General features: G+C 43.6%; 7 protein-coding genes and 2 pseudogenes across 16 annotated transcripts; 2 read left to right on the top strand and 7 right to left on the bottom strand.

Annotated features, from left to right (window-relative positions):
* Positions 1-871: 871 nt before the first annotated feature.
* Positions 872-20,905, bottom strand: LOC115141889 (gamma-sarcoglycan-like). Of its 3 annotated transcripts, none has more exons than XM_029681249.2 (9): positions 20,893-20,905; positions 17,993-20,691; positions 14,284-14,478; positions 8,423-8,527; positions 7,568-7,655; positions 6,654-6,770; positions 5,111-5,183; positions 4,841-4,964; positions 872-3,678 (listed from the first exon to the last, which is right to left on the bottom strand). In XM_029681249.2, the coding sequence occupies exons 3-9, from the start codon at positions 14,476-14,478 to the stop codon at positions 3,511-3,513; spliced, it is 870 nt and encodes a 289-aa protein (XP_029537109.1). In that variant the 5' UTR covers positions 17,993-20,691; positions 20,893-20,905; the 3' UTR covers positions 872-3,510. The 3 variants fall into 3 exon arrangements, with proteins under 3 accessions (XP_029537109.1, XP_029537110.1, XP_029537108.1); XM_029681250.2 differs by having other exon boundaries at positions 14,284-14,481; XM_029681248.2 differs by lacking the exons at positions 17,993-20,691; positions 20,893-20,905 and having other exon boundaries at positions 14,284-17,971.
* A 903-nt stretch (positions 20,906-21,808) lies between these two features.
* On the bottom strand, positions 21,809-23,042 carry LOC115141892 (small ribosomal subunit protein eS25-like; annotated as a pseudogene).
* Positions 23,043-23,208: 166 nt separating this feature from the next.
* On the top strand, positions 23,209-24,655 carry trappc4 (trafficking protein particle complex subunit 4). The gene is made up of 5 exons (XM_029681252.2): positions 23,209-23,416; positions 23,575-23,749; positions 23,871-23,974; positions 24,079-24,205; positions 24,308-24,655. The coding sequence occupies exons 1-5, from the start codon at positions 23,242-23,244 to the stop codon at positions 24,384-24,386; spliced, it is 660 nt and encodes a 219-aa protein (XP_029537112.1). The 5' UTR covers positions 23,209-23,241; the 3' UTR covers positions 24,387-24,655.
* Positions 24,656-24,693: 38 nt separating this feature from the next.
* On the bottom strand, positions 24,694-39,861 carry slc37a4a (solute carrier family 37 member 4a). 6 transcript variants are annotated; one of them, XM_065000419.1, is made up of 10 exons: positions 39,622-39,861; positions 31,480-31,525; positions 31,060-31,346; positions 30,603-30,835; positions 30,159-30,405; positions 29,741-29,899; positions 27,359-27,444; positions 27,157-27,270; positions 26,917-27,055; positions 24,694-25,271 (listed from the first exon to the last, which is right to left on the bottom strand). In XM_065000419.1, exons 3-10 carry the CDS (start codon positions 31,205-31,207, stop codon positions 25,105-25,107), a joined length of 1,293 nt encoding a protein of 430 aa, XP_064856491.1. In that variant the 5' UTR covers positions 31,208-31,346; positions 31,480-31,525; positions 39,622-39,861; the 3' UTR covers positions 24,694-25,104. The 6 variants fall into 6 exon arrangements, with proteins under 6 accessions (XP_064856491.1, XP_064856492.1, XP_064856494.1 ...); XM_065000420.1 differs by having other exon boundaries at positions 39,759-39,847; XM_065000422.1 differs by lacking the exon at positions 31,480-31,525 and having other exon boundaries at positions 31,060-31,232.
* A 333-nt stretch (positions 39,862-40,194) lies between these two features.
* cfap45 (cilia and flagella associated protein 45) lies at positions 40,195-44,471 on the top strand. 2 transcript variants are annotated; one of them, XM_029681260.2, is made up of 12 exons: positions 40,195-40,379; positions 40,521-40,634; positions 40,845-40,987; positions 41,235-41,379; positions 41,530-41,700; positions 41,888-42,066; positions 42,181-42,310; positions 42,531-42,677; positions 42,919-43,032; positions 43,150-43,343; positions 43,639-43,863; positions 44,209-44,471. In XM_029681260.2, exons 1-12 carry the CDS (start codon positions 40,377-40,379, stop codon positions 44,282-44,284), a joined length of 1,641 nt encoding a protein of 546 aa, XP_029537120.1. In that variant the 5' UTR covers positions 40,195-40,376; the 3' UTR covers positions 44,285-44,471. The 2 variants fall into 2 exon arrangements, with proteins under 2 accessions (XP_029537120.1, XP_064856496.1); XM_065000424.1 differs by lacking the exon at positions 40,195-40,379 and having other exon boundaries at positions 40,398-40,634.
* Positions 44,472-44,828: 357 nt separating this feature from the next.
* Positions 44,829-66,217, bottom strand: LOC115141893 (clathrin heavy chain 1-like). 2 transcript variants are annotated; one of them, XM_029681256.2, is made up of 32 exons: positions 64,993-66,217; positions 63,932-64,139; positions 60,235-60,503; positions 59,797-59,958; positions 59,577-59,690; positions 59,273-59,446; positions 58,353-58,550; positions 57,969-58,169; positions 57,566-57,718; positions 57,309-57,431; positions 56,973-57,110; positions 56,708-56,872; positions 56,334-56,514; positions 56,026-56,189; positions 55,760-55,885; positions 55,491-55,633; positions 55,022-55,256; positions 54,785-54,907; positions 54,039-54,184; positions 53,706-53,889; positions 53,369-53,561; positions 52,542-52,699; positions 52,149-52,421; positions 51,819-51,986; positions 51,497-51,646; positions 51,182-51,313; positions 50,949-51,059; positions 50,107-50,277; positions 49,685-49,906; positions 48,982-49,002; positions 46,596-46,671; positions 44,829-46,423 (listed from the first exon to the last, which is right to left on the bottom strand). In XM_029681256.2, the coding sequence occupies exons 1-32, from the start codon at positions 65,032-65,034 to the stop codon at positions 46,287-46,289; spliced, it is 5,061 nt and encodes a 1,686-aa protein (XP_029537116.1). In that variant the 5' UTR covers positions 65,035-66,217; the 3' UTR covers positions 44,829-46,286. The 2 variants fall into 2 exon arrangements, with proteins under 2 accessions (XP_029537116.1, XP_029537118.1); XM_029681258.2 differs by lacking the exon at positions 48,982-49,002.
* Positions 66,218-66,323: 106 nt separating this feature from the next.
* On the bottom strand, positions 66,324-97,588 carry vaspb (vasodilator stimulated phosphoprotein b). Its single transcript, XM_029681261.2, is given in 15 exon segments — positions 66,324-67,745; positions 67,924-67,981; positions 68,090-68,159; positions 68,679-68,735; positions 68,906-68,951; positions 69,061-69,088; positions 69,203-69,254; positions 69,409-69,551; positions 69,786-70,006; positions 70,009-70,029; positions 70,126-70,196; positions 74,480-74,546; positions 74,723-74,903; positions 77,130-77,301; positions 96,988-97,588. Coding segments are annotated over 15 exon segments (1,230 nt in total). The 5' UTR covers positions 96,993-97,588; the 3' UTR covers positions 66,324-67,707.
* A 6,475-nt stretch (positions 97,589-104,063) lies between these two features.
* snrpd2 (small nuclear ribonucleoprotein D2 polypeptide) lies at positions 104,064-107,410 on the bottom strand. The gene is made up of 3 exons (XM_029681647.2): positions 107,278-107,410; positions 106,722-106,901; positions 104,064-104,456 (listed from the first exon to the last, which is right to left on the bottom strand). Coding segments are annotated over exons 1-3 (357 nt in total). The 5' UTR covers positions 107,280-107,410; the 3' UTR covers positions 104,064-104,281.
* A 14,124-nt stretch (positions 107,411-121,534) lies between these two features.
* Positions 121,535-124,178, bottom strand: LOC135575009 (general transcription factor II-I repeat domain-containing protein 2-like; annotated as a pseudogene).
* Positions 124,179-129,459: the final 5,281 nt, after the last annotated feature.

Raw genomic sequence — 129,459 nt, forward strand, 5'->3', positions numbered from 1 at the left:
CCTGCTCAAGCCAGAGCATGTCCAGGCCTGTCTGAAGTTTTCCAATGACCATCTGGATGATCCAGCGGAGGAATGGGAGAAGGTGATGTGGTCTGATGAGACAAAAATAGAGCTTTTTGGTCTAAACTCCACTCGCCGTGTTTGGAGGAAGAAGAAGGATGAGTACAACCCCAAGAACACCATCCCAACCGTGAAGCATGGAGGTGGAAACATCATTCTTTGGGGATGCTTTTCTGCAAAGGGGACAGGACGACTGCACCATATTGAGGGGAGGATGGATGGGGCCATGTATCACGAGATCTTTGCCAACAACCTCCTTCCCTCAGTAAGAGCATTGAAGATGGGTCGTGGCTGGGTCTTCCAGCATGACAACGACCCAAAATACACAGCCAGGGCAACTAAGGAGTGGCTCCGTAAGAATCATCTCAAGGTCCTGGAGTGGCCTAGCCAGTCTCCAGACCTGAACCCAATAGAAAATCTTTGGAGGGAGCTGAAAGTCCGTATTGCCCAGGGACAGCCCCGAAACCTGAAGGATCTGGAGAAGGTCTGTATGGAGGAGTGGGCCAAAATCCCTGCTGCAGTGTGTGCAAACCTGGTCAAGAACTACAGGAAACGTATGAGCTCTGTAATTGCAAACAAAGGTTTCTGTACCAAATATTAAGGTCTGCTTTTCTAATGTATCAAATACTTATGTCATGCAATAAAATGCAAATTAATTACCGGTACTTAAAAATCATACAATGTGATTTTCTGGATTTTTGTTTTAGATTCTGTCTCTCACAGTTGAAGTGTACCTATGATAAAAAAAATTACAGACCTCTACATGCTTTGTAAGTCGGAAAACCTGCAAAATCGGCAGTGTAACAAATACTTGTTCTCCCCACTGTATATACATGTTATTCTGTTAAAAAGACAGGAGCTTTTTTTACAAGAATAGCACAAATATTTTATTCAAACATACAAAACCTGGCAAACATGTTCCACAATTTTATCAAAACATCAACTTCACTGACAATTCTAAAATATTTACTGTATAAGGACAACAAGCGAACATGTATACAAAATGGGTGAACAGTAACGCATTAGAATCTATATTACAGTCAAGGTCGTGACAAGATAACTAAGAAGCTACCATTTTTTTCTAAAATCAAAATGTACAATAAATATTCCCTAAAATAGAACACATAGGCTACAGGGGCATGTGCACAAAAAATACTCTGAACCTTGCGAGCGCTACTTTTCCTGCAAAGATTGGTATTTATCAATTGTGAACATGACAGGAAAGTGCCTATCTCCTCGCAAATCTCAAACCATTTGTGTACACAACTTTTAGAAGGTTGATCAACTGCATTGCAACAAATAGGTTTATTGCTCATTTGGGGAAAATGGGAGGTGTTTGATGTACGGGATTTATAATGATGGTAGGCTAATTAAAACGTAGGCCTAATGATAAAACGGATGCATTTGCCATTGGTAAAGAGATTGCATAGCAGCATGTCATCTAATGTGTTTATTTTACTTTTATTATATAGGCCTATATCATTATCACATTGCAGGGCGTGTTTCCTTTTCTGACATAACTGGTTTAAATTATTCCCGCCACACAACAAATAGTAGGCTACCATTTATCAATTGCTAATTCAATAGCCAAGCATGCGCAAAAGTAAATAGACTGGTAACCTTGACAGCATATGACAGTTGGCTATGGGTAGGCTACAGTATTGCAGTGCAATAGGATTAGAAGTGCGACATCATAGCATATTTAATGTCGTGGCCTATACCAAGGAAGGAGATAAACACAACCATGTATTGAAAAGGAAAATATAGCAAATTTGAGAGATTGATGAAAATGCATGCTAGCCGTTCCTGTACACTTCCAGTCACAGCACTAGTTAGCAATGGTTCCAGAAAGTACCTTCAACTTCCTTCATACTGCACGCAGAGACATACAAATGGTATCCATGAGTTCACCTGACTCTGGGTAAGTAGAACAAGGGGCTTAGTTGCCAAAATGTCACACTATCCATTTAATTTCCTATTCTTGCAAAGTTATTACTTACAGTATACTGATTAGTTTGACTAATCTAAACTGGGTGATTCGAGCCTAGAATGCTGATTGGCTGACAGCCGTGGTATATTAGACCGTATACCACGGGTATGACAAAACATTTATTTTTACTTCTCTAATTATGTTGTTAACCAGTTTATAATAGCAATAAGGCACCTCTGGGGCTTGTGATATATGGCCATATACCACACATACAAATAAATAAATGTCACACAAATGCATACATTTAAAAAACAACAAACACAGTGGCAGCTGGTGAACTGTGAGATTAAATTAAGTACTTGGAAAAACAGTCCCTTTTTTAAAATCTCTAGCAACAGATGTATCAGATTGCTTAACGTTGCATAATGAATGTGTAACACAAACACACTCAACTGTACCTCTATTTTATATGATCTTTCTTAGACCATAACTAGGTTGCATTTGTATACAAAACATTAAGAACACCTGCTCTTTCCATGACATAGGCTGACCAGGTGAATCCAGGTGAAAGCTATGATCCCTTATTGATGTCACTTGCTAAATCCACCTCAATTAGTGTAGATGAAGAGGAGGAAACAGGTTAAATAAGAATTGTTAAGCCTCGAGACAAGTGAGACATGGATTGTGTGTGTGCCATTCAGATGGTGAATGGGCAAGACACAAGGTGTAAGTGACTTTGAACAGAGAATGGTAGTAGGTGCCAGGTGCACTGCAATGATGCTGGGTTTTTCATGCTCAACAGTTTCCCATGTCTATCAAGAATGACCCACCCAAAGGACATCCAGCCAACTTGACACAACTGTGGGAAACATGGAGTCATCATGGGCCAGCATCCCTGTGGAACAATTGACACCATGAGGCTGTTCTCAATATTAGGATGGTATTCCCAATGTTTGGTATATATCTACAGACTAGATCATATCCTCCTTTTCTCTCCATTTGCCCAACATTAATACACTATGGGCCGGTTTCCCGGACCCAGATGAAGCCTACACTAAAAATCACTTTCATTGGGAAGTTCTCCATTGTGGACTAAGCTTCACCTGGGTCCAGGAAACCGGGCCCACATAAAACACATTGCATAGGATATAATCTGTTAACCAGCTCCTCGTTGCCCAGCCATAATACCGTAAATATAAAATAAACAATCATCTCAACTCAGTGTAAACATAAAATGGTATCAACAACTATACTGCAGAAGTAAGCCACTTATTAATGTGGTATAAAGTTGTCATGTCACTGTTTCAGTTACATAGTAAAATAGTCTCAAATGTAACTTCCATCAATAAAATGCACCATAGATAAATTACTTAGGAGGATATGTCTGCAGTTCAACTGGCAGTTTTGTTCAGAATTGAAAAGTTGTGATCGTTTTTTTGCTTTATATGAAAGTGTGTCAGAGTACCCAATTTAAAGGCATTTTCATTCAATATGGTATAATCTGATGGCAAAGACACTCGCTAGCACTCTTGGCTTTCGCTGCACATGGAGGTGACCCCAGCCTTGGACAGGAACAGCTTTCCGCTAGGACAGACACACACTTCGTAGAGTCCCTGAGCGTTTCCAGACACCCCTCCATGTCCCAGGGGGAGACTCGGCAGACGCACCGTCTCGGCATCCAGAATCACCTACACAGACAACAAAGGGCGGGGTCAGATGCAGAACATACCATTGCTGAAACATATACATTTACACGCCACTGCAGAAACACATACATTTACACGCCACTGCAGAAACACATACATTTACACGCCACTGCAGAAACATATACATTTACACGCCACTGCAGAAACACATACATTACACGCCACTGTAGAAACACATACATTACACGCCACTGCATAAACACATACATTACAAGCCACTGCTGAAACACACACATTTACACGCCACTGCTGAAACACATACATTTACACGTCACTACAGAAACACATACATTACACGCCACTGCAGAAACACATACATTTACACGCCACTGCAGAAACACATACATTTACACGCCACTGCAGAAACACATACATTTACACGCCACTGCAGAAACACATACATTTACACGCCACTGCAGAAACACATACATTTACACGCCACTGCAGAAACACATACATTACACGCCACTGCAGAAACACATACATTACACACCACTGCTGAAACACATACATTTACACGTCACTACAGAAACACATACATTACACGCCACTGCAGAAACACATACATTACACACCACTGCAGAAACACATACATTACACACCACTGCTGAAACACATACATTTACACGTCACTACAGAAACACATACATTACACGCCACTGCAGAAACACATACATTACACACCACTGCATAAACACACATTACAAGCCACTGCAGAAACACACACATTTACACGCCACTGCTGAAACACATACATTTACACGCCACTGCAGAAACACATACATTTACACGCCACTGCAGAAACACATACATTTACACGCCACTGTAGAAACACATACATTACACGCCACTGTAGAAACACATACATTACACGCCACTGCATAAACACATACATTACAAGCCACTGCTGAAACACACACATTTACACGCCACTGCTGAAACACATACATTTACACACCACTGCTGAAACACATACAATTACACAACACTACTGAAATACATTTACATGCCACTAGGGGACAGCATCACTGCTATTTAAAAATATCAAGGCCAGTGAGTAAATGTACATGTTTCTGCCACATGTAGTGTAAAATGTAAGTACAGTACTGTCAGTCAATAGCAAGTAAATCACACATTGCCTCACCAGTCCTTCACTGGAGTGCAATAGAATATCCATGGTAGATGCCGCCTCGATGTTCCCGGCCAGTGCTTTGACAAAGACTCCCTTTGGTGCATCCATGCTGAGAGAGCGGGTTGGAGACTCCAGCCTGGAACACACAGGAGAACATCAGTTTGATCAGTTCCACGTGTGACTGTGATGAAAGAATCAACAAATTGCATGGAATTAAGAGTTCATATTTCATATCGGCCTCTTCCAAGAGGTCAGTGATTGATTATTAGATCCAACATCTACCTCAAGTCTTTGAAGGGCTCAGCTCTGAGCAGGGGCGTCTCTACAGAGTGTTCAAACAGAGCACCTTCTGGACCTAAATAAAAACAAACACAGTAAGTGGATAGTTAATTACAATGAAACATCATTGGAGATACATGTTACATATTGTAATATAATATCATATATAATAATAATAATAAATGCCATTTAGCAGACACTTTTTTCCAAAGCCACTTACAGTCATTAAATATTGTTCTATTTAATTCTACTATGTAGTGTGAGTGGTTCTACAGTTTTTGACTGTCAATTGTTTCCCTAGGTGCTTGTCATCTGGTGTTAGCGAGAGGATGACATGTGCACTGGCTCAGTCACCTCCAACCCCTGGATTGAAGGAGAGAATATGTTTGCAGTGCTTTAGTCACTGTGGGTGACAGCTCTCTTGCCTAGCTAATTGCATCATTATTACCATCAGCCTTTGCCAATCGTGTGTTACCATAGCATGCAAAGCTGCTCACTTAACATCACACTATAGAGCCTCACTAGGTCTTAGAGTGCTATTGCGACAGTATACACAACTTTAGCTTTGTTCTGTTTGTGCATGGTTTTCTGGCCAAGGTTGTATTAACTTCTGCTCTGTATTTCTGCTGTTGCATTATAGCATTCAGTGTCTTGCTAAAATGAAATGAATGTCACCGTTCAGCGGTCAGTCAGGGTCCAGATGACTGAGATATAATGAAGGTATCAACAGGCACTCTCTTCAGCTAATTACCCCACACAGCATGAGGGCACTGACCTCCCACCATTTCTAAAACTGGACACAACAAAGATATTTAAGGAAAATAGGCAACTTGAGCATGTAGCATTAGTTAGCTTCAATTTACGTTATATTATAAAGATACTTTACTACAAATCATCTTCGATTAAAAAGCAGTGTTTCTGTCACCTTTCCTCTAATTTTAGATGAATGAGCTTCTGACTTTCAATACCTTTTCAATGACAACTTGGCTGCTCCAGTCCAGTCATTATCAAAGTCATTACTTTGTATTTGACATGGTGTGTAAGAAAAATACTGAGTGATTCAGTACATTGCTCTCATTCCTTTAAATTACAAGAAAATTAATGAAAACCATGTTCGTAGGTCCTATCTGGAATGCTGTATACAGATGTATGGGCTAAGTGGTGTGACACTGTCACGCCCTGACCATAGAGAGCCTTTTTATTCTCTATTTTGGTGAGGTCAGGGTGTGACTAGGGGGGGTGTCCCTATCTAGGTTGTTTTGTTTCTATGTTGGCCTGGTATGATTCCCAATCAGAGGCAGCTGTTTATCATTGTCTCTGATTGGGATCATATTTAGGCAGCCATTTCCCCACTGTGTTTTGTGGGATCTTGTTTTTGTGTTGTTGACAGTGAGCACTCCGAAATGTCACGTTTAGTTTATTCTTTGTTGTTTTGTTGTGCGGTTCACTTATAATAAAAAATGTGGAACCCATATCTCGCTACGCTTTGGTCTGAGTATGCTTACAACGATCGTGACAGACACTGACACTGCAGACATGATTGTACCTGTAACACGAAGTTTGTCTGTTCCAACAACCACCTCTTTGTCATCTGCAGAAAACAGCGTCTTGGTGTTGGAGCTGATGACAAAATTCGGTGCATTTCCCTGGGCCACATCTGGACCTGAAATGACACCAGGGAGAATTATTAGAGACCAGAAGCAGTCAAAGCTTTGGGAACGGGAGACATAGGCTTAAAATAATTGAGATATTATATGCTGTATCACTAAAACATCTAAATTATGCACGCAGCTTTAACATTTGAATGAATTTTTCCACTTTGTCACCTCTCTCATAGGAAAAAAAAGCAAAGGTTGCAGGTATTCCTACTGTACAACTGCCTCTGGGCAGTGAGATATTTAAAACACTTCAATACCATCTTCTATAGAAGAACAGAACAAGATGTTCTTTCCAAACTACTTAAGTCTGAGGGGAAATAGACCAAATAACTGGTCTTCAACGGTCTTAAACTTCCTTCACAGAGAGTCACAGATGGGCCTTTTATGGCATAACAACCAAGAATACATAACAGCCTCGTGAAATACTATAATTAGTTAAGTCGTTTGTTACCCCTCTAATTATGGTACACTCGTCAACGAACCCCGCTGGCCAGCCATAAAAGGTGCCCAAATAATAGTCTCTGTAGGCCTGAGGGCCTTGGTGTAACAGATAGGCCATTCTGGTGCTGATGATAGAAAGCTGTGTTTTGATTAAATGGGGTTTTAATGGAAATCTGATGGAATATGAAAGGCGATATGTGTTTTTGTCATTGCTAATGTTGTATTACATACAGTAGAGCTGCAGGACAAGTCCATTAATGACATTGCTGAATTCTCCACATATCAGTTGAATAGTTGAATCTATATGAACATCGCCAGCATGATTTATGTGAGTAGGTATGTGTGTTTTCTGTCCTCTTACCTACGGAGAGACTTCCTGTGACATCATTATTTTCATCGCGGGCATTGAGAGTGACGTTTTCAGAGGAGTGCACCAGGAGAGAGGAGTCCTGGAAGAAAATAACTCTTCGGTCATCAATGAGCATCCTGTGCACGTCATTATCAGATTTCACTGGACAGGACTGTAATTGAACATTTTGAACGCTACAAAATGTATCGTTCTGCTCACAGGTTCAAGTACCTGGTCATCCCTCTTACCTTCCAGAAAACACTATTTAGTTACAATGGGCTAAACAGATGTAACCTATTTGGGGAGGTTGTGAAAATCAGGTTGTATATAATGAACTCTGAATCTCGTTAGAAACTGTAGACTTCATTGATGAATATGTCAGTCCATAAATGGTGAATACATTTCCTTTTTAATGAAGCTCATAAAGATAGAGTGAGGAAAAACCATAACATGTAAACAACTGCTGCAAAGTGTTGCCATCTGCTGCACACCAACTGTTTTCCACCACAAATATTCAGGAGGTTAATAAGGAACTCGCTGCACTGTGCATCCACAGGGACTGCCAAAGCTCATTGAGTAAGACACATTTCCCAACTACGCAAGAGAGTGATATAAAAATACGCCGAATTGAATGACTATGCCTCAGAAAAGTTGTTTTGATGTAATTGCCCAGCGTTCTTAACAGGAACCGCTCAACAAACAAACAACTTTGATCTCTATGGTTTCCTGACAGTGAGTCAGAGCTTGGGCAGCCAGACCACTTTATTCCACACAAACCTATTGGACTGGGTGTGGGTGTTTGAGGAGGAGGATCAGGAGAAGGACGAAGAGAAGAAGGAAGAGGAGTGTAGGAGCCTGTTTGCTTACCACTCTGGAGTGGATCTCTTGGGCGTAGAGAGGAAAGAGGAACTCTGACTTGCCGTCCTCAAGCCTCACTCCCTCCGCTGTCACTTTTAGATGTCCCATCCCTTCCTCAAATGACAAGCAGAAATAATGAACTCAACAATACATCAGAGAAAAGACATTGCACAGGGTATAATACAACAAATGAACTCACTAACCATGACCATAGTGTCCCCAACGATTTTTGTGACACCATGTGTTGTTTTTAATTCTGGATAGTGAGTGAATCTATTTCAGGTGACGGTCTCTGCTGGTTTAGTGTTGGGAGTTAACCATACTGCAGTGAATATATGATTCATAGCAACCCAGGCAATAGTGACTTTGATAATGATCCAATAGTGTGAAACAAAAGCAGAATCTGATTTCAATTCCATCTAATAACTACTTCACTCAGGCTATATTCCAAAAGGACGGAGAAATCATGAAATGTGTATAAAACTAAGCAGAGATGTGTTTGCTCTGCCAATGCAGTCACTATATTCCCAGGGTGTGTTGTGTTGTTTCAGTTACCCCAAAGCCCCCTTTATACCTGGTGCTAACATTAGTCCTTTGTTCTGATCTGGTCTACTTTCTGGTTATGCCCACATTTCCAGAAATGTGTCTACACATGGTATTAAAATGTGTCTGTTATCTGTCTACTGGCTGGCCATGCTTTCCACCTGGCTACCCCTACCCTGGTCAACAGCTCTGCACCCCTCACAGAAATTTGCCCAAGCCTCCACATTTCTCCTTCACCCAAATCCACATAGCTGATGTTCTGAAAGAGCTGCAAAATCTGGACCCCTACAAATCAGCCAGGCTAGACAATCCGGACCCTCTCTTTCTTAAATGATCCGCCGCAATTGTAGCAACCCCGACTACTAGCCTGTTCAACCTCTCTTTCGTATCGTCTGAGATCCCTAAAGATTGGAAAGCTGCCGCGGTCATCCCCCTCTTCAAAGGAGGAAACACTCTAGACACAAACTGTTACAGACTTATATCTATCCTACCCGGCCTTTCTAAAGTCTTCGAAAGCCAAGTTAACAAAACAGATCACCGACCATTTCGAATCCCACCGTACCTTCTCTGCTACACAATCTGGTTTCCGAGCTGGTCATGGGTGCACCTCAGCCACGCTCAAGGTCCTAAATGATATAATAACCGCAATCGATAAAAGACAATACTGTGCAGCCGTCTTCATCGACCTGGCTAAGGCTTTCGACTAGAGGTTGACCGATTAATCAGAATGGCCGATTTCAAGTTTTCATAACAATCGGTTATCGGCATTTTTGGACACCGATTATGGCCGATTACATTGCACTCCACGAGACTGACTACCTGTTATGCGAGTGCAGCAAGGAGACTAGGTAAGGTGCTAGCTAGCATTAAACTTATCTTATAAAAAACAATCAATCTTAACATAATCACTAGTTAACTACACATGGTTGATGATATTACTAGTTTATCTCGCTTGTCCTGCGTTGCATATAATCGATGCAGTGCCTGTGAATTTATCATTGAATCACAGCCTACTTCGCCAAACGGGTGATTTAACAAGCGCATTCGTGAAAAAAGCACAGTCATTGCACCAATGTGTACCTAACCATAAACATCAACGCCTTTCTTAAAATCAATACACAAGTATATATTTTTAAACCTGCATGTTTAGTTAATATTGCCTGCTAACATGAATTTCTTTTAATTAGGGAAATTGTGTCACTTCTCTTGCGTTCTGTGCAAAGGGGTCAGGATATCGGCAGCAGTTTGGGCCGCCTGGCTCGTTGCGAACTGTGTGAAGACCATTTCTTCCTAACAAAGATAGCCAACTTCGCCAAACGGACGATGATTTAACAAAATCGCCATTGCAAAAAAAGCTACAATCCTTCCACAAATGTACCTAACCTTAAACATCAACGACTTTCTAAAAATCACAACACAGAAGTATATATTTTTAAACCTGCATATTTAGCTAAAAGAAATTCATGTTAGCAGGCAATATTAACTAGGCAAATTGTGTCACTTCTCTTGCGTTCATTGCACGCAGAGTCAGGGTATATGCAACAGTTTGGGCTGCCTGGCTCGTTGCGAACTAATTTGCCAGAATTTTACATAATTATGACATAACATTGAAGGTTGTTTAATGTAACAGCAACATTTTTACTTCTGGATGCCACCCGTTAGATAAAATACGGAACAGTTCCATATTTCACTGAAAGAATAATCGTTTTGTTTTCAAAATGATAGTTTCCGGATTTGACCATTTAAATGACCTAAGGATCATATTTCTGTGTGTTATTATATTATAATTAAGTCTATGATTTGATAGAGCAGTCTGACTGAGCGGTGGTAGGCAGCAGCAGGCTCGTAAGAATTCATTCAAACAGCACTTTACTGTGTTTGCCAGCAGCTCTTCGCCAAATGCTTCAAGGATTGCGCTGTTCATGACTTCAAGCCTATCAACTCCCGAGATTAGGCTGGCAATACTAAAGTACGTATTAGAACATCCAATAGTCAAAGATATATGAAATACAAATCGTATAAAAATAAATAGTCCTATAATAACTACAACCTAAAACTTCTTACCTGGGAATATTGAAGACTCATGTTAAAAGGAACCACCAGCTTTCATATGTTCTCATGTTCTGAGCAAGGAACTTAAACGTTAGCTTTTTTACATGGCACATATTGCACTTTTACTTTCTTCTCCAACACTTTGTTTTTGCATTATTTAAACCAAATTGAACATGTTTCATTATTTATTTGAGACTAAATTGATTTTATTGATGTATTATATTAAGTTAAAATAAAAGTGTTCATTGTTCATTCAGTATTGTTGTAATTGTCATTATTACAAATATATATATAAAAATCGTCTGATTAATCGGTATCGGCTTAAAATTGGTCCTCCAATAATCAGTTTCGATGTTGAAAAATGATAATCGGTCAAACTCTACTTTCGATTCTATCAATCACCGCATTCTTATCGGCAGACTCAACAGCCTTGGTTTATCAAATGACTGCCTCGCCTGGTTCACCAACTACTTCTCAGACAGAGTTCAGTGTGTCAAATCAGAGGGCCTGTTGTCCGGACCTCTGGCAGTCTCTATGGGGATGCCACAGGGTTCAATTCTCGAGCGGACTCTTTTCTCTGTATACAGTTCAAGTCGGAAGTTTACATACACCTTAGCCAAATACATTTTCATGCAAAAATTTGCATCCTGTAGCACAAAATGCAAAAAGTTCTGGGGCATTGTAAAGTCCATGGAGAATAAGAGCACCTCCTCCCAGCTGCCCACTGCACTTGGGCTAGGAAACACTGTCACCACCGATAAATCCACTATAAGTGAGAATTTCAAAAAGCATTTTTCTACGGCTGGCCATGCTTTCTACCTGGCTACCCCTACCCCGGTCAACAGCCCTGCACTCCACACAGCAACTCGCCCAAGCCTCCCCCATTTCTCCTTCACCCAAATCCAGATAGCTGATGTTCCTAAAGGACTGCAAAACCTGGACCCCTACAAATCAGCCAGGCTAGACAATCTGGACCCCCTCTTTCTAAAATTATCTGATGAAATTTTTGCAACGCCTATTAATTGCCTGTTCAACCTCTCGTATCGTCTGAGATTCCCAAAGATCGGAAAGCTGCCGCGGTCAACTCCCTCTTCAAAAGGGGAGACACTCTAGACCTAAATATCTACAGACCTATATCCATCCTACCCTGCCTTTCTAAGGTCTTCGAAAGCCAAGTTAACAAACAGATTACCGACCACTTCGAATCCCACCGTACCTTCGCCGCTCTGCAATCTGGTTTCAGAGCTGGTCATGGGTGCACCTCAGCCACACTCAAGGTCCTAAACGATATCATAACCGCCATCGATAAGAGACATTACTGTGCAGCCGTATTCATAGACCTGGCCAAGGCTTTCGACTCTGTCAATCACCACATTCTTATTGGCAGACTCAACAGCCTTGGTTTCTCAAATGATTGCCTCGCCTGGTTCACCAACGACTTCTCAGACAGAGTTCAGTGTGTCAAATCGGAGGGCCTGTTGTCCAGACCTCTTGCAGTCTCTATGGGGGTGCCACAGGGTTCAATTCTCAGGCCGACTCTCTTCTCTGTATACATCAATGATGTCGCTCTCACACCTGGTGATTCTCTGATCCACCTCTACGCAGACGACACCATTCTGTATACTTCTGGCCCTTCTTTGGACACTGTATTTTAACAAACCTCCAAACGAGCTTCAATGACATACAACTTTCCTTCTGTGGCCTCCAACTGCTCTTAAATGCAAGAAAAACTAAATGCATGCTCTTCAACCGATGACTGCCGTCTAGCATCACTACTCTGGACGGTTCTGACTTTGAATATGTCAACAACTACAAATACCTAGGTGTCTGGTTAGACTGTAAACTCTCCTTCCAGACTCGCATTAAGCATCTCCAATCAGAATCGGCTTCCTATTTTGCAACAAAGCATCCTTCACTCATGCTGCCAAACATACCCTTGTAAAACTGACTATCCTACCGATCCTCGACTTCGGCGATGTCATTTACAAAATTGCCTGCAACACTCTGCTCAGCAAATTGGATGTAGTCTATCACAATACCATCTGTTTTGTCACCAAAGCCCCATATACTACCCACCACTGCGACCTGTATGCTCTCGTTGGCTGGCCCTCGCTTCATATTCGTCGCCAAACCCACTGGCTCCAGGTCATCTATAAGTCTCTGCTAGGTAAAGCCCCGCCATATCTCAGCTCACTGGTTACCATAGCAGCACCCACCCGTAGCACGCGCTCCAGCAGGTATATTTCACTGGTCATCTCCAAAGCCAACTCCCTCCTTTGGCCGCCTTTCCTTCCAGTTCTACGCTGCCAATGACTGGAGCGAATTGCAAAAATCACTGAAGCTGGAGTCTTATATCTCCCTCACTAACTTTAACATCAGCTGTCAGAGCAGCTTACCAATCATTGAACCTGTACACAGCCCATCTGTAAATAGCCCACCCAACTACCTCATCCCCATATTATTATTATTTTTGCTCCTTTGCACCCCAGTATCTCTTACTTGCATATTCATCTTCTGCACATCCATCACTCCAGTGTTTAATTGCAAATGTTTTATTATTTCTCTACTATGGCCTATTTATTGCCTTACCTCCATAATCTTACTACATTTGCACACACTGTAAAAATACTTTTCTATTGTGTTATTGACTGTACGTGTGTTTATCCCATGTGTAACTCTGTGTTGTTTGTGTCACCCTGCTTTGCTTTAACTTGGCTAAGTCGCAGTTGTAAATGAGAACTTGTTCTCAACTGGCCTACCTGGTTAGATAAAGGTGAAATAAATACAAATAAAAATAATAAACTGTGTCTGCCTTGCGACCAGATTTCCTGGTCTCTTCCTTTATGCAAATGATTTCACAGCTATTCTTTTAAAATAATATGCATTTATTGTAAGACACATATTGAAGTAATCAGTTAATGGTGCCACCTGTCAAGGATTTTTGAAGGCAGAATAATGATGATTTAAATGGTTTCTGTCCAGATCTGTCTACACTTGTAAGATATCCAGACACAATGTGTCTCTGACTACTGAAGGAGGTGGGCAGGATGATCTGATTACAATGTGTCTTTTGATTGTCTACAACTGTCTAAAAATGTGGGCACAATCAGAATGTAGACAAGGTCTCGTTTAACAAATATCTCACATTTTCATTGATACAGGAAAGATTATATGGCGTTTTGTCCATACAAGCACCAAACAATCTGTGTGTAATCTACTGTAAAGGTCAGGCAGCATGTGTTATGAATGAATTAGAGCTAAGTGACCCCACATACTGTGTTTAACCACATGACCCGGAGGATCCATATGGTGAGGGCAAAGTTCACGGTGAGGATGATGATGAGCAGCAGGACAAACAGGTAGAGGCAGCGCTTCCTCCAACCGTAGATCCCGATCTTATAGATGGAGTCAGGGACCGGGGCAGGGACACTGCTGTCCTGGGTGGTGGTGACATACTGCTCCCTCACCATCTGCTGGGGAAAACACAGGGACATGAAAAGAGGTAGTTTAAATCAATGGACATGTTTGACATCAACTATACATCACCCTGAAGTGGCAGCTCTTTATAAATATCATCATCATCATGCTTCATCTTATGGAAATTGCCTCATAGCATAAGCAACCATGTACAGTACAAAACCTGTTCTTATTATTCTAAACACCTACGCTACTACTGATCAGCTGAATATCTGGCCAGAACATTGATGAAAAACTTGAGTATATTTCCAACATTTATTAAAGATGGCTAACGGCAAGAGTGCGAAAACTCCTCCTCATTCCACTGGCTTTCGTTTTAAGTCCAGACTAAATAGAACTGAACCGAGCGTGATTCTTGGGTTCTGTCGGGAATGCATGCTTATATAAATCAACGATACCAGAGATCTAAATGGCAAAGGCATTGCTGCTTCTTCACATTCATGTCATATAAGAGCAGAGAAAACATGAGTAATATATTTCACAAGGATGCGCTGAGAATATAGGCTGTGACAGCTGAGTACATAGCTATAGCTTTTTTTGCCATACAGGAATGGAGCCAGGGCTGGTGTCACATTAAATGTATTAATCAACATTCATACTTTCATTCAAGGCAATGCCAGAACAAAATGTATTGAGTTGTAGACAATAGCTAAATAAAATGCCTTTCACGATCAATGACAATGAAACAACCCCATTCACCAAATAATCTCCACACTGAATCCTAGAATCATGTTTAACTCTCTTTGAGTGTGTGTAAAGAATACACAGACACAATGATTAAATGTGATCGATAAAGGTGATACAAATGAATGAATCTGTTAAATTCATTTAATCTCTGTCGGCACCAGTGGAGGCTAGTGAGGGGAGGGCGGCTCATAGTAATGGCTGGAACGGAGTAGATGGAATGGAACATCTACTCCATTCCAGCCATTACTATGAGCTGTCCTCCCCTCACCAGCCTCTAGTGGTCGATACCAATACTGCAAAATGCACACGTTTAATTAACAAACCATTCCAAACAACTTAGTTTCTGTATCAGCCAAGTTTCCCCAAGATCTGCTGTTTACTTCATACTAACATCTCAACTTGTTGACAAAAACTAAATAGTTGATTTGTTTCATGCCAGTCAGGAATGGAGACATAGCAGCTTGGGTGATTTACATATGTACAGATGCTCCGCCTCATTGCAGAAGTAAACATGGTTTCCATCATGTTTAAAGATCAACTTTTCATTGTGGACTATAATTCTATCCCGACATGAGCCAGAACAGCACCTCAGTGTAATTTGGCTGGCTCCCAACCAATAATGATAAGTTTAGGCCTATCTGGAGAGTCTGGGGGAGTTAACTGGTCATGTGTGGCGCTATTATAGCTCTTTGTTTTATTATTATAACTCATCATTTTTGTTTGTTAAGACAACATTTTGGTACACAATAAAGTTTTAATGCTTTTTGTGGAAAAGAAAACTCCAAATTTGTAACCTCCAATTCCATAAAACTTGCCAAAGGCTTTTCAGTTAAATACATGATTAATGAATCAGCGGTATATCTTAGTGTCTATTTCAAAGGCAAATGGATGAATAGTATACATGCTCCCTGCTTTGGTCCGTCCCCTAGGAAGAGACATCTCAGAGAAGATGATAACGCCTAGTCATTGTGTATATAAACAGCTTGTTTCCTGCTGTTAGCATAAACATGCAAACTGGCAAAGGCAGCAAGCGTGTTGGCATAAAGGATACAGAGTATCTCTCCCCACCAGGATCCACCTCTCCCTAGGACCTGTCACACTGGCTCCAGAGCCCAACAGTGATAAATAGCCCTTATTTCACTACAACACAAATGTAGCAAAAAAACCTAACCCAAGGATTACCTCCACAAGGGAATTGTACAAGTAATCCTTGTTGTGTGGAATACCTATTTTTCATACCAATGCCCATTTGTATTATTAATTTGACTGAGTCATCAGGATGAATCATAATGACAAATTGGATTTCAACAGTTCCCAAAATGAGTTTCCTCTTGACCCATCTTACAGTGAATACAAACTACATCTGACTAAAAAGAACATGCACACAGGGCTTACACCCTTGCTTTAAAAAACGGCCTCATAGTATATAAATGAGAGACGTCCATGTAGTGTGTTGACAGTAGGAATTTAAGAAAGTGCATACATGTGTTAAAACAATTACACTGTAAAAAATATTCTGTGGAGTGCCTAAATGAATAATATAGGTTGAATAACTTTGAAATATTAATTGAGGTGTAAAATTTATTTTCTCTGCCCAATTAATTTAAAGAGAAGCATTAGGATGTGGTCTACTGCTAAAACAGAGGGGAGGATCCTGGTGATTTTCAGACTCCAGTTTCAGAGTGCCAGCCCAGTCACATAGCAACCCAAATAAACATTCCTTAAACAACCATGCCACTGTACTGCCATGGAAAGAATCCTCCTCAGCTAATGTGCTTTAGGAAACAAAATGCTAGTCATGTCCCTTTCACAGAACACAAGCCTAGCAGTTGAACAGTTCTTTATGAGGCCCGATCACATGAAAGGGTTTTAAAAGAAATGTCAAAATCCCAATAGTCCCATAAGATTTCACTGTCCTCCTGTGATGAAGAGTATTGAGTTCACCTCATAGACTTTTCCCGTTGCTTTTTTATCTTGGGGCCCTTGTTCATTAACCTCAAACCAGTGATGCTACTTTTACTGCCCTGTTCTGTCTTCACTCATGTGAAGCTAAAGGGCTGTAGCAGTATTGTGTATACTGCTGCCTGCCTGTCTAAATCACTAGGGTCTGACTCTAATTGAGATTCCAGGCTTCTCTTAGCACCTCACTTTGACCTGATTAGGCACCAGCAGAACTTCCAAAGCTGGGGAGGGAGTTAAAAATTACTTTCTCAAATTGTTAGCTGGAGGATGTTCACTTATAAAGACTGCAGGGGAACAAACAATACTCAGAGGAGCTCAGATGTGAGCTGTCAGAAAGAAGGCAATCGAAAGCCAAGCCCTCTCCGTTCTCTGCTAAGTGTTTTGTCTGTCTAAGCTGCTGTGTCCATATCTCCCATCTGCTGTAATGCTTCCACTTCTAAACATAGGGCATAGCATTGGATTCTACATTTTAAAAGAGCCACAGGACATAACATGAGCAAAACTAATGAACAGAATGATACAGTAACAAGGGAAATTAACATAAATTATAACTGAGTTACACTGACAACATTTTTCTGTCTTCCAATATTCTTGATCATGTATGGTAAAATTATTACCAGCACATGAAACAGGGAAAATAAATCCACTTACATTTAAATTCAATATTCTCTTTCTATAAAAATTGAAACAAAAAAGCAAAAAGGGACACCGATGTCACTAGCAGACAGGTCAAAGGTTAGACTGTAAAGACTTGAGTTGAAACACTAGAGCATTCAAAAGATGAAGATATTCACAGAGCACTAACTCATACAGTAGCAACGACATTAAGTAGTTAAGAAAGCAGAGCATGTTGCCTACCTTTGTGTGCTGAGACAGAGCTTCCTCTCCGGTAGCAAACAGAGCTCCTCTGAAGCAGCAGCAGCAGTAAAAGGGGTAGCAGCGGTGGAGCCCTTGCCTCCGATGTCTGTCAGGTGTTCAACAACTGCGTGCCATAAATCTAGCCATGGAACTGCCACAACTAATCACCACGGGACGGCGCTCCCACTTCCTGCATATCCAATGTACCTCTCTCTACCTTGGGCTTCCCTTCTTTTGATTATCCTCTCAAATCATGTCTCTCTCTGAGCAGCCACTGCTCATAGATACAGAAGGGTGTCTGGGATCCTTTCAAAAGTGTCAAGGAGGGAAATCACAGTTGTCTACAATCTGATTTGAGCCCTTAGTTCCATGAATACCAGTGTCTGGAAAAGCATGAGCTTTCTAATTTAAGAAGCTTCACTTATAGCTTTCACTAGTGAGTTTGGCGGTGGTCTTCTTGACAGCTTCAATATGACAGGTAGACATAGCTCGTCTTATGGGGGGCTGTCAGTGACAGAAGAAACAGGCAGACTACATTACAGCATGTATTAAGTACTTATGCTAAAATGCTTATTCTATTCTACCACCATTTACATTGCTCCAAAGGTGGCTGGCACCTAAATTGGGGAGGACAGGGTTGTGGTAGTGGCTGGAGCAGTATAAGTGTAATGGCATCAAATACAGTTTATATGTGTTTGATGTAATTCTATTAGCTCCGTCCTCCCCTCAACAGCCTCCACTGTGTTCGTATTCATAACTTTTATTATTGGTGTTGCAATGTCGAGAAGGAACCTGCTAGTAAGCATTTCGTTGGACAATACAGTGCATTCGGAAAGTATTCAGACCCCCTGACTTTTTCCACATTTTGTTAGTTATGGCCTTATTCTAAAAAAACATTTATTTTAATTCCTCAAATCTACACACAATACACAAAAATACGACGCAAAGAGTTGAAAAATATTTGCAAATGTATAAAAAATGTATAACAGAAACACCTTATTTACATGTATTCAGACCTTTTGCTATGAGACTCGAAATTGAGCTCAGGTGCATCCAGTTCCCATTGATCATCCTTGAGATGTTTCTACAATTTGATTGGAGTCCACCTGTGGTAAATTAAATTGGACTCGATTTGGAAAGGCACACACCTGTCTATATAAGGTCCCACAGTTGACAGTCCATGTCAGAGCAAAAACCAAGTCACGAGGTCAAAGGAATTGTCCGTAGAGCTCCGAGAGACGATAGATCTTGGGAAAGGAACCAAAACATTTCTGCAGCATTGAAGGTCACCAAGAACTCAAGAGACCATTTTTTAAATGGAAGAAGATTGGAACCAAAAACACTCTTCCAAAAGCTGGCTGCCTGGCCAAACTGAGCAATCTGGGGAGAAGGGCCTTGGTCAGGGAGGTGACCAAGAACCTGATGGTCACTCTGACAGAACTCGCGTTCCTGTGGAGACGGGAGAACCTTCCAGGACAACCACCTCTACACCTATCAGGCCTTTATGGTAGTGGCCAGACAGAAGCCACTCCTCAGTAAAAGGGCACATGACAGCCCACATGGAGTTTGCAAAAAGGCACTCTATCACACACAATGTGATAATTTATTTGATACATTTGCTTTATCATTAAGGGGTGGTGTGTAGATTGAGGGGGAAAAAACTATTTAATCAATTTTAGAATAAGGCTGTAACTGTGGAAAAAGTCAAGGGGTCTGAAGTTCCCGTATACACTGTGTATTCAAATATATTTTCACTTTAAACACTTGTCTTGGAATTTGATGTGTTTATTTGATTTGCTCCAGTCCAGAGCTGATGGAAACTATTTTTACCCTACTCAAAACAAGTCCCATCTTTTCTAATGGTTTATTGTTTCATAATAAACACATCTGGACAAACTAAGAAGTTAATCCAGAGTTGAGATAAAATTTACATGCAAATATTAATGTGACATTTGGCCACCGTAGCATACATAGTTATTTATATAAATCAATAAGTTCTGAAAGGGAATATATATATATATTTTTAAGTCACTCTCTCCGAGGCGGGATGCCAGAGGAATTCATTGTGGCAGATCAGTGTGCATCCTGCTTTTTTCCCCATGTCACGCTGCTCAATGACAAGCTACAGCATCAATCAGTAGGCTACCCTGTATCTCACACATCCCTAACTCAAGCCCATAAACAGAGTTGTTTTAGTTCATGCCATTTGTCAATAACTTATTCGCTTCAGTTGCCTGTGGCAGCACTATACATACAGCCATCCGTTGTAGCCTCCAACATGGACGGAAGCAGAAATGTATTGGTCCCTCATATTGGATCCTTGGGACACCCCCCCCCCCTTTGTTGAACGGTTACAGTAGGGCTGAATGGATCCCAGATAACCCTACGAGAAATGTATTGGAAACAATCCACCTTATATGGAATACAGTAACACGATCATTGCATGAACCTGGATGTCCTACTGAATTTAAAATGGGTGACAAAATTAACAAATGCCGTCTGGAGTTAAAGTCTCTTCAAAATGATGAGTCCACAGACGACAGCCATCCACTGTAGACTCCAACATGGAAGGAAGCAGAAATGTATTGGTCCCTCAAAGAATATTAAAAGGAATACAAAAAAATGTAATGCAAATGTATTTTCAGAATTTTATTCACCTTACATCACACATCTGAACGCAGGAATCACAAGAGCACAACCTGAAAACAAACATGGTTTTAGATGGGATTTTTAGCAGTAGGATTTTTAGCAGTAGTCCTCCAACATGCCCTGTTAACATGTTATGTGTTTACATTTATGCTAAAACATTAAAAATCAACAATGAATTGTAGTGAGCGATCTTCAGTGATTTTTAATAGAATGTAGGCTAGTTCCAACAGGAGTACTAGCATAATGCATACCAGTTTATGCTTTCTCTTCCTTCTCTCCCTTCTCTGCCTTCGATGCCTTAGCTGCCTTCTCAGGCTTCTCTGGCTTGTCTGGAACCACAACGCCACCCTCCTCCTCGGGACCCTTGGTGTTACGTGTGTAGATCACCTGCGATCTGTGTTTTGACACCAACTTGATCATGCCTAGAGGGGGGGCAGAATGGAACGTGTCAGTTATTTTGTACAGATATTGAAGTTCTATGGTCCCACATTACCAACTGACCCATTCAATGCCCTGACATGTTAAGACAATATCCACAAGACATGATCCTGAAAGAGCAGACATCAAGTTGCAGTGCCAGTCTTCATAGTCACTGATCAGAGCCAATGTTTACCAAAACGACAGTATCTTCAAAATCAAATGTTATTGATCACATATTTCGCAGGCATTATAGTGGGTGAAGCAAAATGCTGGTATCTTCTTCCCTTGAAGGAAGACTACTGCTGACTGGGGTTAAAAGTTATGTTTTAAAGGGAACTTTTGTAGTAACGCCAAAATATTTATTGTTTCATTTGGAAGGCAAGTGAGAAGAGTGTTAAACATGGGTATATGTACATGAGGCTTAACAGATTTTTTATTTTGGCTCTGTGGCATACCCATATAGTCTGTGCCTTGTAGACTTACTGGGTTTCGCTGTAGCAAAGCTCAAAATTTAACCAGATATACATCCTCTCAGGAGACTGCCACAGAATGTAGCCTCCCAAAAAACTACACTATTGTAGAGATATGACAGAGCAGTGAACCAGGAAGGAATCCATGCAAAATGGTGCCTGCCTATTCTGACAAGCAATACTATCTGCACTTCTGATATTATGGCTCCAAAATAAAGCTAAATGTTGAAATGAGAGTTCAGTAACTGCTATACATACTTTTCTTACATTACAGTCAGATCTAGCTAACCAACTACTTCCCAATTTCACCAAATTCCCTGAGTGAACACTGGTTGGGAATCAGAGTAGGGTTCAGAGTTTTACCTTTGCTGAGCAGTTCCTGGAGGGCAGCCCTGGCCAGAGAGCCTCTGATCTTTAGCCTCTCGGACACGACTGCTGGTGTGATGAGCTTGTAGTTGGGCACTTCCTTGTTCAACTTTTCGTAGGTGGCCTTGTCGAAGAGGACCAGGTTGTTGAGCTTATCCCTCACCTTTCCCTTGGACCACTTCTGCTCAGGGGAAATGGAGAAGTTGATGATGTTGCTCACACTCCTGACAGTTACACCATTATGACCCCCAAAGGAATATCTAAACTCCCACAAAAAAAGATTGATACCAGGACATACCTTCTTTTTGGCTTTGCCTCCAGATTTGTTGGCTGGATCCTTGTCCTTTTTGGACTTCCCAGAATCCTTCCCCTTCCCCTTGGCGTCCTTAGGAGGCTGTAATAATACAGATCGCAATACCATTATCCAACTGATGCTGAATTAACCACCACACATTTCCCAAAACTAGTTAATGTTAGCTGGAAGTGTTTCAGTGCACTAACAGACAGTAATCAGATGGTTAGTTAATAAAAAGGTAACCACGAGTCCCTCAATTGGAATTGAACCAAATATGATGTTAATCTTTGAACATTTTTGTGTAACAAATGTAAAACGTTTGATAAGCCTAAGCCAACTAACTAGGGCCTAGCTAACGTTACATGTTAAAAGCTAGCATGTTAACGTCAGTTAACAACCGGCTTCAGTTAGGCCAATAGTGTCTGCAGAGAACTGGCGTGCAGTTTGCATAATCTCATCAATTGATAGATTTTGGTGGGAAATGTCAGCTTGAGATATCTACACATGTGGCCATGGTCGTCTGATCATACAGTGCACAATCAGCACTGCCAGCCGCATGTAACGTTAGCTAGCTACCAAGCATATCCAACTAGAATATAACTGAGCCATTCCATCCACAACCACGGTCAGGACGAAGTATATTTTCCAACTACGCATCCTGATCTATTCAGACAGACATTTTCAGAGTCAAATGTTTTGTTCGCCATCGAATTTAATGAAAAACCACGCTAAAGACCTTACCATGATGTCCCACCGTCAAGATGTCGGAGTGAAAGGACGTTAAACCCGTGCACCAGCCACTAAGAGAACCCGTACATGCGGATGTTGAAGTACGGTACTGGGAAATGTAGTTATTTTTTTTAAATATTTCTTGGTTTTAGAATTAATAATTAAAAGATCTGCGAAATAAATATAGATGCGATCTTAAACAAAAAACAATACGAATGAACACGCAGATAAAGTTACCTCTGTTGAAGATTGTATTTTATTTTGTCTGAAATATTTCCTGTCACCTGACAATTTCGTCAGCTGTGCAGAAAAAGGCAAAGATGGCGATATTCAGTGTGTATGTTGTAAATAAGGCTGGGGGATTAATTTACCAGTATGACAATTATGTACCGAGAGCAGAAGCAGAGAAAACATTCAGCTATCCTTTAGATTTGGTGTTAAAGATCCACGATGAGAAAGTTGTTGTATCATTTGGTCAACGCGATGGAATCCGAGGTACAGTAAGTTGTCAGCAACAGTCAACTGATCACATCAAGGCTTACAAAATGTATATAGTGATAACTGGTAATATGTCATGGTTGGAACTCAAATGTTGCATTGTGCATGTTTATATTTATTGTTAACATTGTGCACGCATACTTCTATTAATTTAGTGGGCCATGCTTTACTGTCCATCAATGGAGTGGATGTCAACGGCAAGTTCACGGCGGATGGGAAGGAGATCATCGAATACTTGAAAGACTCAACAAACTATCCGGTGTCCATACGTTTCGGAAGGGCTCGCTTGAGTTCAAATGAAAAACTGATGTTGGCTTCAATGTTTCATTCGTAAGTAGTTGCAGTTCTCAAGTTATTACACCTGTCTGCTCTAACATGAATAAATAATTTATCTATGGCGACATAGGCGTTTCCATGATCTTGCTGCATGTTGTATTGTACTCTTTCCTAGGTTGTTTGCTATTGGTTCACAGCTGTCCCCTGAAGTTGGCAGTTCAGGAATTGAGATGCTGGAGACAGATATGTTTAAACTGCACTGCTTTCAGACACTCACTGGTAAAGCCATGCATTCAAACACTGCTATCAGTCACTGTATGTGATGTCTACATGCAATGCTCTTGTTTTGAAAAACGAAATCTGCCAACATCTTTTTTTATCAGGTATAAAGTTCATTGTGCTGGCAGACCCCCGGCAGTCTGGCATTGACGCACTCCTCAGGAAGATTTACGAGATCTATTCAGACTTCGCCCTCAAGAACCCCTTCTACTCTCTGGAGATGCCTATCAGGTAACTGTCACATGTCAAATATCTGCCCTCTGTCTCTCACATGAGTCAGCCAAGTCATTGATGAGCAACCCTGGTGAGATATATTTTGCCCTCTTGTTACAGGTGTGAACTCTTTGATCAGAATTTGAAGGGTGCATTGGAGATAGCAGAGAAAGCTGCTAACTTTGGACCTGGATCTTGAGCAGAAACAAACCTGAAAAATGTGTATGAAGGCAAATCCAGACTATCCATTGCTCCAGTTTTTCTTTTTCTGCCAATCCATTGAATTGTGTTTGTTGTGACAGGGAGGCTATAGTACACTGCATATGGGTCAACATGTCTCCAAGCAGTGCTGATATTTCAGAACTAATGTTGAATAACTTGTATGAGAATATGCTATACTGGGATACAATGTAAATACTGAATGTTTTGTTTTTGTATATACTTTAAGAATAAACACCATAACATTTATCATCTATAATGTAATTATTTTTAGAATGAACTAAAACCACAACGTAAGGTATTTTATTCAAGTCTTATATAGTCAAACACATTTCACCCATATGAGTACAGTGCCAATTTAAAAAGAGAGCAGTACATTTGACCATAAAGTGTCTTGGTTTCAAATGATCATATTGACACATTTTCAATACTTGAATCTTGGATCTGTTTTATGCCATGAGCATTGAAAAGAGTTAACACAACATGGTTGATGTATTTGCATCTGAATACATCTTCAGTGAAAATAAATATTCCCTCGCTCAACTCCATGTCTCACCATCTCTTAAAATAAGAATATACAGGAGCATGTCTCCCGTCAATACAATTGAGCCTTTTTCAAATCAAAAACACTTAACAAATAAGAATGTACATTCTTATCCTAAATTTCCTACATTGACAGCAGAGAGTCGGTGTAGTGATTAGTCAGTCTTCTTGGGGATGTGACCCATCTTGGTTCTGATGTTCCGCAGCAGGAAAAAGCAGATGGTAGTGATGAGACAAGTCATCTCTGCTACCCAGAAGGCCATTTCCCAGCTGTGGTGCTTGGCGATGGTGCTGAACGGCAGTCCAGAGCAGAAGCCCCCAACTGAACGATACAGGAATGTCAATTAGGCTGGTTCTCATAAATAGGATATACAGATTTAGTTGTTGAACTACACTACTACCGGTCAAAAGTTTTAGAACACCTAATTCAAGGGTTTTATTTTCTACATTGTAGAATAATAGTGCACATTAAAACGATGAAATAACAGATATGGAATCATGCAGTAACCCAAAAAGTGTTAAATCAAAATATATTTTATATTTGAGATTCTTCAAATAGCCACCCTTTGCCTTGACAGCTTTGCACACCCTTGGCATTCTCTCAACCAGCTTCACCTGGAATACTTTTCCAACAGGAGTTCTCACATATGCTGAGCACTTGTTGGCTGCTTTTCCTTCAGTCTGCGGTCCGTCTCATCACAAACCCTCTCAATTTGGTTGAGGTCGGGGGATTATGGAGGCCAGGTCATCTGATGCAGCACTCCATTACTCTCCTTCTTGGTAAAATAGCCCTTACACAGCCTGGAGGTGTGTTGGGTCATTGTCCTGTTGAAAAACAACTGATAGTCCCACTAAGTGCAAACCAGATGGGATGGCGTTTCGCTGCATAATGCTGCCGTAGCCATGCTGGTTAAGTGTACCTTGAATTCGAAATAAATCACTGACCATGTCACCAGGAAAGAACCCCCACACCATCACACCTCCTCCATGCTTCACGGTGGGAACTACACATCCTTTAACCTACTCTGTGGTTGGAAACAAAACTCTCCAATTTGGACTCCAGACCAAAGGACAAATTTCCACCGGTCTAATGTCCATTAGTCGTGTTTCTTGGCCCAAGCAAGTCTCTTCTTCTTATTGGTGTCCTTTAGTGGTTTCTTTGCAGCAATTTGACCATGAAGGCCTGATTCACAATGTCTCCTCTGAACAGTTGATGTTGAGATGCGTCTGTTACTTTAACTCTGTGAAGCATTTATTTGGGCTTGGAACTCAAACTTATCTTCTGCAGCAGAGATAACTGGGTCTTCCATTCCTGTGGCGGTCCTCAGAGCCAGTTTCATCATAGCACTTGAAGAAACTTTAAAAGTTCTTGAAATTTTACGGATTGACTGAGGTTCATGTCTTATTATGGACTGTCGTTTCTCTTTTCTTACTTGAGCTGTTGCCAAAATATGAACTTGGTATTTTATCCAATAGGGCTATCTTCTGTATACCCCCTACCTTGTCCCAACACAACTGATTGGCTCAAATGCATTAAGGAGGAAAGAAATTCCACAAATGAACTTTTAGCAAGGCACATCTGTTAATTGAAATGCATTCCAGGTGACTAACTCATGAAGCTGGTTGAGAGAATGCCAAGTGTGTGCAAAGCTGTCATCAAGGCAAAGGTTGGCTATTTGAAGAATCTCAAATATACTATATATTTTTGATATATTTAACACATTTTTGGTTACTATATGATTCCAAATGTGTTCTTTCATAGTTTTGATGTCTACTCTATTATTGTACAATGTAGAAAATAGTAAAAATAAAGAAAAACCCTTGAATGAGTAAGTGTTCTAAAACTTTTGACCGGTAGTGTACCTGTCTGGTACTGCTAGTAAAGCCAAGACACCAGAATACAATACAACAAAATGTGAGAAAAGCATTCATTATAATTTGAGACAATTTGGTTGAGATAAACTTACTGTTGGCCATTAAGGCAACAATAGCATGTGACGTTCCACAATAGTTTGAAGGAGCACTCTCATTGGCTATCACGCCAAACAAGGCTATTGGTCCGTAAGATGAGAAGCCAAATGTAGCCCCCAAGAAGAGGATCCACATCTGAATTTATAAAATAAAAAACAAAGCATGAACTAACAAACAGACTAATAGTGTATTGGCTCTGAAAGGAGTTTTGATGGAACATGATGTGTTTACTATACCTTTGGGCTGTCTGGCGTGACAGTGATCCGGAATAGATACATGGAACCAAACATCCCAGCCATCATTGAGATCAAGAGAAAATGACGGGGGTTTCCATGGCTTTTCATGCCTTGCTGTACAAAAAGAAATACAGTACCTTACAAACACTGCAGTGATTTGAATAGAGCTCTGAATTAGTGTATGATGCCACTATAAACCCACTTGTGCCACAGCCTTGTCAGAGAAGTATCCTGCAGCTAAACTGCCCAACAGGCCTCCCACCTCTAGGGCACTCATGTAGGAACTGCCTGTGAAAAAGAGATGCATTCAGTCAAACTTACAATAGGCAGTTATTATTGAGTTATCAACCGCAGTCTACTGCATACTGGTAAAACAGGCAGGTTAGCGTTTTTAGTCATGAATCTGCAGTGGTCACTAGCTGGCACTAGAGGTCGACCGATTAATCGGAATGGCCGATTAATTAGGGCTGATTTCAAGTTTTCACAACAATCGGTAATCGGTATTTTTCGACACCGATTTGCAATTATTTATTTTTTACACCTTTATTTAACTTGGCAAGTCAGTTAAGAACACATTCTTATTTTCAATGACGGCCGAGAAACGGTGGGTTACTGCCTTGTTCAGGGGCAGAACGACAGATTTTTACCTTGTCAGCTCTGGGATTCATTTTTGCAACCCTCCGGTTACTAGTCCGAAGCTCTAACCACCTGCCTTACATTGCACTCCACGAGGAGCCTGCGTGGCAGGCTGACTACCTGTTACACGAGGGCAGCAAGAAGCCAAGGTAAGTTGCTAGCTAGCATTAAACTTACCTTATAAAAAAACAATCCATCTAAACATAATCACTAGTTAACTACACATGGTTGATGATATTACTAGTTTATCTAGCGTGTCCTGCATTGCATAAAATTGATGCGGTGCCTGTTAATTTCTCATTGAATCACAGCCTACTTCGACAAACGGGTGATGATTTAACAAGCGCATTTGCAAAAAAAGCACAGTCGTTGCACCAATGTACCGAACCATAAACATCAATGCCTTTCTTTAAAATCAATACACAAGTATATATTTTTACACCTGCATATTTAGTTAATATTGCCTGCTAACCTGAATTTCTTTTAACTAGGGAAATTATGTCACTTCTCTTGCGTTCCGTGCAAGCAGTCAGGGTATATGCAGCAGTATGGGCCGCCTGGCTCGTTGTGAACTGTGTGAAGTCCATTTTTTCCTAACAAAGACCGTAGTTCATTTGCCAGAATTGTACATAATTATGACATAACAGCAATATTTAGACTTATGGATGCCACCCATTAGATAAAATACGGAACGGTCCCGTATTTCACTGAAAGAATAAACGTTTTGTTTTCGAAATGATAGTTTACGGATTTGACCATATTAATGACCTAAGGCTTGTATTTCTGTGTGTTATTATTTTATAATTAAGTCAATGATTTGATATTTGATAGAGCAGTCTGACTGAGCGGTGGTAGGCAGCAGCAGGCTCATAAGCATTCATTCAAACAGCACTTTCTTGCGTTTGCCAGCAGCTCTTCGCGTGCTTCAAGCATTGAGCTGTTTATGACTTCAAGCCTATCAACTCCCGCGATTAGGCTGGTGTAATCGATGTGAAATGGCTAGCTAGTTAGTGGGTTGCAAACTAATAGCGTTTCAATCGGTGACGTCACTCGCTCTGAGACCTTGAAGTAGTTGTTCCCCTTGCTCTGCAAGGGCCGCGGCTTTTGTGGAGCGATAGGTAACGATGCTTCGAGGGTGGTTGTTGTCAATGTGTTCCTGGTTCGAGGCGAGGAGAGGGACAGAAGCTATACTGTTACACTGGCAATACTAAAGTGCCTATAAGAACATTCAATAGTCAAAGGAATATGAAATACAAATGGTAGAGAGAGAAATAGTTCTATAATTCCTATAATAACTACAACCTAAAACTTCTTAGTTGGGAATATTGAAGACTCATGTTAAAAGGAACCACCAGCTTTCATATGTTCTCATGTTTTGAGCAAGGAAATTAAATGTTATCTTTTTTTACATGGCACATATTGCACTTTTACTTTCTTCTCCAACACTTTGTTTTTGCATTACCTAAACCAAATTGAACATGTTTCATTATTTATTTGAGGCTAAATTGATATTATTGATGTATTATATTAAGTTAAAATAAGTGTTCATTCAGTATTGTTGTAATTGTCATTATTACAAAAAATAAAAATAAAATAGTCCGATTAATCGGTATCGGCTTTTTTTTGGGTCCTCCAATAATCGCTATCGGCATTGAAAAATCATAATCGGCCGACCTCTAGCTGGCACAGTCATAAAATCAGATTTTAAACCCAACCTTAACGACACTGCTAACCCTAATGCCTAACTTAATCCCTAACCTTAAATTAATAACAAAAAGCACATTTTTGTTTCAATACATTTTTACAATATAGCCAATTTTTACATTGCAGCTGGCCTATCTAAGAGCAAATCACTGTTCTGCCTCCAGGATAAGACTCATGACAATACACGTTAACCTGCGTAAAAACAGAGGGAAAACGCAGGTCTTAATGTATCAGACTTCCATACCCATGAGTGTTGACTGGCCCTTGTCCTGGATGAGGAAGAGTTGGCCCCAGTCAGTGCAGGCTGTCTTCACCCCAAACACCACCAGGTAGCCCACAGACAGCAGCCACAGGTAGGGGGACAGGATGAACTCTTTGAAGGTGGTCTCATCACTGGATGAGCCTGGTAAGGGAGAGGGGTTTCAGTCACACTAGCACATCACTTAGAGTGTGCATGATCTTGAACTTGTTCCCGCTAGCGTGTGAGGGAACACTGGGTGCAAAGTCCATTAACACAGAGTTTTACTGACCTTACACACAATTGCACATGCAGACAATACACAAAAAGGCATGCGTTCAAAATGAAACCTGTGCATGTCAGTCACACATATTTTGCAATGTTTCAACCACAGGACAAGAAGAGGTTAGCTCCCAGCTCTGACCTGCTTTGCCCTTCTTGGCCCCCCCAGTGTCTATGTTGGGCAAGCCCACGTCTTTGGGCTCATTCCTGATCAACAGCAGGCAGACGAAGGAGACCACACAACAGGAGAGGCCTGAGATGGACAGGGTCGTCCTCCAGCTGTAGCTCTGGGCCATCAACGTTGCAATAATGGGGCCTAAACTCCCAGCCAGGTTCATACTGCAGGACAGAATCGCCCACCACGTCCCAAACTGAGAGGGCTCGAACCACTGAGGAGCAGAAGGGAATGACATTTCATAATATCAGACTAGTGATGTGCTTCATGGCTTGACACGACTAGTATTGAATGGACAGGGATATACAAAATGGTACTGACTGACCAGTATTTTAACAGTGCAGGCAATTGATTTATATGTGTCTGACAGCTTCATATCCCGTGGACTACAGTGTTACTTCCTGGTCTTACCTTGCGCAGCACCCTGCCACATGGGGGCCACCCCAGGCCCTGACCCAGGCCGTTGAGGAACCAGAGGCCAGAGAAAATGGCCACAGTAGAGGACCAGGAGAAGACCACATTGATGGCACCCACCATGAACAGGCCAATGGAGAAGAGCCAGCGGGCACTGATCTGATCCGACAACACACCGCTGATGAACTTGCTTATAGCATAGGCCAGAGACTGGCTACTAGTGATCATGCCTGAGGGATAGTGCACACAATACAGAGGCAGAACGCAATGTTTAATTGATTTTGGTACTAATATAAACATACACAAAGCATTAACTGATGTATCCCCATATGATCGTTCAATTAAACCAATCAGTCAGACCACTATCAGCAGTATCTAAACTTTAGTTGTTAATTGTCGTTAGGGACATGCAAGACAGAAAGAGAGGAAAAGACAATAGTGAGGCTTCTCTTACCCAGGTCATCTTTGTCCAGCTTGATCTCTTGCATGAGAGAGGGCATCACAAAGGAAAAGGTCTTCCTGTTGAAGTAGTACAGCGTATAGCCCACAAACATGGCCAGGAAAATGGTGGTGCGGTAATATCCATACCCTGCGGTTGCCATGGTGTTTGCAGTGCAGAAAAAAGTGCTAAATAATAGAGGATTATAAAACAAAACTACAGAGGAGTAGTTGTTCGAGTGTGAAATACTTCTGCCACCAGTGACTGAACTTTGGTGTCAGGATCCACGGTGCAGAGCAGAGCTGGTTAGAAGAGGGAGAGAGAGCTGTAATCAATAGTTGGGGTTAATGGTCAACTTCTTTACTCGAAGACTGATTTCCCCTGCCTTATCCGAGTTCTACAAGGGCCAAAGGGAAGATAATGGAATTGACCTACTCCGATGCTGTTATCTTCTGTAATGCTGCTTGTATTGTCCAACAGTCTGTAAAAAAAAATGAAAGACACTCCTGATTCTTATTATATACCTTTCACCCCCCTCTTGCTGATCCTGACTGTTCCTCCCTGCTGGTGTGCCTGGATGTTATTGAATGTTCTTAGTTAATGATTCATTGGAGAGTCCAATGGTGACTGCAAGCCCAGAGGGTGGATCCTCCTCAGCCCAGGGAGTGTGTGATGAGAGATGACCATCAGCACAAAACACAACCCCATTATCACGGTGGGTTGGTTTGTGTGAAAATGCATCATTAGCTAGGTTTCCATCCAATTGGCAACATATTTTCATGCAAATAACACAAAGGAAATATGCACATTTTCCCAACAGTGGTGTTTCCAAACTGACTTGTTGCAGATACAAATCTGTGCGCGATGACGTTGTGCACACAACATACACTTCTTCGCAACATTTGTTATGTACCTAATAAAAATCTAAAGTTCTGTGTGTTTCCATCACACTTTCGATAGCTAAATGTACCTACTCTGGTCTTGGCACGTGCGCTCTAGCCAACAGCTCGCAGATACAGTGCGGGTAAACTAGTCTACATGAGATTATAGCGATAATATTTGTATTTGTCGAACGGTAGTCAAGCATCGATCATCTGCGGGAATAGGCTACTGAGAATGTGGCCGTAACTCCAATCACTGAATTAAATATTAATCATATGTATATGAACTGAATATGCTTGTCAACAGCCAGTGATCATTATTATTTTATTTTTTTAACCTGTAGCCTAATCTGATTGACTGTTACCGTCAATCTAATGATTTATAGCAATTGATCGTCAGTTGCGATAGAGCTTTGATAACTTCTAATTTAATTAATTTAACATGGCCATAATTGCATAATAACAAGGCCACAACAATTCACCCAAAAGTTATAGGCTATTTATTAAATTGGTCTGCCAGCTGCAGGTAGGCTAAACAAGTGGAACAAATGGATTTGCAATGACTCCAGCGATATAGTTATTTCAACATATTTATTTTATCAAATGGTAGACTACAATGGCATAATATAAGTTATGGAACTCCCTGGCATGCTTCTGTTATGAGGAAAAGTCCTCAATGAAACTGAAATTAAATGTGGAGAATGACACATTTGCATCTGTTGACCATCAAGTAGCCTACTAATGAACAACATTTAATAAAGTTGCCAATATTGTGTTTCAATTTTGTAGTTCAGTCATTTTTGGGGTTGTCCCGCTTTACCAACCATAGCTACAGTTGAAGTCGATAGTTTACATACATTTGTAAGTCGCTCTGGATAAGAGCGTCTGCTAAATGACTTAAATGTAAATGTACTTAGGATGGAGTCATTAAAACTCATTTTTCAACCACTCCACAAATTTCTTGTTAACAAACTATAATTTTGGCAAGTTGGTTAGGACATCTACTTTGTGCATGACACAAGTAATTTTCCCAACAATTGTTTACAGACAGATTATTTAATTTTTATTTCACTGTATCACAATTCTAGTGGGTCAGAAGTTTACTACACTAAATTGACTGTGCCTTTAAACAGTTTAGAAAATCCCTGAAAATGTTGTAATGGCTTTAGAAGCTTCTGATAGGCTAATTGACATCACTTGAGTCAGCAACAGAACAACAGCAAAGGACCTTGTGAAGATGCTGGAGGAAACAGGTACAGAAGTATATATATCCACAGTAAAACAAGTCCTATATCGACATAACCTGAAAGGCCGCTCAGCAAGGAAGAAGCCACTGCTCCAAAACCGCCATAAAAAAGCCAGACTATGGTTTGCAACTGCACATGGAGACAAAGATCGTACTTTTTGGAGAAATGTCCTCTAGTTTGATGAAACAAAATAGAACTGTTTGGCCATAATGACCATCGTTATGTTTGGAGGAAAAAGGGGGAGGTTTGCAAGCCGAAGAACACCATCCCAACTGTGAAGCAAGGGGGTGGCAACATCATGTTGTGGGGTGCTTTGCTGCAGGAGGAACTGGTGCACTTCACAAGATAGATGGCATCATGAGGTAGGACAAATGTGGATATATTGAAGCAACAGTAGTCGTGAAGTTAAAGCTTGGTCGCAAATGAGTCTTCCAAATGGACAATGACCCAAGCATACTTCCAAAGTTGTGGAAAAATGGCTTAAGGACAACAAAGTCAAGGTATTGAAGTGGCCATCATAAAGCCCTGACCTCAATCCCATAGAAAATTTGTGGGCAGAACTGAAAAAGCATGTGCGAGCAAGGAGAACTACAAACCTGACTCAGTTACACTAGCTCTATCAGGAGGAATGGGCCAAAGAGCAAAAACCAAGCCACGAGGTCAAAGGAATTGTTCGTAGAGCTCCGAGACAGGATTGTGTCGAGGCACAGATCTGGGGAAGGGTACCAAAAAAATTCTGCAGCATTGAAGGTCCCAAAAAATACAGTGGCCTCCATCATTCTTACATGGAAGAAGTTTGGAACCACCAAGACTCTTCCTAGAGGTGGCCACCCGGCCAAAGAAGGGCCTTGGTGAGGGAGGTGACCAAGAACCCAATGGTCACTGACTGACCTCCAGAGTTCCTCTGTGGAGATGGGAGAACCTTCCAGAAGGACAACCATCTCTGCAACACTCCACCAATCAGGCCTTTATGGTAGAGTGGCCAGATGGAAGCCACTCCTCAGATTAAGGCAAATGACAGCACACTTGGAGTGTGCAAAAAGGCACCTAAAGGACTCAAGTTTCTCTAGTCTGATGAAACCAAGATTGAACTCTTTGGCCTGAATGCAAAGCGTCAAGTCTGGAAGAAATCTGGCACCATCTCTATGGTGAAGCATGGTGGTGGCAGCATCATGCTGTGGGGATGTTTTTCAGCTGTAGGGATTGGGAGACTAGTCAGGATCGAGGGAAAGATGAACGGAGCAATGTACAGAGAGATCCTTGATGAAAACCTGCTCCAGAGTGGGAAGAACTGAAAAAGCATATGCGAGCAAGGAGGCCTACAAACCTGACTCAGTTACACTAGCTCTATCAGGAGGAATGGGCCAAAGAGCAAAAACCAAGCCACGAGGTCAAAGGAATTGTTTCACCTTCCAACAGTACAACGACCCTAAGCATACAGCCAAGAGAATGCAGGAATGGCTTTGGGACAAGTCTCTGAATGTCCTTGAGTGGCCCAGCCAGAGCCCGGACTTGAACCCGATCGAACATCTCTGGCGAGACCTGAAAATAGCTGTGCAGCGATGAGTTTGAGAGGATCTGCAGAGAATAATGGGAGAAACTCCCTAGATACAGGTGTGCCAAGCTTGTAGCGTCATACCCAAGAAGACTCAAGGCTGTAATTGCTGCCAAAGGTGCTACAACAAAGTACTAGGTAAAGGGTCTGAATAATTATTCTAAAATGTTTTTTCCCCTTATCAATCTACACACAAAAAAATGAATAAAAAAATGAAATATCATTTATATAAGGCTGTAACTTAACAAAATGTGGAAAAAGTCAAGGGGTCTGAATACTTTCCGAATGCACTGTATATCTATGAGCAAAATCTTTTGATATCGGTGTGTGTGCATGCATTTTGCAAAATTCTATATAAAAGTTTTACTGTGCCTTCAGAAAGTATTCATACACCTTGACTTGTTCCACATTTTGTTGTGTTACAGCCTGAATTCAACATGAATTAAATATATTTTTTTGGCACCCATCTACACACAATTCCCATAATGACAAAGTGAAAACATGTTCACTTTTTGGCAAATTTATTTAAAATCAAATACATAAATATTTAATTTACCTAAGTATTCAAAATGAGTCACATGTTAGAATCAACTTTGGTAGCTATTACAGCTGTGAGTCTTTCTCAGTCATCATGTTATGGGTATGCTTGTCATCGGCAAGGACAAGGGAGTTTGTTAGGATAAAAGAAACGGAGCAGAGCTAAGCACAGGCAAAATCATAGAGGAAAACCTTGGAGACAAATTCACCTTTCAGCAGGACAATAACCTAAAACACAATGCCAAATATACACTGGAGTTTCTTACCAAGACTACATAAATCTTCCTGAGTGGCCTAGTTACAGTTAACTTAAATAGGCTTGAAAATCTATGGCAAGACTTGAAAATGGCTGTCTAGCAATGATGATCAACAACCAACTTGACAAGAGTTTGAAGAATTTCAAAAGAAAAATGTGCAAATATTGTACAATCTAGGTGTACAATGCTTTTAGAGACTTACTAGCCACCATCATAGTAGAAAGTTTGAAGAGTGGTACTCAGTGATGTGTTGTGTTGGATTTGCCACAAACATAACACTTTTTATTCAGGACATAAAGTTAATATCTTTGCCACATTTTTATCAGTTTTACTTAAGCGCCTTGTTGGAAACAGGATGCATGTTTTGGAATATTTGTATTCTGTACAGGCACCCTTATTTTCACTTTGTCATTTAGGTTAGTATTGTGGAGTAACTACAATGTTGTTGATTCATCCTCAGTTTTCTCCTATCACAGGCATTCAGCTCTATAACTGTTTTAACTGAGTTAGGAAGGATGCCCAGTATTGACTGGGTGTACTGATACACCATAATTAATAACTTCACCATGCTCAAAGGGATATTCAATGTCTGTTTTTTTTTACCCATCTACCAATAGGTGCCGTTCTTTGTGAAGCATTGGAAAACCTCCCTGGTCTTTGTGGTTGAATCTGTGTTTGAAATTCACTGCTCGACTGAAGCACCTTACAGATAATTGCATGTGTTGGGTACAGAGATGAGGTAGTCATTCAACAATTATGTTAAACACTATTATTGCACAGAGTAATTTTTAGCAACTTATTATGTGACTTGTTAAGCACATTTTTACACCTGACCTGAATTTATTTAGGCTTGACATAACAAAGGGGTTGAGTACTTGTTGAATCAAGATTTATAGTTCTTATAGTCTTTAGCTGTACCTTTATCCTACTCCTCCTCTGTTCCTCTGGTGATGTAACTATAACATTTTCCGACAAGATAGAGCTGCCAAAGGGGACGGAGTTGCAATCTACTGCAGAGACAGCCTGCAGAGTTCTATCATACTATCCAGGTCTGTGCCCAAACAATTCGAGCTTCTACTTCTAAAAATCCACCTTTCCAGAAACAAGTCTCTTATCATTGCCGCTTGTTATAAACCACCTTCTGCCCCCAGCTGTGCCCTGGACACCATATGTGAATTGATTGCCCCCTATCTATCTTCACCTACGCTAGATGCCCTCAATCTCACACAAATTATCAATGAACCTACCAGGTACAACCCCAAATCTGTAAACACGGGCACCCTCATAGATATCATCCTGACCAACCTGCCCTCTAAATACATCTCTGCTGTCTTCAACCAGGATCTCAGCAATCACTGCCTCATTGCCTGTGTCTGTAATGAATCTGCGGTCAAACAACCACCCCTCATCACTGTCAAATGCTTCCTAAAACACTTCAGCGGGCAGGCTTTTCTAATCGACCTCGCCAAGGTATCCTGGAAGGATATTGACCTAATTCCGTCAGTAGAGGTTGCCTGGTTATTCTTTAAAAGTGCTTTCCTCACCATCTTAAATAAGCATGCCCCATTATAAAAAAAAAACAGGAACAGATATAGCCCTTGGTTCACTCCAGACCTGACTGCCCTTGACCAGCACAAAAACATCCTGTGGCATACTGCATTAGAATCGAATAGCTGCCGCGATATGCAACTTTTCAGGGAAGTTAGGAACCAATATACACAGGCAGTTAGGAAAGCAAAGGCTAGCTTTTTCAAACAGAAATTTGCATCCCGTAGCACAAAATCCAAAAGGTTCTGGGACACTTGTAAAGTCCATGGATAATAAGAGCACCTCCTCCCGGCTGCCCACTGCACTGGGGCTAGGAAACATTGTCACCACCGATAAATCCACGATAATTGAGAATTTCAACAAGCATTTTTCTATGGCTGGCCATGCTTTCCACCTGGCTACCCCTACCCCGGTCAACAGCCCTGCACTCCACACAGCAACTCGCCCAAGCCTCCCCCATTTGTCCTTCACCCAAATTCAGGTAGCTGATGTTCTGAAAGAGTTGAAAAATCTGGACCCCTACATATCAGCTGGGCTAGACAATCTGGACCCTGTCTTTCTAAAAATTATCCTCCGCAATTGTTGCAACCCCTATTTCTAGCCTGTTCAACCTCTCTTTCGTATCATCTGAGATCCACCAAAGATTGGAAAGCTGCCACGGTCACCCCCCTCTTCAAAGGGGGAGACACTCTCGACCCAAATTGCTACAGACCTATATCTATCCTACCCTGCCTTAAGGTCTTCAAAAGCCAAGTTAACAAACAGATCACCGACCATTTCGAATCCCACCGTACCTCCGTTATGCAATCTGGTTTCAGAGCTGTTTATGGGTGCATCTCAGCCACGCTCGAAGGTCCTAAACGATATCATAACCGCCATCGATAAAAGACAATACCGTGCAGCCGTATTCAGCGACCTGGCCAAGGCTTTCGACTCTGTCAATCACCACATTCTTATCGGCAGACTCAACAGCCTTGGATTCTCAAATGACTGCCTCGCCCGGTTCACCAACTACTTCTCAGACAGAGTTCAGTGTGTCAAATCGGAGGGCCTGTTGTCCGAACCTCTGGCAGTCTCTATGGGGGTGCCACAGGGTTCAATTCTCAGACTTTTTTCTCTGTATACATCAATGATGTCGCTCTTGCTGCTGGTGATTCTCTGAACCACCTCTATGCAGACGACACCATTCTGTATACTTCTGGCCCTTCTTTGGACACTGTGTTAACTAACCTCCAGACGAGCTTCAATGCCATACAACTCTTCATCTGTGGCCTCCAACTGCTCTTAAATACAAGTAAAACTAAATGCATGCTCTTCAACCGATCGCTGCCCCCACCTGCACACCCGACTAGCATCACTACTCTGGACGGTTCTGACTTAGAATATGTGGACAACTACAAATACCTAGATGTCTGGCTAGACTGTAAACTCTCCTTCCAGACTCACATTAAGCATCTCCAATCCAAACAAGGCATCCTTCACTCATGCTGCCAAACATACCCTCGTAAAACTGACTATCCTGCCAATCCTAGACTTCGGCGATGTCCTTTACGAAATAGCCTGCAATACTCTACTCAGAAAACTGGATGTAGTCTATCACAGTGCCATCCGTTTGGTCACCAAATCCCCATATACTACCCACCACTGCGACCTGTATGCTCTCGTTGGCTGGCCATCGCTTCATATTCGACGCCAAACCCACTGGCTCCAGGTCATCTATAAGTCTTTGCTAAGTAAAGCCCTGTCTTATCTCAGCTCACTGGTCACCATAGCAGCACTCACCCGTAGCACCCGCTCCAGCAGGTATATTTCCCTGGTCACCCCCAAAGCCTATTCCTCCTTTGGCCGCCTTTCCTTCCAGTTCTCTGCTGCCAATGACTGGACCGAATTGTAAAAATCACTGAAGCTGGAGACTCATATCTCCCTCACTAACTTTAAGCACCAGCTGTCAGAGCAGCTCACAGATCACTGCACCTGTACATTGCCCATCTGTAAATAGCCCATCCAACTACCTCATCCCCATATTGTCATTAAAAAAAAAAATGTTTTACTCCTTTGCACCCCAGTATCTCTACTTGCACATTCATCTTCTGCACATCCATCACTCCAGTGTTTAATTGCTAAATTGTTACTTCGCCACTACTGCCAATCTATTGCCTTACCTCTCTAATCTTCTCATTTGCACACATATAGATTTTTTTCTGTTGTGTTATTGACTGTACATTTGTTTATTCCATGTGTAACTCTTTGTTGTTGTTTGTGTCGCACTGCTTTGCTTTATCTTGGCCAGGTCTCAGTTGTAAATGAGAACTTGTTCTCAACTGGCCTACCTGGTTAAATAAAGGTGAAATAAAATACATTTCAGCTTTTCATTTTTAAATAGTTTGTAAAAACTTTTTTTTTTTTTTTTTAATGTATCCCACTTTGACATCATGGGGTATTGTGTGTATGCCAGTGACACAAAATCTAAATGTAATCGATTTTAAATTCAGGCTGTAGCACAACAAAATGTGGAAAAAGGCAAAGGGTGTGAATACTTTTCTGCTCTTTACCTGTCTCGTTAGTCCACGTTTCTTGTTAACATAAACTGCCTTCCACTGGGCGCACACTGGTTGAATCAACGTTGTTTGCACGTCTTTGCAATGACATTACTTGAAGAAACATAGGAATAGACGTTGAATCGACTTACGTCTGTGCCCAGTGGGCTATTTCTTTCCATTTCTGTACACCAAGCTCGATATTCAAGTCAATGACCACGCTACCACAAACATGAACTTTCTTTCGAAAATGCCATGAACTATGATGTGTCATCATGACCGTGTGTTACATAGTTGCTGGGTTGTCTCGTTTGCAGAGATTAGGTACTTTGGCGCCACTTAGTGAGCACAAAGTGTGATGTACCACCTCCACCATACAGCGACATGCAATTGCACATTTTGTATATTATATCGAACATGCTGCATGCATGCACTGAAACCAAACATTGTATCAAGGCACCTCTGATTCACCTTAATAGAAAGTATACACGACAATAGATGATTTATCTGGCTGTGTCAAGAGGGCGGGTACAGAGGCCACGTGGACTCTTCTGTTTTAAGATCAGGGTTTCCATGGATACACAACAACAGAACATCTCATTTTCAGGGATATGCCAAGCACTTCTTCCATAATTAAGAACGAAGAATAGCTAACTAGGTGCTTCCTAACCTTGGATATTCGTTGTGTTATTATAATGGTGACTTTCCTGTCATTATTTTAGCTGTTATTAATTTTGGTTGATGATAGTGGACTATTTTTGACGATCATCATGGTAAGTAGAATCAGAGACAGGCCCACAATCTTGCTTGACATAAAAATGACATTCATGAAAGTCGTAATTATTTGCTGGTCTGTACACACTTTCAATTACTGTATAACTCTACCAGTACCAACACTGTTGACTTTGTCGCAGCCGCAGAGTATAGGGTCTTCATCTAGGCTCTCTGGTAGCTCCCGTTCACGTCGCTATCGCACCCGTGCACTCACCTCTCATGTGGATGAGAGCCTCTTTGGAACCCCAAAACAGGTGGGCCATATGTCAGCCATTTCTTTGATCTGCATTGGATTAACACATAGCATTACGATGTGACAATTGAACTGTGCAAGGTCTGTGTATGTATGTATGTATGTATGTATGTATGTATGTATGTATGTATGTATGTATGTATGTATGTATGTATGCGTGTGTGTGAGATAGAGAATTGGTGTAAATGTATGTTGGATTTTCTTACTCAAGGCTCTGTCAGCCTGCAATGTCAAGGACGCTGAGAGGGGTGGCCGGTTCGGACCCAGGGGCCAGTCCAGGTCTGCTCCAAGTCAGAAGACTCAGAACCTAGAGACAGTTCGCATCATCACAAAGGACCTCATCCGAGACCTGAAGCAAGTATCAGTCAATACCTCAACTTCTAATTTGTTTACTTGATGTGATCATCAAGTCTAATGCTTTGTGAAAATAACAGTACTACACTTGGCAGTGTTTATTACTGTTTACTCATTATAAAAGAGAATGCCATCCAGTTCCATAAACCTACGTTGCACCAATAAACATATCCCACAATCACATTTTACAAGTGGTGGTGAATTAAATAAAATAAAATAAAAACAAATCATGCTGTCATTTTTCCAGGATCCCAAGTAAGGATCCGTCTGGGTTGTCTATCATCCTCCGCCCAACTGATATCGAGCGGATCGCAACAGCTTCTCTGGTTTCAACCAAGGAGGAGCGGGAGTTCACGTTGGAATCCCAGAGGAGGGAGAGAGAAGCAGCTATGGTGAGAAAGGACAAATGTACCTGATGAATTTGTAAGAAACCTTTACCACATGAAAGCTGGGTGACTAACTGGCAGTACAGGGTCCCAGCTACAGCATTACACCCAAACTAACCTTTGCACTGTTCCAATGTTGCTGTTTGTCTTGACCAGGATGCTGCTGAGGATAGGAAGGCCCATATCCGCCAGGCTGACCTGTCTCGTCAGAAGAACCAGGGCCTAAGTGAACTGGAGGCCGAGGCCAAGGAAAGAGCTCAGTATCTGCTGGAGAGGGCCAACGCCATGAGGATGGAGCAGGAGGACGAGGTCAAGAAACTCAATGAGGTACAGCAAGAGAATCAACCGTTCACTCTCTCTTCGCTACTCTTTTTATTTGTTTTATCTCAACTTCAGTCCCAACATCACTGCAATATCACACTTTTCTCCAGTTATTATACCCATGCCCTATCCAGACTATTCCATCTTCGTGTCCTTGTGTGTGTCGTGTATGGTACCCTTTTGTTGTGGCCAGTTGATCCTGGGTGCCCGGTGCCACGCGGTGAGAGATGCCCAGATCCTGGAGAGGCAGCAGATCCTGGCTGAGCTACAGGAGGAGGAGAGGCGTCTGGATGCCATGATGGAGGTGGACCGCAGGAGAGCCCTGGAGGCCCAGGAGCAGATCGACGAGCTGCGCAAACACCAGAGGATCCAGTGAGGACACACGCTCACACACACACACACACACACAGGCCCATTTAAAAGCAAATACACTACATCTCTTCCAAACTGTAATGCGTCAGCTGTCTTCCCTGTGTGTGTCTATAGGGGAAAGCAGCTGATTATAAACCAGATTGAGGAGCGTCTGGAGGACAGGATGCTGCAGAATGAGATGAAGGAGCAGGAGGGCCAGCAGATGCTGGAAAACCTGGAGAAGATGCAGATGGAGGAGCTGGAGGTATTATTAGTTAGAGACAAGTCTTCTTGTGCAGTACAACAGTTTTATCGCCAGGGTAATGTATTACCACTTTGAATTTCAGTTAGAAATTCCTCGTGAATTAGCCTGGTCCCAGATCTGTTTGTACTCTTGCAACTAATGAATATCATTAATGAATGAATCGTAATGCAGTTAGGCATAAGGAATAATAAACAACAGAATGGTGTGGTGTGTCTCCCAGGCTCTGGAGAGGAAGAAGGAGGAGCAGCAGCGTCTGCAGCAGGAGATTCTCCGTATCAACGAGGACAGCCTGCTGGCCAAGGAGCGCAACAAAGAGGAGGAGAGACTGGCTGACCTCCGGGCTATGGAGTACACCCACAAGAAAATGGTAAGAGTTACTCCATTATGGATTTTATTATAGGTTTGGCCTTCTTGTTTTGGGTTAGAAAGCAAAAGGGCAAAAAAGGTGTCTAAGGCTACGTTTACACTGGCAGCCTAAGTGTAATATTTTTCCACAAATTGGTATTTTGAGCAATCAAATCAGTTCTTTTACCAATAACTAGAGCAAAAATATGAATTAGAATGCCCGTGTTAACGCAGCCAAATATACTTTTGTGTGATCCCTACAGGAGCGGGAGGCTGAGTACGAGGCTGAACAGAGACGCATCAAGAGAGAGAAGGAGAAGGACGTGGCCAGACTGCGAGCCCTACAGGAGAGAGAAAAAGACCACAAGGCAGAGCAGGTGAGTAGCACCAAAGTTCCATTTGTTTTACAGTGGCTCACACTGACCTGTTGTTGTCGTAATTGATCATAAAAGGTATGGAGGAATGGTTACAGTGGTTTTGTGTATGACTGTAAGGATGAGCTTCGAGCCAGGAGGAACCAGGAGGGAGCAGAGAGAGATTGGAGGAGAAAAGAGAAGGAGCAGCTCAAGAAGAAGGTGGATGTTGAGGAGAGGTTGAAGGCAGCTCGCTTGGAGCAGGTCACACATAAGGAGCACCTCCTATCCATCGAGGCTGGGCGAGAGAGGGCTGAGTTTGACAGGGTTTTGAGGTACACCATGACACAATGTAGATGTACCCACTGAGCATACACTGCTCAGTGACGTTGTTTCCACGTCATATCAATGCAATTACGTTGTACCAACGTGGAATAGATGTTGAATTGATCTGTGCCCAGTGGGAAGTTACTACTGTACTAACCCGATAACTGTACTTGTATTATAGGTGGTTTCATAAATCAGAGCATAACACTATGCTATGCCTTGGACAACCAGACTTTAAAATGTTAGTAAAGGTCTCTGTATTAGCAGTTGCGTTTTACAGCCAGCTTTTTTCTCTCACACCAGGGCCCAGCAGGTATCCATCTGTAAGGAGAAGGACAAGGAGGAGAAACACAGGATCAAGGTGTTGCGTCACGCTGACGGGGTGCGCCAGCAGGTGAGGGAGCGGGAGATGCAGGCCATCGCCCTGCGCAGGGAGGTCTACAAAGAGGGAGACCGGCTGGACGAGGAGGCCCGCCATCGCCGCATCCGCCTTGATGAGATCAAGGAGAAGAAGCTCAGGGAGCTCAAGTAAGTACAGGGACTGGGTAGGGACTAACTCTATGTACAGGGACTGGGTGGGGACTAACTATGTACAGGGACTGGGTGGGGACTAACTATGTACAGGGACTGGGTGGGGACTAACTATGTACAGGGACTGGGTGGGGACTAACTATGTACAGGGACTGGGTGGGGACTAACTATGTACAGGGACTGGGTGGGGACTTCCTATGTAAAGGGACAAAGTGGTACGTAGAATTGAGGGGAACTGAGAGGATATTACGTGAAAGCAACAGCACTGTGTTTAAACCAAGTGTTTTTGGGGGGATGGTCAGGTTTAGTTTTGTAATTCATGTTTGTTCATTTTACTTGTAGGGCTGCTGGACTTCCAGAGAAGTATTGCAATGAAGTGGAGAGAAGGGTGCATGCTCTCCCTGCTCTGGCTCACTAGCATGACTGACAGACTGCAACACAAACCCTGATCTTTATCAAAGATTTCACAATAGAGATAAATTGGCACTGCCATCACACTTTGACAGGGTAGAGAAAATCATTCGTACAGGGTATAAATCTAGTGCAGCACCTTTGTGTTAGTGATCATTAGATCATTTCTGAATAAAGATGACTATTACAAACTATGAATATTTATAATTGTACTGTAGGCGTGACCTTAAGTAGTGCACATTAACTATTCAACAACTGATCGAAGCAAAAAGAAACATGTATTGTTAATATATTGACTTAAATGTGATTTTAAAATGTATACTGTTTTTTTGTTAGATCAATTAATTGGACTGTGTCTAACAGATTCCAGTCATACAGGACCCAATATTATTTTATCTACAGGATATCATTTTTATTTAGTCTTTTAAATGTCCCTTTCAGCATGGCTTTTATGACAATGTTTATTGTTAATATGCATGATAATAGAAAGGTATGTTCAGAGATTAGGATGACACTTTACACACACAGCTCAAAAGCACTTTGGGAATACATCAAGGTAAATACAGGCTTTTATTTCAGACCATTCTCAACAAATCACTATGCTGTAGTACTGAGATCTAATTCTTCATAATAACCATTGAAATACATAACCTACAGGAGTGTTACTGATCTAAACAAGTTGACATTAGGACACCAAAAGGAGCCTGTCCTCCAATTCCTCGATTTGTTCTCAGAGCCAATCGCACTGACCGAACCAAACGGGACAGCGCTGTGGAGGACGACGAGTAGGATCGACACTTTTTTTATTTAATGATCCTTCTTATGTACACACAAAAATATGGTGACCTAGAACACCACAACACCTGGCATACACAGACCTCAGCACAAGGAGGGTGATGAGTAAATACACATGTACGGGTCTGCAGTCAGCCTTCGATCCCCCTGCACATACACAGACCTCAGCACAAGGAAGGTGATGAGTAAATACACATGTACGGGTCTGCAGTCAGCCTTCGATCCCCCTGCACATACACAGACCTCAGCACAAGGAGGGTGAATACACATGTACGGGTCTGCAGTCAGCCTTCGATCCCCCTGCACATACACAGACCTCAGCACAAGGAGGGTGAATACACATGTACGGGTCTGCAGTCAGCCTTCGATCCCCCTGCACATACACAGACCTCAGCACAAGGAAGGTGAATACACATGTACGGGTCTGCAGTCAGCCTTCGATCGCCCTGCATATACACAGACACAGTCTCACACACAAGCACTGTACACAGCAAAACAGGTCACCTAGATTAAAAACACACCGAGTCAACAAAGGAGGACTAACATCTACTGGGGTTGACTGGAGAGCCAGTATAGGCCGAGGGGGATTCAAATTCTTATTTAGATCATTAGAACACACACACACACTCAGATACATACGTCTATGCATTTAAAACTCCATAAAGCTACACGCCTGTGCAGAATATACTATTGTTACTTAGTGTTGCTAGCTATAGTCATTGAAGTGGCAATATATGTTCAAATATTATGTAACCTTTTTTCAGAATATACAATAATGAAATGCATTATACAGACAATAGACAATGTAAACTGTTCACACGTTCAGTACATCAAAATTAAGGATTTCTATTAGTTTCTTCTCACGACAGTGCAAATCAGATGTTCCAACTACTTCAAAAAGGCTAACTGCTTCTTTCTAAGGTCCACTTAAATACATAACATAAACCTGTTATAAAAAAATCATTAAAGGAAGTGTTCAGTAGTAATAAATATGGAATGTGGAAAACCAAGAAATAAAAGTTGTCCAATTTCTGTTCAAAAACCATACAAATAAAAAAAGTTATTCATTGCAGTTAAGGGAGAACAGAATAAAAATAATTGAATGAGCACAGGTTTGCTTGATGTTTGTCTATTCTGTGAGTAGAAGAGCATGGTAGGCTGGTGAGGAACATAAGGAGAGAAACAGATGACTTAGGGGTTGGGGTGGTGGGCATTCACATGCCGTAGCCAAAGCCAGGCTGGGGAGGCTGGCCGTAACCAGCGGGTGCTGCTGGGTAGCCGTAACCTCCGTAGCCAGGCTGGGGGGGCACAGCCTGACCAGGGCCTGAAGTGAGCATGAGCTGGGGCGTGCCTGCAACACAAACAGAGGACACTAGCATGAGATCATGCCAAAACTGCTAATACAAACTCACTCTAAAGGGTTAACATTGCCTAGTTGCTAAAACTACAAAGCAAAGCATAATAGGCCCCCGTTTAACATATTCAACCAATAGAGGGGCAGGGTTATGTAGAGGTCGTTGTACCATAAACAATGGGCTGGGACTCGGTGTTCTGCTCCTCCTGTTTCCTTAGTGACTCTGAGGCGTCAAGCTTGTCGACCTGAGAGGCAAGCAGAGAAGTGAGCATGTTAACCAGACACAACCAGCAAGGGGAGCTCTAATGAGACGCCCTTATAACTGACCTCTGGGTTATTTTACTGGCTAGCCGATGGGACCATTCCTGACAGGCAGAGACGAATAAAGTCAAGATTAAAACAGGCTGCAAGAGGCAGGCCATGCTACGGGTGTGGGATTTTTTTTTTTTTTGTTATCAGGAATTGTCACTAGTGGCTACTGGTGTTACTAGCTACCAATCTTGACAATCATTAGGGTTGTAAATAAGTCTAACTTCAGATTAGACACACAGCTAGGCCTAAACAAAAACAATGGTCCCACCATCCAGCCACCAGATGAATCTATTTCCATGTGTTTGGACTGTATGTAGAGAACCAAACCCATTTCAACAGCTCTAATATGGTCCAACGTCACATAAACTGAACTACCAGGGATTACAAGCACTACCACAAATGCTAACAAGAAAACTTTCCCTACCATTAAGTAGAACAGATCCAACGAATCAACTGGAAACCACAATAAAAAAAGCTCTAAATGGTAAGATTATATTTACATTAAATTGTCGACCAGCAAATATGGCAAATCTTTATCCTGTCGGTCCTCTTGATAAGTTGTTAAGCAGCTCAGAGCAGGAATTGTAAGACAAGATAAGACTGACAATTCACAAGAAAAAGCGAGCAGCGTCTTGAATGTAAGTGAAACAACCTATTCATCCTGAAAATTCACAATATCACTTCTGGAAAACCATGATAAGGCAACTTGAGACAGTTACTTCTCTCCTGTCAGAGCACAACGTAGGGTTCAGTTCTCTACATACTTTCTATCTGGCAAAACAAAGTCAGTACGTTGTTTTAAGATACAGGTAAACAGGCTGTAGGCTCATTGAAGGGGAAAGAGACATGCTGAAGCGGCAGTTAGGTTCATTTGTCTGTTTAGAAGAGTGCATGAGAGGCAGAGAGCCACAGTGGAGGGAGTGAGAGGATGGAGGGATGGTTTGTACGGCCAGTCAAGGCGTCGCGAAGCAGGCACAGCCAACAACGATGTCTCCTAGCCTGTCCAAAGTGCTGCAAATGCTATGGAGGGTGAAATGCATGCTTGCCCTGAACACACAACAAGTTTGTAACACGCGTTCCACACCCTAAGCACACACAGTACCCCACACTTAAGTTCTGGAATAGCAAAGAAACTACAATGCAACTAATAACAAATCAAAGGAACAAAATTATAATAACATACAAAAAACATCTACATACATGTTCCAATTTTTTAAAATTGATTTAACATTTATTTTACTAGGCAAGTCAGTTAAGAACAATTTATTTACAATGACGGCCTACCCCGGGCAAACCCGGACAACGCTGGGCCAATTGTGCGCCGCCCCGTTGGGGCTCCCAATCACAGCCGGATGTGATTCAGCCTGGATCCGAACCAGGGACTGTAGTGACGCCTCTTGCACCGAGATGCAGTGCCTTAGACCACTGCGCCACTCAGGAGCAGGATATTTAACATTAAAAAGTTCAGTTTTTTTACTTTGCGAGTTAATTCCGTAAACAGTTATATAAGAAGGAACTCTGAAAGAATGGTCACTTCATCAATTTCCATACAGAGTATGTTCTACACTCACACTTTACAGCAGTCTACAGCTGTGCATAGCCAAATGTGAGGCTACATAGCTTCACTATAAGGACAACATTGAACAATTCAAATGTGGTCCCAGGGCTGTTTTAACATACATTTCAGAACAAATCAAACCTCATTACCCTACCAAGGTTGATCACTAAATGGCAAGTGGTACAGATTCTCACAGACTCAAGCCAACAGCAGCTCAGGGATATTACAGACAGTGGTAGTTTTTCATTAGTATCTACAGGTTTAAGGGAGAGGATTGTCTGACTACAGTAGGTTATCCTTTCCTGTTCCTGGACAGTTACTGAGTTTGCTGGTTTATGTGGACAGCCTCAAAGGAATGGAACTAAACATCCCTCTGTTTGGTGTGTTGCTGGGGTGAATGAGTTCCTGAATCCTGATTGGTCAGTCACTGATTCAACCCTGGAACAAAGAGCAATAGCTAACAGAGCCATTCCAAACCCCAGCATGCCCAGCAGCTCACCAAGGGCAGGGTGGGAGAGCCCCACTCCAGACGACTCTGGGTGGGTTGTCTAGTCAAGGTGTGGAGTCAGAAGCAGCAGTGACATGAGGAGGGGACAGACTCATGCAGTTTCCTCTAGTTTTACTCCTCCAAACTACAGACTACAGGGGGTCAAAAAGAATGACTGGAAATGGACTGGACTTTCACCTTTTCCTTAATCGCATCAACCTGAAAGGGAATTCAGAGAGGCAACTTAAGGAGAAAAAAAAAACACTGAAACTCTCCCCCAACAGAGAGAACAAATGTGGAATCATCAGATCAACAAAGAAAACAGAAGAAAAATCACAGCGAGAGATGGAAATGAGCCACTTTTGATACAAATGCAAGCTCTAGTACAATTGTTGATGTGGTACTTTTAAGTTAGAATTACAATATTTCTCAGATATATTTTATAATCAGCAGACTTGTTTCTAAAATATCATTATATTAAGCTTAACATAACATGCATAATCTTTTACAAGAGCCCTCCCAGTAGACTCTACTACCATTTTGTTCCATCACAAGAACTGATAGTTCTGGTATTTCTTGCCATATGACAAATATGTGGCATGGAGAATACTAGGCAGTATGAATCTCCTGAACTTTTGTATGGAAAAGTAGCAGAGATTAAATCAAAATCAAAAAGAAACATGATTACCGGTATCATGATCGAGATAAACAGAACAGGATGAGATCGGCTGAAGTTGTGGTTGTTTAAAATCTCCTAAAAGAAGGTGACCTCAAATTGCATCACCATGTTAACAGTACCTACTTTTCACTGGAGACACTGATAGTCTGGTAAGGGTTTAGGTCATGTATAAAATACCGTATGGGGTGAACTGCCACCCGAGGAGTGGCCAACCTAACCCACCTTGGAGAGGTACTCCCTCATGACCTGGATGAAGTAGGGCATGGAGAAGTCCATGATGTTGTGCCTCCAGGCCGTCTCCAGCACTACGTCAGGCCTCAGCAGGTCGTAGCAGGTGAAGAGGCAGGCGGCAAAGCACTCCTTCTTGTCCTCCTCCAGGAACCAGGCCAACAACTCCTCAGCCAGCTCCACGTCTTTTGACTCAGACGCATACTGCATGGCGTCCTACACACCAAAACACCACAGACAGGCACATCAAAACAGGGGAGACACAAGAGGAGAGAATTCAGACAGTGACATATCTAAAAGCAATGATATGACCCACACATTTTACAAAAACAACAGCATCATGGGTATCTGTGTGAGCTGATGGTCACTGGTCTGTAGACAAAATATGAGTTCATATAAATTTGGAGAAGCTGGACCTTGTAGAGTTTGTCCTTCTTGCAGAGTTCCACGCTCTGCTTCCAGCGGTTGTTGCCTTTGAAGAGGTAGGCAGCGATCCTCCTGAACTCAATCAGCTCGTGCTTCTCCAGGCCCTGGGCCAGGGTGATGTTGTCAAAATTGTCGTAGGCATCGATGGAGGCACGCAGGGCCTGGACAGGACAGAGTAGTAACAAGGGAGAAAGTCATTTGCATTTCGCACCAAAGTGCGTTCATCTCTAGGAGACAGAACAAGTCTCCTTCTCGAGCGGTATGATGGCTGCGTGGTCCCATGGTGTTTATATTTGCAAACTATTGTTTGTACAGATGAACGTGGTACTTTTAGGCGTTTGGAAATTGCTCCCAAGAATGAACCAGACTTGTGGAGGTCTATATTGTTTTTTATGAGGTCTGATTTTCCCATGATGTCAAGCAGAGGCACTGAGTTTGAAGGTAGGCCTTAAAATAAATCCACAGGTACACCTCTAATTGACTCAAATGATGTCAATTAGCTCATCAGAAGCTTCTAAAGCCATGACATTTTCTGGAATTTTCCAAGCTGTTCAAAGGCACAGTCAAATTAAGTGTATGTAAACTTATGAACCACTGGAATTGTGATAGTGAATTATAAGTGAAATTATCTGTCTGAAAACAATTGTTGGAAAAATTACTTGTGTCATGCACAAAGTAGATGTCCTAACAGACTTGCCAAAACTATAGTTTGTTAATAAGAAATGTGTGGAGTGGTTGAAAAACTAGTTTTAAATTACTCCAACCTAAGTGTGTAAACTTCTAACTTCAACTGTACTTTTTCTTGCCACTGTATGTTCAAAGATCTTAGTACCGCATAGTCTTCCTCTGTGATGAAGAGGTTGTTAAGTGCTTCGTTGACACCCTTGTTGTTGTGGTTCTGCACTGACCGCAGGTATGGCTTGACCAGTGACAGCTGCTTGGTCTGGAGGTGGACAGAGAAAAGTTCAGTCAGTGGACAGTCAAGCAGGTCGTTCTGAATGCCAAATATTGACATACAAGATAGCTTTCAATCTATCAAGTATGGACACAGTAGCGTCCCAGTACCTTCATGAAGAAGTTGACAGCGCGGGTGTGGTCGAGCCGTGGTGATAACACTATGAGCAGGTCGTTCAGTAACAATGGTTTGAACTCCAGGTAGAACTGGATAGCCTTGTAGTATAACTCCACATTGGCCACCTAGTACGACAAAGCATCATACATTCAGCTGCAGGATGTGGATTTCTATTCAGAGACAAATACTTGGTCTAATACAATGACCATGGAATACATCTTAACCTTGAATGACGAACACAAAATGTTTGCAAATCTAAAACATCCAGTCAATGCTGAGATTGGGTGTTGTTGCAGTCAGTCAGTTACCTTGGTGACGATGTCTTTGAACTGTCCTTCCTTCCAGGCATCGGAGGGGTGGCTCATCATGGTGATGATGGCATTGTCAAACTCCTCATACTTGTCATAGAGGAAGACCAGCTCCGCCCACAGGTGGGCCTGCTCTGCAGCCCTCAGGACCTGCAGACACGCATTAACATTATCTTCACCCACCCCAAAACAGCACACTGAGATAGTCACTGAATCTCTCACACACAAATAACATATGAACAAATAAAATAGGAAGACTATGCAGATCATTTGAATCCCCTTGCATATAGACATCTATCTGGCAGTGTTCTTCCTCTCCAACCTTTGGAATGTTGACTCTGGACCAGAAGAGCTCCAGGTGCTCCCTCATCTTCTGGGGTTTGAACTTGGAGTAGAGGATGGCCAACTCGGTGAACATGCCCATGTGAGCCCGCTCCAGGCCCAGGGCTGCCTCCAGCATGGTGATCAGCTCCTCAAAGTAAGCACGGTCCTAGAGACAAACACAACCATGGCATCTTCAATCAACACAGGACCATTAAAAACACATTTATCACATGCTGTGGTATGATGGGGTTAAAAACTCTTGCCTGGTTAAGGCAATTGCTATGAGAGTGACTATTGGTAGTAATTGAACCAAATGGTAGTACCTTACCTGGTAGTAATTGATGAGCTCCTCCAGTTCATCAGCATGGACAACGATGTGCAGGCCACACATCTGGGCCAGGCGGAACTCTTTCCCATCCACACAGGCAAAGCACACCTCTTTCCAGGTGCGGGTGCTGTTGGCCTTGCGGGCTCCGTCCACGGCGGCCTGATACTCTCCCAGGTGGACCAGGGTGGACGCTAGCCGCCCGAAGTTGGACACATTGTTGTAGAGCAGCTTAGCCGCATCATACATCCTCTCATCATAACACCTGTCACCCACCTGGTATAGAGAAAGACAATAAGAAAACGTATGATACTGGTCAGCAGTGATGGAGAGGGATGTGTCAGGTAAACCTGTGTGTGTGTGTGGCAGCGTGTGTATATCGTGTTTGGAGAGTACCTGTTGGATGTGGGCGTTGTTGGGTCCATTGATGAACTCCTCCAGTTCAGCCAGGCGGTTGGTCTTGGCCAGGGCGAAGATGAGCTCAGTCTCCACGTAGGACTCACGGGACTTCTTACGGGCCATCTGAAGGAACTTCACTAGGTCCTCCCAGTTACCTGAGGATAGTAGAAGAACACTAAGCCCTTTTCCCCCTCGCCTGGTTGCCATGTCTGTTCAGCTATTATATTCTACTCCTTGTACTCTGTCATTTGCCAGATACGGGTCTTTCTTCAATTCTGAACATTCTATAATTTGAATCATGATTTGATCGTGATTCGATAACACTCACAGCTATCCTTACGCAAATATTGAAACTAACACCTTTTTTCTCTCTCAGATTGTGTTGGTGTCCGGTTGCTCGGCAACCATTTTTTTCCTCCAGACTAAACCAGTTGGTCAAAAGTTTAGCGCACACCAAAATTCTCAAACTAAAAACATACTGCAATTCCAGCCACAAGACATCTTAGCTTTGATTTTATGCCTCAAAATAAAACTTTCCTAGCTAACAGCTAAATGTTTGTTTCGAGGCTCCATATGTTGTCATGGGAAATATGAATGATTTCCTACAACCAATGAGCAACATCGCCAGAAAATCAGCTGCATACTGAACTTTGAGATTGGAGAAAGGCCAGTCTCTTTGGCATATGACACAAAGAGTGGAACCAGAGACTGGTACCCAGACTACGTTACCCCCATTTAGATACAGCATGTGAATACCTTCACCTCAAATGGTAAGCCTACATTGAAAAATGTTGGACATTACGTGGAGCAATGTTGTCTCTTACCGCTCTGGGCTGCAGCTTGGCCCACCTCCATGTAGGCAGAGGGGTCGTCAGCCTTGATGTAGGAGTCGATGGCCTCCTTCACCAGACCCTTCTGGAGCTGAGCCTTGGCCAGCTGGCTCCACACTGGAGGCTCATTGCAGCGCTCAGCAAACTCATAGGCCCGGTCCAGGTTCCCAATGTGCTCAATCAGAACCTAAAAACATAGAGAAAAATTGTCAAGTTCACCTCTTGATCTGTAGAATTCAAGCAGAACAGTAGCATTGTCCACAATGTGAATTGAACCGGCAACTGTTCGGTCAATGGTCCATTTCCCAGAGCAATAGACTTGACCACTGACCTGCACGGCAGAGGTGTTGACGTCAAACTTCCTGAAGATGGCGAATGCCTCCTCAAAGAGCTCGTTGCTGATGGCGATGTTAGCGATGTCAGGGGCGTCGTAGTTGTCCAGGCGGTTGATGTACTCCATCACACGGGTACGGTCTGCCTTGATGGCTGTTAGAATCAGCAGGTTCTGAAGGTTTCTGAATAAAAACACAGATCTGCTCAGCATTGACAAAGTAAAACAAAAGTTTAACATTCCAAAGCTTCAGAGTATTGAAAGAGCAGACACACAATGGACAGCTCAGTCTGCCAGTGAGCACAGATAGTAGAGCTTCAGTAGCCCTAGTACCTGTGTTCACTGAAGACTGAGTTATCCAGAACGATCTTCTCCAGCAGCTCAATGAGTTCGTTGGGGAGGTCTGCAGTCATGAAGGCCTTGACTGTGACTGAAACCTCCTCTGGGTCCTGGGTCTCAGACAGGGCAGTCTGAACAACCTGATAAAAGATAGAGACATAATCAACATCAATCATTACTCCAGAATGGAGGAAATATAGCCACTTGGAGCCAAAATGGGTCACAAATAACAATTGAACCATCATGAGAAATATGAGGAAGTGTGGGTGGGGCATCGCAGTAGAGGTTGGGACAATGGTTTTCGTGAGGATGATGTTCTCGCCCCAATTTTGTGGTATCCAATTGGTAGTTACAGTCTTGTCTCATCACTGCAACTCCCGTACGGACTCAGGAGAGGCGAAGGTCGAGAGTCGTGATTCCTCCGAAACACAACCCAACCCGGAAGCCAGCCACACCAATGTATAGGAGGAAACACTGTACACCTGGCAACTGTGTCAGCATGCACTGTGCACAGCCTGCCACTGGAGTCGCTAGTGTGCGATGGGACAAGGACATCCCAGCACCATCCCAGGCCAAACCCTCCCCTAACCCGGACGAAGCTGGGCCAAATTGTGTGCCGTCACATGGATCTCCCAGTCGCAGCCGGCTGAGCCTGGACTCGAACCCAGAATCTCTAGACCACTGCGCCACTCGGGAGCCCCCGATGTTTGCATTTCTAACATGCAGGAACAGGTCCATACCTGGTCGATGAGGGGTCTTCTGAATGGGTTAGTCTCCAGCAGCACACTGGCCCACAGCTCAGGGTCTTTACGGCGAACCAGGTAGCGAGACAGACTCTTGAACAGAGAGTTCTCATTGCACACCTTTTACAGGAAATGTAAGATGATCAGTATGAGGCCAAACATATGCAAACACTGCTAAATTACCATTTCAACGTACTAGTCAAGTTAAAACGTATTTATTATTTCCCCACTCACATTAATGAGCTCCTGGTCACACTGTCCTCTCTCGTAGGCCACGCAGGCCAGGTGGGGGTCCCTCTTCTCACAGTACTTGCCCACCACGCGGCTGTCGTAGAAGGTGTTCTCACGCAGGAAGCGCTCTGGGTTGTTGTTGCTGTCGATGTAGATCTTGGCCAGGGCATTGTGGGTAGCTGGCTCCTCACAGCCATCGTGGATACGGGCTTCCAGCCAGGGTAGGAGCAGCTTCAGTCTGGAGAAAACACACAGATACATTTTCAAGTTTCAGGCGCTCATAAACTAGACATATTTCCACTTTTAACTGGGTCAAACAGCACCACTTCATCCTACTTTCTCTTTCAGAAGTAATGTCACAATTAAATGCACTACAGCTGCAGTTGGTGACAAAAACAAGCCCTCGCAAGACAGGCCCCTTTAATATAAAGCCAGTCTGGGCTGAGACAAATCATGTCCCCATGCTCCTTACCTGTTCCTCTTCTCCACCTCAGCCACCAGTTCATCAGTGGAGAACTGTCCTTTCACCACCAGGATCAGGTTCTTAATCACATCCTCAGCACAGTCCACATCCAGCAGCCCTCCAATCACCACCGGCAGACGGCTGGGGTTCACCTGACATACACAAATATATATTTTAGTTACAGAACATTTATAAATCATACAATGGTAGTGACCCTTTAATTCCGTGTGAATAAAGAAGCTGTAAAGTCCTACACAGGTTAATAGGAGGTTGTATACCTTCTGCACATAGATCTCAATGTATTTCTGCAGGGTGTTGCGGTACAAGTAGAGGACCAGGTCGTGGACAAAGTCGAAGCGGTCACACACGATGATCAGGGGGAGCTGATCAGTCAGCTTAGCTTCCTGTGAAGAGGCAAGATTCATAGCAGCTCACAGAATCAAACTAACATCCAGACCTGGCTTTCAGGGTAATTAACCAAATAAAGATCGAAGTATGCGGAGCTGTGATGTCATGTTGCAGTGTGCCTCCTTTTCTCCCTTACCTTGAGGAAGTTCTTGACTCGTTCGGGGTCGTAGCAGTTGCTCTCTCTGCAGATCCTCTCCACCTCTTTGATCTGTCCCGTCTTACAGGCGGCCTGGATGTACTTGAAGTGGACCTCTGGGTCCTGGCTGAAGTTAACGATGGAACCCAGGAAGTAGAACAGACCTGGAATGAACAGAGACAGAACTTAGTCCCTATACAGATCGAGCGAAAGGAAGAACAACTGTGGTTGTTGAGACACTCATGACCATGTTCCATGCAGGTGAGGACAAGACTAGGTGGTTTGCGTCAGGTGTATGGTCTGCTTACCTTCGAAGCTCTTGAAGGACTCAAAGAGCTCGGTGAGGGAGTTGGTGGAGAGCTGCTCGTGGTACTTAGAGGCCACCTGGACACAGATCTGCAGGTTCTGACGGATGTTGGCCGACAGCATGGCCCGAAGACACTCCAGAGAGTCCTCCACTGACAGGGAGCCAAAAAAGTTCACCAGCCACTGTAGAACAGAGTCAATATATATACACAGAGTCAGTGCACAGACAGAAGATGCACACATTAGTCAAGGTCACATTTCTTAAGAGCAAAAAACAACAAGCGCACACACACCGCTCTCCAAGACTATGAACATTCTGGTCAAGGACATTCTATTCCATGCAGTGTGTGATTGTGTGTTAGATAGAGTCCTATACCTCAGGGTTGAGCAGGTGTGTGTGCACCACAGCCCGCTTGATGTCGTACAGGTCGGTGTAATGCTCCAGAGCCCTCTGCAGCAGGCCAGCCTTCTCACACAGCTGGGCAACGTGGGCACGGTCGTAGTGGGTGAACATCTGGTTGCCCAGGATGGCATCAGCCACCTGAAGTGGGGAAAAAAAAACAGCATTTATTTAAAATAGAGTCTACGAGTCAGTGGAACAAAAAACATAAAATTGCTGTGGGTGTGATATGCATGTGTACCTGTGGGGCGTGGACCAGATTCATCTCCAGCAGGCGTGTCTGCAGAGGCCCCTCAGCAGGCCTGTTGTTCTTCAGGGCATCCAGGAGGAAGGAGGTACACTGCTGGATCAGGTTATACTCCATAAACACATCAACGATCTGACCAGGGAGACAGACAATACATCAGCTACCACACATCATTCATGTTACTGTATACAGCCATCATTTGATACAGCCACCTCACAGAAAAGCAATATAACAGGTTTTTTTCCATTCAGCAAATTTAAATCTAAAAAGAAATAGGACGATAAATGAATTCTTGAGGTGGGGAAGACGTTTGGCCCTTTGCCCTCTGACCTGTGTGATGTCAGCCAGCGGCTCCTCGTCCTGCACCAGCATCTGGGAGAACTGCAGGCCTTGTTCTGGACTGATTCTCATCACGTTCCTCAGCAGGAACATCCAGTCTGGGGTGTAACCCACCTAGAGTGAAAATACGGAAAACATATACGTATAGTTGAACACAATCTAATTTGACCATATTACAGAACTCCATTTTGTGTCAAGTCAAATGTTATTGGACAGGTCTAGTAGATAAAAATAGAAACACCACTAACCTTTTTGGCGTAGAGGACAATTTTCTGGAACTGTCCGGTCTCAGCGAAGCACTGGATGACCTTGTTGGGCACGTTGGCCCTGAGGTAGACGCTGAGGGCCAGAGTGGGGTCCACTGACTTCACCAGGTCCCCCAGCTCCTCAGAACACTCCAGCTGTAGAAGAATACATGCAATGTTCATTCATTGAGACAACTCACAACAAGCTGTGAATTCCTAACCAACACTGTTTCTAACCGAGTCCTAGCCAGCCCAATAGTCACAGGCATATTTGAACAGACCAGTGCTAAATGTTGAGCAACACATAATTGGAACATAAAACTGTAAAGTTCAATGTTGAACATCCGCACTTAACAGTGAACAAAGCTACAGTATCAGTTTATTATGATAACTATGGTTTCCTTGCCTTGTCCTCTTTCAGCCATTTCTCCAGCAGCTGCTTGCGTCCCTGCTGTAAGACGGGCCTGCACAGCTCCAGGGACTCAAACTTGTTGAGCTGGCCCTGGTCCAGCAGGATGCCAAAGTACTGCAGCAGGGGAGAGGTCTGGCCCGGCTGGGCTGGCACACTCTGGAATTTACGGATGGTGTCTGGGGTACGCAGGATACCCTGGGGAGGAGGAAAGGTGCGAAAAATGCAAGATGACATTTTAAAAAGTGTGATACCGATAAAAGACAGAACGAGTAGAGAAAAGAAAACATCCACAAGACAGAAATGTGTTTTGCAGACAAAATATCATCCCACAGATAGCGATTATGTCATTGTTCGGGTGTTTTGGTGCATTGGCAGTACCTTGGGAGCATTGGCGGCCACCTTGGCAGCCTCAGAAAAGTTCCCTGCAGCGAACAGGGTGTTGAACTTGCGGGCGAACAGCTCCTCGGCCCCGGCCAGGTTGTTGCGCACAGCCATACGCAGGGCAAGGTCTGGGTTCTGGAGCACGTTGGTGATGTAGGGGATGATGTTCTCCTCCTCCACACACACGGACAACACCTGGACAAACGCATTAACACACAGACAGGGTTAGAGTCCACTCCTATACAGACATGAAGATATGTGTACTATTACATTAGTTTATAAGTGGAGACAATTGTAACTAAATTGGTATATCATTCCTTTGTTAAACTCATATTTATTCCAAATTGAATTGACTGTGTAAAAAAAACATTGCTGCTGGAATAGAGAATGGTATTTGTGAATTAGGCTTGGTAGATTCATTAAGTACACAGATGGCCATCCCCATGGAGCAGTGTGTGTGTGTGTATGTATGTGTTTGATACATAAAGATGTAAAGGAGCAGCAGACTTGGAGGGTTAGCGAGCCAGGAGCTTTAAGGAGATTAGGACGCCTGAGGGGACTTCCAACTGTGTTTCACATGGTGCTCACTGCTAAGGCTTCCCTCAGCCAAGGTCACCTAGTGACACACACATCAATCATACTCTTAAGAGACAAAAGCACACTGCCACACAATTTCTAACACACACTGTTTAATAAATGGGAATCTCAAGCCATCACACAGGTATAGTATTTGTGATTTCTGAGGAGAGCTGGAGCAGTGGGCTCTACAGACATGGATCAGCTTTCCATCCTGAATATTTAATGGTTGTGTGGGTTTTGGAAAGGAAACTCATTCATCAGCTCACTGGTATTTGGTTACTCCCGATAAAAGGACTAACACACTCCCCTTCACTCCTGGCTACCCAGTGGAGACTTACCTGTCCTTTCCTGTTGACTCCAATGATGCCAGCGGTTGGTTCATGTGGGGCTGTAACAAAGATGGTCTCCCCGCTGATCCTGTTCATGTAAATACAGGTGCCAGTCTCCAGGTCATACAGGTGGATGTAGCCATATTTGGTGATGAGAAAGACAACATCCTGCTTAGAGCTGATCTAGAGGACAGAGAGCAGGGACACACGGCTTCAGTAGCTGTATCATAGCGGGTATTAATGCTGAGGCCCTGCATGTCTGTATGGAATAGGTATGAGCGCTTGTCAGTCTACCGTGAAGTGGTTCCAGTACCTGCATAGCTACAGGGAAGTCATTCTGGGCCTCAGGAGGGAAGAACACGTCCACTGCCTTCTTTGGAAACGGCTGATTGCCTGTTGGTGGGGTCCCCACTTCAATTATGTGTAACTAGAAAAGCAAAAACATATTCAGAAGAAAAACAACATCTCCCGTTCCCCCCCCCATTAAATTACAGCACTTGCTGACTACGCCATGTCCATGCTGAGAGTCCTACCTTTCCTCCAGCTTGCCCTCGGACAGCGAAGCAGAACAGTGTGGATTCCTCTGTGTTGCCCTCCATTTTGAACTGGGCAAAGCCTGCGGCGTGGCCCTCAATGGGCTGGGACACCTTCCTGTCCACAGAGTACAGCTGCATGGCTCCCACCACACGGTTTTGCTAAAATCAGGGAAAACAGACTGTATAAGAGCTTGTCTTACAGCAGTCTTTTCCAGTGGTAAATAAGCCTTCAGGGCAGAACATTTCATGACGACGTTCAAGCTTCAACAGTTAAAAACCAAGAGATTAGCCTCTATCAGGTCAGTGTATTGCTGTACAGAAGAGTGGACACTCACAAGGATTAACTGATTAATTTAAAAAAAATGCAAGTCACTTTACAGTAGATTACAGCTAGTGTCAACCAGAAATACAATATAATTCCTTCTATTTCAGTACCTGTGCTGAAATCCCAATGAGAAGCAGCCATTTCTGTTTGGCATCGGTGCGGTAGTTGATGATTTGACAGCCTGCAAGGCTGGAGTGTCGGTCAAAGACTTTGGCTGGCTGGGAGTCTCCCTCCATGCTCCAATGGTAGACGGCGTTGTCTGTGACAAGTGCTACAGTGTTGAGGGAGATCCACTTCCAGAAAGTGACATCATCAGTCATGGTGTGAGCCTTCATCTTGCTCTTCATCTCAATGTTGAAAATCTGGAGGGTTTTTGCAGCTGAAAATTCATACAGAAAAAGGTATGATATAGCACTTGCCTAGTTAAATAAAGGTTAAATCAAATAAATAAACACCATCACCACTAACTAATGTCAACTACTAATCCCCACACACAAACATTAGACTATAGGGAAAATTAAAATACTGTAATAGCAAATTCGGCTTGATTTAGAAATATTGGTAGTCATGGTTCGGTGCGAGCACCACTAAATGACCATACAAAACAGCACTTGCAATGTAGAAAGCAAGACCACAGCGGACAACCAATAACATGGTCAGATCTGCATTCAGTTATGAAAACACTCAATACAAAAGGCAGAAGACACTGACCAATCCAGATGAGGCTAATAAGCAACAACCTCTTGGGACTGGGTGAATTGACAACTTACAAACAAGTGCCTTCAGAAAGTTCATACCCCATGACTTATTCCAACATTTTGTTGTGATACAACCTGAATAATTCAAAATGGGTTAAATAGATTTATCAACCATCTACGCACAACACCACATAATAACGAAGTGAAAACATGGGTTATTGAAATATTGCAAATTTACTGAAAATGAAATACAGAAATGTCTCTTTTACATAAGCATTCACACTCCCGAGTCAATACTTTGTAGAAGTGCCTTTGGCAGCAATTACAGCTTTGAGTAGTCTTGGGTATGTCTATCAGCTTTGGACATCAGGATTTGGGGATTTTCTCCCATTCTTCCTTGCAGATTTTCTCAAGCTGTTAAGTTAGATGGGGATCTGCAGTGAAGTCAAGTCTTTCCACAGAGTTTCAATGGGATTCAAGTCTGGGCATTGGCTGGGCCACTCAAGACCGTTTACATTCGTGTTCTGAAGCCATTCCAGCATTGCTTTGGTTGTATGCTTGGGGTTGTATGCATTGTCCTGTTGGAACAGAAATCCTGTCACAAGTCTAAAGTAATTTGTACTCTGAAGCAGGTTCTCATCAAGGACTTGCCTGTATTTTGCTTCATTCATTGTTCCCCCTTTCCCAGTCTCCCAGTCCGCTGAAAAGCATCCCCATAGCATGATGCTGCCACCACCATGCTTCAGGTAGGGATGGTGTTAGACAGGTGAGGAGCTGTGCCTGGTTTTCTCCAGACATAGCGCTCTGCATTCAGGCCAGAGTATCTCATTAGACCACAATCTTTTGCCTTATGCTCTGTCTTTCACGTGCCTTTTTGCAAACTCAAGGCGTGAGGTCATGTGCGTTTTTCTCAGGAGTGGCTTCTGTCCGGCCACACTCCCTTAAAGCCTAGATTGGTGAAGTGCTGTAGTCCTTCTGGCAGCTTCTCCCATCTCAGCCAAGGAACTATGTAGTTCTGTCAGAGTGGTCATTGGGTTCTTAGTCACCTCCCTGACCAAGGTCCTTCTTTCCCGGTTGCTCAGACGGCCAGCTCTAGGCAGTGTGGGTAGTTCCATATTTTTTTCCATTTCCCAATGACGGAGACCACTGTGCTCTCGGAAACTTTAAACATTCTAGAAATTGTTTTATACCTTTCCCCAGATATATTCCTCATCACAATTCTCTCAGACTTCATGATATAGTTTCTGCTCTGACATGCACTGTCAACTGTGGGACCTTACATACACAGGTGTTTCTTTCTAAATCATGCCAAAACAATTGAATTTGCCAAAAGTGGACTCCAATCAAGTTGTAGTGACATCAAAGATGATCAAAATAAGTTGGATGCACCCGAGCTCAATTTCGAGTGTTACAGCAAAGGGGTGTGAATACTTATGTAAATTAGATTTCAGTATTTTGTTTTCAATCAATTTGTAAGCATTTCTAAAAAACGTGTTTTCACTTTGTAATTATGGGGTAAAGACATTTTTTAAATCAATTTTGAATTCAGGCTTTAACAACAAAAGCCAGAGGCTGTATAAGGCCCTTCTACTCAAGTTCTAACGCATCTGCTTAGTCATAAGTCATCTTCAGGGGTGTGAATCTGAAGTTCAAGCAGCTCTACAGGATTCCTAACCCACTATTAATCCTGAGATGAATGAAGGAGTTTGGGTTGGGTCTGAATGCAGATTAACGCAAGACCACAAAGCACAAACAGATGTGATGAGGTACGAGAAGTGTCTTAGGATGCACCGACTGACACCAATTTAATTTCAGGCTTATTATTGGAGCAATGAAAGAGTTTCCTAGTCATTCATTTCTTGTGGCTGTAGCCTATGATGAACCTGCTATAGTTCTCACATGTTACCATCGAAAATATATAAAAACAACAGGTTAGCCCATCTAATGCAGAGATATGACACATTTGATCACTTATCTTGCCTGACAAGTAAACAATTAAAATATAATACATTATAGGCTACATAAAGACCAATATACAGGGGTGGGGTGTCAAATCAACATTAATCAATCAACACAAAAATACAAATGAATTTGGCTACCATAGTCTAGCATTGAAATAAATATTGCATTGCATATCTGATTTTCCTGTAGTCTAATAATATGCAGGATCTGCAATACATTTGGTCTCTGAATGCAAGTCTCTCTCTTACACTGCAGTCAAGGACGCACTGACAAAATCATGCAAACCATGACTACTTCGGCCTATAGGCCAAGACCAGCTCTCAAACTGGATATAGTTATAATAGGTGCATGAATAACAAATTATCAAAAGTTATCCCAAGGATCTTGCTTCAGAGGAATATTTCACCGTCTCAGCCTGTGCAAGCCTTGATCTCTAGGCCATTGAGACAGTAGTGTACAATGTGCCATAATGGGGACTTGTCGATATAAAAAGGTGCACATGGCATACTCAGACGTTTTACATCAGGCATTTGTTTCCTCTACCCTAGAGGTCTTGATGAACTTCCTTGTATTTCCATATTCTGGTTCTTATTTATCCTATATTCTCCCGCTCTTTAAATCATCCCCCTTGTGCTTCCATTCTACTTTCTAACACTCCTTCCTATGTAAACAGTACATACACAGTACTGGACAGACATTCCAACACAGTGCAAACATGATTACAACTTCCACAACTCATGATATATAAAATCCAACTCACCGTCTGCAAACATATAAGAAAGCATTAAGAAACGAAAAGAGCAAAAACAAGCAAAAATAGACAAGCATTCATGATTGTATGACAATTTTATCAGTGTACAATGGAGTTACTATTTCAAATTGGACTATAAATTGCAAATTACAAGCAGTTTTACTACAGGTCTGTATATGGTCATTAACACGCAAAGCAGAATGTGACAGGTCTAGATCAATAACTTGCTGACAAACATTAAGACAGCAACACACAGGGAAATGATGGTCAACAGCAATCAAAGTTGTAGTTAACCACTTAGTTTGGGTGAATTCAATTGTTAAAAACACAGCCTCTGTACATATTAGTTGAGTCAAAGGAAACAGTTCAGGGGGTGGGGTAAGTGGAAGTACTTACCTTTGAGGGCAATAACTTTGCTAGCAGGGTTCATGATGGCGCTATCTGCAGAGATGGGTCTACGGATGGGAGTGTTGGGGTCGGCCATATCAATGATGACCACCTGTGCCTGCTCGCCCACCTTCTCTCTTATACAGATGAACTTATCAGACTCCATAGTCAGGGTGCTGAATCCAATGTTAGCTGGGTTGATCCCCAGGTTCTGGAGCTAAAGGAAATATAATTACATTTTTTGAATCATTTATTGAAAAAACAATTGCTAGCGTGACTGTGTTGCAGAGGTGGCTCTGTGAACAATGCTTGCATGATGAGTGAGTAATCTTGTCTGAGACCTGAACGTGTTGGCTCCTGTCCTGGAACTAATGCCGTAGCTTTAGTTCAGTGGGCTAACTGGCCTCAAGGCCCATGCACATTGATTGATTAAGATGTTATGTTGATGATTCGTGATGTAGTTAGCCATTTATAAAGACTCAAACACATGACCCTTTTATCATCCTATAGCCATATAACTAGCTACATCCAAATAAATAATACTAGTACTAACTAGCTAGCTGTGCTGTTTTGACCAGCATAGAACTACTGTCTGTTGATTAAGCCAATTTAACTCAACACCTGCCTTACCTGAATGAAGGTCCAAGGTAATCTAAGATCAGTGTCAGACTAGCATACATAGATAAATAAATCTAGCGGTTAGTGAATGGACTGTCACGCAGAAACATCGTTCTAGTTAAGTAGCTAGCCATTAAATATGTTTTGAGTTAACAGGCCAATACAAAGAGTAGCCGTCATACGAAAGCAGTTTGTTAACGTTACGTTTGATGGCAACCCTAAAGTTAACTAGCTAGCTGACACACTGTGGTAGTCTTTTCGCTAGCAGGTTAACATTGCATGGCAACGGTGGAAGAGAGGTCATTCATTTCGCTGCAGGTGTTGGACAGCTAGCTACAGTTCGCTAGCTTGTTAGCGAAAATCATCAAGCAGCCGAGACAAATCTGGAGGTGTGTAGCGTGATAACTACGCTACCTGGTCACGACTACTATTTAACTATATTGTTTTCATACCTGCAGGTGCTCCTGGAAGCGGATAGGTAGTATTTGTGCCATTGCGGGTTTTCTTTGCTTTTACGGTGTCCTGAAATTCTAACTAAGCAGCTACGATAGCTGGCTAGGTTAGCACTGTGCTAGCTACGACCTCCTCACTCACTGATTCTTAAATCGTAGTCAGACAGTGAATCTTTACGTCCAATCAATGTGTTATTTTGTATATTTTCTTAGTCGTGATTCCAAAATCGTATGTCAAGTGTAGCCGCCGGATGTTTGTGCGTTTTCTCCACTGCCTGAATGGATGGCAGTGGCTTTAGCACTGATCTCAGTCCAAACCTGCAATGGCGGCGGAAACGACTCAGAGATGGAAGAGGAAGCGAGATATCCCACTCCAAGTGTTTTGTTTATACGGTCAATGAACTAAACCGACAAGACCAAGCTGCTGTCGCATTGAGAACCACCCCTTAAGTAAACCGGAATTGTGAAACATTTTCAGAGTTAAACGGTCTGAGTAAAACATCTTCATTTGCCACCAGCTTTGTCAGAATGTTCTCAATCCGGAAGCAGCTGGGGATATCTTGGGAAGGACATCCCAACATGATCGTTCCATCTGTGATTTCATCTTTGCTTTCGACATGGAACGGTCAAAAACACACTTTAATGTGTATAATTGGCCAAACACTTATTGACTCTTATTTTACAATGAGTTCCAATTTGTGTCACGTCATTCGCTCTTTTACATCAGTTCCGGATTAATCACGCTTCAGACAGGCAGCTGATTTTGAACGCCCCCTCTGCGTTGATGTTTCAATATCGTGTCTGTCACAGGGTCTCAGTTCTAGAACGACTGATTTGTCATTAAATAAATTCGAAACATAGAACAGCACCTGTCATGCATGCTACTGTCCATAATGTCCTGTAGTACTGTCCCATGCAGTCCTTTCTGAATTATTGTATAATTTTGTGGATAGCCTACCATTTGATCCCAGTAAATGCAAAGTGGGATCCTACCCTAACCATAGATCTAACCCTGACCCAACGTTTTAGTTGGGTTGTCCCAAGCATCCCACTTTAATAGCAAAAACAGTTTGATCCAGCACTCTAGAATGAACATCAACCAGAAAAACGTTCTTAAATCCACAAGCCCTATCCTGTTGAGTCATATTGAAATACAGTTTCAAAATTAATACATACTTTCTTAATTATTCAAAATGTTCACAAATGCATTTGAGCAATTTTTTGACTAAATAATCCCATTCAATGCCTTGACAGCCACAATATCCTAAAAAAATATTTAAGGCTTAAAAAGAGCAATGGAAAAAACAAAAAAAGGAGACTCAAGAAGCTGATGCATTACAAGAAGCGGCTGTATTTGACTATAAAAGGCATCTCTAATCCAGTGTCTCTACGCTGTTTTATTTATATTTCAGTGTAAAAAGCCTATACTCTATTAGAAAAACAAAACAAAAACAGTAACCCAATTACATCTCTTAAAAAGAAAGCAATCCAAAAATGTCCCATTCACCTCAATTAAAATAGAAACACCATTTCAATTTTGCTAGCCCCCCCCAATTATTTTTTTAACATATATTCTCCAAGGCAGTTGGTCATGGCCAATTAATTGACTTAGTCATGGCCGAATTCTTATATTTCAATGTTAGAAAACATTTTTCAAACAAAATAAACAGTACAGTTTAGGACCACTGCACTGGCAAATGATTAGTGTCTCATTTTGAGCAGAAGGGAAAGATGAGTGTTTTGTCGATTCTGAGTGGCACACAAAATACACACTTTCTCCAGGCCAAGTGCAATGCAGAAAGAACTAGGATTCCCTCCATAGCACAGAACCACAGTACTCTCCTCTCTCACGGCACTCCGGGAGGTCATCCATCACATTCCCTTTGCATGTCTCCTCTGACTTCTCCTCAAAGTCTGTAGAACTGAAGTTTGTGTAGGGTCTCTTTTTTGGCCATTGACAGAGCAGTACACTTGGGAGCAGTAGCGCTGGCTTCAAGGCAGTGGTGCAGTACAAGCTCTTGTGCACCAGGCCTGAAGGGAGCAGTGTGTGCTGTGGATGAAAGCCCTCCACCATGGGGTCCCTGTACAATCTGTTAGTTTCCTCCCGTCACCACACATTCTCAAGATAGGCCTATGTCGTCTTGGCCCATATAAAATGTTTTTATTTGAAGGCCGTGTTTGAGGTCGAAGCTGTGCCAAGTTAAAGAGGATTCTTACAAAAGCCAACCAACCACTCTGCCATTACAGTAACAAGAATGAATGATATGATCTTCCCTGAATACTGAAGACCCCAGTAAAAACACTGGTCTGTCTGACAAAGAGAGTGAATTAGGAGCAGGATTTCTATGGGCAGATACATGGGGGGAGAGAAACAATTGTACATGACAAGGAGTAAGAGTAACAGCAGCCGTGATTATGTGCTCTACAGTGGTTCTCATGAAATGAAGGAAGAGTTGGATACATGAAGGGATGAGTGAGGAGAGGTTGTGTCATCACAGATGGGGTGGTAGTAGGTGATCTAGTCCTGTATTTGTGAATCGGTTCCCTGGGTTAACGTGTACATGTCGTGTGCAAGTATGTAGGTGTGTGTGAATGTGAGAATGTGTGAAGGGGAGAAAGACAAATCCCTGGGCTACACTGGAGGGGGTGATATGGGAGAGGTCCACAAAGGGCCATAACCTCCATCCATCGCATCCCCCTGTTCCTCTAGTAGAACTATGTGGAACCCCTCTTCTGTAGCTCCTCAATAAAGGCTGTGGAACAGGAGAGAGACAAGAAACAATCAATACAACACCTGACAAAGAAAAGTACTGCCTTTGTTCTGTTCTCCCCCCCCCCCCCACTTAATTTGGACTTTTATACAAATGTCATTGAAGCGGTTTCCGTGTGAAAAATAGTTGTGGCCCAAAACAAATATCTGCATTGTCTCACCTCCGATTATCTCCTCCTTGACTTTTTGTAACTCCTTCCGCATCTCATCAAGAATCTCCTACAGGAAGCAACCAAAACATTCTATAATTTGCAGTCTTAGTATTGCATATGATTATATGTCTGTACTAGTCTTGGCATTAGAGGTGCTTCAGAAAATAATATTTACCTGTTTAATCCTCTCCATATCTGTCTCTTCACCACCTCCAGCATCATTACTACCACCTGCATGCTTCACCCTGGACACGGTGTGGAGACGGGGTGGAAAGAAAGCGAGTGGGTAGGGGAGGCAGAGAGAAAGGGAGAGACTGATTAAGATCGAACATAGTTCCATCACTGACAACCCACGCTGTTAATCCAACCCATCACCATAGCACCCCCAAAGAGGCCTCAGGAAGCACCACACATACACCAGACAACCCAAGGCTAGCTTTCAAAGTTTCAATGACATTTGACTGTTGACCACAGAACCAAATGTCCAGAAATGCCAGACAAAACACACAAAATTCCATTCTATACTACATCAAGGGATATCAATTCACATATCAGAATGGAATGATGCAGATGAGAAAGGCTGTCACAGTAGTCATAGCGTTCTGAAGTCCACTAGGTGGTGCTGTCAACAGTACAATAGCCCAGCACCACGATCTGAAGCTGTGCCCCTGTTGACCTGACAGAGAGAAGGGAGATGGGACGGTATGCTAGAGAGAACATGAAAGCATTAGTCCTGTTGTCTTGTCAGGGGAGGGACTTTGTACCTGGGACCCTGGGGCAAGGGAGAGGTGGAGTCCATGCTCTTGGAGATGGAGTTATTCCTGTTTGTGAGAGACACACACTCTGCTCTTACAATGTGAAGTAACCAATTCATCAACACACACACCCCTCTTTGAATTCTGAGACTGACATACGTCCACACAGGCTGCTCTTACTACAGACAGAGAGAGAGAGAGAGAGAGAGAGAGAGCATAGGAAGGTGAAAACTTACCTGGGCATAGTGGCTGATTTCTCCCATGGTCTTCTTCCAAGAGTGTCTAAAAAGGAGAGAGGGATATTTTACATCAAAATTGTATAAAAGTCTAATATTAAGCACATTTGTCTTCCTAGGTACAAACAAAACAGACTGACACACGCAGTTCTCACCACTTTGGCCTTGAGACTCTGAGTCATCCTGTAGGGAGAAAGGAAACAGAGACCAGACAAACGTGAGTGTTTTTTGACTACATGGAAATTGCTCAATTATGTACTTACGACATAGTTGGCCAATAAATTAACAAATACTTACATTATCTGCTGTCTTAGCAGGTGGCTTAGCCCCACCGTCTGCCATTTTTTTCCTGAAAAAGATAGACAAAAGGAGAGTAATAGTGTGGTACAACACTTAAAGATTCACTAAGCCGGATCAGATCCATAGAGGTGCATACACAGCGCTCTTGACTGGGGTGTATGAATCTGTTCATTTATAGCAGTGCTCTCTTCAGTACCACCTACCTCCGTGCCAGGATGGATGCCATCTCACCCATCAGGCCTCCTCCACCACCACCACCACCGATGGACCCACTGGTGCGGCTTTGATCAGGCTTGGCAGCCGGTGCTGCAGCAGAAGAAGCAGCAGCAACACTACCACTATCATCCTACAGAGAGCAGTAGAAGACACAGGAGCGGTTAGAGTATCGATACAACACCACCTTTAGCTCTAGCTAGCACTGCAAAACAGAGAGGCTCGGCATTCAAAATGATTTGCATTGAAGTCCAAATCAGAAATAATTGGTGGTTGCATAAAATGTGGAGATCGATACAACAAATACAAAACAACTGTTACGCTAATTCTTATCCTGAGGCCACTATTTCTCCTTTCTGTCTCTCACCTTGGCCACTCTGCGGAGCTTGGCCGCAGCTAAGGCTGTCGCCAGGCCCCCTGCACCTCCCCCTAGGCCCCCATCTCCTCCTGGGGAGGGCAGCGGTGGGGCGGGCGGGGGTCCTGATCCTGCGGCCGGGGGTCCTGGGGGAGGAGGTCCAGGGGGAGGAGGGGGCCCAGACGGAGGAGGTCCTGGGGGTGGAGGGGGCCCCGGAGGTGCTGGGGGGCCAACGGTGGGACTGGAGGAGTGGGCACTAAAAATAAAAAAGGTAAGAGGCTGTCACAGTGTTGAAAAAGGCGAACTGTATTGCTGTCAGTGTGGCTGTTTGACACAAGATGGTGACTCTGACCTGCTGCAGCTTGTTGTCTCTCTCTCTCCAGTCTCTCCCACTCCTGCCGCTCTCTCTCTTGCTGCTCCAGCCTACAGGGACAAAACTCATGGGGATTAACACAGAGACAAACAAACATACACTAATACACCCAAACAGATTTAGAAAAGGCACAAATAATATAACAATGTTGTATATGGTGAAGGGATGAATGGGAAGGCACCACATCCTCCATGAAAATAAGGTATCTAACCAGAGGTGGCATAGCAGAGAAATTACATTTTGTTTTTCATCTTTCGACAATAATAACATGGCAAGTGAACTGTACCAGCAATCCTTTCATTAAAGCAACAACCATGTTCAAACAATCACAGTGGGCACTGTCTAACTGTCTAATGCTCTGGAGCAGTGTTAGACTGAAGAGCATATTCGTGAATAAATTGTGCTGACTATGCGGCCATGCTGGGTCTGTGAAGGGGCATTTCACAGCTTCTGATTAGCCCAGCACTGAAATTAAAGTCCACATCTGGCCAGAAGCCCTAATCCGGGTCGCTCCAGGTCCCCTACCCCAACACATCTGTCACCCACAGGAGCTGCTGTCGCCACACACACTTTAAAGCACTGTTGGTTGACTGAGGGCTGGTGTAGACTTTGCCATGATAATTACTTACGAGCGCATCCCAATGATGCAGAGTTTAAAATAAAACACACAAGAATGGAGATATATATAGGGAGTAACAGTACCAGATCAATGTGCAGAGGTACAAGGTATTTGAGGTAGATACACTACATGACCAAAAGTATATGGACACCTACTTGTCAAACATCTCATTCCAAAATCATGGGCATTAATATGGCGTTGGTCTACCCTTTGCTGCTATAACAGCCTCCAATCTTCTGGGAAGGCTTTCCACTAGATGTTAGAACATTGCTGCGGGGACTTGCTTCCATTCAGCCACAAGAGCATTAGTGAGGTTGGGCGGTTAGGCCTGGCTCGCAGTTGCCCTTCCAATTCATGCCAAAGGTGTTCGATGGGGTTGTCAGGACTCTGTACAGGCCAATAAAGTTCTTTCACACTGATCTTGACAAACAATTTCTGTATGGGCCTCGCTTTGTGCATGGGGAATTATGCTGAAACAGGAAAGAACCTTTCCCAAACTGTTGGAAGCATGGAATTGTCTAGAATGTCATTGTGTGCTGTAGCATTAATATTTCCCTTCACTGGAACTAAGGGACCCCGCCTGAACCATGAAAAACAGCCCCAGATCATTATTCATCCTCCACCAAACTTTACAGTTGGCACTATGCATTGGGGCAGGTAACGTTCTCCTGGCATCCGCCAAACCCAGATTAGTCTGTCCTCATTCAAGGTTGTAGCGTCATACCCAAGAAGACTTGAGACTATAATAGTTGCCAAAGATGCCTCAACAAAGTGCTTTGTCATTATGGGGTATCGTGTGTAGATTGAGGAGGGGAAAAAACGATTTAAATCGATTTTAGAATAAGGCTGTAACGTAACAAAATGTTGAAAAAGCCAAGGGGTCTGAATACTTTCCGAATGCACTGTATAGTCTAGTGAGTGTGTAGTCAGTGCAAAATATAGTTAGTGCAGATAGTTTGGGTACCATAAATGGACTATTTAGTAGTCTTATGGCTTGGGTGTAGAAACTGCCTCGAAGCTTGTTGGTCCGAGACCGATGCTCTGGTACCGTTTGCTGGACGGTAGCAGAGTGAACAGTCTGTCTAGGGTGGCTGGAGTGTTTTTTTGGGCCTTCCTCTAACACCTCCTGATATAGAGGTTCTGGATGGCAGGGAGCTCGACCCCAGTGATGTATTGGGCTGTCCGCACCCCCCTTTGTAGTGCTTTGCAGTCAAGGACGGTGGAATTGCCATACCAAGCGGAGATGCAACCAGTCAAGATGCACTTGATGGTGCAGCTGTAGAACTTTTTGAGGATCCAAGGGCCCATGCCAAATCTGTTCAGCCTCCTGAGGGGGAAGAGGCGCTGATGTGCCCGCTTCACGACTGTGCGGGTGGACAATGTTAGGTCCTTAGTGGATGTTAGCGCAAAGGAACTTGAAGCTCTCGACCCGCTCCACAACAGCCCTGTCGATGTGGATGGCGGGACGTGCTCTCCCTGCAGTCCACAATCAGCTCCTTTGTCTTGCTGACCTTGAGGGAATAGGTTGTCCTGGCACCACACTGCTAGGTCTCTGGCCACCTCTCTGTAAGCAGACTCATCGCCGTTGGTGATCAGGGTTACCGCTGTCGTATATTCAGCAAACTTGATGGTGGAGGACAAAAAGTCGTGGGTGGAAAGGGAGTACAGGAGGGGACTAAGCACACACCCCTGAGAGGCCCCTGTGTTGAGGGTCAGTGTGGCGGAGGTGTTGTTGCCTACCCTCACCACCTAGGGCTGGCCAGTCAGGAAGTCCAGGATCCAGTTGCAAAGGGAGGGGTTCAGTCTCAGGGTCTCTAGCTTGGTGATGAGCTTGGAGGGGACTATCATGTTGAAGGCTGTAGTATATATATATATTTTTTTTTACAAAATTTATTTAACCAGTCAGTTTAATTTAACCAGTCAGTTGAGAACAAATTCGTATTTACAATGGGTTAACTGCCTTGCTCAGGGGCAGAACGACAGATTTTGACCTTGTCAGCTCAGGGATTCGATCTAGCAACCTTTCGGTTATAGGTCCAACGCTCTAACCACTAGGCTACCTGCCACCCCTATGAACAGCATTCACATAGTTATTTCCCCTCTTGTCCAGATGGGAGAGGGCAGTGTGAAGTGCAATTGAGATCGTCAATGCTATCGAATGAATCCCAGAACACATCCCAGTCTGTACTAGCAAAACAGTCTTGTATCCTCGTGTCTGCTTCATCTGACTACTTCCGTATTGAGTGAATCACTGGTACTTCCGGTTTGAGTTTGTTTGTAAACAGGAAGCAGGAGAATGGAGTCATGTTAAGATTTTCCCGAAGGGAGGACGGGGGAGGGCCTTGTAAGCACTTACGTGGGTAGAATAAAAGTAGTCTAGAGTTTTAGCACTCCTACTGGAGCAGCAGACGTGTTGGTAGAAGTCAGGTAGGACAGTTTTATGTCCCCCTGTGTTGAAGCCCCATACAGTTCAGTGTTAGCTTGTGGAGGGATGTAGACTGCCATGATAAATTACAGATGAAAACTCTTGTTAGATAAAAGGGTCTGCAATTTACCATGAGGTATTCTATACTGAACAAAAATATAAAAACACAGCATGCATCAATTTAAAAGATTTTACTGAGTTACTGTTCATATATTGGACGTACTGCCAAAATCTCTAAAACAATGTTGGGAGGCAGCTTATGGTAGAGAAATGAATATTAAATTCTCTGGCAACAGCTCTGGTGGGAGTTGCAGAGATGGGACAAGACTAACTACCAATTGGGGAGAAAAATAAAAAATAATTGCTAGAGATTTCCTTCACACTTGAAGCAATACAGTTGTTATTTATGGAAAAAAAACACTCCATTTCCTTTCAACTTCCCCGAAGCCACCGGCCGATCCTGCCGCTGCATGGAGAATCCACCGAGTACTACGTGCATAGTGTTTCAGTAAGACATAATATTGCAGCTTTCGAGTCTTTTTCTTATTCTCAAGTGACTGAACATTTGCTAATAGAATCGACTCCACCTCGTCTCCACTTCGTCTCGCATCTAGGCCTGCAGATTCTTGGTAGCCCATGGAACAAAGGTAATAGGGTTCGGTATGAACAGTGGAACAGCGGAGTTGAAGTCAAAATCGAGGTTAGTAACTGTCAATCTGGTTTCCAGAAGTGCATATGTGATAATACTATGAACTTTCTGTACAAGAAAAGTAGGGAAATACAATAAAAGTCACTATATAGCAAACGACTTGAAACTCGTAAGATGTTGCCCTTCTCTGTCGGCGCCATCGTGACAATCATATCTGTGACCATTACTACCACCATTTGACGGACAACCTTGCCAGCCTATCCCAGAGTCTCCACAGTGTGTCATATTGCCCATTAGACTAAATGAGATTAGGGGTAAAGCTGAACGTATCCTTGGTGAGTGTGGGGTCCACAGGAAGAGGTAGGAAAGGATGGATTTCGATGTCAAAGAGGAGTTGACCTTCTTTAGCTTTTCAACCTCTGACCTCAAGAGACTGGCTGAGGGCTAAGCGGCGTAAGGCTAATGCTGACAAATCCTCTGAGTCAGTGTGGTTATGTCAAACCGTGTCAGTGGGACTGGTCATATGAAACTGTCTTGTCTTGATACCTGTACTGACCCTTAATTACAACTCAATGTGGAAGTAAAGGTGAGTGTACTGTACTGTACCCCCCCCCCCCCCCGGATATCCCACACTTGGTACCTCCGCTGCTGTTCTAGCTCCTCTGGGGAAGGTCCATTTGACACTGGGCGGGGGAGGGTAGCGTAACCTGGAGATAAAGCGTATTTTCTTAGTATAACTTAAAAAAGCTTTAGTTGCAAGTCATGCTCATGTTTCCACACATGCATCTCTCAATTATTTATCAGAATGTGCTGTGCCTTTAGGTATTGTAAAGCATGTTGTCATGTATGTTGAGGCTACATGTAAAATCCATTCTAATAGTACCTGCGTCTGCCAGGGAGTTGAGCACCTCCAGTGCATGGGCCATTCCGCTGGCGAAGAGGGCGGCATCCTCCTTACTGCCGAAGTTGAGCCCCCACACCTGCCGCGCGTCTCGCCACTGGTGGAAGTTGGGCGTGGCCTCATTGTACTTCAGGCCCTTCACAATCGGACAGTTAATCACCACCTTAGAGAGAAAGGGGTCGGAGTCAAGACACGAGTCATGACACTCCCAACATTGGCATATCATGGATAAGGGAAAGGGGGACTCCTAGTCAGTTGTACAACTGAATGCATTCAACTCAAATGTGTCTTCTGCATTTTAACCCAACCCCTCTGAATCAGAGAGGTGCGGGGGGCTGTCTTAAATCGACATCCACGTCATATCCCACTTCTTTATCAAGAAACAAGGTGATGCTCTGTATAGTTCAAATGGACAAACTGCAGATTTTAGAGAAGTGAACGGTCCTTACTCAGGTTGTATGGAAGGAACTACATGTGTAATGGCAATATTAGACCTTAATACAAACACTCAGTGATAAAAATCCATACCGGTATGTGGATCCATACCAGTAATCATGATATATCGCCCAACCCTAAGTGTTAGTGTTTAGGGTGCATCTTTACATTTACATTTAAGTCATTTAGCAGACGCTCTTATGCATCTCAGTCTAATGTGGCATGGTATCCTCTCTTCCATCTTCCTAATTGAAAGCTTTTTCCACACTGCACTCAGCCTGTGCTTTCAGATCAAGGACAGGAAGCCAGTTATGACAAGAGAAATGCACTCTAGGTCTATATCAGTCCAGCAGGTGGCACCAGCCTGGTGATTCAATACATGCCATGGTGCTCTGGGTTTGAGGGACTCAGTTTGAATGTGCTGATGCATCATTTCTCTATTTGTTTTAAAACCCCTGAATTCCACAGAGCGGAGGAGCGAGCGAGCGAGCACCTAAACTCCCCGCGCCAAAAGAGTCAGGGAGAGATAGAAGCAGAAGCAGACACAGAGGGAGGGGACAGATATACTCAGAGAGAGGGGGAAGGCTTCCTTAATTGTCACAGGAAATGGTTGAGCTGGCCAAATACCTCTCAGGAAACATAATCCACTTTAAGATACGTCTATGGGAAACACTTAGGCGACTGGATGTTTAAAGAAAGAATTGTACGGAGAGAGAGCAGGAGAGGCGGAAGCGAGAGGGGGATGGGATGGTCAGATACTATATCTATACTGAACAAAAATATAAATGCAGCATGCAACAATTTAAACTATTTTACTGAGTTACAGTTCATAAGGAAATCAGTCAATTTAAATAAATTCATTAGACCCTGATCTATGCATTTCACATGACAGGGCAGGGGTGCAGTCATGAGTGGGCCTTGGAGGGCATGCTGCCAATAGGAATTCGTTTTTCCCCCACAAAAGGGCTTTATTACAGACAGAAATACTCAGTTTCATCAGCTGTCCGGGTGACTGGTCTCAGACGATCCCACAAGTGAAGAAGCCGGACGTGGAGGTCATAGGCTGTTGTGGTTACACGTGGTCTGTGGTTATGAGGCTGGTTGGATGTGCTGCCAAATCCTCTAAAACAACGGGCGGCTTATGGTAGAGAAATGAACAAAATTATCTTGCAACAGCTCTGATGGACATTCCTGCAGTCAGCATGCCAATTGCACACTCCCTCAAAACTTGAAACAACTGTGGCATTGTGTTGCGTGACAAAACTGCACATTTTAGAATGGCCTTTTATTGTCCCGAGCACAAGGTGCACCTGTGTAATGATCATGCTGTTTAATCAGCTTCTTGATTTACCACTCCACAGGTGGATGGATTATCTTGGCAAAGGAGACATGCTCACTAGCAGTGATGTAAAAATATCTGTGCACAGAATTGGAGAGAAAAAAATATTTTTTGTGAATGTGGAAAATGTCTGGGATCTTTTATTTCAGCTCATGAAACATGGGACCAAGACTTTATATGTTGTGTTTATACATTTGTTCAGTATATATAGTGCTGTTTGTCTTGTTCCATTGTTAAAGCTGTGACAGTACAGGAGATGTAAGTATTGATTGGTCTCACCCAGGACTGTACTAGCCTGTTGGCCCTGATGGGGGAACTACAGGAGACAGAACACAGCTCTTTGAACCAGCACATAGAACCTGGGGTAGGGTGTTTGTGCTTGCGTCACATAGGTGGTTAGTGGGCGTTAGCCTGCCTGCGCATGGCCATAGGTGGATAAAGGGCTGATTCACAGTTCTCCAGCTGGCCGTGGCTTGTTGGTACTAGAGGTTTGAAGCTGTTGATGATGTACAACATCACACAAGACCAAACACACACACAATCAGTGAAACAAGCATGCACACAGACTAAAACCCATGGTCATAGATACTGTACATAGACACACACGCACTCTACCTGTTGATCTGTCTGCATCTTGCGTCCCACCACTCTGAAGGCGTTAGTGGAGGGGTTGTGGTAGATCTGGACCCTGCTGAAGGTCTGAGACCCTGTTCCTGCCGGGAGCCACATCTTATTCCCATCATCATAGATCATCACCGTGGCCCGAGCCTGGCAGATACTGGACTCACTAAAGGAGAGACAGTGGAATTATTTATTATGCAAAAAAAGCTTAGAGTTGAATAGATAGAGAGCGAGAGAGAGAAAGGGGGGCCAGGAGTAAGGGAAGAAGGGATGGTGTTGGGAGAGCGGCTAATAATGGAGAAGGAGGAAACCAGGGGAAAGTATAGTGGAGGACAGCAGGGTAGGAAGAGAGGGGACGGAGAAGAGAGGGAGAAAGAATCATAAAAATGAGCTAGGTCACATGCTGCCATAAGCAAGACATGCTTGAGAGTTGAGCCAGTCCATACAGGCAATCGTCCAGTTGCTCTGTTCAAACTCACCCAGCCACTGTCACACTATGGCTGTCAATGGACCCCCGAGCACTGATGCAAGCCAACTCAATACACTCTTAATGAAGGGAGGGAGCAACAGGTAATACATCATAATGAATGGTGTCTCTTCAGCACAATCAACAGGCCATTTATACACCTGTGAGTGTATAGTCTAAGTTTAGGTCCTCCCTTGACATGTATATTGTGAGAATATGCAGATGCATTTACCAGATGTTAGTGCATGTATGAAAGAGAGAGACATTGTGAGGGAAGCGATGGAGGAAGAGTAGGAGAGACAGACGAGAGAGACACGGGGCAGCAGGTAGCCTAGTGGTTAGAGTGTTAGACTAGTAGCCGAAAGGTCGCAAGATCAAATCCCCGAGCTAAAAACGGTAAAACAAAAAAATCTGCCCCTGAACAAGGCAGTTAACCCATTGTAAATAAGAATTTGTTCTCAACTGACTTGCCTAGTTAAATAAATATAAAAAGACAGAGCAGGAATGCAGTAGGATCGTTCCACCAAGTCAGCGCCTTTTGAGAAGTGTAACTTGGTCCAAAAAAATGTTCCTTTAGATTTCAACATGATAAAAAGGTAGTAAGTGCCAAATAAAGTAACAGGGTTGACAATTTCATCTTAAATCAGCCCTGAATCTTCTTGTGACGGGGGAATGGAAACTTGTGTGCAACAGGGAGTGGCAATCGAAAGCAAGCTTCACAAAAATGTATAAATTGCTAAAATATTTTTAGCCTGTCTATCTAAGGGTAATAGGGTTGACGTGTTACACTCGACCCACTTATTCTCCCACCACAAAACACCAGAAAAATGGCCAAAAAGAGTCAAACCAGCTGAAGTAAATAATAATCTTTGTCAAAACAACAAAATAACTAGGGCTTTACAATGCTGAAAATGTTGGGGTTAAGTGGGTTAAAATCTTCATAGATGTCAAAGAGGGACATGTCAAAATGAAGAATTTTGGCACTTTAACAAGTCTTTATTCATATCTATTGAATTCTCCATGTGGTCTATACTAAAATGCACTTTAAAAAATATATATAACAGGCTTTTAAAATTCAATATTGGTTCACAATTTCTACTTAAAATATCAACAGTGGGGCCTCTTGGGTGGCGCAGTGGTCTAGCTGTGCCACCAGAGACTCTGGGTTCGCGCCCAGGCTCCTTCACAGCCGGCCGCGACCGGGAGGTCCGTGGGGCGAGGCACAATTGGCCTAGCGTCGTCCGGTTTGGCCGGTAGGGATATCCTTGGCTCATCGCGCACTAGCAACTCCTGTGGCGTGCCGGGCGCAACGCACGCTAACCAGGTCGCCAGGTGCACGGTGTTTCCTCTGACACATTGTTGCGGCTGGCTTCCGGGTTGGATGCGCGCTGTGTTAAGAAGCAGTGCGGCTTGGTTGGGTTGTGTTTCGGAGGACGCATGGCTTTCGACCTTCGTCTCTCCCGAGCCCGTACGGGAGTTGTAGCGATGAGACAAGATAGTAACTACTAACAATTGGGGAGAAAATGGGGTAACATTTTTAAAAAATCAACAGGGATGCAAAAGGCACTCTTTTTGCGTAACAAAAAAAATTAATGGCTAATTTAAGGAGTCGAACCAGCTTAGACCACTACCGCCACTTAGAAATGTCCTTGTTTTTGAAAGAGAAGCACATTTTGTCTATTAAAATAACCTCAAATTGATCAGAAATACAGTGTAGACATTGTTAATGTTGCAAATGACTATTATAGCTGGAAACGGCAGATTTTTTATGGAATATCTATATAGGAGTAGAGGCCCATTATCAGCCACCATCACTCCTGTGTTCCAATGGCACGTTGCGTTAGCTAATCCAAGTTTATCATTTTAAAAGGCTAATTGATCATTAGAAAACCCTTTTGCAATTATGTTAGCACAGCTGAAAACTGTTGTACTGATTAAAGAAGCAATACAACTGGCCAACCTGTTCTCAGGGAAATGTACCAGCTAATAGAAACCTTGGCATTTCGCAGCCCCTGGTCTTTAAGAGAAAGTAAACACATTTTTAGAGACTACTGGAAATTCAAACCAATCTATAGGAGAGGACTGCAGTGTTATGCAAGTAGGCTTATGTGCAGTGGCACTGACAGACAAGTGTTACTGACTAGAGCCAGACATGGTGACAATGACAGACAAGTGTTACTGACTAGAGCCAGACATGGTGACAATGACAGACAGATAGTGAGGGCCACCCCGATACTCTGGCTCATATCAAGGTTCACACACTCCCCTAGTCACACATAAAGGAAGTCCCTGACCTTCAGACAGGCTGAGTGAGTGAGTGACAGAGTCCCTATTCCAACTACGAGAGATGAGTCTGAGGAGCGGTGTGTGTGTGTGTAGAATGTGCATAGAGACAGTATAAAAATTAAATAGGAGGGTCAATGCAGATAGTCTATGTAGTCATTTTATTAGCTATATAGCAGTCTTATGGCTTGGGGATAGAAGCTGTTTAGGAGCCTGTTGGTGTCAGACTTGACGCTCCGGTACCGCTTGCCATGCGGAAGCAGAGAACAGTCTAAAGCTAACAACATGCTTCATGATCAAGTAATGTTAGCATATCAGTAATGTACGTTTACCTCTCCAAAACAAATATAAAAGTACAGTAATGTTATCGAACGATGTCACTCGTGTTATAATATAGGCTACACAGCTAGGAAACGTTAGCTAGAAAGCTAGCTAGCTAAATAAAATAGAGTGAATAAAAAGTGCCACAGATGTCTCAAGTTGAAGGAGTGTGCAATTGGCATGCTAACTTCAGGAAACGGCTGTGCAAAGTTGCTTGATATTGGCAAGAACTGGAACATGCTGTCGTACACGTTGATCCAGAGCATCCCAAACATGCTCAACATGTCTGGTGAGTATGGCCATGGAAGAACTGGGTCATTTTCAGCTTCCAGGAACTGTACAGACCCTTGAAACATGGAGCTGTGCATTATGCTGAAACATGAGGTGCTGGCAGCGGATGAATGGCATGACATTGGGCCCCATTGAAGAGAAGTGGGACAACATTCCACAGACCACAATCAATAGTCTGATCAACTCTATGTGAAGAAGACATGTCGTGCTGCATGAGGCAAATGGTGGTCACACCAGATACAGATTTTGTTTTAAATGTTAAGGTACCTGTGACCAACAGATTCCCGGTCATGTGAAAAAGAAAATAATTGACTGATTTCCTTATATGAAGTGTAACTCAGAAAAATCTTTGAAATTGTTGCATTTATATTTTTGTTCAGTATAATTTCTGAATACTTAAGTAAAACGTGCTGGCTGTAGCTGAATGCTGATGTTTAGCTGAACAATAACTATTTGGAGCTCTTAGGCTGACACTAGGTACCATATTAAAAGATACCTTAAAATGAAGCCTGGTTTGTTCTATCTATATCACGGAAGTCACTGAGGTAAAAGCAACTGAAACAATTTCAGATGTAACTGGCTGTTACTACAATATCAGGTAAAACCTAAAGAAAAATAAGTGAAACGTCTATACGTTTCAAAAACATTGCTATGCTATAACAATTTGTCCGGTACAAGTTTTGTGTCAAGGAGATAGTTGGGTTTACACTGCTCTGCACTACCTCCGGAGGTATCGGTTCAGACATGATAAGTTCACATTGCAGTACGTGTAGCCAATGGTCTTTTTGCCAAAGTGGAGTCTAGTCGAGAGAGAACCAGGAAGAGCAGACTCATTTTCTTTATCAATCTCTTTTCCCCACTCCTCCTCTCCTCTCCCTCCATCCATCCATCCCATGATACAATCTCTCGCTTCCTGTGACACAGCTCTGTAGCCACAGCCCACCTCTTGCTCCCAGCAATGCCTAATAAGGGTTGACTCAGCCTGACTAGTGAACACACACACACACAAACGCACACCCTTTCAAGTTTACACACTGATGTGCTCACTGTTGAACCAAATGCTTGTTAGGTAAGGTAGGTGAAGAAAGAAGTTAATAGATGGAAAAATAAAAATGTCCCTGGCTGGGGACATAATGGTGTGAGGAAAGAGAGTCGTGGATTGTGGTCAGTAAGCACAGAAACAGAGGTGCCAGCTGAACTTATCCAGCAAGTATGCCAATATTCTATTTCAAAAGGTTCTCTCACATTTGTTTTCAGTGAACGTGACCCACCCAGGTATAGAGTGGTGAGGGCTGCTGCTAACTGGGAAGGTACAGAGAAAAGGACTGGGAAACAAATGCATTTTTAATATGAGAGAAAGCATAGGCTCAGGAGGACAGAGTGAAGAGTGAATTATTGATACATCTACAGATATTGAGACTACATGTGTGTGCATACGTCGACAGAGTCCGAGAGGTTGGCAGGATGCTACATGGACACACGTTTTTCACACGTTAGCTTCTGAATGAACCATGAACAATAAATGCCATAAACAACCTATTCCTGTGACAGTGTCCAAAAAACACATATAATGCAGTCCTCGAAGGTTAGCTAAGAGTCTAGACTAGTAGTTAAGCTAAGTGTTAACTAGCTGACTAGTTCGTTTAACCTGTGAGAGTGGACTGTGAGAGCCAATAGGTCACTGGCTTAACCTTAAAATAACTCAACCAGGCAATGGTCATTTTCAGTCTTAATCTGAGGAATTTTCACATACCCTTGAAACATTAGCTGTGGCTACTGCACATGTTAAAATCATAACCAAGTGCTCTTGCATGCAAAGGTTATGAAAATATCCTGTCTGTCAAGATGACAAATTATAGGCTCCTAGCAACCTAACTGATAACATTATGATCATAACATTAAGATAAGTTTATGGCCTGAATACAGACAGACAACGCCTACAGGAGAACCAATAAACCAAACTCAAAGGCCAAGTTTAGCTGAGAATTCAAATAAAAAGACAGAAACTCCAAGTTAGCCAACACTGACATTTGGAGCCGGAATGGGAGCCTATAGTTTCTCAGTCAGTGAGGGGTTAACAGGAAACTGCAGCGCACGACTGGGGCACTCGCTCTACGAAATGTCTGTATAAGGCTTTGCTCAGAGCTTGTACTGACAAGTACAGTCAGGTCCAGTGGCTCTCCCGCTCTGTTTACCAGGCCATCCCACCATGCTTCTCCACACTCCTTATTTCTTCCTCCCCCTCTCTTAGTCTCCACATCTGGCCCCCATCGTCCCTCTTAATCCCTCAATCCTCTTCTTCATCACTGCGTTCATACTTAGGCTACCAGTTAAATCAGTCTACGTTTTTTTGGACTCAAGCCCCCTCCGCTAAACAATTTCCCTCCACTTGTTCCACTTTGGCCTTCTATCTCTCTGTTAATCTGGCAGAAGATGTTGGACACTTATACACTACATGACCAAAAGTATGTGGACACTCAAACATCTCATTCTTAAATCATGGTCATTAATATGGAGTTGGTCCTCCCTTTGCTGCTACAACAGCCTCCACTCTTCTGGGAAGGCTTTCCAATAGATATTGGAACATTGCTGCAGGGACTTGCTTCCATTCAGCCACAAGAGCACTAGTGAGGTTGAGCACTGATGTTGGGTGATTAGGCCTGGCTCGCAATCGGCGTTCCAATTCATCCCAAAGGTGCTTGATGGAGTTTAGGTCAGGGCTCTGTGCAGGCCAGTCAAGTTCTTCCACACCGATCTCGACAAACCATTTCTGTATGAACCTCGCTTTGTGCATGGGGGCATTGTCATGCTGAAACAGGAAATATGCTGTAGCATAAGATTTCCCTTCACTTGAACTAAGGGGCCTAGTCCGAACAATGAAACACAGCCCTAGACCATTATTCCTCCTCCACCAAACTTTACAATTGGCACTCTGCATTCAGGTAAGGTAGCGTTCTCCTGGCATCTGCCAACTACAGATTCATCCGTTGGTCTGCTCCACAGTTCATTGGCAGCGAGCTTTACACCACTCCAGCCGACACTTTTATTTGTCAAATGTGCCAAATAAAAAACAGGTGTAGACCTTGCCGTGAAATGCTTACTTACAAGCCCTTAACCAACCATGGAGTCAAGAAAATATTTACTAAATAAACAATAAGGAGGTTATATATTGCGCATGGTGATCTTAGGCTTGTGTGAGGCTGCTCAGCCATGGAAACCCATTTTATGAAGCTCCCAAAGAAACAGTTATTGTGCTGACATTGCTTCTAGAGGCAGAACTCAGTACTGACTGTTGCAACTAGAGGTCGACCGATTAGGATTTTTCAACGGCGATACCGATTATTGGAGGACCAAAAAAAGCTGATACCGATTAAAATCGGTCAATTTATTTATTTATTTATAATAATGACAATTACAACAATACTGAATGAACACTTATTTTAACTTAATTTAATACATCAATTAATCTATTTAGCCTCAAATAAATAATGAAACATGTTCAATTTGGTTTAAATAATGCAAAAACAAAGTGTTGGAGAAGAAAGTAAAAGTGCAATGTGCCATGTTAAAAAAGCTAACGTTTAAGTTTCTTGCTTAGAACATGAGAACCTATGAAAGCTGGTGGTTCCTTTTAACATGAGTCTTCAATATTCCCAGGTAAGAAGTTTTAGGTTGTAGTTATTATAGGAATTATAGGAATATTTCTCTCTATACCATTTGTATTTCATATACCTTTGACTATTGAATGTTCTTATAGGCACTTTAGTATTGCCAGTGTAACAGTATAGCTTCTGTCCCTCTCCTCGCCTCGAACACATTGACAACAGCCACCCTCGAAGCATCGTTACCCATCTCTCCACAAAAGCCGCGGCCCTTGCAGAGCAAAGGGAACAACTACTTCAAGGTCTCAGAGCGAGTGCCGTCAACGATTGAAACGATATTAGTGCGCAACCCACTAACTAGCTAGCCATTTCACATCGATTACACCAGCCTAATCACGGGAGTTGATAGGCTTGAAGTCATAAACAGTTCAATGCTTGAAGAACGCGAAGAGCTGCTGGCAAACGCACGAAAGTGCTGTTTGAACGAATGCTTACGAGCCTGCTGCTGCCTACCACCGCTCAGTCAGACTGCTCTATCAAATCATTGACTTAATTATAACATAATAACACACAGAAATACAAGCCTTAGGTCATTAATATGGTCAAATCCGGAAACTATAATTTCAAAAACAAAACGTTTATTCTTTCAGTGAAATACGGAACCGTTCCGTATTTTATCTAATGGGTGGCATCCATAAGTCTAAATATTGCTGTTATGTCATAATTATGTACAATTCTGACAAATGAACTACGGTCTTTGTTAGGAAAAAATGGACTTCGCAACGAGCCAGGTGGCCCAAACTGCTGCATTACCACTGACTGCTTGCACGGAACGAAAGAGAAGTGACACAATTTCCCTAGTTAAAAGAAATTCCTGTTAGCAGGCAATATTAACTAAATATGCAGGTGTAAAAATATATACTTGTGTATTGATTTTAAAAGAAAGGCATTGATGTTTATGGTTTGGTACATTGGTGCAACGACTGTGCTTTTTTTCGCGAATGTGCATGTTAAATCATCACCCGTTTGTCGAAGTAGGCTGTGATTCAATGAGAAATTAACAGGCACCGCATCGATTAGATGCAACGCAAGACACACTAGATAAACTAGTAATATCAACCATGTGTAGTTAACTTGTGATTATGTTAAGATTCATTGTTTTTTTACAAGATAAGTTTAATGCTAGCTGGCAATTTACCTTGGCTTCTTGCTGCACTCGCGTAACAGGTAGTCAGCCTGTCATGCAGGCTCCTCGTGGAGTGCAATGTAGTCGGCCACAATCGTGTCCAAAAATGCAGATTACCGATTGTTATGAAAACTTGAAAATCGGCCCTAATTAAAATCGGCCATTACGATTAATCGGTCGATCTCTAGTTGCAACCAAGGCCAGATGGTTTTTACACGCTACGCGTTTCAGCACTCTGCGGTCCCGTTTTGTGAGCTTGTGTGGACTACCACTTCTCGGCTGAGCCGTTGTTGCTCCTAGACGTTTCCATTTCACAATAACAGCACATACAGTAGACCGGGGCAGCTCTTGCAGGGCAAAAATTGACAAACTGACTTGTTGGAAAGGTGGCATTCTATGACAGTGTCATGTTGAAAGTCAATGAGCTCTTCAGTAAGGCCATTCTACTGTCAATGTTTGTCTATGGAGATTGCATGGCGGTGTACCTGACTTTATACACCTGTTAGCAACGGGTGTGGCTGAAATAGCTGAATCCACTCATTTGAAGGGGTGTCCACATACACTATCTATACAAAAGTATGGTATGTGCTTGCCATGTCCTGCCATTGTGCCTTGTGGTCATTCATGCCAGACAAACTGTCCAGTATAGCACATCACATCAACAGATCAATACAAAAATCGGTATTGCGCTATACAAATCAATAACTGTGCTCTACTCCAAAAGAATTACATGTTTCCAAAGATAAGAGTTTGAGTCGTAAATCATCAGTCATATTGAACATGACTAAAGGGAATGAATAAAAGACATCGCAGTTCAGTTTATTCAGATCTCAGGAGGACTTCGCACCTGTTGGAAATGTGAACAAATGTTATTTCACTCATAGGTCCTCTTCCCTCTCAGCCCACTTTAAAACATCTACTTTGAAGTGAGAGCTAAAACAATGAAAAGTAAAGCAACGCTAACTCCCCCTCTCAGCCTTGATAAAAATAGACCACAGTTCCATGTTGTGGATGATGATGCAGATACCGATATCACACATTCTTAAAAGCAGAGTAGAAATAACCCGGTCCTGTCTCTCTAGGATACAGCGCACAACCTGGGACTCTCTAGCACCACCAGGTGAGTACACACACACAAACGACAGGGGCATAGGTGACCAACCGTGTGACCTCTTATCCAGTTTATGTACAAAAACATAAAAAGAATTGCATTAGTTTTGAGGCAAAAATTGAAGTTGAAGTTACCAGTGTCATCTGACAGTATTGTCCTCAATGAACTTTCCCTCCAGCCAAGTACACAGCTGTCAGTGACATCACAGACTCAGTGATACCTCTGGCCCAAGTGACACTGACACACAGTGGAACACAGACAGTAACTTCACTGAATAACAAGTAGTGTTAATCTCTCAAATACAAAAACACAGAGCATCCTCTTCAGCGTACAGCCTAAGTCATTTAATGCTGTTCAAATAAACAGTTGTAAAGATGGATCGCATACCTCAGCCCCTTGAAGTACAGGTATTTATAAGAGGCTAACCATATGGAGCGACTGGCTGACTACTGAAGCCCCAGACTAAAGATTGAGGAGGACCAGGGCCCCTGTGGTAATCCTTGGCCTACTGCTGATAACTTTCCTAACTCTATCCTTCTCTCCGTCTCCCTCCCTTCCGCGTGCCTGCTCCCTCACACAGGTCCTAACATGCTATAAACACAGACTTTAGGATACTGCCTTTAGTCTCTCCCCCGTCAGCCACACACGCTGGCCATCTCTCTCTCTCTCTCTCTCTCTCAAGGTGTCGGACTCTCGTTCTCCGTCTCTTATGTTCGGCCTCAAACTCTTATGCACCAACTCTCTCACTTTCTCTTTCTCAGTCAAGTTCAAACCACTCAGCATTCTTTGCGTCAGCATTCTTTGTGTGCTGACTCATCGGTGCCTGAGTTTCTCTGGAATAGGTCTCTCCAACGTTGTGGAAACGTTCGCTGGCTGTCTGGGCCAGGCCTCTGACCACTTGAAAGAGGCCGAGGAGCAAAAGCAGCATTCCAGCTCCTGAAGCGCTATGGGGGGGGGGATTGTGACTGGCACTCACTATGCCCTTATTTGGACCATCGAATCATCGCTCTCCTCTCTGCGTAATTCCTTTTACATGTCGAAGCGTATCCTCCCTGAGAAGCTAAGGAGGCAGAGGAGGAGGCAAACCCCCTCGGGGAAGATCCCCCTCATTAGGGGGTGAGAGATGAAGAGAACCTCCCCACCCTCTCCCTATCTGTTGTCCAGACATGTAACTATGTCCACATCTCCAGAGAATATGCTATGGGTATGAAACTGTGCACAAAAGAGGGAGCGAGGAAGGATATAATCTATATTGAGTTGATAACTCACTGTTATGAAGGTCTATGAGTTCTGTATGCCTCTGGCTTGACACTTTGCATTAGCTATATATTTCACTGAACAAAAATATAACATTTAAAGTGTTGGTTTCATGACCTGAAATAAAAGATCCCTGAAATGTTCCATACGCACAAAAAGCTTCTCAAATATTGTGGAAGTCCCTGTCAGTGAGAATTTCTCCTTTGCCAAAATAATCCATCCACCTGACAGGTGTGGTATATCAATAAGCTGATTAAACAGCATGGTAATTACACAGGTGCACCTTGTGCTGGGGACAATAAAACGGCACTCTAAAATGCCCAGTTTTGTCAAACAACACAATGCGAGAGATGTCTCAAGTTGAGGGAGCGTGCCATTGGCATGCTGACTGCAGGAATGTCCACCAAAGCTGTTGCCAGAGATGTTAATGTTCATTTCTCTACCATAAGCCGACTCCCAACATCATTTTAGAGAATTTGGCAGTACATCCAGCCCAAGACCTCCACATACGGCTTCATCACCTGATGGATCGTCTGACACCGGCCACCCGGACAGCTGAAGAATCGGAGGAGTATTCCTGTCTGTAATAAAGCCCTTTAGTTGGTAAAAAAAAAAACATCTTTCAGATTGGCTGGGCTTGGCTCCCCAGTGGGTGGGCCTGGCCCGCAAGTGGGATGGCAGGTAGTCTAGTGGTTAGAGCGTTGGACTAGTAGCCGAAAGGTTGCAAGATTGACTCCCCGAGCTGACAAGGTAAAAATGTGTCATTCTGCCCCTGAACAAGGCAGTTAACCCACCGTTCCTAGGCCGTCATTGAAAATAAGAATTTGTTCTTAACTGACTTGCCTAGTTAAATAAAGATAAAATAAAAAAAATGTAAAAGTGGGTAGGACTGGCCCGCAAGTGGGTAGGACTACGCGCTCCCAGGCCCACCCATGGCTGCGCCCCTGCCCATTCATGTGAAATACATAGATTAGGGCCTAAAATGTTTTTCAATTGACGGATTTCCATTTTTGAACTGTAACTCAGTAAAATCTTTGAAATTGTTGCATTCATATTTTTGTTCAGTATAGATGCTGAGTAGTAGTAGTGGAAATTCCTTTATCACGATCCTCAAAACAGGTCAACGTTGGTCAAGACACAGGAAGTCTCATTTTCATCTTTGGTACACAATCAAATCATGTATCTATCAAATGTTGCTGTCCTACTCTTTGATGGTATGCACAGTGTCTTCAAAACGGTTCAACTTGCCTCGTGGTCACTAAAGTTCATGCATGAACATGCTTATAACTTGAAAATGAAACAATGGACAGAGGATCACTAAGTCTACCTTTTGAATGAGGTGGTCATTTCTACAGGTATAGCCCATTGAGACGATACATGAATTCACTACCCATTGAAAAGGTATCCAAATGACTAAAACCTAGAATTATTCAACATATATATTATCAGACAGAGAGACCCAACTGGGAGCTCTGAAGAGGCAACCAGTCCCGCGATATCACAAAAGCTGATCGTTTCGGTAAACAAGATTAGTCGCTACGCTAATCATTCACAAAAATGTCACCCATGCAGGAAATAGTTTTTGATGCCCAATCTATTTAACCCACAGTGGCATCGCTTGAGCCTCAATATACATTTTCCAACCAAAACATAGCTTTTATCCAGTCAATGCACTCTCAGCATCCTCATGTATGGCTGTAGGGGAAAGTCAGTAGACATGACAGAGAGAGTGCGATGGCTGTCACTATAAAACCGTTCTCCACAGACGCCCATTATGCCACATTATGGAGTGGCACTCTTCTAAACCTACTCTGTGTGTGTGTGTGCCCATTAGCAATCAGATTCAGAACAACAGTGAATCACTAGACATTAATATTTGCCTAGGGAGGAAGAGAGAGTTATGAATGGAGAGAAAGAGAAGGAAGGAGAAATGGCAGCCGTTGCTGACCATGCATTAAATCATTACAGCATGGCTACTGCAACAAGACCCAGCCTGTCTCAGCCATGGCCAGCAACCACTTTTAGAGTATCCAACATAGAGATCCTATTAAATGACTATTCTAGGTCCTAATTCTATGGTATCCAATGCCTAGTGGTTAGTCGCTCACCTACAGCTCCACAGTGACGGTGCAATTTGTACCCTGTGTAGCTAAGCCGATGCCCTGGGCTTGTTGGGACAAAGCCAACCAAGGCCTGGAGCTGCCCAGGGAACCAGAAGGAGAATATGATGACTGTTGTTCCAGAGACAACAGTGGCTCTGTGAAAGCACAGTTTCCTCCTGACCTACAGCATCTACATGGATCAGCTGCAGCACTACATGGGATATAAAAGGAGAAACTGGGAGCGTTGGGAATGAGGGATATGGGTGTGTGGAAAGATACTAGCTAGGGTGGAAGGAAGGAACTTAAATGGTACATATGGGAGTGTCAGGCTGAATCCCAAATCACCCCTTACCCTCGACCCTCCATTTGCTCATTCACGCGCGCCTCCACTATATGCACAAGTGTCCCAAACCTGAGGGAGTAGCGGCTAATTAGACCCTCCGTTAGCCACTAGGACCGAGCCAGCAAGGCTGCAGGCTCCAGAACTAAGTGCTATCCCAACACACTGTGATATGTTTGGCGTTTGCGCAATTTCATAGAATTGAGAGGTGTACCTAATTATATGACGCGTGCGTTTGATTCACAGTCAGTGTACCATGCTATAGGAGGTTGTAGAGGATTCTTTTGTCAGTGGCAATGAACAAAGCCCTATTGTTGCTTCCGGTTTACCATGACCTACCCACCATTCTACAGACGCCTAGACTGTATACGTTTGAGTAACACCTCTGAACAAGGAGGGGGATATTGTAATCTAGATGCTTAGTAATAGAACCCACAACAACCACCAAGGAAACTGGATTTGGCACTATTGAGACAATAGAAGGTTTTGTACATTGTGCACTGCTTCTAATCCCAAGGCAGGCCCCCACATAAAGGCCTATTTATTTGCCCTAGAACAAGGAGCACCGATGGGGGTAAATTGTTATGGGGCAGTGGTGATCAGGTGTTGACATAAAAGGCCAGTAGCGTTAAATGGAAGAGCTTGTGATAATGCATGGCACAGATTGCTCGGCCACAGCGACATTCAGTGTTAATGTATAAATGATGCGCAAATTATTTTTGGGTGAATACTATCACACGGTCTCTCATTGTGGTGAGGGAGAATCACGATGATTTTTGTACAGGGAACCCACCTGAATGTACTTTCATGAACAAAGGAATTATGGAAATAGTTTACATTAAAATCACCATACTGACATACACCAAATGGTTAGTGATGACAAATACACAACGACGTTGTGCCATACAATTCTTAACTACATGATTAAGGCAATGTATGTTACTAATGACTGTGTCAAACAGAGACAAAGTTAGACAAACACCTAAACATCAGGCATAATAGCTCCTGACTCTTCAACCAGGGGTCACAGGGTCAAAATATCACTGATGATGGTAGAGGGGGACGGGAGGGTAGCAAGTGGAATACCCTCCCTGTGAGTCTACACTAGCCACCGGCTTCCAGTCAGGCCTCTCCATAGCCCTTCCAGTCAGGCCTCTCCATAGCCCTTCCAGTCAGGCCTCTCCATAGCCCTTCCAGTCAGGCCTCTCCATAGCCCTTCCAGTCAGGCCTCTCCATAGCCCTTCCAGTCAGGCCTCTCCATAGCCCTTCCAGTCAGGCCTCTCCATAGCCCTTCCAGTCAGGCCTCTCCATAGCCCTTCCAGTCAGGCCTCTCCATAGCCCTTCCAGTCAGGCCTCCATAGCCCTTCCAGTCAGGCCTCCATAGCTCTTCCAGTCAGGCATCCATAGCTCATTTCAATACAGTCAGGCAGACAAAGAATGATGTGAGAGAAATAAAAGGAGACTGTAGGTGAGTCAGAAATCGGTGTTCTTGCTTTTAAGTAGATCAATACTACATGTGCTCAGCATGGAGAGTGAAAGGGGAACATTTTAAAAACTGATGAGAGCAGCCTTTTATTACTCTAAACACACAAGGCGCCAGGTAGCCTAGCGGTTAAGAGAGTTGGGCCAGTAATCGAGCAAGACATTTAACCCTAATTGCTCCTGTAAGTCGCTCTGGAGAAGAGTGTCTGCTAAATGACTAAAATGTTGAAGAAAAAAAATAAGGTTTTTTTGCTCAGTGTGGAGAGAGTGAAAGGGGAAAATGTCAAACTGGCGAGAGCTGTTGCTTGAAGACATAGAGTATATATTTTACCTTTATTTAACTAGGCAAGTCAGTTAAGAACAAATTCTTACTTTCACTAACAGCCTAGAAACAGCTGGTTAACTGCCTTGTTCAGGGGCAGAACGACAGATTTTTTACCTTGTCAGCTCGGGGATTTGATCTTGCAACCTTTCGGTTACTTAGTCCAACGCTCTAACCACGAGAACACCTGCCAGCCCAGTGTAGTATATCCTGTTGCCTAGTCACTTAAAGCCAACACTGCCTTTGGCCGCCGTTCCTTCTAGTTCTCTGCTGCCAATGACTGGAACGAATTGCAAAAATCACTGAAGCTGGAGTCATATCTCTCTCTCTAACTTTAAGCATCAGCTGTCAGAGCAGCTTACTGATCACTGTACCTGTAAATATCACACCCAACTACCTCATCCTCATATTGTTACTTATCCTCTTGCTATTTTGCACCCCAGTATCTCTACTTGCACATCATCATCTGCACATCTATCACTCCGGTGTTAATGCTAAATTGTAATTATTTCGCCTCCATGGCCTATTTATTGCCTTACCTCCCTACATTTGCACACACTGTACATAGATGTTTCTATTGTGTTATTGACTGTACGTTTGTTTAGGTGTAACTCTGTTGTTTTTGTCGCACTGCTTTGCTTTATCTTGGCCAGGTCGTAGTTGTACATGAGAACTTGTTCTCAACTGGCCTACTTGGTTTAATAAAGGGGAAATAAATTTAAAAAATAAACCCCTGCCTATTGATATAGTAATGGTACTCCTTGTATATAGCCTCATTATTGTGTTTTCTATTCTTCTTTAACTCTGCGTCATTGGGAAAGAGCTTGTACCTTACATGACCAAAGGTATGTGGACACCTGCTCACTGAACATCACATTCCAAAATCATGGGCATTAATATGGAGTTGGTCCTCCCTTTGCATGCAACAAGAGCCTCCACTCTATTGGGAAGGCTTTCCACTAGATGTTGGAACATTGCTGCGGGGACTTGCTTCCATTCAGCCACAAGAGCATTAGTGAGTGTCTCGCAGTCTGCGATCCAATTCATCCCAAAGGAGTTCGATGGGGTTGAGGTCAGGGCTCTGTGCAGGCCAATCAAGTTCTTCCACACAGATCTCGACAAACCATTTATGTATGGACCTCACTTTGTGCACAGGGACATTGTCATCCTGAAAGTTGGGAGCACGGAATCATCTAGAATGTCAGTGTAAGCTGAGAGTTAAGATGATTTCCCTTCACTGGAACTAAGGGGCCTAGCCCGAACCATGAAAAACAGCCCCATCATTCCTCATCCACCAAACTTTAGAGTTGCCACTATGCTTTGGGGCAGGTAGCGTTCTCCTGGCATCATCTCAGCGTTCAAGTCCATAATGCCCTCGAAGCTCATCACTAAATTAAGGACCCTTGGATTAAACACCTCCCTCTGCAACTGGATCCTGGACTTCCTGACGGGCCGCTCCCAGGTGGTAAGGGTAGGTAACAACACATCCGCCATGCTGATCCTTAACACAGGGGCCCCTCAGGGGTACGTGCTCAGTCCCCTCCTGTACTCCCGGTTCACTCATGACTGCAAGGCCAGGCACGACTCCAACACAATCAAGTTTGCCAACGACACAACAGTGGTAGGCCTGATTACCGACAACAATGAGACAGCCTATAGGGAGGAGGTCAGAGACCTGGTCATGTGGTGCCAGGACAACAACCTCTCACTCAACGTGATCAAGACAAAGGAGACGATTGTGGACTACAGGAAAAGGAGGACCGAGCACGCCCCCATCCTCATCAACGGGGCTGTAGTGGAACAGGTTGAGAGCTTCAAATTCCTTGGTGTCCACGTCGCCAACAAAACTAACATGGTCCAAACACACTAAGACAGTCGTGAAGAGGGCACGACAAAGTCTTTTCCCCCTCAGGAAACTGAAAATATTTGGCATAGGTCCTCAGATCGGCAAAAGGTTCTTCATCTGCACCATCCCAGATCCTCCAAAAGTTCCACAGCCGCACCGTTGAGAGCATCCTGACTGGTTGCATCACTGCCTGGTATGGCAACTGCTCGGCCTCAGACCGCAAGGCACTACAGAGGGTAGTGCATACGGCCCAGTACTACACTGGGGCCAAGCTTCCTGCCATCCAGGACCTATATACTCGGCGGTGTCAGAGGAAGGCCCAAAAAATTCAAAGACTCCAGCCACCCTAGTCATAGACTGTTCTCTCTGCTACTGCACGGCAAGCGGTAAAGGTGCACCAATTCGAGGTCCAAAAGGCTTCTTAACAGCTTCTACCCCCAAGCCATAAGATTCCTCAACAGCTAATCAAAGGGCTACCCAGAACCCTCTTTTACACTGCTGCTACTCTCTGTTTATAATCTTTGCATAGTCACTAACTCTACCTACATGTACGTATTACCTCAACTGACCCAAGCCCCTGCACATTGACTCTGTACCCCCTGTATATAGCCTCACTTGTTAATTTTACTGCTGCTGTTTAATTATTTGTTACTTTTATTTATCCATTTTTTACTTAACGCATTGTTGGTTAAGGGCTTGTAAGTAAGCATTTCACTCTAAGATCTACTCCTGCTGTATTCGGTGCATGTGACATAAAATTAGATTTGATCCCCAAAACCCAGATTTGTCCGTCGGACTGCCAGATGGTGAAGTGTGATTCATCACTCCAGAGAGTCCAATGGTGGCTAGCTTTACACCACTCCAGCTGACATTTGGCATTGTGCATGGTGATCTGAGGCTTGTGAGCAGCTGCTCAGCCATGGAAACCTATTATATGAAGCTCCCGACAAACAGTTCTTCAAGAGGCAGTTTGGAACTCGGTAGTGAGTGTTGCAACCGAGGACAGACAATTTGTACACGTTATGCGCTTCAGCACTCTGTGGTCCCGTTCTGTAGCATCCTATGACGGTGCCACATTGAACGTCACTGAGCTCTTCAGTAAGGCCATTCTACTGCCAATATTTGTCTCTGGAGATTGCATGGCTGTGTGCTCAATCTTATACACCTGTCAGCAACGGTTGTGGCTGAAATAGCCAAATCCACTCATTTGAAGACGTGTCCATATACTTGTGTATATATGGTGTAAGTAACCGTGTTTGGCTTAACTCAAATAGAAGGCAGTCAATTCAGGAAGTGATTTGAATTTAAAATTCTGAATTTTTTAAACTTTTGAAATAAAAAGTTTGACTTCTCAAGAAACTGAAAAGTACATTGAAAACTAATTCCCTTTTTTTTATTGTTGAATTGTAATTTCTGTTTACTTCCAAAATTGACTGTCTTCAATTCAAATTGACTCCAACCATGGTAAGTAAGCATTTCACCATAACGTCTAACTACACCTGTTGTATTTGGCACATGTGACATAAAATTTGATTTGGTTTCAACACAGCGCATGGAATGACTTGTTAGATCAAATGTGGCATGTTTCACAACCACCTTACACTTGAAGGGTGTCCTGTGTAGGTCTACTGTATGCTAGCCCAGCCCAAGGGGGAGTCAGTTAGTACCAGACACCTGGAGCGAGTCACAGCAGGCGTCACTTTGATAACAATGAATCCTCCAGCTGCCATTAATGAAGACTGATTTATTTCCTGTGTGTCAGTGTGCATACAGTCAGAGAGAAACATGGAGGAAACTGGCCAGAAAGGCTCAGCTGATTATGTTTATAGGGAGAATGTATGCAAAGCCAGGGTGGACAGAGAACATGTAACAAACTGCCTTGGATGTATTGACTGAGGTTTCTATGTATTAGATTTGGGTCAGCTCAGGATCTAGGGCTAGGCCTACCTATATTGGGAGAAACCATGGAACATTTAACCAGTTGGCTGCATTTCTGTGTCAACATTCAAATACGGTAGATTATGCTGGAGGACAATGAACTTGATGTGACCGACAACATTACATTCCTCCCCCCATTATGTAAGCAAGGTAAATGACATGACCTCTTTAGGTGGGGCCGAAGCCCATTAATTTAGTAGGCTTAGAGGTCAGTGTTGGTTTTAACAAAGTAAACCAAAGTGATCAGCAACAGGTTAAAAACAATACAAGGCCTTACTTGCCCAACTAGGTTTTACAAAAACAGTGAGAGATTCAAGATTGGTTAAAGATAAAGAACTTGTTGCACAGGTTATGGAAACACTACAAATATATACATTGTGGATAGAGTAAGAGTATACAAATGTACATATGCCCAGGTCATATGTGAGGGGCCATTGTGTTTGAATAAAAAAAAAATGTTTTAAACATTCCAGAAAAGCCTAACCAGTGTCTGCTTCAAAGCATGTAATTGCCAACTGCACAAGCTTCAACAGGATGTGGAATTTGTAGACTGGAGTGTTCCATGCTCGGTGCAATTTGGTTCCGTGTACAACCCTGGTTGGCCAACTACCAGAGGGAAAAAAAGAGACCTTGCATGGATACGTGGTGTTATACGGCAAGCCAGCTGACCAGACAGCTCCATGCCTAGCTTACACAGAGTGCTCAACCACAGGGCACCATTACAGATAGCAGCGTCCCATTTCCCAAATAGGCCACAATAAATCTTGATTCCATGATAAACCTAAATCACTATGGGACACAAATTTCCATTCAAGTAAAGTACAAATGACCCGCTCTAATGCCCTCTGGGCCTAATGTACTGGAATTAGGCCACTTGACAATATGTTCAACTATGACAGAGTAACAGGCTACTACTGTATGACAAGGGGACAGAGTCATATACATTTTTGACTGACACCAGACAGACACAGCGCTCTGGCGTGCACTTATCTGATTATTCTCTCACTCAGCCCCGTTCCAAAATTCAACTGGGCTACAAAGTGCAACATTGTATGAGGTATTCTACAAGTTGGTCTAGTCTGGCGGCCACTTTAATAATGACATGTTTAGTCTATCTGGAGTCCAAACTAGACTACCGAAACAGTTCGAGATCTATCGGTGTTACATGATAAATCATGTGATAGACTCCAAACAAAAACTTGCACCGTCCATGCGCGAGCACTACAAGCGCACAAAACTGTTGTATTGTAGTTCCAAAACAAAATAAACACAATGAACAGACCGATCAGATTTGACCCGCTTTACCTCATTGTTAGGCGAGAAGAGAGATCCACTCCGATGCAGTTTTTTCGGCTTCAGATCTGAGCCCGGGTTCAAAAGCAAAACAATTAAATAAAAGACGACGATATCGGCGAGATACACATGGATCTACCCGCAAAGGGGTAGCCTACGATCCACAAGCAGGATAAAGATAAGCACACCTCGACGATTTCCTGGTTTCGGAGAGGGGTTGAAAGGCTGGATACAGTAGTGGAGCGCGCTTGTCAACTCCAATCAGGATCCGAGACTCATCTCTCCTTTCTAAACAGGCTACCATAAACCGTGCCAGGACAAACTAAAGTCTCTTTCTTATTTTTCTCAAAGTGGGAACTCCTCTTGATCGGTAATGCTGTGAACCTTCTCTAGACCTTCGTCCTGGTCTGCGTAATTTCGTTGGTGTTTAAACCAGCGTTTAACTCGAAGTAGGTTTTCATTCCATGTACACCGGCCCCTCCTCTCTGTAGTTAGAAAATAGGTCCTTGCTATCTGGGATCAGTGGGACGTCCCAATGAAGTGGACATTTTAAAACGGTTAAGGTTAGGCTTTTGGGAGTGATGTCCATGTCCCAAGGATGCCGGATTGCACTAACCTTTGAAAAAAATCCACACAACTCTGCCTTTCCCTAGTGGTTGAAAGGCATAACTCTAATTCGGATATTCAAGGTTGATAGAAAGTTGGGAACAAACTATATTTATAATTATTTAAGCAACATAGGCCTGTTGGACTGAACAAGACTGCCCTATAATCAACGTTGTGCACATAACGTGAATAGTGGTTAGACAAATAGTTTAAGAAACTAGTTGTAGACTGTATGTAGGCAAAACACACACACATACATATATATATATATATATATATATTGACACATAGGTGCAGTGAACTGTGTAGGTCAGGCATAGTAGTACTGTGCCCCTGGAGCAAATTATGGTTATGTGGCTTGCTCAAGGGCACATTGACAGATTTTTCACCCTGCCAGCTCAGGTATTCAAACTGGCAACCTTTCGTTTACTGGCCAGACGCTCTAACCGCTAGGCTACCTGCCACCACCACAGGCCTTCTAACTTCATACACAATGAAGGAGGAAGATAATGGGAAAGAATATAGCGAATTACACAGTGCTGTCACCACCATGATATCTTGCACTGCATTCCTAAAACTTCTTGAGCAATACTGTAGCATTTTTCTCCTTATGAGGGAGAGGGAACTGGAGCAGAAGAGGAAGGACTGCATTATGTCTCAATGGCATGTGTAAACATCTGAAGCACTGGTAGGCCTGAACACACACGGCAGCTGTCTACAGAGCAACTGTCAGCCTGTCACACAATTTGAGCTCCCTCCATTCAATCTGCTGTCTGCTGGCCACTACTGAAACTGCACCCAAAAATAGAGTACACATTTTCAAGAAATTATATAAACTCATGTTAATTATATAATCACATTTTCCCCATCCAAGCATGTAATTTTGTGGTAAACTGGTGAGAAAATGAAAATGTGTGTGTCAAAGACGGTCCCTCTACTCCCAGAAAGTGGTTCACCTAGAAGTAGACTGTGCTGTAATGTTAGGATTCTCCCCTCCTTTCCTCTGTACCACTTTTCCACAGTGTGACGTCAGCTCTCTCCATAGTTGGCACAGTTTCACATGGGACCTGTTGGACTTGGACAAGTGATTAGATAATATGAGAGTTAGATTAAGGTAGAGACCAAGGTTATGTTAGAGTGGCTGGACAGTGAGAGATAAGGGGAAGACCTGGATACATTAGGTGTGTGTGTGTGTGTGAGAGAGAGAGAGCGTTTGTGCCCTCTTTTTAGAGGGGGCATTATGTAAACAGGAATCTAGTTTACTGCATTATAAGACAGTAGCAAAAATGAGAGGAGAAGAGATTGAAACTCAGTCTGGAAAACAATGTGAATGGTGGTGGAGGCAAGGGGTTGAGTACTAATCAATTTAATAAGGATTAATATGGGTCATGGATTATTTCACTGTGCATAATAGATAACATTCTCTTATGAAAAAGAGTGTGTGTGTTTGGACAGGAGAGCGGGAGAGAGAGAGATCTGGGCCAGTTGCCAGGCTGAGGGAATCTAAAGAAATGCAGCCCAAATGAGCTGACTAGGTCTCTGACCTCTACTAGGGGAAATGGGGAGGATGACCTAAGGCACAAATATGTAAGTCACAGCACAGTGGAAGAAGATAGGTCTATGTTAAGGAGGATTTAGAGCTGAAACTCGTAATGTTTTCTTTGTGAGGACAATGCTTTATCAAACCTTAGCGGTTTGTCCCTCTTCAACTGTTTGCTCGGTCTGTAGACTGGTGGTGTTTGACAGGTATTGAGTGTTGCTCAGCATTTTGCACTCATGTAGCCTGCAGTAGTTAAAAAGTTTAAGCACGCCCTCTACTGGCCGGCCAAACAAAATACAGTACTAATATACGCCGTTAGATGGCGAAAGATACTACCTGTTTTTATTAAGAGAATGATTTTATGTTTTAATATTGATAAGTATAGGCCTACTATTTTGTTTGAGAAAAAAAATTCCAGTCAGTTTGTATACATAAACTATATTTGTTGCTATGTAGTCTATAGTTGCGCCCTTATCTGATTTATCAGGAAAAACAACACATAGCAGCTCAACATAACTGGCGTGTCCATGTATCAGTACACATTGTATCTCCACATTTCCCTTTAGTCTGCCAATAACATACAGTATGTGATGTATTTGTATTAAAACTCCTATATGTAGGCCTAATTAAATTAACAAAAAATATTAAATAAATGTGTGGGGTAGCAGCATTTTTTCTTTCACTGGGATGAGGTGACCTCAAGTGTGTTTGTGTATATCACAGTAGGTTGGTGGCACCTTTATTGGGGAGGACTGGCTCGTGGTAATGGCTGGAGCAGAATATGTGGTATCAAATATTCCATTTGCTCCGTTCCAACCATTATGTTGAGCCGTCCTCCCCTCAGCAGCCTCCACTGCTGTTTACAGAGTTGATACTCTGTCACTCTTTCTCCACATGCCTCGTGGCACTGATACCCAGACCATGGATCTGCTTGGAAACAAACTGCAGCGGATCGGGTTACCAGGCAAGATCGATGGCGAGTGTGAGCCGAACGCTGGATGAGGGTGTCGCGTTGCGCGGAGGGGAGAGTATCGATGCATGGCCGATCGCTATCATAATCACACTTCCCCTCTTATCGCGCCTTCTGCTCCAGCTGCCTACTGAATAAAACATCCTCCTTCCTGCTGAAGAGTCACACCCCAAAATCTGGAGGGAAATGGACTAAAGAAGTCTCACTCATGCGTAAAGACACATGGCACCCTTTTCTATAACTCATTAGAAATGAATGAATGAATAGGTGTGTGTAACAGTATAACTTTAGTCCGTCCCCTCGCCCAAACCAGGGACCCTCTGCATACATCAACAACTGACACCCACGAAGCATCGTTACCCATCCCTCCACAAAAGCCGTAGCCCTTGCAGAGCAAGGGGACCACTACTTCAAGATCTCAAAGCGAGTGACGTCACCGATTGAAACGCTGTTGGCTAGCTAGTTAGCGGTGGTGCGCGCTATTTCACATCGGTTACATGTGCATGCTTTTCACTAAACAGAACACTCAAGAGATTGAAAATACTGTATTATTGGTGCTAACATGAACTGCTGCAGACAGAGACCAAAAAAAGAGAAATAGGAATGTTTCTCCCATCTCTGATCAGGAAAATAACGAGTTGGCCTACAGATTACAAAGACAAGGATGAGGGGGGTTAGTTTGAATTTGATCCAAGTTCGTTTTAAGTTCCCTTTTCCTCTCTCTCTGACACACACATCCCAGAAGGCTTCACCTGAGGGCTGTAAATCAGATACAGAGAACTGCCCCCCACACAAAGAGATACCACAGGTGCAGTGGCCCTTAGGGCGAGCAATTTAACAGGGAGGGGGGGTGGGGGGCATGAAGAGGATGTATTTGCCCAAGATATGTTCCCTCATATGTGGGAGACCTGGAGGACAGCCCCAGGGTTGGAAGGACTGGGTGGGCCAAAAGAGCATGGGAAAACTCTCAAAAGAACATGTGTGATGCAGTGCCAAGAGTACGACTGAAGTAGCTATGGGAATAGAGAAGCACAACAATAGTTATAGTCATCTATAAGAGGAAAATATGGAATAGGAATCAACACATAAGACAGTGAGATATAGACTAAGATGCACATAGGTAACTGTGAGATTCCCATCTGGCTTCGGACTGCTCTGCAAACATATTTAAATTCCAAAGCACATTCAATTAAACTTAAATGAAAATGGTATCAACATCACAACATTCAAGATGGGAAAAGCAAACAAATAGCTTCCAGAAAATGACCTGGTTATTTTTGGAAGAGGAAGCATTTGGCAAAATTCCTCAACAATGTTCATGTCCCTCCTCCTCTGGGACTCAAGTTTAGGGGATGTCAATCAATAAGACATAATGAGATTTATGTATAACTAACTGCTACTCTTTATGCCCAGCAGGGAATACTTTGTGACCTTTGAACAAACCTAAAGAACCATGCAGTCTTAATTCAGACAACAGATGATTTAAAAGAGTCCTGCAAAATGAGAATGATTGTGCTCTTGCACATACATTGCATTTGGAAAGTATTCAGACCCATTGACTTTTTCCACACTTTGTTACATTACAGCCTTATTCTAAAATGGATTAAAGAAAAAACAAATCCTCATGAACACACACACACACAATACCCCTTAATGACAAAGTGAAAAAAGGTTTAGACATTTTTGCAAATGTATTAAAAATAAAACAGAAATACCTTATTTACGTAAGTATTCGAAATTGAGCTCAGATGCATCCGGTTTCCATTGATCATCCTTGAGATGTTTTTACAATTTGATTAGACTCCCCCTGTGGTAAAATTAAATTGGTTAGACATGTTTTGGAAAGGCACACACTGGTCCCATAAGGTCCCACAGCTGACAGTGCAAAGTCAGAGCAAAAACCAAGCCATGAGGTCGAAGGAATTGTCCATAGAGCTCAGAGACAGAAAACTAGCTCTGTGGAAGGGTACCGAACATTTCTGCAGCATTTAAGATCTTAAATGGAAGAAGTTTGGAACCGTTAAGACTCTTCCTAGAGCTGGCCACCCGGCCAAACTGAGCAATCGGGGGAGAAGGGCCTTTGTCATGGAGGTGACCAAGGACCCAATGGTCACTGACAGTGCTCCAGAGTTCCTCTGTGGAGATGAGAGAACCTTCCAGAAGGACAACCATCTCTGCAGCACTCCACTAATCAGGCCTTTATGGTAGTGGCCAGACAGAAGCCACTCCTTTATTTTTATGTATCTGTTATTTTACCAGGTAAGTTGACTGAGAACTCATTCTCATTTGCAGCAACGACCTGGGGAATAGTTACAGGGGAGAGGAGGGGGATGAATGAGCCAATTGTAAACTGGGGATTATTAGGTGACCATGATGGTTTGAGAGCCAGATTGGGAATTTAGCCAGGACACCAGGGTTAACACCCATAAATGCCATGGGATCTTTAATGACCTCAGAGAGTCAGGACACCTGTTTAACTTCCCATCCGAAAGACGGAACCCAATCACTGCCCTGGGGCATTGGGATCTTTTTTTAGACCAGAGGAAAGAGTGCCTCCTACTGGCCCTACAACACCACTTCCAGCAGCATCTGGTCTCCTATCCAGGAACTGACCAGGACCAACCCTGCTTAGCTTCAGAAGCAAGCCAGCAGTGGTATGCAGGGTGGTATGCTGCTGCCAGTAAAAGGCACATGACAGCCCACTTGGAGTTTGCCAAAAGGCACCTAAAGGACTCTCAGGCCATGAGAAACAAGATTCTCTGGTCTGATGAAACCAAGATTGAACTCTTTGTCCTGAATGCCGAGCGTCACGTCTGGAGGAAACCTGGCACCATCCCGCCGGTGAAGCATGGTGGTGGCAGCATCATGCTGTGGGGATGTTTTTCAGCAGCAGGGACTGGGAGACTAGTGAGAATTGAGGGAAAGATTAACAGAGCAAAATACAGAGAGATCCTTGTTGAAAACCTGCTCCAGAGTGCTCAGGACCTCAGACTGGGGCGAAGATTCACCTTCCAACAGGACAACGACCTTTAGCACACAGCCAAGACAATGCAGGAGTGGCTTCGGGACAAGTCTCTGAATGTCCTTGAGTGGCCCAGCCAGAGTCCGGACTTGAACCCGATCAAACATCTCTGGAGAGACCTGAAAATAGCTGTATAGCATCGCTCCCCATCCAACCTGACAGAGCTTGAGAAGATCTGCAGAGAAGAATGGGAGAAACTCCCCAAATACAGGTGTACCAAGCTTGTTGCATCATACCCAAGAAGACTCAAGGCTGTAATCATTACCAAAGGTGCTTCAACAAAGTACTGAGTAAAGGGTCTGGGGGTCTGTAAATGTGATGTTTTTTCTTTTGAATAAACTTGCAAAATGTCTAAACATGTTTTTGCTTTTTAATTATGGGGTATTGTGTGGAGATTGAGGGAGGGGGGAATAGGGCTTGAACATAACAATCAAGGGGTCTGAATACTTTCCGAAATGCACTGTACAGTATGCCACATACTGGCAAATAACCTTGGGACGGGCACTCAAGCCCCAAGTTAACCGCACTGGTTTAAGTGCCAACTGTTTGAGAAGAAATAAATATGCTATTGAGACAATTAGCTAACAAAGTGGTCAGGATGGGGTGAGTCGCAGCGAAGACACAAGATGATACGGAGAACGCAGAGCAGGGTGTGAAGTGACAGTCAGCACATCTGGTCTCATCTATAATGCATGGTTCTTTAAACGGCAGTTTGTCGCATATTGAGCGCTGCCACCTGAAATCAACACTGACACCCAAGCTTCTGCCTGGGGAAACAGGCTAGAGGAGAGTGAGAGGATGGAGAGGAGGAGAGAAAGAGAGAAGTCAAGAGTCAGAGTTCTGTTCATCCCAGCATATCCCTTGCTTTCGAGCCTGAAACTATTTGAGATACAGTAGAGAATACATCTGGCTATGTTCTAAGAGTGCGTAGACGTATTCACAACACTGAATACCATACTTCTCGTCTTTTATTATTAAAATGAAAAACTAAATTAGCACCCTAAACAAAATAGAACGTCAGGAATAATCTTAATCAGCAATCCAAAGTGTGAACTTGGTATCATTTTCTCACATTCAATTCTAAACACACAGCTCAGATTCCTCTCTGTTCCAAAACAAAACATTATTTTCACATAATGACAGCTGGTGAAGTGGGCAAATTTACAGTCTATTTCCCTGTGATGAGGGGGTTTCTCAGCACCACGATCACGGAGTCTCCTCTCAGGAACATCTTGGAGACGTAACGGTCCTTGTTTACTGGTTTGGACTTCTTCTTGCCCTTGCCACTCTTGGGCACTTCTGTCCACATCTCCTTCACATTCTCCAGGACCATGTTGCAGTGTCTGCATTGAGAGGGGAATACAAATGTATACAGTTAACCAAAAAAGCATTAAGAATCAAGTCTTTGGGGGGGGGATATGGGTAACATGTGATAACAAAATGCACACATTATCTTGTGTCTGTATTTGTTGGACATTTGTGGTTAACCATATAACTCCAATTCCCAACTATTTTTTATTTATTTCACCTTTATTTAACCAGGTAAGCTAGTTGAGAAAAAGTTCTCATTTGCAACTGCGACCTGGCCAAGATAAAGCAAAGCTGTTCGACACATACAACAACACAGAGTTACATGAAATGAACAAAACATACAGTCAATAATACAGTAGAAAACAAAGTCTATATACAGTGAGTGCAAATTAAGTCAAATAAGGGCAATAAATAGGCCATGGTGGCGAAGTAATTACAATATGGCAATTAAACACTGGAATGGTAGATGTGCAAAAGATGGATGTGCAAGTAGAGATACTGTGGTGCAAAAGGAGCAAAATAAATAAATACAGTATGGGGATGAGGTAGATAGATGGGCTGTATACAGATGGGCTATGAACAGGTGCAGTGATCTGTGAGCTGCTCTGACAGCTGGTTCTTAAAGCTAATGAGGGAGATGGGAATCTCCAGCTTCAGTGATTTTTGCAGTTCGTTCCAGTCAGTGGCAGCAGAGAACTGGAAGGAAAGGCGACCAAAGGAGGAATTGGCTTTGGGGGTGACCAGTGAGATATACCTACTGGAGCGCGTGCTACGAGTGGGTGCTGCTATGGTGACCAGCGAGCTGAGATAGGGCGGGGCTTTACCTAGCAGAGACTTGAAGATAACCTGTAGCCAGTGGGTTTAGCGACGAGTATGAAGCGAGGGCCAGCCAACGAGAGCGTACAGGTCGCAGTGGTGGGTAGTATATGGGGCTTTGGTGACAAAACAGATGGCACTGTGATAAACTACATCCAGTTTGCTGAGTAGAGTGTTGGAGGCTATTTTATAGATGACGTCGCCGAAGTCAAGGATCAGTAGGATGGTCAGTTTTACGAGGGTGTTTGGCAGCATGAGTGGAAGCTTTGTTTCAAAATAGGAAGCCGATTCTAGAATTCATTTTTGATTGGAGATGCTTAATGTGAGTCTGGAAGGAGAGTGTACAGTCTAGCCAGACACCTAGGTATTTGTAGTTATCCACGTATTCTAAGTCAGAGCCATCCAGAGTAGTGATAGTGGATGGGCGGGCAGGTGCGGGCAATGATCAGTTGAATAGCATGCATTTCGTTTTATTTGCGTTTAAGAGCAAGTTGGAGGCCATGGAAGGAGAGTTGTATGGCATTGAAGCTAGTCTGGAGGTTAGTTAACAGTGTCCAAAGAAGGGCCAAAAGTATACAGAATGGTGTCGCCTGCGTAGAGGTGGATCAGATAATCACCAGCAGCAAGAGCAACATCATTGACGTATACAGAGAAGAGAGTCGGCCCGAGAATTGAACCCTGTGATACCCCCATAGAGACTGCCAAAGGTCCGGACAACAGGCCCTCCGATTTGACACACTGAGCTCTATCAGAGAAGTAGTTGGTGAACCAGGCAAGGCAATCATTTGAGAAACCAAGGCTGTTGAGTCTGCCAATAAGAATGTGGTGATTGACAGAGTTGAAAGCCTTGGCCAGGTCGATGAATACAGCTGCACAGTAATGTCTCTTATCGATGGTGGTTATGATATCGTTAAGGACCTTGTGCGTGGCTGAGGTGAACCCATGACCAGCTCGGAAACCAGATTGCATAGCGGAGAAGGTACGATGTGATTCAAAATGGTCAGTAATCGGTTTGTTAAATTGGCTTTCGAATACCTTAGACATGCAGGGTAGGATAGATATAGGTCTGTAGCAGTTTGGGTCTAGAGTGTCTCCCCCTTTGAAGAGGGGGATGACCGCGGTAGCTTTCCAATCTTTGGGAATCTCAGACGATACGAAAGAGAGGTTGAACAGGCTAGTAATAGGGGTTGCAACAATTTCGGCAGATAATTTTAGAAAGAGAGGGTCCAGATTGTCTAGCCCGGCTGATTTGTATCGGTCCAGATTTTGCAGCTCTTTCACAACATCAGCTATCTGGATATGGGTGAAGGAGAAATGGTGGGGGCTTGGGCGGGTTGCTGTGGAGGGTGCCGGGCAGTTGACCTGGGTAGGGGTAGCCAGGTGGAAAGCATGGCCAGCCATAGAGAAATGCTTATTGAAATTCTCAATTATAGTGGATTTGTCGGCTTGTGGAAAATACAGTGGCCTAGCTACATAAATACCTGTCAAATGCCTTGACACGGCCAAGCAGCTTCTTGTTGTTTCGGCAGTTGACGAGGACCTGTGTGTTGCTTTTGACAGACTGGGTGAGCACAGACAGGGGCCCAGTATTAAACTCCTCCTCCTCCCGCTTCTGGAGCTCCTCAGGAGTCATCTCAGACTTGGGTTTATTTAACAGGCTCCTGGAAGGATTATTGAGGATACTTATTGTTAACAGAGTTAAACTCCATGCAATTCAAACATTGTTGATCGAGATGATGATGATGATTGAGACTTGACAAAACTAACGTTAATTCAGACCAACAGTTAGCTGCTAACAAAGTGGAAAACTGTTTTACATGAAGTGGCCAAAGGCAATATGTATTAGCTTGTTGGCTGATAAGTTCCTAGGTTTATTATGGTTAGCTAGCTACAGTAGTTACTATCGCTAGTAACGTCATCATACACTATCGTTAACCAGCTAGCCAAATTTAACCACAATTCTTTCCACAGTGATGAGGCTCTGTTTAACTGTATATAAACAATGCACACATTGGTCATTTAAAGTAAGTTACTTACATATTTTCTGCAGCGAATGGCGATTTTAGCAGGAAACCAAGCTAGTAAATATGTTAGCTTTTTGCCTGCTTTAATCTCCAACGCCACACTCGCGTGTTCTCTGTACAACTTCTTCTTCTTCTTCTTTGGTTTAAGGGCAGTTGGCATTCAATTTTGTTGTATTACCGCCACCTACTAGACTGGAGTATAACTCCCTTATACTTTGCTTGAAAAATAAATTAACAAATACCCTACCATCTAACCCTACACTCAACAAAAACCCACCACCCTACTCCACTATTTAATCTATCAAGTCCTACCTCAGGCCAAAAGCCTTAAAAGACAGGACACCACTGCACAACACAGCCTGTAACTCTGACATCAAGTCTCGTACACCCAAATTTCTCTCTGTATCTGCCACTACAACCTACATTTTCTGTGACTTAAGTTCTATCCCTGCAGTACAGTTGATAGCCATTGCTATAAATGCAAAAAATCCAATCTTACTAAGACATACATCACTTGTTGGCCTATCCCTCTGTACTGGGTCCTATGGGCCCTAGTTTTGTCGCACCTTGACTACTGTGGTCAGGTGCCACAAAAAGGGACTTTTGTGCCTCAAAAAGGGACAATTGCAATTGGCTGAGAACAGGGCAGCACTGCTGGTCCTTGGATAGAGAGCTAATATTAATAATATGCATGTCAGTCTCTCCTGGCTCAAAGTGGAGGAGAGATTGACTTCATCGCTACTTGTATTTATCAGAGTTATTGACATGTTGAATGCACTGATCTGTCTGTTTGAACTACTGGCAAACAGCTCGGACACCTATTCATACCCCACAAGACATGCAACAAGAGGTCTCTTCACAATCCCCAAGTCCAGAACAGACTATTGGAGGTGCACAATACTACATAGTGCCATGACTACATGGAACTCTATTCCACATCAAGTAACTGATGCTAGCAGTAAAAAACACATCTTAAAAAACCCCACATCTTATGGAACAGCAGGGACTGTGAAGCAACACAAGCATAGGCACATACACGTGCATACACACAATAACATACACACTATATACACACATACACATGGATTTAGTACTGTAGATATATGGTAGTGGTGGAGCGGGGGGCACACATTGCCTGAGGGCACACAGTGTGTTGGGAAATCTGTGAATGTATTGTAATGTTTTTAAAATGGTATAAACTGCCTTCATTTTGCTGGACCCCAGGAAGAGTTGCCAAGGCAGAAGCTAATGGTAATCCAGAATAATTACAAAAATACAAATACTGGTACAGATCTTCTACTCACACCACTCCTTTCAGGAACCCTCCCCTTCGACCCATCTTTCTCTGCCTTCGTCACTGCCTCAGCATACGACAACTTCTGCACTACTCTAACCCTGGGAACCTCAACCTGCCTCTCTTTAGTGATAATGAATTTTACAAAAGACTTCCTAAGGACCCTACTAATCAATCAAGTCTCTGATCCACGATAAATTGTGAACATTTTTGAATGAAGGGGAAATTACAAAGATAGAATATGAGAATATGAAAATTGACTACCCAACCACACTTGTCATATACACTTTACCCAAAATTCACAAGAGCATGACACCCCCTATACCAGGCAGTGGTGTAAAGTACTTAAGTAGAAATACTTAAGTCGTTTTTGGGGGTATCTGTACTTTACTTTACTATTTATATTTTGGCAAACTTTTACTTTTACTTCACTACATTCCTAAAGAAAATAATGTATGTTTTACTCCCTACATTTTCCATGACATCCAAAAGTACTTGTTACATTTTGAAGGCTTAACAGGACAGGAAAATTGTCCTATTCACACACTTATCAAGAGAACATCCCTGGTCATCCCTACTGTCTCTGATCGGGCGGACTTACTAAACAAAAATGCATCTTTTGTAAATTATATCTGAGTGTTGGGGTGTGCCCCTGGCTATCCGTACATTTTAAAAACAAAAAAATGGTGCTGTCTGCTTTGCTTAATATAAGTCATTTGAAATTATTAATATTTTTTACTTTTGATACTTAAGAATATCTAGAACCAAATACTTTTAGACTTTTACTCAAGTGGTATTTTACTGGGTGACTTTCACTTTTACTTGAGTAACTTTCCATTAAGGTATCTATGCTTTTACTCAAGTATGACAATTGGGTACTTTTTCCACCACTGATACCAGGCAGGCCCATTGTGAGTAGTAACAGATCTCTGACAGAGAATATCTTTACCTTTAAAGACCATTTTGTGAAACCCTGGGCAATCTCTCTCCCCATGTATTTTTTGTAACCTTTATTTATGTACAATGATGGCCTACCCCAGCCCAACCCAGATGACACTGGGACAATGTGCGCAGCCCAATCACAGCCAGATGTGATACAACCTAGATTTGAACCAGGGACTGTAGTGACACCTCTTGCACTGAGATGCAGTGCCTTAGACTGCTGTGCCACTTGGGAGTCCCTATAACCCTGCCTCAAATCATTTGGAATCTGTGGATCAGATATCTGAAAATTCTATTCTGGGTACTTTTGATGTTACCAGTCTATATACTAACATCCCCATCAGTGCAGCCTAGAGGCCTTCAAGCTCTACGTCAATGAACATCCCCCTAATGCTCTTCCCAGCACCAATTGTGCTGTGGACTTGGCTGATCTGTACTAACTTGGCTGATCTTGTACTATCCTCCAACAATTTTCTCTTCAAAGGATACTTTTTCTTCCAGACCAAAGGGACAAAGATGGGGAGTACTATGGCTCCTAATTATGCTAACCTATATCTAGGAATGTCTGAAAAACATGTGGTACTGAATCCAGACATTAACCCCTTTCTCTCCAATATTCTCCTAATTTGGAGATATGTGGATTATGTTTTTGTGATTTATACAGGGACCCAGGAAGAACTCTTGGAATTCCATGCCTATCTAAACTATGAATGAGCACCTTTGTTTCATCATTAACTAGTTTTCTTGATGTGATGGTTATTAAAGACAAAACCTCCCTCTACAGATCCCTATAAGAAACGTACAGACAGGTACACCCTCCTTAGAGGTGTCAGCATTTATTTTTTTATTTTTTTCCCACCTTTATTTAACCAGGTAGGCTAGTTGAGAACAAGTTCTCATTTGCAACTGCGACCTGGCCAAGATAAAGCATAGCAGTGTGAACAGACAACACAGAGTTACACATGGAGTAAACAATTAACAAGTCAATAACACAGTAGAGAAAAAAAAGAAAAAAAAGGGGAGTCTATATACAATGTGTGCAAAAGGCATGAGGTAGGCGAATAATTACAATTTTGCAGATTAACACTGGAGTGATAAATGATCAGATGGTCATGTACAGGTAGAGATATTGGTGTGCAAAAGAGCAGAAAAGTAAATAAATAAAACAGTATGGGGATGAGGTAGGTGAAAATGGGTGGGCTGTTTACCAATAGATTATGTACAGCTGCAGCGATCGGTTAGCTGCTCAGATAGCTGATGTTTGAAGTTGGTGAGGGAGATAAAAGTCTCCAACTTCAGCGATTTTTGCAATTCTTTCCAGTCACAGGCAGCAGTACTGAGAGTACTGGAACGAAAGGCGGCCAAATGAGGTGTTGGCTTTAGGGATGATCAATGAGATACACCTGCTGGAGCGCGTGCTACGGATGGGTGTTGCCATCGTGACCAGTGAACTGAGATAAGGCGGAGCTTTACCTAGCATGGACTTGTAGATGACCTGGAGCCAGTGGGTCTGGCGACGAATATGTAGCGAGGGCCAGCCGACTAGAGCATACAAGTCGCAGTGGTGGGTGGTATAAGGTGCTTTAGTGACAAAACGGATGGCACTGTGATAGACTGCATCCAGTTTGCTGAGTAGAGTGTTGGAAGCCATTTTGTAGATGACATCGCCGAAGTCGAGGATCGGTAGGATAGTCAGTTTTACTAGGGTAAGCTTGGCGGCGTGAGTGAAGGAGGCTTTGTTGCGGAATAGAAAGCCGACTCTTGATTTGATTTTCGATTGGAGATGTTTGATATGAGTCTGGAAGGAGAGTTTGCAGTCTAGCCAGACACCTAGGTACTTATAGATGTCCACATATTCAAGGTCGGAACCATCCAGGGTGGTGATGCTAGTCGGGCATGCGGGTGCAGGCAGCGATCGGTTGAAAAGCATGCATTTGGTTTTACTAGCGTTTAAGAGCAGTTGGAGGCCACGGAAGGAGTGTTGTATGGCATTGAAGCTCGTTTGGAGGTTAGATAGCACAGTGTCCAATGACGGGCCGAAAGTATATATAATGGTGTCGTCTGCGTAGAGGTGGATCAGGGAATCGCCCGCAGCAAGAGCAACATCATTGATATATACAGAGAAAAGAGTCGGCCCGAGAATTGAACCCTGTGGCACCCCCATAGAGACTGCCAGAGGACCGGACAGCATGCCCTCCGATTTGACACACTGAACTCTGTCTGCAAAGTAATTGGTGAACCAGGGAAGGCAGTCATCCGAAAAACCGAGGCTACTGAGTCTGCCGATAAGAATATGGTGATTGACAGAGTCGAAGGCCTTGGCAAGGTCGATGAAGACGGCTGCACAGTACTGTCTTTTATCGATGGCGGTTATGATATCGTTTAGTACCTTGAGTGTGACTGAGGTGCACCCGCGACCGGCTCGGAAACCAGATTGCACAGCGGAGAAGGTACGGTGGGATTCGAGATGGTCAGTGACCTGTTTGTTGACTTGGCTTTCGAAGACCTTAGATAGGCAGGGCAGGATGGATATAGGTCTGTAACAGTTTGGGTCCAGGGTGTCTCCCCCTTTGAAGAGGGGGATGACTGCGGCAGCTTTCCAATCCTTGGGGATCTCGGACGATATGAAAGAGAGGTTGAACAGGCTGGTAATAGGGGTTGCGACAATGGCGGCGGATAGTTTCAGAAATAGAGGGTCCAGATTGTCAAGCCCAGCTGATTTGTATGGGTCCAGGTTTTGGAGCTCTTTCAGAACATCTGCTTTGGGTAAAGGAGAACCTGGAGAGGCTTGGGCGAGGAGCTGCGGGGGGGGCGGAGCTGTTGGCCGAGTTTGGAGAAGCCAGGCGGAAGGCATGGCCAGCCGTTGAGAAATGCTTATTGAAGTTTTCGATAATCATGGATTTATCGGTGGTGACCGTGTTACCTAGCCTCAGTGCATTCATCCACATACACTTATTAAAAGTCTCGCTGTCAATTCAGCCGCATCAGAAGAATATGCAGCTCTGATGCTTCCTACCAGAAACAGACCATGGACCTCACACAAAGGTTTAAGAAAAGGGGGTACAAAGACAATTGGGTGAAACATGCCCAAGTTCAAGAAAAATCAGAACATGTCCCCTCTGGCTTCACACAAAACTCACCATTGAGGAAGCCATTTAAGGACATTATCAGGAAGCACTAGTACCATTGAAACCTATCTTTAAATATCCCTCACGTATGGTCTCTAAAAGACCCCCAAAAATGTGAGGAAAAGGTTCTGAAGGGTAATTACAAATGTGGCCAATGTGCAGTTTCACCTACAAATGGGACTCACTGACCCACCCCAGCAAAGAACAAAGATTTAAGATCAATGGCCTGATTACCTGCATGTCCGTCAATGTCGTTAACATGTTGAAATGTCCTTGTGGTCTGTCTTACATAGGGAGAACCGGTAGAAGCCTTAACATTTACATTTAAGTCATTTAGCAGAAGACCCGGATCAGTGAGCACCGCAGCACTATATGGACAGGTGAGACAAAACATTTGGTTGCTATTCCTTTTGTACAAGCTCGACATCCTATTAGTTCACTGAGATACATTGGAATAGAAATTGTCAAGATGTCATGCAGGGGAGGCGAGATTGAGAGGAAACTTCTTCAAAGGGAATCTTTCTGGATCTACAGGCTCAACACACTGTCTCCTCTTGGCCTTTACGAGGAGTTTGAGTTAAAAAAAAGTTAAAATGTCCAAATTATTGTGTTTTTATCCAAATTGAATATTGTGTGTATATACAGTTGAAGTCGGAAGTGTAAATACACTTAGGTTGGAGTCATTAAAACTTGTTTTTCAATCACTCCACAAGTTTCTTGTTAACAAACTATAGTTTTGGAAAGTCGGTTAGGACATCTGCTTTGTGCATGACACAAGTAATTTTTCCAACAATTGTTTACAGACAGATTATTTCACTTATAAATTACTGTATAACAATTCCAGTGGGTCAGACGTTTACATACACTAAGTTGACTGTGCTTTTAAACTACTTGGAAAATTCCAGAAAATTGTCATGACTTTAGAAGCTTCTGATAATCCAACTGACACCATTTGAGTCAATTGAGGGTGTATCTGTGGATGTATTTCAAGGCCTACCTTCAAACTCAGTGCCTCTTTGCTTGACATCATGGGAAAATCTAAAGAAATCAGCCAAGGCCTCAGAAAAAAATTGTAGACCTCCACAAGTCTGGTTCATCCTTGGGAGCAATTTCCAAACACCTGAAGGTACCACGTTCATCTGTACAAACAATAGTACACAAGTATAAACCCCATGGGACCACACAGCCGTAATACCACTCAGGAAGGAGACGCGTTTTGTTTCCTAGAGATGAACGTAGTTTGGTGCAAAAAGTGTAAATCAATCCCAGAACAACAGCAAAGGACCTTGTGAAGATGCTGGGGGAAACAGGTACAAAAGTATCTATATCGACAGTAAAACGAGTCCTATGTCGACAAACCTGAAAGGACGCTCAGCAAGGAAGAAGCCACTGCTCCAAAACCGGCATAAAAAAAGCCAGACTACGGTTTGTAACAGCACATGGGGACAAAGATCATATTCCATAGTAACTTCTGGCAAACATATCTAAAGACATCAGTGTCTTTAGATCAGCAGGAAACTTTGTGGAAATTAATATTTCTGTCATTCTCAAAACATTTGGCCACGACTGTACACATTGATCACTTTTCTTGTGTATGATCATATATTTTGATACATTGAATGTTAATATTGTGAATCTGTTATATATTTATACCTCCTGTTTCAGAAAGTAATGTCACTAAGTACTGCCCCTATATACAGTGCATTCAGAAAGTATTCAGACCCCTTGACTTTTTCCATACTTTTTCTACATCTTCAGTAATCTACACACAATACCCCATAATGACAAAGCGAAAAAAGGTTTTTATGATTTTTAGCAAATGTATTAAAAATTAAAAACATAAATATTTACATAACTATTCAGACCCTTGGCTATTAGACTCGAAATTGAGCTCAGGTGCATCCTGTTTCCATTGACCATCCTTGACATGTTTCTACAACTTGATTGGAGTCCACCTGTGGTAAATTCAATTGATTGTACATGATTTGGAAAGGCACACCTGTCTATATAAGGTCCCACTGTTGACAGTGCATGTCAGAACAAAAACCACGCCATGAGGTCAAAGGAATTGTCCGTAGAGCTCCGAGAGAGGATTGTGTCGAGGAACCTGATGGTCACTCTGACAGAGCTCTAGAGTTCCTCTGTGGAGATTGGAGAACATTCCAGAAGGACAACCATCTCTGCAGCACTCCACCAATCAGGCCTTTATGGTAGAGTGGCCAGACAGAAGCCACTCCTCAGTAAAAGGCACATGACAGCCCACTTGAAGTTTGCCAAAAGGCACCTAAAGACTCAGACCATGAGAAACAAGATTCTCTGGTCTGATGAAACCAAGATTTAACTCTTTAGCCTGAATGCCAAGCGCCACACCTGGAGGAAACCTGGCACCATCCCTCCGGTGAAGCATGGTAGTGGAAGCCTCATGAAGTGGGGATGTTTTTCAGCGGCAAAGATGAATGGAGCAAAGTTCAGAGAGATCCTTGATGAAAACCTGCTCCAGAGCGCTCAGGACCTCAGACTGGGGCAAAGGTTCACATTCCAAAAGAACAACAACCCTAATTACTACGGCAGACCAGGGGGTTTGGTCAAGATGTTTACACAGATCAGACACTGACAGAGTTGGATTATCTCGGTTTCAAGGATGTTTATTTAAATAGCAAGCAAAAATAAAATAATAGGTCTCCCACAGGAAACCCTCTCCGGGGTACCGTCTTCTGGACTCCGGGTCTTGCTGCATCCTGTGGGGAACAAAACAGAGCTCCCTCCATTATCCCTGGGACTGAGCATGACTATACGGGAGTAACCTCTCTTCCCCCAGTCCCCTCTCCGTGCTGCCCTTTTAGCAGCTTTCTTGTAAGGTTCCGGATTAGAGTCCCCCGCACCTTGAAAGCGGGAGCTCTACCCTTTAGCTCAGTGCGAATGTTGCCTGTAATCCATGGCTTCTGGTTGGGTTATGTACGTACAGTCACTGTGGGGACGACGTCCTCGATGCACTTATTGATAAAGCCAGTGACTGATGTGCCATAGGAAGAATCCTGGAACATGTTCCAGTCTGTGATAGCAAAACAGTCCTGTAGTTTAGCATCTGCTTCATCTGACCACTTCTTTTATAGACAGAGTCACTGGCGCTTCCTGCTTTAATTTTTGCTTGTAAGCAGAAATCAGGAGGATAGAGTTGTGGTCGGATTTACCAAATGGAAGCCGAGGGAGAGCTTTGTACGCGTCTCTGTGTGTGGAGTACAGGTGGTCTAGGATTTTTTTCCCTCTGGTTGCACATTTAATATGTTGATGGAAATTTGGTAGAATCGATTTAAGTTTCCCTGCATTAAAGTCTCCGGCCACTAGGAGCGTCGCCTCTGGGTGAGTGGTTTCCTGTTTGCTTATTTCCTTATACAGCTGACTGAGTGTGGTCTTAGTGCCCACATCTGTCTGTGGTGGTAAATAAACAGCCACGAAAAGTATAGCTGTATAGTATAGTATAGTATAGTATAGTATAACTCTCTAGGCAAGTAGTGTGGCCTGCAATTTATCACAATATACTCTACTTCAGGCGAGCAAAATCTAGAGACTCCTTAGATTTCCTGCACCAGCTGTTGTTTACAAATAGGCACAGACCACCCCTCCCCTCATCTTACCGGAGTGTGCTGTTCTATCTTGCCAGTGCAGCGTGTATCCCGCTAGCTGAATATCCATGTCGTCATTCAGTCACGATTCCGTGAAACGTAGGATATTACAGTTGTTGATGTCTCGTTGGTAGGATATTCGCGATCGTACCTGGTCTAGTTTATTGTCCAATGATTGCATGTTGGCGAGTGGTATTGACGGTAACGGCAGCTTTCCCAGTTGCCTTATTCGGCTCCTGACCAAGCATCCGGCTCTTTGTCCTCTGTACCTGTGTCGCTTCCTCTTGCAAAAAACGTAGATGTCGGCCCTGCCGGGTTTTTGGAGGATGTCTTGTGCCTCTTGTTTGTTGAAGAAAAAAACCTTTGTCTAATCTGAGGTGAGTGATCGCTTTCTTGATATCCAGAAGCTCTTTTTTGCTGTAAGATATGGTTGCAGATACATTATGTACAAAATAAGTTACAAATAACGCGAAAAAAACAGTGCCGCGAACAATCTCGTCCCATTGAGAGGGGTACAGGCACCTCCGGTACAGCACCCGACATAGTCTGGCAGTTCCCTTGTGGCGTCACAATATTGGCCCATACGGTTTTATACCACTTTGTGTCACCGTGGACACAGGCAATGGACATCTCCCTACCACGTTCGGTCCCCTGGTTCAGCAGGCTCGTGGTTACAAGCGTAGCCATACTTCCGGAGTCTAATAGAGCTTCCATGTCGTGTCCGTCAACCTTCACCGTGACCATGAGTGCCGTTTCTTTATGGTGCGCCCAACAGGAGGTGACGTAGTTCACTGCATGGCCCACCTTGCTTCCGGGACTTGCTGATTGCATCGACTCCTCTCGAGCAGGGCAATTCCAGTCAAGGTGCCCCCAGGCGCCATGCTCAAAACACCTGGGCTCGGGGGGATGCGTCAGCCACGAACCTCCAGTTGTGGAACAGTTGGGCACGATGGGCCAGGCTGTACCCATAGCGGCTGAGTATCTCCTGTTTGAGTCCGTCATAGTTAGCCGCCTGTTTTAGGTCCCACTTCAGCCTTGGCAATCCTTCCCGTGGTGCTGTCCGTTCAAATGTACAGAGGTAGGTTTTGATGTCGTCGTCTTCTGTTAGCGTGCTTGTTGGGACCGGATGAACTGAGCTATCAACTTGTCCATGCTGATTCTGTGTAAATGTCAACCCTGATCTGACCACCTTATCAGACTACCCGCATTCTCCACCACTTGTGGCAGACTAGGGGGGTTTGGTCAATACTTTTACACAGATCAGACACTGTCACGACTTCCGCCGAAGTTGGTCCCTCTCCTTGTTCGGGCGTTGTTCTAGCCATCGCTGATCCATTTTTAATTTTCCATTGGTTTTGTCTTGTCTCACATCACACCTGGTTTCAATCCCGACATTACATGTTGTGTATTTAATCCTCTGTGTTATCTCATGTCTTTGTTGGTGATTGTTCGTTGTATGTATTGGTGCTAAGTATGTTATGGTGTGCGATGGGTTTTGTACCCACTTTTGTATATGTTGGTTTTCTACGTTTTTGAGCATTTTTTAAATAACTCCGTTAATACCAAGTTCGTTCTCCTGCGCCTGACTTCCCTGCCACCAGCATGCACCCCATTACAGAATCACCAACCGTATTATGGAGTCAGCAGGACAAGGTACCCCAGCCATAGAGGTGGAGGAGCGCGTCCAGGAACATGCAGCAATGCTTCACCATCTTGGCATCACCATGGACCTCATGTTCTGACTATGGGCCGCTGGGAGAGACAGGGAGTTCTTCCAGTGCCTCCACCAGCACAACCGGGGTCTCTCCCGAGTGCCCCGTTTCCACCAGGTTCCAGTGGGATTCGTCTCTCCCTGCTCCAGGAGTACGACGGAGAGGCTGCAGGCTGCCGGGGGTTCCTACTTCAACTGGAGCTATACCTGGCCACCGTTCACCAGGCTCCATCGGACCGTGAGAGGGTGTCAGCCCTCGTCTCGTGCCTCACCGGGAAAACCCTGGAGTGGGCCAATGCCGTGTGTAGAGACGGAGATGCAGCGTTGGACCAGTTTGAGGAGTGCGGCGTTGGACCAGTTTGAGGTGAATGCCTCTACCATCTGAGGCAGGAGACGAGGAGCGCCCAGCAGTTCACACTAGAGTTTAGGATCCTGGCTGCCGGCGCGGGATGTAACAACAGGGCCCTGATCTATCATTACTGCTGCAGTCTGTGCGAGGACGTCAGTCGGGAGCAGGCCTGCAGAGACACCACTCTCACATTTGACCAGCTGATGGACCTGTCCATCCGGCTGGGCAACCTGCTGGCTACTCGTGGACATTCAGATCGGGGTCTGGTGGTTCCATCATCCCGCACCCCCTCTCCGATACCCATGGAGCTGGGAGGGGCTGTGCGCAGGGAGACCGGAGGGGGTTCCCGCTCGTGCAGTATCTGTGGCCGCAGAGGTCACACTGCCAGTTGGTGCCGGGTTGGTTCCTCTGGGAGTCGAGGCAGCAGGCAGGGCGCTCTGGCGTCACCCCAGGTGAGCTGGCAGCATCCTCACCCAGAGTCCTCTGTTGCACATATGTATGTGTCTGTCACTTTTCCTGAGTTTTCCCCGCATTCCCAGCATAAGGCGCTCGTCGATTCAGGCGCGGCTGGGAACTTCATTGATAGAGCTTTAGCCCATAGTTTAGGGATCCCCATTTTTCCCGTGGATGTGCCTTTCCCCGTTCACGCCTTAGATAGTCGACCATTAGGGTCAGGGTTAATTAGTGAGGTCACCACTCCTTTGGGCATGGTGATGCAGGGGGTCATACGGAGAGAATTAGTCTCTTCCTTATTAACTCTCCTGTGTTTCCCGTGGTGCTGGGCCTACCCTGGTTAGCTTGTCATAACCCCACTGTTTCTTGACCACAGAGGGCTCTCGCGGGGTGGTCGCGAGAGTGCTCAGGTAGGTGTTTAGGGGTTTCCATTGGTGCTACTATGGTGGACAGTCCAGACCAGCTCTCCACCGTGCGCATTGCTACTGAATATGCCGATTTGGCTCTCGCCTTCTCCAAAAAGAAGGCGACTCAATTACCACCTCATCGACAGGGCGATTATGCGATAGATCTCCTGGTAGACGCTGCACTTCCGAGGAGTCGCATATATCCACACTCACAGGCAGAGACGGAGGCTATGGAAACATATGTCTCCGAATCCCTGCGTCAGGGGTACATTCGGTCCTCCACTTCACCCGTCTCCTCAGGTTTTTTTTGTGAAGAAGAAGGAGGGAGGTCTGTGTCGGGGTCTAAATCAGATCACAGTGAGGTATAGTTACCCGCTACCACTCATAGGCACAGTGATAGAGTCAATGCACGGGGCGCGCTTCTTCACCAAACTAGATCTCAGGAGTACTTACAATCTGGTGTGTATCCGAGAGGGAGACGAGTGGAAGACGGCTTTCAGTACCATCTCTGAGCACTATGAGTACCTCGTCATGCCGTATGGGTTGATGAATGTGCCATCAGTCTTCCAAGCTTTTGTAGACGAGATTTTCAGGGGCCTGCACGGGCAGGGTGTAATGGTGTATATTGATGACATTTTGATATACTCAGATGCTCGCGCCGAGCATGTGTCCCTGTGCGCAGAGTGCTTGGTTGCCTGTTGGAGCATGACCTGTACGTCAAGGCTGAGAAATGCCTGTTCTTCCAACAGTCCGTCTCCTTCCTAGGGTATCGCATTTCCATGTCAGGGGTGGAGATGGAGCGTGACCGCAATGCTGCCGTGGGTAATTGGCCGACTCCCACCAAGGTAAAGGAGGTGCAGCGATTCCTAGGGTTTGCCAACTACTGAAGGGGGGCCGGTGTGCTTTCAGTGGTCAGCTGAGGCGGACAGGGCTTTTAGGCACCTGAGGGCTCTGTTTACCTTGGCCCATCCGGATCCCTCTTTGGCGTTCATAGTGGAGGTGGATGCGTCCGAGGCTGGGATAGGAGCTGTGCTCTCTCAGCGCTCGGGTACGCCACCGAAGCTCCGCCCCTGTACCTTCTTCTCAAAGAAGCTCAGCCCTGCGGAGCGAAACAATGATGTGGGGGACTGGGAGCTGTTGGCTGTCGTCAAAGCTTTGAAGACATGGAGACATTGGCATGAGGGGGCTAAACACCCTTTTGTCATCTGGACTGACCACCGCAGTATATCTGGGCGGTGAGGAGACTGAACCCTCGCCAGGCAAGGTAGGCCATGTTTTTCACCCGTTTTGTGTTTACCCTTTCCTACAGACGAGGCTCCCAGAATGTTAAGGCAGACTCATTGTCCCGGCTGTATGACACAGAGGAGCAGCCCATGGATCCCACTCCCATACTCCCCGCCTCTTGCCTGGTGGCGCCGGTAGTGTGGGAGCTGGACGCGGACATTGAGTGGGCGTCACGTGCAGGGCACGCTCCCCTCCAGTGGCCAGCTGGGCGTCTGTATGTTCTGTCCGCGACCGGCTGATCTATTGGGCCCACACGTCACCCTCCTCTGGTCATCCTGGGATCGGTCGGACGGTGTGCTGTCTTGGTGGGAAGTACTGGTGGCCAACTTTGGCTAAGGACGTGAGGATTTATATTTCCTCCTACTCGGTGTGGGCCCAGTGTAAGGCTCCTAGGAATCTGCCCAGAGGTAAGTTACAACCCTTACCTGTTCCACAACGGCCGTGGTCGCACCTGTCGGTGGATTTCATAACCGATCTTCCACCTTCACAGGGTAACACCACGATCCTGGTCATTGTGGATCGTTTTTCTAAGTCCTGTTGTCTCCTCCCTTTGCCCGGTCTCCCAACGGCCCTACAAACTGTGGAGGCCCTGTTTTCTCACGTCTTCCGGCACTACGGGGTGCCTGAGGATATAGTGTCTGATCGGGGTCCCCAGTTCACATCGAGGGTCTGGAGGGCGTTCATGGAACGTCTGGGGGTCTCGGTTAGCCTTACCTCAGGTTTTCCCCCTGAGAGTAATGGGCACGTGGAGAGAGTTAACCAGGATGTGGGTAGGTTTCTGAGGTCTTATTGCCAGGACCGGCCAGGGGAGTGGGCAGCGGTCGTTCCCTGGGCAGAGATGGCCCAGAACTCCTCCACTAACCTCTCTCCCTTCCAGTGTGTACTGGGGTATCAGCCGGTTCTGGCCCCTTGGCCTCAGAGTCAGACCGAGGCTCCTGTAGTCCCACCGGGGACCGGGTCTGGCTCTCTACCCGAAACCTGCCCCTCCGCCTGCCCTGTCGGAAACTGGGTCCGCGGTTTGTGGGGCCATTTAAAGTTCTGAGGAGAGTGAACGAGGTATGTTACAGGTTACAGCAGGGGTGTCAAAGTCAAATGGACGGAGGGCCAAATAAAAAAATCAGCTACAAGACGAGGGCCGGACTGTTCGAATGTTCATTGAAAAAATTTTAAATGACGCATATAGTCTAGTGAACCTAATTGAACCTACTGAAAACCTAACAAATATATTACAATATGATCAGATAAATAAAGCAATATTTTCTTATGGCTCTGTCAGTAATCTTTAATTTTCAACAGACACAAAAGACAAATTTCCTTTATATAAATATCCCCATAACATGAACATTAAATGAAAGAAACCGGTATTCAAGGCACCATCAGTAGACTATATTTTCTATTTTAGCAAAAGTGGGCTAAATTTACTTCAAAGAAAAAACAATAATAGCAATTTTCTATCATCCACTCAACTGAAATATTTTAAAAATATAATTGGATTGAAATACAAAAAAATAAAGTGCAAAAATCTATTAATCAAAAACAACACTTTGTTTAAGGAGAAGTAACATGCAGTGAAAACAAATATTAAATTTTAACTTTTAAACTTGAACTGAGTAAAAACTCTAAATATGTGATTGCACAGTAATGTTCACTTGTTTGAGGTTGAGGGTGATACTTGGTGGTGTCCCATCTTTTCCACAAGTTCATCAATGTTCGGGGTAAGGCTCTGAGCTGAAGAAATCCTCAGAATTGAGTGGAGGTGTTCAGCAGTAAGTCGACTTCTGTGTGATGTTTTGTTCAGGTTCATCAAAGAAAACAGTTGTTCACACAGGTATGTGCTGCCAAACATAGACAACGTTTGAGCAGCCTGGATGCGCAGCTGGGGCATTGTGCCGGGGAGGAAACGGGCGAACTCCGCAGCACCCACTGCCGCATATTTTGCCCTCAGTGCATCATTGCATTGGAGGTCAATCAACTCCATTTGGAGGTTTGGTGGTGAGCTTTCCACGTCAACAGCAAATGGGTTACCGAGCAGTTCCAACCTGCTTTTTGTGCTTCAAAGTCAGCAAATCGGCGTCGAAAGTCAGCGGCAAGCATACCTATTTTATCAGCCAACTGTGTGCTCGGGAACGCACTGGTAGAGAGCTTCTCTTTCATGGTCTGGCAGCTGGGAAAGTGGCTCAAATTTTCTTTCCGCATCTGCGTCTCCCACAGAGTCAGTTTGGTTTTAAATGCCTTCACTGTACTGTACATATCAGAGATGACACGATCCCGACCCTGCAGCTGCAAGTTTATTGCATTCAGATGACTCGTAATGTCACACAGAAAAGCCATTTCACACAGAAACATTTCGTCTCGGAGTTGTGTTGTGTCTTTCCCTTTGCTGTCCAAGAACAGACAAATCTCCTCACGAAGCTCGAAACATCTTTGAAGCACCTTTCCCTGGCTTAGCCATCGCACCTCTGTGTGATAAGGCAAATCACCATGCTCCGTTTCTAACTCCGTCAGAAATGCCTTGAACTGGCGGTGATTCAAACCTTTGGCTCTGATAAAGTTAACTGTGCGCGTGATGATGCTCATTACATGCTCCATTTTCAAGGCTTTACCGCACAACGCTTCCTGGTGTATGATACAATGATAAGCTGTCAGCTCACCTGTCGCGTTTTCCTCTTGCATCTTTTCCCGTATCTTCGCCACCAGTCCGCTCCTGTGTCCACACATCGCAGGTGCTCCGTCGGTTGTCAAACCCACGAGTTTTTCCCAAGGCAGCTCCATCTCATTTACACATCTTGACACCTCTTCATACAAATCATGCCCCGTAGTTGTGCCATGCATAGGACGTAAAGCCAAAACTCCTCTGTCACGCTTAGGTTGGAGTCCACTCCGCGGATGAAAATTGACAACTGGGCAATGTCAGAAATGTCGGTGCTCTCATCCACAGCCAAGGAATATGCAATAAAATCTTTTCCCTTTTTCACAAGCTGCTCTTTTAGATTGATGGACAACTGGTCTACTCTCTCGGCAATGGTGTTTCTGCTCAGACTCACATTTAAAAAGAGTTGCCTTTTTCTGGGCAAACTTCGTCACAAACTTTAATCATGCAGTTTTTGATGAAATCCCCCTCCGTAAATGGCCGGGCTGATTTAGCGATCTCTTCTGCCAAAATAAAACTGGCCTTGACAGCAGCCTGGCCTTGTGATTTGGCTTTTTTGAACAGAGCCTGTCGAGATTTGAGGCCTCGTTTTAATTCCTCTGCCTTTTGTAGCCTTTGTTCCATGTCCATATTCTTGTTTTTGTCCGCGTGTTTCGTTTCATAATGTCGTCTCAGATTATACTCTTTCAGTACCGCCACACTTTCTCCACACAGAAGACACACAGGTTTTCCAGCTACCTTCGTGAACATATACTCCGACTCCCACCTTGTTTGAAACCCCCGGTTCTCAGTATCCACCTTCCGTTTTGCCATTTTTGATGGGTATCTGAAAGTTAATTTTACTGTGATGCTGACGACTGCTGTGCCAATAAATATTGAAATGAAGCAGCCTACTGCTCGGTGCGTCACCTTTGCATTGTGGGAAATGTAGTATTGGTGCGTGTAAAAGATCTGCGGGCTGCCGGCTTGCTGCGGGCCGGTTCTAATAATAAATCAAGATCATCCCAGGGGCCGTAAAAAACCTTCTTGCGGGCCGGATGTGGCCCGCGGGCCTTGACTCTGACATATGTGGGTTACAGCTTCCCTCCGATTACCGCATTAACCCCTTCATTCCATGTGTCTCTCCTCAGGCTAGTTGTGGCTGGCCCGCTCCAGGAGTCTGAGGTGCGGGAGGTCCCTCCGCCCCCTCTGGACATCGAGGGGGCCCTGGTGTACTCTGTTTGTTCCATACTGGATTCGAGACGTCGGGCGAGGAGCCTTCAGTACCTCATGGACTGAGAGGGGTATGGTCCGGAGGAGACATGCTGGGTTCCGGTGGAGGATGTGTTGGATCCTTCTATGCTGCGAGAGTTCCACCGTCTCCATCTGGATCACCCTGCGCCTTACCCTCCGGGTCGTCCCTGAGGTCGGTGTCAACGTGCTGCTGGAGCCGCGCGTCAGTGGGGGGTACTGTCTTGACTTCCGCCGAAGTTGGCCCTTGTTTGGGTAGTGTTCGGCGGTCGAAGTCACCGACCTTCTAGCCATCGCTGATCCATTTTTCATTTTCCATTGATTTTGTTTTGTCTCACATCACACCTGGTTACAATCCCATCATTACATGTTGTGTATTTAACCGTCTGTTTTACCTGTCTTTGTCTGTGATTGTTCGTTGTATGTATTGGTGCTAAGTATGTTATGGTGTGCGATGGGTTTTGTACCCACTTTCTTTATTTTGTATATGTTGGTTTTCGGAGTTTGTGAGCATTTATTAAATAATTCTGTTTATACCAAGTTCGTTCTCCTGCGCCTGACTTCCCTGCCACCAGCACGCACCCCATTACAGACACGGACAGTTGGATTAGCCGGGTTCAAGGATGTTTATTTAAATAACAAACATAAAGATAACAATAGGTCTCCCCCAGGAGACACTCTCAGGGATACCATCTTCTGGGCTTGCTGTATCCTGCGGGGAACAATACTGAGCTCCCTCCGTTATCCCTGGGACTGAGCATGACTATACTGGAGTAACCTCTCTTCCCCCAGTCCCCTCTCCGTGTGCTGCCCTTCTGGCAGCTTTATGGGACTCGTCCAGCTGGTGAGCAATCAGCCCCTTGATTACTCACCAACCACAATTAGTCCTGGCCTGAGAGTCCGTTGAGACCTGGCACATCCAGCAGAGGGAGCCATCCCCTCGTAATGTATACTCTGTCTCTCACCAGGCCTCAACGAGTCTCCCCCTGGTGGCTGACCTGCTATATGCCACAGTACATAGTCAAGACAACGCAGGAGTGGCTTCGGGACAAGTCTCTGAATGTCCTTGAGTGGCCCAGCCAAAGCCCGGACTTGGACCCGATCTAACATCGCTGGAGAGACCTGAAAATAGCTGTGCAGCAAAACTCCCCATCCAACATGACAGAGCTTGAGAGGATCTGCAGATAAGAATGGGAGAAACTCCTCAAATACAGGTGTGCCAAGCTTGTAGGGTCATACCCAAGAAGACTCGAGGCTGTAATCACTGCCAAAGGTGCTTCAACAAAGTACTGAGTAAAGGGTCTGAATGCTTATGTAAATGTGATATTTGCGTGTTTTCTTTTTAATAAATTAGCAAATATTTATATTTTTTTGTTGTTGTCCTTATGTCATTATGGGGTGTTGTCTGTAGATTGATGGAAAAATAGATGATTTAATACATTTTTGAATAAGGCTGTAAACTAGCATACCACCCTGCATACCACCGCTGGCTTGCTTCTGAAGCTAAGCAGGGTTGGTCTTGGTCAGTTCCTGGATTGGAGTCCAGATGCTGCTGGAAGTGGTGTTGGAGGGCCAGTAGGAGGCACTCTTTCCTCTGGTCTAAAAAAATATCCCAATGCCCCAGGGCAGTGATTGGGGACACTGCCCTGTGTTGGGTGCCGTCCTTCGGATGGGACGTTAAATGGGTGTCCTGACTCTCTGAGGTTATTAAAAGATCCCATGACACTTATCGTAGGGGTGTTAACCGAGGTGTCCTGGCTAAATTCCCAATCTGGCCCTCAAACCATCACGGTCACCTAATAATCCCCAGTTTACAATTGGCTCATTCATCCCCCTCCTCTCCCCTGTAACTATTCCCCAGGTCGTTGCTGCAAATCAGAACGTGTTCTCAGTCAACTTACCTGGTAAAATAAAGGATAAATTAAAAAAATTACAAAATGTGGTAAAGTCAAGCGGTCTGAATATTTTTTGAGGGCACTGTATAAGATCTTCCACCCCCATCTGGGATACGGATGCCTGATGAAGACCTAAGGGGCGAAACGTTTTTATAAATTACATCACCTGGGAGCATGAGAAGTGGTGTGTGGGGTTTTCCATTAGTTTGCTTACAACTCCAGCACCTGCGGAAAGTATCTGGATGTGCGTATATTCTTCAGCTTTTGTACATGACACCTACAATACTACACACCCTGTCTGCAATCGCACCAAATGACGAGCATCACAAACACCGGGAATCTTCCCCTTCAGTTGGTCAACTTCATATTTACCGCTACCCCAGTTATCGCTCCTTTTAATGGTGCCCTTTTCTTGAGAGCAAAACAATTCACGTCTCTTGTCCCCATTACTTTAACACAGGGTGCTCCCTCTGACCAGCAGAAACACAAACTATTATCACCAGATAACTTCTGGTTACCTTTACTGATTCCACACCACCTAACTCTGTTTTCACCCACCCTGAAAACACAAACAGATCAGCCAAAAGGCAAGGGTTCACTTTTCCCAAAAATGTCACTCCTACCATCACAGACTCATCTTTGTCCTGACACTCGGTGCAAGCCTCGGGCTCCGAGAACTTTGTCTGTACAAAGGCTTCCGGGTCTCGTTAAAATGTCTTTCTGATACATTATATGGAGAAACTCTAACCCATTATGTGTTATACTTAGGACACACAGCAGATTCCCTAAAAACATGGCACTTCGACACAGCTACGACCAGAAGTTACTTTTTCATAGCAGGTTAGGAGAATTAGGTTAAGGATAGGAAAAGTGTTAGGGTTAGCGAAAATGCTCTCCTAACCTGCTAACCTGTCACTTCCGGTCGAAGCTGTATCGAAGTGGCATATTTTTAGGTCCGGGATACATTGAGCTTTAAGCTACATATCAGTGCCCACTGCAAATATTGGCAGACACAGACCCACATGTAACTCTGTTGTAGACCTCTTGGTGACAGAGATGAGATTGAACGCGTGTGAGAGACAGAGATGTACATTATTTGCACTGAGACATAGGGAGATTGGCTTACTGGCGAGAGACAGGCAGGCGCCTGGGGGGGAGATACATCCACCAACCTTATTTCACAGGGTGGCTCCTCTACCTTGGGAGGGCACATGCTAGGGGATAATCACACCCACAGTGTGCTGATTTGGGAGGCCCAAATTTGGGATTGATTTACAAAGCTTGACTATCATTATGAAACATACACCCTCTACCTGTCTCAGCCAAACAGCTTACATAGGCCCCTTTTCACTCACCCTCTTCCTTAATGGGGGAGCCTGTCATAAATCCCAGATTAATTCTTACAGAGAGGGTGGGATTACTTGGGATTACTGACTGTTAGCTGTCCATACACCCGTGTGTGTGTGTGTGTGTGTGTATTTGTATTTGTGTGCGGTCTAGGTACACAGTCTTGGTGAGCACAAGCTGCCCTTGAGTGCACAGACACATCTTGAGGCCTGCCTCAGTCCCTCTCCTCATGCTGATTTACTCTCTGCCCTGTGGTACTGTGAGTCTGCTGGCTGGGTGATTTAGAGGTGTGGGGTTATTATCAATGCCTGTCAGAGGATGGCTGTTATTTATTACTGAATTCACAGCAAACAGGATTGTATTACAGTTGCTCCAGGACACACAAAGCCCCATTCTGTACTAGCTTACTTGTTGATTCACTCTCTATCTTGCTCTAAGTGGTTATACCACAATTACTCATGTGCGTAATGAAAATGTTTTTATAATCTTTGTATCTAGATCCTAAGTTTGCCAACAGTGTTGGTGTAAGGTTACATGAAACATCCTAAGAGCAGTATCCTGGTCTAACCGCAGCCGACTGTGTTTGAGACTGGGCTGTCTAGGAAAGGTGGCTACAGTCCACATAAAGCCTCTTTTGTTTGATAGAGGCACACTTCCAGAAATCTGTCCTTATCTGTGTCCTCACACATCTATTTTTATTAAATTATATCTCGAATGAGCCCCAAGAAAGGTAAGGAAAAGTTCATCAGGCGGTGATGTCATGTGCAGGCGAAACAGTAGAAGTAGATCAATGAGATCAGCTAGGCTATGATGTCTATCTCTCTCTCCCTATACATCTCAGTCAAGGCTCTGCATGCCCTTTATCACACTGACACGTCTGTAGTTTCAGATTTGAACTTTTGATGATCTTAAAGTCCCAGTGCAGTCACAAAACGTGATTTCACCGTGTTTTATATTTATTTCCACAATATGAGGTAGGAATAATACTGTGAAATTGTGAAAATTATGATAATACTATTTTATTGTAAGAGCTGTTTGAAAAGACCACCTGAAATTTCAGCCTGTTCTGGTGGGATAGAGTTTTGACCTTCCATGGTGACATCACCATGTGGTAAATGAGTTAATAGAACAATAAGAAAGAGAGTTCAAAACCTTTCTGACACTAACAGATAGTTTTCATTTTTCTCTCCCCATTCCCAGACAGTCCCAGAAAAATTATTGCTTTGAGAAATTGCTCTTTGCTCAGAAGCTATTTTTTAAAATGATTTTTGACCATTTAAATTTAAAACAACCATAGTAAGGTACTTAATTGTTACCTAAATATTGAGATGAAAACAGCTGCATTGGAACTCTTTCAGATACAGCAGCATGGCTATTTGTGGTGGTAACAGTGGGTTTCATCAGCAGGTGCTAATGAAGTTTCTGTTTAAATATGACCATGAGTGAGCTCAGCTATTGAATGGACTGGGGGAATGTGTGTGTGTTCTGCGTGCATGTGTGAGTGCTATTTGGATGTAGCTGGATTCCTTCTGGACTCATTGACACTCTCTTCCTGCTCCTTAAGTATCACATAACCGGCTGTTCTGTTTTGAATGCATATGTAATACAACTCATCCCTTTTATATCACTATTTTTGTTTTTATTGCACACACATTATAAAATGGATCAAATTAATTACACGTATAGCCTACAGTATATGACATGCACAGAGTTCCCTGTAAACAAACATTTTCAGGCTTAAAAGGGAAAAAGATAGCTAGTGCAGATACAGTACAAATCATGCAAGACATACAGTCACCACCTCTGGGATGAATCATTTCTCAAAGCATATTTAGTATAGTTATTTTCTAAAATGTAAGAAGTGCATAACACAGCATTGTGT

The sequence above is a fragment of the Oncorhynchus nerka genome, linkage group LG14, assembly GCF_034236695.1.
Source record: "Oncorhynchus nerka isolate Pitt River linkage group LG14, Oner_Uvic_2.0, whole genome shotgun sequence".
NCBI lineage: Eukaryota > Metazoa > Chordata > Actinopteri > Salmoniformes > Salmonidae > Oncorhynchus > Oncorhynchus nerka.

Excerpts from the sequence above, each read along its gene's own strand:
- LOC115141889 (XM_029681248.2), bottom strand. The coding sequence starts at position 14,502 with ATGTCCCTGTGTTTTCCCCAGCAGATGGTGAGGGAGCAGTATGTCACC. Across the intron at positions 8,528-14,283 it reads GGGTCATGTGGTTAAACACA|GAAGGGATGGGACATCTAAA; the intron begins GTATGTGGGGTC and ends TTGTCATTTGAG. Across the intron at positions 6,771-7,567 it reads CACAGGAAGTCTCTCCGTAG|GTCCAGATGTGGCCCAGGGA; the intron begins GTAAGAGGACAG and ends GTGTCATTTCAG.
- LOC115141893 (XM_029681256.2), bottom strand. The coding sequence starts at position 65,034 with ATGGCACAAATACTACCTATCCGCTTCCAGGAGCACCTGCAG. Across the intron at positions 55,257-55,490 it reads GAGGTGGAGAAGAGGAACAG|ACTGAAGCTGCTCCTACCCT; the intron begins GTAAGGAGCATG and ends TGTTTTCTCCAG. Across the intron at positions 51,987-52,148 it reads AGCTCATCAATTACTACCAG|GACCGTGCTTACTTTGAGGA; the intron begins GTAAGGTACTAC and ends GTTTGTCTCTAG.
- trappc4 (XM_029681252.2), top strand. The coding sequence starts at position 23,242 with ATGGCGATATTCAGTGTGTATGTTGTAAATAAGGCTGGGGGATTAATT. Across the intron at positions 23,417-23,574 it reads TCAACGCGATGGAATCCGAG|TGGGCCATGCTTTACTGTCC; the intron begins GTACAGTAAGTT and ends CTATTAATTTAG. Across the intron at positions 24,206-24,307 it reads TCTCTGGAGATGCCTATCAG|GTGTGAACTCTTTGATCAGA; the intron begins GTAACTGTCACA and ends CTCTTGTTACAG.
- cfap45 (XM_065000424.1), top strand. The coding sequence starts at position 40,425 with ATGACATTCATGAAAGTCGTAATTATTTGCTGGTCTGTACACACTTTC. Across the intron at positions 40,988-41,234 it reads GACCTCATCCGAGACCTGAA|GATCCCAAGTAAGGATCCGT; the intron begins GCAAGTATCAGT and ends TCATTTTTCCAG. Across the intron at positions 41,380-41,529 it reads GGGAGAGAGAAGCAGCTATG|GATGCTGCTGAGGATAGGAA; the intron begins GTGAGAAAGGAC and ends TGTCTTGACCAG.
- slc37a4a (XM_065000422.1), bottom strand. The coding sequence starts at position 31,207 with ATGGCAACCGCAGGGTATGGATATTACCGCACCACCATTTTCCTGGCC. Across the intron at positions 30,406-30,602 it reads GTGGCAGGGTGCTGCGCAAG|TGGTTCGAGCCCTCTCAGTT; the intron begins GTAAGACCAGGA and ends TCTGCTCCTCAG. Across the intron at positions 27,056-27,156 it reads TCACGCCAGACAGCCCAAAG|ATGTGGATCCTCTTCTTGGG; the intron begins GTATAGTAAACA and ends TTATAAATTCAG.
- snrpd2 (XM_029681647.2), bottom strand. Across the intron at positions 104,457-106,721 it reads CGTGTCAAGGCATTTGACAG|ACACTGCAACATGGTCCTGG; the intron begins GTATTTATGTAG and ends CTCTCAATGCAG.